Source organism: Panicum virgatum, chromosome 3N (genome assembly GCF_016808335.1).
Source record: "Panicum virgatum strain AP13 chromosome 3N, P.virgatum_v5, whole genome shotgun sequence".
NCBI lineage: Eukaryota > Viridiplantae > Streptophyta > Magnoliopsida > Poales > Poaceae > Panicum > Panicum virgatum.
The window spans coordinates 6,266,286-6,394,261 of NC_053147.1; the positions used below are offsets into that span (position 1 = coordinate 6,266,286).

General features: G+C 47.0%; 7 protein-coding genes, 2 long non-coding RNA genes and 1 pseudogene across 12 annotated transcripts; 4 read left to right on the plus strand and 6 right to left on the minus strand.

The window, feature by feature from the left end:
* Positions 1-21,279: 21,279 nt before the first annotated feature.
* Positions 21,280-23,158, plus strand: LOC120663974. Its single transcript, XM_039942932.1, has one exon. The coding sequence runs from the start codon at positions 21,401-21,403 to the stop codon at positions 22,871-22,873; it is 1,473 nt and encodes a 490-aa protein (XP_039798866.1). The 5' UTR covers positions 21,280-21,400; the 3' UTR covers positions 22,874-23,158.
* A 1,196-nt stretch (positions 23,159-24,354) lies between these two features.
* Positions 24,355-27,304, minus strand: LOC120663976. Its single transcript, XR_005670675.1, has 4 exons — positions 26,478-27,304; positions 25,547-25,652; positions 25,206-25,276; positions 24,355-24,793 (listed from the first exon to the last, which is right to left on the minus strand). It is a non-coding gene; the product is annotated as an uncharacterized LOC120663976 (long non-coding RNA).
* Positions 27,305-53,736: 26,432 nt separating this feature from the next.
* Positions 53,737-55,273, plus strand: LOC120663978 (probable C-terminal domain small phosphatase). The gene has a single exon (XM_039942934.1). It carries the CDS (start codon positions 53,870-53,872, stop codon positions 54,824-54,826), a length of 957 nt encoding a protein of 318 aa, XP_039798868.1. The 5' UTR covers positions 53,737-53,869; the 3' UTR covers positions 54,827-55,273.
* Positions 55,274-57,433: 2,160 nt separating this feature from the next.
* On the minus strand, positions 57,434-58,533 carry LOC120663982. The gene is made up of 2 exons (XR_005670676.1): positions 58,396-58,533; positions 57,434-58,302 (listed from the first exon to the last, which is right to left on the minus strand). It is a non-coding gene; the product is annotated as an uncharacterized LOC120663982 (long non-coding RNA).
* Positions 57,444-59,646, plus strand: LOC120663981 (aquaporin NIP1-3-like). Its single transcript, XM_039942938.1, has 4 exons — positions 57,444-57,813; positions 58,450-58,872; positions 59,130-59,191; positions 59,267-59,646. Exons 1-4 carry the CDS (start codon positions 57,667-57,669, stop codon positions 59,475-59,477), a joined length of 843 nt encoding a protein of 280 aa, XP_039798872.1. The 5' UTR covers positions 57,444-57,666; the 3' UTR covers positions 59,478-59,646.
* LOC120663980 lies at positions 59,503-62,236 on the minus strand. Of its 2 annotated transcripts, XM_039942936.1 has the most exons (6): positions 61,958-62,236; positions 61,803-61,844; positions 61,094-61,258; positions 60,844-61,020; positions 60,434-60,637; positions 59,503-60,334 (listed from the first exon to the last, which is right to left on the minus strand). In XM_039942936.1, the coding sequence occupies exons 3-6, from the start codon at positions 61,172-61,174 to the stop codon at positions 59,735-59,737; spliced, it is 1,062 nt and encodes a 353-aa protein (XP_039798870.1). In that variant the 5' UTR covers positions 61,175-61,258; positions 61,803-61,844; positions 61,958-62,236; the 3' UTR covers positions 59,503-59,734. The 2 variants fall into 2 exon arrangements, with proteins under 2 accessions (XP_039798870.1, XP_039798871.1); XM_039942937.1 differs by lacking the exons at positions 61,803-61,844; positions 61,958-62,236 and adding an exon at positions 61,390-61,795.
* A 6,057-nt stretch (positions 62,237-68,293) lies between these two features.
* Positions 68,294-68,883, minus strand: LOC120663705 (annotated as a pseudogene).
* Positions 68,884-69,915: 1,032 nt separating this feature from the next.
* LOC120663985 (serine/threonine-protein phosphatase 5-like) lies at positions 69,916-76,755 on the minus strand. Of its 3 annotated transcripts, XM_039942942.1 has the most exons (14): positions 76,397-76,749; positions 75,802-75,949; positions 75,030-75,175; positions 74,450-74,619; positions 74,302-74,373; positions 74,036-74,186; positions 73,247-73,355; positions 73,030-73,147; positions 72,363-72,510; positions 71,948-72,196; positions 71,277-71,402; positions 71,014-71,114; positions 70,733-70,807; positions 69,916-70,344 (listed from the first exon to the last, which is right to left on the minus strand). In XM_039942942.1, exons 3-14 carry the CDS (start codon positions 75,100-75,102, stop codon positions 70,285-70,287), a joined length of 1,452 nt encoding a protein of 483 aa, XP_039798876.1. In that variant the 5' UTR covers positions 75,103-75,175; positions 75,802-75,949; positions 76,397-76,749; the 3' UTR covers positions 69,916-70,284. The 3 variants fall into 3 exon arrangements, with proteins under 3 accessions (XP_039798876.1, XP_039798875.1, XP_039798877.1); XM_039942941.1 differs by lacking the exon at positions 75,802-75,949 and having other exon boundaries at positions 76,397-76,755; XM_039942943.1 differs by having other exon boundaries at positions 75,030-76,196.
* A 9,865-nt stretch (positions 76,756-86,620) lies between these two features.
* LOC120663987 (B-box zinc finger protein 22-like) lies at positions 86,621-88,778 on the minus strand. Its single transcript, XM_039942944.1, has 3 exons — positions 88,312-88,778; positions 87,742-88,224; positions 86,621-87,537 (listed from the first exon to the last, which is right to left on the minus strand). The coding sequence occupies exons 1-3, from the start codon at positions 88,636-88,638 to the stop codon at positions 87,292-87,294; spliced, it is 1,056 nt and encodes a 351-aa protein (XP_039798878.1). The 5' UTR covers positions 88,639-88,778; the 3' UTR covers positions 86,621-87,291.
* Positions 88,779-99,318: 10,540 nt separating this feature from the next.
* LOC120663988 lies at positions 99,319-102,679 on the plus strand. Its single transcript, XM_039942945.1, has 7 exons — positions 99,319-99,351; positions 99,780-99,884; positions 99,998-100,039; positions 100,584-100,748; positions 100,818-100,994; positions 101,207-101,410; positions 101,510-102,679. Exons 4-7 carry the CDS (start codon positions 100,668-100,670, stop codon positions 101,993-101,995), a joined length of 948 nt encoding a protein of 315 aa, XP_039798879.1. The 5' UTR covers positions 99,319-99,351; positions 99,780-99,884; positions 99,998-100,039; positions 100,584-100,667; the 3' UTR covers positions 101,996-102,679.
* Positions 102,680-127,976: the final 25,297 nt, after the last annotated feature.

Sequence of the window (127,976 nt, forward strand, 5' to 3'; positions counted from 1 at the left end):
TAACATGAAGTCATCTAGACATGTGAAAAGGCGGTTGAAATCTGTCAGAAAATTGAGAAACTCCGGAGTTATAGCCCTGGACTATGTTCAGACGGCTAAAAATCTGGCAGATCAGTTTACAAAGGGTCTTTCACGAAATGTGATAGACAATGCATCTATGGAATTGGGCTTGAGACCCACGTGAGTCATTCTATAGTGGAAACCTGTCCTATGTGATCGGAGATCCCGTGAATTAGGATGGTGAAACAAACTAAAGTCTGACTGTGAGAAGAGAACCTTTGTGAAAAGGGCTCATTCCGTGTATAAGGTGCATTTCTCTTCTAATCTGTATGGCAGGTTGGTCTATACCTTAATGTGTGCCAGGTGGTTTCTTTTAAACAAATGAGTTGTTTTCTTGAAACAAAGATGTTGTCCTACAGAACATCTGAAAGGAACACACCTATATGAGTTTGACCACTGGTCATGGTCTATGAGAATTGGGTATTCTCTAGAAACTCATGAAGGGCCTGGAGTATGACTTATAAGCTCCAAACCGCGGGGATGCTTTTGCAGCCTAGTACCAGTGTAGGGCTCTGGTCAAACTTGTTTGCACAAAACTGGCAATTCAAGGCATAGTCCATTGCACAGTTGTGAATAAGTGTAGCCTTTGTCCTAGATGGAAGTTCAACTTAACAGTCTCTGTCGAATACTGGTATATCAATGAGAGAATGAGGGTATTTCTAGTGTGGCTTAAATTTCTTGGTGGGGATTGTTGGAGTAATGGGCTTGGCCCATTTATTCTAAAGCATTAAAAGAATTTAAAGCCCACTATTAATGCTAGGGAATCAATGTTTAATTCCGTACCGGGAATTGAGGAGAATCTCAACCGACTTAAAAGGTGGACTTCTTGTACACCACTTGTGAAGTCGGTAAGAGGAGGACGGTGAACCACACGCGCGCGCGCTCGCTCGCCTCGCCGAGCCGGGCCGGGCCGGGCCGGGCCGGGCCGTGGCCGTGGCCGAGGCCGAGGCCGAGGCGAGGCGCGGCGCGGCGCGGCGCGGCCGGCCGGACGGGCGGTGCGGTGCGGTGCGGTGCGGCGTGGCGCGGCGCGGCGCGGCGGCGCGGCGTGGCGCGGTGTGATGTGATGGCTATTTTGCCGTTGACAGCAATTAATCGTGCGATTAAACGTGCAATTAAATCTGTAATTAATGGCCATAACCGCATCACCTAAATGACTCTGATGGTGTCCAGGTTCAACGAATCTGAGCACCTGAGTCACTATATAAGGAGTGCCATTCCCCTCATCCATCCTGCACCAGAGCACTGAGGCAACTCGGCTCCTCTCTTCTCCCTCTCCAGTTGCAACAACTGAGTTCCCCAACGCTAATCTCTGCGCGCACAGAATTAGCGTGAGCAGGCCTCCGAAACCTTGCTCGCCTTGAGATCCTGCACGGGATAGGCGGGCAATCAGGTTTTTGGGTAACGCTTTAGCGTGACTGCTCAAAAATACTAAGGCTTTGCCCGATTGTACGACTACTTCCTGGTGGACGAGCCGAACGACTACGTCGACTACATTCTGGTGGCCGAACGACTACGTCGACTACATCTTGGTGACCGTTCGTGGGACTGCACTGCGAACTTCTTTCTGCACCGATTTAGTTCGACTACTTCGACTGAGGCCAACCGAGTAGATGTCTACTCCAGTTGGTAACAGCGCAGCCAATGCCTCCGGCAACGGCCCCGCTTTAGGGTACTCCCTAAAACTTTGGTTATTTATATTGTTTATGCTTATATGTGTGATAAGTATAAACATGTTCACATGTTTTATTTTACTCCTTAAAGTCATAGAAATATTGCTAGTTTATACATTTAATTTTAGAATTAAAATATACCAAAAATTGCCTAGATATCTAACCGAAACCCCGGACCCGAGAACGCTCCCTCCCAGGAAGAAGGCATCAACTTCCATAGTGGCTTGTCTTCATATGAGCTGGGGCGAACCCAGATTTCAGATGAGTTCAAGACTTCAAGGGTGTCCACTTCAACCAAGCTCCAATTGACTTAGTTGTGCTTCGAGCATGGATCAACCATCAACGCACCAAATTACCCTAGCCCAAAACCTAACCCTAGCTCACCCAAGCTCAGATGATCGAGCTCGAACCAAACCTAATCGGGCTCAAGAGGTCACGCTAAACCCACACATTATTGAGTAGCATCTGTAATCGATCATTTTTGCATGGGATCGGAGCAAACCCTAAAATAATCAAAGAGCACAGGTGACGAGCATGCATAATAACCCGGGCGGCTCGTGACTTAACTATAGACAAGCTACAATAGGAGATGTCGGCCTACTTTAACAAGCTTTACACGTCCTATAGCAGCCAGCAGCATTGGGGCAATCAAACAAACCGAGACACTCCCCGGGAATGGGGGCAAACAGCAAGCTTTAGCACTCATTTTCCTATGGGTTGTGTGGTAGACCTACCACATACATCTATCGTCGAGCAAGGCTCCAAAGCTAACCATTGCTGTCAATGTACATTCTCCCCTTTTGTTAGGTGATGCCGTGATGGTCATGTAACAAAAGCCAAAGAGTCCCTGTCTTGCTTATCCTGAATTGCTGCCTTACGTTAGTACTCTCTTTTTTGTAGGTTCTCCAATTGATGGTAATGGAAAAGGAGATATAGGTGAGTACTATAGCTAGCTTTACTTGTGAACTTTTCTTACACTGTTTTGACTATACTAAAAATCTCGACTCAGAAAAGAAAGACCACTACACCAATGTTTGAATAATGGCAATATTTTGCCTATGATGAATCATCATTGCACACCGCGGTTTCAATTCCTGCACCACGGCCTCCATTTGATTTGGTTGTTTAGTCCAAATGAAAATAGATAGTTAAACGAGCACCGATTGTTTTTTTTCATTTAGTTGAATATTACTTACCAACAGATACCAACACTGGCCATTTTCATCTGCCAGTAATTATCATGTGCGTCTAAGAGATGCTGATGCTTACATAGCTCCACAAGGCAAAACCTAGCTAGACATGTCACCTCTTTGGAGACAAACCACCTACTGCAAACGCCATTTTTTTTCTTCAAAACAAATTTTGTGCAGCAGCGGCTGACGTGTGGGCCCGGCCCGCATTGATTTCTGATCATTTCGAATGAGAATGTGTCCCGCCCCATTTGGGTGGATTGCCCATGATTCAGCCGTTTAAACTGCTGGATGTTGTGGGGGTAGTCCTGCCTGTACTGTTCACTGCTCACTTGACTTTTTTTTTTTTTACAGCTGCTCACTTGACTTTTTGTTGGAAAAAAAAGTTTCCTTTCTGGTTTTGGAACGTTAGGAACAGGACAGGTCGAGTCGGAAATGCATGAAATGTTGATGGTGTGTACTAGATACAAAGCTTCATGTTAAAATGTAAAAGAAATTTTAGGAACGTATAGTATACCGTAGTGGACCAGACCTTCTCAGTGTCTACTTCGTCCTAGGTTTCTTACAAAATTCATTTGACGGGACTTTCGCAGGAATGCCAGGATCCATCCCACTGTCCCAACACAAGCATTCATCACACAGGAGAAATTCTGCATTGGATTCCTTATGCAAAACAGGGTGCGACATGGGCGTTTCGTAATATATATGCGAGTTCTAGCATTGATTTCCCACTTGTTTTCTTTCTTGTTGGCACCATGTTTAATTTTATACTCCTACTTACTGAAAGAAAGAAAGAATACTTGGAACCTTAAAAATTCCCCGGCCGGAACATTTCTTTCTACGCATCAAATCAGGAATCCGCATCCAATGTTCTGTAAAAGCTCGAGATGAGCTGCAGGAGGGGAATAATCATGGTGCCCGCCGGTGGTGTGGCCTGTGAGTGTGCAGTGCCTCCCCTCCTAAGCAAAACCCCCCCGCCATTAAACAACCCAAATTGCCTCCCCAATCCGTACCAGAGACAGACACCCTCGATTATATTAATAACTAGTTGAATACCCCGCGCGTTGCTACGGGATTTGTGGACAAAAATGTTGAAATTGAGTGTATTGAAAAGATGGAGATATGAAGTTGTAGACAATTTTAGCATTAGAGATATATGGCATGGTTGTATATAAGATATACTTAAATACTAAAATTGAAGTACATATAAAAAATTCAAGTTGATGAAACTGATAAAAAGAGGAATTGTAATTGGTATGGTAAGATCACTTTAATTTTATTCTAGGAGAAAATGGAAAAAGTCTGCATCATTTTGTGAAGTGATTCGACTTTGTATCGACTCTTTGGCTAAGCGAAATTTATGCAAATATTTTTTTAAAATGAAATGTGAGGAATGCAGTTGTGTGTGAAATGTTGATAATTGGAAATATAGTTGTACAAATATAGTTGTATCAAATAGTAAAATATTAAGGAGGAACCAAACATAGTGTCAATATCAGAACATAATGAATGAATGTGTAACATAGAAGAGAAGAGACCTGGAACAATCCTTCACGGTGCTCTTCCTGCATGCCACAGTGATGCAAGACAAAATTTAAGAGTAGCAAAACAGCTGGGGAAGGCAAGGAGCTACCAGAACCGAATGAAATAATGGAGTTGAGAGTGTGTGTAACGCTACGATGACTTCGACTAAGCAAAATATATAGAGCGTTGGGTTCTACAGATCATGAGACACTACGGGAAACGGCAAATTTACCGTGTGTCTAGACATTTGCCGTGTGCAGGATATCGAGCACACGGCAAAGAGTGTATTTGCCGTGTGCCACACGAAAAACACACGGCAAACACAACACGCACGGCAATCACCCCTTTTGCCGTGTGCAGGTCAGAAAGACACACGGCAGTGATTTTAAGCCGTGGGCCGGATCACGCCACACGGCAAAAAACCCCACCATTTATTTCAAACTCAACCCCCTCCCTTATCCACTCCTGCCTTATCCTCTCCACCGGCCGCTCCTCTCCTTCTCCCCATCGGCGGCCTCTCCTTCTCCCCATCGGCGCGGCACGTGGCCTGCACCTCCTGCTTGCTGCCCCTCTCCTCCCCCCTTCGCTCGCCCCTCACATGCTATAGTGGGGAGCGGCGGCGGGGCGAGGGGTTGCGGCAGCGGCGGCGCAGGGGGAGGGGAGCGGCAGCGGCGGCGCAGGGGGAGCGGCGGTAGCGGCCGAGCGAGGGGAGCGACAGCCGAGCGAGGAGCAGTGGCGGCGGCATCAGCCAAGGCGAGGAGCAGCGGCGGTGGCCGGCGACCGGCTCGAGGAGCAGCGGCGGCGACCGGGCGAGGGGAGCGGCGGCCGAGCGAGGAGCAACGGCGGCGGCGCAGGCCGGTGAGTGGCTCTTTCCCTTCAGATCTGATGAAGAAGGGTGGTGGAGCGGTGGCCGGTGGGCGGTGGCTTCACGGCCACGGGCGGCTGCCAGGACGTGGCCGGCGGCCGGCAGGACCACCTGCGAGCGCCGTCCCCTCCCCTCCTCTCCTGGCGAAGACGACTGTAAGGATCGATGGACCAAGAGGGGGGGGTGAATTGGGCCTTTTTCAAATTCTAAAACAAAGTAAAGCAATCTTAACCTATGCAATGCTAGTAGGGCACCAATTCACCAACCGGATAACTAAGCTTCTAACACAAGCTAAGAGAGCTAAAACAAAGTAAAGCCTAGCAAGGTAGAGCTAAGTTATGATCTCTAAGTCAAGCACATGAGTAAATTGCACGAAAGAAAATGCTTGAATAAAAGTAATGGACAAGAGACAACCGGATTTTTTCCCGTGGTATCGATGTGTTGGCACACACCCCTAATCCACGTTGTGACACTCACAAAGAGTATTGTCACCTCCCAAGTCACCGAGACGAGGGCGCTCACTAAGAGTCTCCGTTCACCATCCCGGCGTGGTGGAGATCAAGCCACGTACAATCTTCTTCTCCGGGCTCCCACAATCCTTGGCAAGCTCCGCGAGAAACACCTCGATCACCAAGATCGCCTAGGTGATGCCAATCACCAAGAGTAACAAGCTAAGGCCTTCACTTGAGCAAGAACCGATCACCAAGAACGGATGCACACTAGCTTCTCTCTACTCAAGTCCTTAATCTTGCTTCTTGATTGATTGAATGCACAAGTATGTGAATGATGAAGCTCAATGTGGCTCTTGACTATAGTATGAGTGTATGGATGTTGCCTGGTGTCAAGAGTTGGCGAAATGACCCATTGGAGGGGTATATATAGGCAACTCACACAAATAGAGCCGTTGGAGAAAAGCTGCCAGAAAACTGCGTAGCGCCGGTTAATCCGACGTACCCCCCATTGTCATCGTCGGTTTAACCGGTGAATGTAAACTGCCTCTTCTGAAAACTAGCCGTTACAACTGGGGCAGATTAACCGACGTAGCATCGGTTTAACTGGTGAGTGTAGTTGTCCACTGAACCACTGAAAAACCAAGTCTCTGGACAACTGCACCGACGTTAACTCAAACCTATCGTCGGTTTAACCGGTGAGTATAACTTTTAAATTCCTATGAAAAACCATCTCACTGGTCAATTGCACCGACGTCTTGATTCAAACAGCGTCGGTTAATCCGGTGAATAGAACTTGAATTTCCCTGGAAAAACCAACTCTGGACCAATGCACCGACGTTAAATTCAAACACGTCGGTTTAACCGGTGTATTGAATTTGTCCAGACTCTGCTGACTTCGTTCAACCGACGTATAGAAAATTGAGAGCGTCGGTTAAACCGGTGTATAGACTTTTTTCTGATTTTGTCTTTTCTGATTTGAGTCTTGAATGAAATCCAAATATTCTTGAGATATAGTTTGAGAACCACTTATTTGAACTTCTAGAAACCTGAGTGACCATAGTGTGCATCCATTTTCAAATGACCATGTCCATGCTCAAGTTACTTAGCCTTAACCCCTCTTAATAGTGCGATCACTACAAAACTATAAAACCTATACTAACCTAAGTGTCCTTCTCAACCTTATGACACTTAGGACTAGAAAGATCCTTAGTCTTGACATAAAATTGAGTTGAATACCGAGATCGCCTTTTTGAATAATGAAATTGAGGGGCCTCTTTTGACATATGACCAAATGAGCGATAATGATCTATTAAGCTGCACAAACTCATTAGTCACAATAATGGTTGTCATTAATCACCGAAACATACCTTGAGGGCCTAGATGCTTACAATCTCCCCCTTTTTGGTGATTGATGACAACACAAACATAAATGACGAGAGAGCGAGAAAGATAAAGCAGGATAAACACAAGCGAACTCGAAAAGAAGGACCAAAGAGCTCAACGGCTCAAACGAAATTCATAGATATGTCTCAAAGCACGGCATACTCAAGCGACAAAAGTACATATCCATGAACTAACACCAAATGTGATACAAAGAATCAAAGTCCTGATAACTACGAGCTCTCTCTAGCTCTACCCTCCCCCTAACTCTGGTGCTCCCCCTAACACCTCTCCCCCTTTGGCATCAAAGCACCAAAAGGCGAGCTACGGGTCGTGCTGTCGTGGTACGACGACGAAGCGGTCCGGGTCGTCATCGTCGGACGGAGAACTCTCACCCTCGGTGACAGACGGAAGCTGCTGGTCTGGGTCTGAGCTCACTGGGGGGGTGACTGTCGTGGAGGCTCTCGTGCTGGCACTGCCTGGTAGAAGATCCGTAGAAGTCGTAACCGGGTCAGCAGAAGAAGTATCAATATCTGAAGAGGTGACTACTGAGGCTGCCGGCTGCGTCGACTGTGGAAGCAGGGACTCCTCTACTGCTCCTCCCCCTGAAGGTGCTGCCTGAAGTGAGGAAGGGAGGGCGACCGACTGAACCGCTGACGGTGAGTCCTGAAAGAGTGTGGTCGCTGGCAGTGGAGAGAACAGTGGACGACCGGCAGACCCAAGTAATGCGGACATCGAGAACGTGGTCTCCGGTGTCGCTGAGGTAGCTGGAGCTGCAGTAGGGGCTGGAGCTGGTGTAACGACAAGCTGAGGTGCTCCAACACCCTGAAGGCCTGGCTGTCCTGGCTGCTGCGGGGCGAGTCCGGTGTGAGAGTAAAGCTGTGAGATCATCCCGAACATCGCCATCATCCCCTGCTGCATCTGCTGAAACTGAGCGTCTGTCCTCTGTGAAACTCTGTCGATAAGCCCGACAAAACGCTCCTCGGTCGCAGCCCGCTCTCGGGCGGCCTCTCTCTGTATAGTAGCAATATGGGCCTCATGGGCTCTCCTGGCCTCCTCCTGTGCAAGTCTGTCCTCCCTCTGCTGGGTCACGAGCTGCTGTAGTAGTGAAGTGAGCTCGGACGGCTGAGTCACCTGAGACTCAGAGACTGTAGCAGCTGCTGGTGACTCTGGAGCTGGCTCTCTAGACCCCCCTGCCTCGTGGTCGTGACTAGCTGGGGCTGCTGCAGGGAAGTACTCTACGTCCTCGGAGGAGTCTGACTCAAGCTCAGACCAGTGTATCTCATCCTCTCCTCCGGGAAGCTGTGCCTCGGCGGCAAGCAGTGCCTCGTCCTCCTGTGCCACACGGGCCTGTGCCTCTGGTGACAACTGTGCCATGGCAGCTCTCTCTGCCTGTCTGCCCCTCCTCCGGTCCTGTGGAGCTGTCGGTCGGTAAACTGGGAACCGGGGAGCCTCGTCGTGACGGTAGGGAGCGCTGATGGGTGACTCTGCTGGCACAATCATAGAACATATATAGCTGATCCAGTGTGCAAAGGGAAACTGTCGCACCACACCCATCCCGTCTGTGATCACATCCTCTATCTCAGCCAGAATAAAGTCAACTATGTCAAACGGCTCGTGAGTGAGGATGTGTAGAAGCAGGAGCTGCTGCAGTCCTGTAAACCCCTCTGGGTAGCCACTCCTCGGTAGCAAAGTCCTCCGGAGTGCCATGTGTACTGCGTATGCTTCTGGGGTCAGCAGGCTGGGAACTCTGGCGTAGGAGGCAGGGAACGGCTGGCGGAAACACTGAGAGATCGCCTCATGAGAAGGTGCAATCCCGCCAATCATCGCTCTGCGCGGTGGATCTGCATCTCCGTAAACCATCTCGTGCAGGGAGACGTCAACTAAGTCAACTCCGAGAATCCCTGCTATCGTCGCTCTCGACAAACCAAAGACCTGGCCTCCATAAACAAAGTGTACTGCTCGACGCTCGGGAGCAATCCAGGCCGTGGCATAGAAGACTCTGACCCAGTCCTCAATATATCTGTTCTGCTCAATCTGGAGTAACCTGGGCAGGCCCCTGAAGTGAGCGAAGTGCTCTCTGACATCTGCTCCCCCAGCGGCTGTCCTCAGAGACACCCAGTCAAGCACTATGTGCGGGAAGATCCTGTGACCCCGCCTCTGGTAGGTCTCGTAGAAACTGGCCTGAAGAAGCGTCCAGAACCTATGGTCGACTCGGCTGTCACGGGTCACGGGGAACCAGTCCTCCTCCTGAACACTCCACCTGAGCCTCTTGACCTTCGCCGCATTGGCCTTGGTCAAGTTCTGGAGCAGCACACCTGGCTCCAGACGCACAACAGTGTCCATACGGAACACTGCGCGCTCGGCCTCTAGGGCCTCGGCTCTACGAGCTGCTGCTGCTGCAGCTGTGGACCTGCGAGGCTCCTGTGGCTGGTGACCTCCTCGCGTCCTCGGTCCAGTGCGACGCTCGGTCGCTGGTGAAGTCTCTGCTGCTGGGGATGTCTGCCGAGTGCGGCCAGACCGTCGTAGAGTCGGTGACTCCTGTGTGCTCTGCCCCTGAGACTGCTCGGACTGCTCTGCCTCTGAATCTGAATCTGCAGCTGTATCTGATTGATCTGACTCTGCTGCTGCTGCCGTCGCGGCTCTGGTGGCCCTGGCACCTATGACTCTACCCATGCCCCTGCCTCTGCCTCTGCCTCTGGGGTCCTCCCTGATCTGAAACGGACGAGCGCGACCTGATGCCTGCTCCTCGGCGGCCTTGGCCACCATCTCGGCCCTCTCGGCCTCCTTCTCTGCACGAGTCCGCTTGCGAGCGGGCTTCTCGACCACAACTTCTTTTCCCTTTCTCTTTTCGCGACCCATCTCGAACAAGCAAATTGTCGAGCACCTGGTGAGCGCTGATCGGGTGCTGTTGCGGCGTGGGACTGCGGCTGCGGCGTGGGGCTGCGGCTGCGGCGTGGAGGCGTGGAGCACGACGGCGCTTGGCAAGGTTGAGCGGGCGGCTCTTGGAGCACTGAGGCGAGCGCGGCTGGCGTGATGGCGGCGCGGGCGCGGGTGAGGAGCGGCAGCTACGCGCGTAGGCGGCGCAAGTGGTTGCGCGGGCGGCGCGGTGAGCGTGCAGGCGAGCACGGGAGTGGTGGCGGCTGCGTAGACAAACGGTGGCGCGAGGTTGAGGGCAAGCGGGCGGCGCGGAGGGAAGGCGGCGGCGCGAGGGGAACGAGTCGAGCGGCGGCGGCGTGAAGAGAGAAGAGAAACAGGGGCCGGCAGTGCGGGCAAGAGACATATATGACAGGCGGGCCCACGATTTTTCTTAACGCCGGTCGATCCGACGCCTAGGTTTTGATCATCGGTTGATTGCGTCGGTGTAGTTCACCCGAGGCTTCTGCAGATCTGAAACTGAACGCCGGTTGAACCGATGATGTCAAGAGTGTACTCGTCGGTTGATAGATCAAAACATCGGTTGATTGCTAGGTCTGATTTGCATTTACTATCACCGGTTGATCCGATGCTCTGACTTTTGTATACGCCGGTTGAACGCCTGAAACTTGACTGAGCTGAGACAAAACTTAGTAACGCCGGTTAAACCGATGATGATGCTCCATTGAACGTCGGTTTAACCGGTGAACCCGAAAACCCTCTCTCAGCTCACTCTTCTATGCTAAGTCCAATAAACTTATAAGATTCAAATAAACTCAAGTTAATGGACTTGCATAGGCGACTTTACCCCTCAAAATAAATAGAATAGCACACTTGCTTAAATAAATTTCTTTTCAAACACAAGGAAAAGCCGCAAGAGAGACAAAGCGCCAAATAAAATGTATGAGCCATGTCATAGGAATATTGAAGATAGAAAACTTCAAACTCATCATGACATTGCTCACTAGGCAATAACGCACCTAACACTTTGCTCTTTTCACTTTTCATGAATTAAGATCTTGTATATGAAAACAAGTCTCATTTTCATCAAGTGATCTCCTTTGTGACCCTTACGCATGCAATGATAATGCAAGCTACAACCACATGCGAAAGTATAGTAAACATGAAGTGCACATCTATATGACAAGAAATGCATAACAAGAAATTAAGATCTACTTGTCAAGTTTGAACCCACGGGAAGCTTCTTCATGATGAGCCTTTCTACAAGCCTAGAGGAAAACAAGTGGACCACCACCTCTAGCTAAACCCTTGCTCATCACTATCTTACCATGGTTAGACAAGTGTCCTATATGTATGCATTTTTCTATATGACATGGCAACTTACATGACGTTTGCCGCATCTAACACATTAAGCTCATTCCTTAGCCTAACAAAGGTACTCTCGTCTAAAGGTTTTGTGAATATATCCGCCAATTGCTCCTCGGATCTCACACCTTGAAGGGAAATGTCCCCCCTTGGCTTCGTGATCACGCAAGAAGTGATGGCGAATATCAATGTGCTTTGTGCGAGAGTGTTGAACCGGATTCTTGGCAATTTTTACGGCACTTTCATTGTCACAAAGGAGTGGGATCCTATCTAGTTTCACACCAAAGTCCAAAAGGGTTTGCTTCATATATAGGATTTGGGCACAACATGCACCGGCCGCTATATATTCCGCTTCCGCGGTGGACAAAGCCACGGAATTTTGCTTCTTACTTGACCAAGAAACTAGAGAACGCCCAAGCAAGTGGCAACCCCCGGAGGTACTCTTGCGATCCACACGGCTTCCGGCAAAATCCGAATCCGAGTATCCCAAGAGATCTAAACTAGCGCCTTTGGGGTACCACAAGCCTATGCTAGGAGTGTGCTTGAGATACCGAAGGATCCTATTCACAGCCGAAAGGTGTGACTCCTTTGGGTTAGCTTGAAAGCGGGCACACAAGCACACACTAAACATTATATCGGGCCTAGATGCGGTAAGGTAAAGCAAAGACCCTATCATAGAACGATAGAGGGATTGATCAACCGGTTTACCGTCCACATCCAAGTCGAGATGCCCATTGGTTGCCATGGGTGTCTTGATTGGCTTGCACTCATCCATCTTGAACTTCTTCAAGATATCTTTAGTATACTTTTCTTGATGGATGAATGTCCCTTCCTTCATTTGTTTGACTTGAAAACCAAGGAAGAAGGTCAATTCGCCAATCATGGACATCTCGAATTCCCTAGACATCATGGTAGCAAACTCATGGCTTAGTAAATCATTAGTTGAGCCAAAGATAATATCGTCAACATAAATTTGACAAATGAAAAGATCCCCGTTGACGTCTTTTGTGAACAACGTGGTGTCCACCCTCCCGATCTTGAAGCCTTGCATGATTAGGAAGTCACGAAGCCTCTCATACCAAGCCCTTGGAGCTTGTTTGAGCCCATAGAGTGCTTTGTGCAACCTATAAACATGGTTAGGATTCCTCGGATCTTCAAACCCGGGAGGTTGCTCAACATAAACAAGTTCGTTAATAACGCCATTTAAGAATGCACTTTTCACATCCATTTGATACAACTTAATGTTATGATGTGAAGAGTAAGCAAGAAGGATACGGATAGCTTCAAGTCTTGCGACCGGAGCAAAAGTTTCACCAAAATCCAAACCTTCGACTTGAGAAAACCCTTTTGCCACAAGTCTTGCTTTGTTGCGTATCACCACCCCATGTTCATCTTACTTGTTTCGAAAGACCCACTTGGTGCCGATGATGTTCTTGTCTTTCGGAGGAGCTTCGAGGACCCAAACTTCATTGCGGGTGAAGTTGTTCAATTCTTCTTGCATGGCCATCACCCAATCCGAGTCCTCAAGCGCTTCCTCTATACTAGTGGGTTCAATACAAGAAACAAACGAGTGATATTCGCAAAATAAAGCATGTTTAGAGCGAGTTCTTACTCCCTTTGATGGACTACCAATGATTTGATCAATTGGATGATCCTTGGAGATGCGACCATACTTCACTAGCGGTACTTGCGTGGATGCTTGTTGGAGTGGATCATGTGTGACTTGTGCTTGTGGTGGAACACTTTGCTCTTTTTGTTCTTGAACTTGGGGTGTTGGCGTTGGCACATCTTCTTGAGGTTGTGTATCATCTTTTTCTTGATCTTCATCCATTTGGGGCGCCGTGGAGGTGCTTGGTGTAGATGAGGAAGATCCTCCCCCTTGATCATTGCCTTCATGTACCTCTTCCGGCTTGATATCCCCAATGGACATCTTCTTCAAAGCTTCATCAATCTCCTCATCACCTACATTTTCATAGCCAACAACCTCCTCTTGGGAGCCATTAGATTCATCAAACTCCACATCACATGTTTCTTCAACTAACCCGGAGGTTTGATTGAATACTCTATATGCTTTGGAGTTTGATGCATAACCAAGAAAGAAACCTTCATCACATCTACTTTCAAACTTACCGAGCCTTTTCTTCTTGTAGATGAAGCATTTGCAACCAAAGACTCGAAAGTATGATATATTTGGTTTCTTCCCGGTGATGAGCTCATATGGAGTTTTCTTGAGGAGTCGGTGAGGATACACTCGGTTGGATGCATGACACGCCGTGTTGATTGCTTCCGCCCAAAATTTCTCGGACGTGCCATAATCATCCAACATTGCTCTAGCTAGGGTGATGAGAGTCTTGTTCTTTCTTTCCACCACTCCATTTTGTTGAGGCGTGTAGGTGGCGGAAAACTCATGATTGATGCCCTCTTCATCGCACCATTCTTCAATCTTCATGTTCTTGAACTCGGTGCCGTTGTCACTCCGGATCTTCACAATTGGGGAGTTGTACTCCCTTTGAGCTCTTCTTGCAAATGTCTTGAAGAGTTCCGGAGTTTCACCCTTATCGCCTAGAAACATAACCCAAGTGTAACGTGAAAAATCATCAACAATTACTAGGCAATAGAGGTTACCACCAATGCTCTTGTATGTAGTTGGACCAAAGAGATCCATGTGAAGTAGCTCGAGCGGCTTGGAGGTAGACAACATCGTCTTGATGGGATGATGTGTTGCAACTTGCTTCCCGGCTTGACATGCTTTACATAGCTTGTTCTTGTCAAAGGTGACGTCCTTCAAGCCGGTGATCATCCCTCTCTTGTGGGCTTTCTTGAGGTTGCTCATGCCAATATGAGCAATTCTTCTATGCCAAAGCCACCCAAGAGAAGACTTGGTGAAGAGGCATGTCATGGTGCTTGTTTGCTTTGAAGAGAAATCCACTAAATAGATGTTGCCATGCCTAAACCCCGTGAATACCATTGACTTGTCTTCTTCAAGAGTTACTACAACACCATTCTTGTCAAAGGTACACGTTAGTCCAAGATCACACAATTGAGCAATAGAAATGAGATTAAAACTAAGTGCTTCTACAAACAAGACATTAGAAATAGATAAATCTTTAGAGATTGCTATTCTACCCAAACATAAAACCTTTCCCCTTGAGTTATCACCATAGGTGACGTGTTCATGATCGCCGGGGTCTTCAAGGGAGGTGAACATGCTATCATTGCCGGTCATGTGTTGAGAGCAACCGCTATCAAGTACCCAATGTTTTCCACCGGCTTTGTAGTTCACATACACACATGAGAATTCACTTTTGAGTTTTAGGAACCCAAACAAGCTTTGGGCCTTGCACATGTGTGACAAGAGCTTTTGGGACCCAAAGTTGCTTGGGGAGCTTTTTCTTTGACTCCTTAGTGAGTTTGCCAATGAATTTGGCCTTCACCTTGCCCTTCACTTTACTCAAGAGAAAATGGTTATTTTGAAACATTGAAGAGTAATTCTTGGGTAATTTAGGAAGAGGACGTGATGGTAAAGTGCACTCCCTAGTGTGGTGCCCGGTGACTTGGAAATGTTGGCAATATGAACCAACTTCCTTGATGAAGCTTATCTTGATCTCCGGAGAAGGAGTAGTGCCTTGATTTGGCTCCGGAAATGAACCAAGACCTCTCTTGCCATAGTCACGTGCATTGTTGAAGAGAATTTCCTTGTGGATGTATTCTCCTCTTGAGAGTTTCTCCACACTACTCTTGAGGCTTGCAACTTGATCCATCAATTCCTTTTCCCTAGAAGGTGCAAGCTTGGGCAAAACATTAGTAGCATACGCATTAATGAGTAGGTCATCACATGAAGTAGAAGCATTGACCTTCTCAATAGTTTCATGAGCAAAGTTTTCAAGACTTGGGTCAATTGCTTCATAGGCAAATTCAAGTTCTTGATACTTATGAGCCAACTCCCTATGCTCTTGTTTAAGCTTTTTGTGGCTCTCTTCAACTTGCTTAGCAAGTACAAGTGACTCATTGTGCTTTTTGAGCAAGTCATTGTACTTGCCAAGCAAATCGGAGTGGGCAAGCTCTAACTTTGCACGAGTGCTCTCAAGAATCTTGACTTTGCCCTTTTCCCTCTTGATGACGGATGTATACTCATTAATGAGGTTAGCAAACTCATTAGGGTCAAGCTCATCATCACTATCATCTTCACTCTCACATACCTTAGAGTTACCTTTGGCCATGAGGCACATTGGAGGTGGAGGTAGTGATGGTTCTTCATTTGTGAGGGCGATGGTGACTATGTCTTCTTCATCACTTGAATCTTCGCTTGATGAGACATCGGTCACCCACTCTTGTTTTTCCACCAAGAAGCTTCTCTTGGTGTGCCCTTTCTTCTTTGGGAAGAGCTTGGTCTTCTTGTCATGGCTCTTTTTCTTCCCAAGTCTCTTGTTTTTGTTCTTCCTTTCTTCTTCTTCATCATCGCTTGAATCATGGCGATGCTTGCTCTTGTGATCCTTGTTTCTTTTGTCCGGCTTGGGGCAATTTGGACGGATGTGACCTTTTTCTCCACAATTGTAGCAAATTTTGTTCTTGACATCCATTGGCCGGAACATTCCCTTCTTAGAGTCAAAGTTGAACCCTTTCTTGTTGATCTTGTCATTCAAGCGGGTGAACTTCCTCATCATAAGAGCAAGCTCTCCATCATCTTCAACATCGGATGAGCTTTCATGATGATCATCTTCTTCATTGCTTGAGCTTGAATCTTGCTTGATCATCTTGAGCTTGCGGGCTTTGTTTGCCTTGGTCTTTAGAGCAATTGATTTGCTTGAAGTTGGCTCTTCGGACATACCAAGGATACTCATCTCATGAGCGCGAATTTCGCCCACAAGTTCTCCTACTTCCATTGTGTCAAGATTCTCCTTTTGAAGCATAGCATTGATGATGTTATACTTGGGCTTCGGGAGGAGCATGAGAATCTTGCGATTGATGGAGGCACTGTCAATTTTGGATATTTCAAGTGCATTAATGTCCTTGACAATGACATTCAAGCGAGAGTACATATCATTGCAATTTTCATGAGCTAGCATTTTAAAAGAATCATACTTAGCTCTAAACAAGTGATATTTTTGTTCACGGACTTTTGTGGAGCCTTCATGAATTTCAATTAGTTCTTTCCATATATCACTTGCTAAGTCCATGCCATTAACTCTAGCAAAGACTTCCTCACTAATGGCTTCGAAAATTGCATTTCTAGCCTTAGCATTCCATTTTAATTGTTCGGTGGTGGGAGTTCCGGTGAACCCGGTCTTAGTTGCCAACCATACTTCGGGGGCAATCGCATCAAGGTATGCGGCCATGCGAACTTTCCAATAGGCAAAGTTCTTGCCCTCGAAGTGATGCGGCGAACCACCCATCTTGGCCATAGCTCTAGGCGGTGAAGCCTAATGATCCAAATGAGCAACGAGGCTCTGATACCAATTGTAAGGATCGATGGACCAAGAGGGGGGGTGAATTGGGCCTTTTCAAATTCTAAAACAAAGTAAAGCAATCTTAACCTATGCAATGCTAGTAGGGCACCAATTCACCAACCGGATAACTAAGCTTCTAACACAAGCTAAGAGAGCTAAAACAAAGTAAAGCCTAGCAAGGTAGAGCTAAGTTATGATCTCTAAGTCAAGCACATGAGTAAATTGCATGAAAGAAAATGCTTGAATAAAAGGAATGGACAAGAGACAACCGGATTTTTTCCCGTGGTATCGATGTGTTGGCACACACCCCTAATCCACGTTGTGACACTCACAAAGAGTATTGTCACCTCCCAAGTCACCGAGACGAGGGCGCTCACTAAGAGTCTCCGTTCACCATCCTGGCGTGGTGGAGATCAAGCCACGTACAATCTTCTTCTCTGGGCTCCCACAATCCTTGGCAAGCTCCGCGAGAAACACCTCGATCACCAAGATCGCCTAGGTGATGCCAATCACCAAGAGTAACAAGCTAAGGCCTTCACTTGAGCAAGAACCGATCACCAAGAACGGATGCACACTAGCTTCTCTCTACTCAAGTCCTTAATCTTGCTTCTTGATTGATTGAATGCACAAGTATGTGAATGATGAAGCTCAATGTGGCTCTTGACTATAGTATGAGTGTATGGATGTTGCCTGGTGTCAAGAGTTGGCGAAATGACCCATTGGAGGGGTATATATAGGCAGCTCACACAAATAGAGCCATTGGAGAAAAGCTGCCAGAAAACTGCGTAGCGCCGGTTAATCCGACGTACCCCCCATTGTCATCGTCGGTTTAACCGGTGAATGTAAACTGCCTCTTCTGAAAACTAGCCGTTACAACTGGGGCAGATTAACCGACGTAGCATCGGTTTAACCGGTGAGTGTAGTTGTCCACTGAACCACTGAAAAACCAAGTCTCTGGACAACTGCACCGACGTTAACTCAAACCTATCGTCGGTTTAACCGGTGAGTATAACTTTTAAATTCCTCTGAAAAACCATCTCACTGGTCAATTGCACCGACGTCTTGATTCAAACAGCGTCGGTTAATCCGGTGAATAGAACTTGAATTTCCCTGGAAAAACCAACTCTGGACCAATGCACCGACGTTAAATTCAAACACGTCGATTTAACCGGTGTATTGAATTTGTCCAGACTCTGCTGACTTCGTTCAACCGACGTATAGAAAATTGAGAGCGTCGGTTAAACCGGTGTATAGATTTTTTCTGATTTTGTCTTTTCTGATTTGAGTCTTGAATGAAATCCAAATATTCTTGAGATATAGTTTGAGAACCACTTATTTGAACTTCTAGAAACCTGAGTGACCATAGTGTGCATCCATTTTCAAATGACCATGTCCATGCTCAAGTTACTTAGCCTTAACCCCTCTTAATAGTGCGATCACTACAAAACTATAAAACCTATACTAACCTAAGTGTCCTTCTCAACCTTATGACACTTAGGACTAGAAAGATCCTTAGTCTTGACATAAAATTGAGTTGAATACCGAGATCGCCTTTTTGAATAATGAAATTGAGGGGCCTCTTTTGACATATGACCAAATGAGCGATAATGATCTATTAAGCTGCACAAACTCATTAGTCATAATAATGGTTGTCATTAATCACCGAAACATACCTTGAGGGCCTAGATGCTTACAACGACCACCTGGAGGAGCTCCTCCTGCATGTCGTCGACGGTGGTGGCAGCGCGGGCCGATCCGTCCTAGCGAGGTCGAATCTGTCCTCGGCGGGCGGCGGAGCAGGCGGATCCAGCGGCGGCCTCCACCCCTCCCTCCATGGCCATGGTGAGCGGCGGATCTCGGCAGCGCGGGCGGATCCGGTGGCGGCGTCCTCCCCTCCCTCCATGGCCACGACGAGCGGCGGATTCCGGCGGAGCTGGCGGCACCGTCTCTCCCCGAGAGAAGCGGCGACGACGCAGCTCTGGCCTTCCCTCGACGGCCTTCCCTCGGTGGCGGCGGCGGCGGACGTGGTGGCTTTTTTTATTTATTCTGAAATTTTTTGCCGAGTGCCACTTAAACACACGGCAAACCGTTTGCCGTGTGCCTGAAAAAAGGCACACGATAAAAGAGCTCTTTGCCGATGTTTGTATGCCGTGAGCTTTTTGCCGTGTGTTACACACGGCAAAGGGTTTACTGAGCTTTGCCGTGTGCAACAGGCACACAGCAAACCCCCCGTCTCCGGTAGTGAGAAGTGGAAGGGGTGGTGGTGGTAGTGTATTGTTAGATAGAGAGACTTAAGGAAATGACTGCTTGGATGATCAAGTTACAAACATGAGAGAAATGAAGAGACATAGTACGGTGGATGAAGGAGTGCTTCTTCCATTATTGGTGGCTCAATGGAGATTGAGAGAAATATAAATTAACATTTTCTAGTGGGATGCATCAATCTTAGAAGACAGAAATACCATAAGAGACTAATTGTTTTTTTTGTTAATGTTTTCTAGTGGGATGCATCAATTTTAGAAGACAGAAATACCATAGAAGACTAATTGTTTTTCTTTTTGAAACAAATGTGGATTTATTTATTAATATTAGATAGACTAATATTTAATTGATAAATGAAAATAATGTTCATGAGACAATAATAAAAGAGAATAAGGGGAGGGGATTTAACATATGTATGTTGCATAGAGTAATATTTAATTAATAAATAAAAAATTTGGATGTTGGGTTTCTTCTTTATTTATACTTTTGATGAACCGCAACATATTGAAAAACATAACTGATAGAAATAGAAATTATGACACTTAGTGGGTTGATGACATAGCAACATGCCACTTAGGTGATACCCCGCGCGTTGCTGCGGGATTTCTTAAATTTAATGTGAAATTTGAAAGTAGAAAAATTAAGATGATTGCATGGCAACATTCACAAAAGAAATCGATGGAAAATATAAATAGATGGCCCTAGTGGACGTTGATGTGCCATTTGATATAATGGATTCCTATATGATGCGGATAACTTGCATGTTAAGAGAAATATAGCTAATGACTTTAGTAGGTGCCATCTATATAGGCTATATAGTTGATATGAATTTTACTTGAATGTTATTTTTTATCAAGATCTGGTAGAAATCGGTAAACTAACGTCAATAGAATATTTGATCACATTATAAAAGAATAGGTGCTCAAAGAAATAGAGTATGTATATGAGTTTTTACGTTAATAGATTAAAGATTAAAAGTATTGCAAAAATAGAGTATGTATATGACTTTACGTTAATAGATTAAAGATTAAAAGTACTGCACAAAGTAGAGATCATATGAACATTTTCTTATTTATTGAATCTCGTAAAAAATGATAAGCTAAAAGAAGAAACACCAATAGAATATTTGATCATATTGTAGAAGAGTAGGTGATGAAAAAATAGCGTATGTATATGATTTTACTTTAGTTAATTAAAAATTAAAAGTATTGCATATTGTAGAGATGACATGAATATTTTTTGTAATTAATAAGGTAGTTGAAAGTTAGTGGAACACTTAGTGGAGAATGATGTGGACACCTTGCATGAAGAGTTGATATGAATTTTATTTGTATGTTATTTTTTATCAAGATCTGGTAGAAATCGATAAACTAACGTCAATATAATATTTGATCACATTATAAAAGAATAGGTGCCCAAAGAAATAGAGTATGTATATGAGTCTTTACGTTAATAGATTAAAGATTAAAAGTATTGCAAAAATAGAGTATATATATGACTTTACGTTAATAGATTAAAGATTAAAAGTATTGCACATAGTAGAGATCATATGGACATTTTCTTATTTATTGAATCTCGTAAAAATTGATAAGCTAAAAGAAGAAACACCAATAGAATATTTGATCACATTATAGAAGAATAGGTGATGAAAAAATAGCGTATGTATATGATTTTATTTTAGTTAATTAAAGATTAAAGGTACTGCATATTGTATAGATGACATGAATATTTTTTAATTAATAAAATTGTTGAAAGTTAGTGGGACACTTAGTGGAGAAAGATGTTGACACCTTACATGAAGAGAGAAATAGTTAGTGGGTGCTATCTATATAGAATATATAGATTCGCTCTTAATCTCCTAGTATTCTATCACCGTATCATGCCCTGCAGGCTGCATCCCACCCTCTCTAATTATTCTGCAGAACCCATTAGGGCGTGTTTAGTTGGTGAAATTTTTTGGATTTGGCTACTATAGCACTTTCGTTTTTATTTAGTAATTAGTGTCCAATCATGTACTAATTAGGCTCAAAAGATTCATCTCGTTATTTCCAACTAAACTGTGTAATTAGTTATTTTTTAAAATTATATTTAATATTTCATGTATTGTATGTGTCTAAAAATTTAATATGACGAAGAATCTTGAAATTTTTTGAGAACTGTTTTACAGTGCCTTAATCTACTCCGACCCATTCCCTCCAGCCTCTCATCAGCAGAGCTAGAAGAAGCGCAGCTCCGGCAGTAGCAAGAGCTAGCCCGCCAGGCCGCCAAGCTCACTCTGTGACCAACAGGGAGAGAGAGAGAGAGAGCAATGGAGACGATGGCAGCGGCCGCGCCGCCGCAGCAGAGGACGGGGGGCATCACGCGGAGGCTGGCCAGGCTCCTACGCCGCAAGCGCACCCCGGCGGGGGCGGGGGTGGCGTACTCCGTCGCCGGGGACGAGTTCGACGACTCGCTCGACAGCTCCATCAACTCGCTCAGCAAGCTCAAGCTCTCCGGCAACCTGGCCGCCGCGTACACGCTCGACGCCCTGTTCAAGAACGCCACGGAGAAGAAGGGGGCGCCGGCGGCGGCGCAGGTGCAAACGCAGGCGCACGCACAGCCGCAGCCGTCTCCGGCGCCGGGGCCGGAAGCCGCGGCGAAGCACGCGTTCGTGGCGAGCCTCTTCGCGGGGGCGTCCGCGGTGAAGGCGGCGTACGCGCAGCTGCAGCTGGCGCAGCACCCCTACGACGCCGAGGCGATCCAGGCGGCGGACGCCGGCCTGGTGGCGGAGCTCACCAAACTGTCGGATCTCAAGCGGCGCTACACCAAGGACCCGGCCGCCGCGGCCCGGAGCGCGGCCGCCCTCGCGGCGCACGCCGAGGAGCAGCGGCACCTGCTCCGGACCTACGAGATCACGGCGCGGAAGCTGGAGGCCGAGCTCCGGGCGCGGGAAGCCGAGGCCGCCCGCGCCCGCGGCGCGCTGGCCGACGAGCTCCGCGCCGCGCGCGCCTTGGAGGAGCGCGCCCACCCGGGCCGCACCCTCGCCGCGCTCGACGACCTCCACCTGTCCGGCCTCAACGCCACCCACTTCCTCACCGCGCTGCGGCACGCCGTGAAGGCCGTCCGCGGCTTCGCCCGGGCGGTGCTCGACGGGATGCGGGCGGCCGGGTGGGACCCCGCGGCGGCGGCCGCGGCCGTGCACCCGGGCGCCAGCCTGCGCGACCCGGCGGGGGACGCCCGGTTCGCGCTCGAGTCCTACGTCGCGCTGAAGATGCTCGCCGGGTTCCACCGCAAGGACCTGGGGCTGAGCTCCCTGCGCGCGCGGGGCGCCCACGACCGGCGCCGCTTCTTCGACGAGTTCGCGGCGCTCAAGTCCGCGCCCGCGGCGGAGCTCCTGGACCACCCCGCGGGCGGCGCGCGGTGGGGCGCGCTCCGCGAGTTCCTGCGGGACCGGTACCGGTCGGTGGTGCACGAGCGGATGGAGGCGGCGTTCTTCGGCGCCGGGCAGCAGCGCGCGGCGTGGTTGGCGGAGTTCGCGGAGATGGCGCGGCGCGTGTGGCTGCTGCACTGCCTGTTCTGGGCGTTCGACGGCGGCGCGTCCGTGTTCCAGGCGTGCCCCGGGGAGCGGTTCTCGGAGGTGTTCATGGAGAACGTGAGCGACGCGGACGGCGGCGGGAGCGGGAGCGGGGCGGCGCCGGGCGGGCAGGTCGCGGTCGGGTTCACCGTGGTGCCGGGGTTCAAAGTCGGGCGGACGGTGATCCAGTGCCGGGTGTACCTTTCCCTCTCCGAGCGGCGGCCGTGACCTGACGACGACCCGCGGCGGCAGCGCGTTGCTCACGGGTGAGAAGCTCTCGTCGGACGGCGGCGAGATCTGTCCCCGGGCGTCGGGCGGCGCGGCCGGGAAGTTTAAGGGTGGCGGGGTAGCAACGGCCTTGGCCCAGCCCGGCACGTAGGTGCCCACCCCGGGTGATCTCGTATGTACGTATGGATGGAAATCGAAGCATGTATCTACCTACCGCTACGACTACGACCAATGTAGTAATAATTATACTACTACGGGCCCTCCAGTCCATGCATTGTCCCAATATATATAAGGGCTTGTTTAGTTGCGTAAATTTTAGGGTGTAAATTACTGTAGCACTTTCGTTTGTATTTAGTAATTATTATTCGATCATGGATTAACTAGGTTCAAAAGATTCGCCTCGCAAATTATAGACAAATTACGTAATTAGTTATTTTATTTAGCTACATTTAATATTTTATACATACATTTAAAGATTTAATGTGACGAGGAATCTTGTAAAGTTTTGGGCAGCCATGTTGTGTTTTGCCGTGCGTGACATGAGGCGCGATCCAGATCGGGAATGTGTGCGGCGGCGTGCGCGCGCATTCTTCTCGTCGGCCAAAAGTCTGAAAAGAGGGCGCGCCACATGAGCTCCACATAGGCAGACAGCTAAATCCGGCAACACATGGGCGGAGACGGCGGTCACGAGTGCGACCTGGGCGCTTTTGCTTCAAGTGCCGGTGTGGGCCTCCGGTTCCTCGTCTCCGGCCGGCCGGCGGCCACATGCGCTACAGTGAGCTGTAGGCCTACCGCCTACGTCTACATGGGCTGGGGTAGTGGCGTAGTGCGATGCGCGGGCGCGAGATCCAGGCAACCATGGGATTACGCCACGCATGGGACCAAAGGCAGGCGGCGATGCCATGCCATGCCATGCCATGCCACAGTAACCATGGGCCCATGGCGCGTGCGCGGTGCCAAGGTTTGGCAGCTACTGCCAGCCCAGCGGCGATCAACAAAGGCTCCGTTTAGTTAAAAAAAAAAAAATCACACGGTACCCGTCACATCAAATCTACGAACACATACATAAAATATTAAATATAATTGAAAAAAATAAATAATTACACAGTCTAACTAATTACCACGAGACCAATTTATTAACTCTAATTAGTCTATAATTAGATATTATTTGTCAAATAACAATAAAATATGCTACAGTACCAAAACCCAATTTTTTTTACTAACTAAACACACCCAAAGGACCGGACGGCCACCCTTTTCTGTCTCTGCAGATCTTTTTGGGGTTGGCACGAAATTTTTGGACATGGGTTAGCAAGCGATGCAGTGTTCGATCCCGGCGGTAAGGAGGTCGACACGGTATCCATCGATCGTGCCGTGGAAGCCTGACCTGCGCCCAAGATCTCGGACGCCTAGTCATGTTCATGTTCATGTCACGAGTACTTTGAGCCAAGGGCGCGCCCTTGTTTTTTTCCCTAAAAAGATAACCAAGTTCAAGAAATATTTATTTATAATAGACCAGTCTGCAGCATTTTTTGTTTTCCTTGAAAAAAGAAGATTAACTATGAAGATACATATATGCATATAATAGTACTGAAGGTTGCATCTATTTGTTTTTCCCCCTACGTGGCATATAGTTACAAAGTCACTATGCTTAAACATTTTATTGGTCATCGACAAATTGAGCCAGAAATTTTTTGGAGCCTCTTGTTGCTTTCACAGAGCAAGTGCTGCATAAGAACTCCTACATGAGATTTCAGTTTTGCAGTGTAAGTTATCGGTTCAGCTGACATTTATGAAATATGAACCGGAATAAGTTTAGTGCTTAGCTGTGGTAGAGTTAACTCTGTTAATATTCTAGGATGTGACATGATTGGCTTCTGTTTTGTTGCAACAAATAGTGGAACCACATTGCTCCTTGATCTGAGCTAAGGATAAGACTATAGCGGCACTAAAGCTACGCCATTTAGCGCAGCTATAGTCTGATTTAACGTCCATAGCTGCCATAGCGGCACAAATACAAATAGCGTAGCAGAGACTCTCTAAAAAAGGATATAGCGGGGCTATAGCGGAGCTATAGCCCGCTATTTAAAACCATGGTAAGAAGTATACTTTGCTCTGTAGAAATTTTGTGGCAGCATTTGAATCGAAAATTTTCTTACCAGTATTCCAAGACGTGCAAACCATTTGACCACAATATAATGCATAGGGCATTAGCAATTGCAGTATAAAGGAGTTTTGGGCTCTTAAACTAAAAGATCCTCGCAGGCTTGGTACAGACAAAGAGACAACCTACAACTATGGAATAGCCGAATAGGAGGTTTATCTTACTTACCTGGAACTATAGTGTTGGTTCTTGCAGACCCTCTGATCGAATCATTTTAGAAGCGAATGAGACTTCTTCTCCTAGAAGCAGTAGTGGAAGGGGGAAAATTAGAAAATATATCCACGAAATGGCTGTGCCAAATAGGCATGAAACCAATCTGTTGGTGCTACGCTTGAACTGCTGATCGAGCAGCATACAGCAAAATAAAGTAGAAGTAATTAATTTGGTTCGCTTGCAATACATTTTCATAAATGTTCGGTTGTCATAATGTATCCAAAATCAGATATATGAAATTCAATAGAACTAATATTTTGTTATTGTCATCAGTGATCAAAGTAAAAGGTGACTACCTCATCTGCTAACTTCTGAAGGCTCCTAAGATACTTAGCCAGCCGCATTTATCTTGCTGATAGCTCCCCTCTACCAGAGAAATCAGTTCTACTTCTATGTAGGGCTCTGGCACCATCCACAACCATCGGAGAAAACATGCAGAAATGGAGCTCCATTTTAGCGATACTAGGGATGGGAACCATGTGTTGGCAAAAGGTAAATGGAGTTTAATGTTTGAATTTGTGAATTATTAAGATGTCAGGATGCCAAGATCTAAATGGCTTTATGACAGGATCAAGGAACCTGGCACATGCCACATTACTTTCTGCACTAGCACTGCCATACAAAATGCCTTGTTACTTGCTACAGTAGCATCATCATAAAAAAATGCTTTCTCATTGAGCCGCACCAACAGAATCCTCCTATCTAGAGCAAATGTAGCAAATTTGATCTGCCCCACAATATATCATTTTGAATAGTACAGAGGTTTTGTCCAATGAAGAACCCATGTAGGCTTTAGTAAGCAAACTAATGTTGATAAAAAAACGCTTGATAGGAGGTGAAAATATATTTCAGCTTCTATTGTTGAATGCTGATATGCATCTTAAATTCAATTGTAATGCAATAAAGATATTCAGTTCATCAACTTGTAGCATGGAAGATATGTCACTAAAAAGCAGCAAATCAGTTGCTAGGTTGAACCTAAGATGCCATAAAGAGAAATAGAGATATTCCTCAACTTCGTAGGAAGCATATAGCAACAAGATTAATCAATAAACAATTAATAATCAAATCGAACAAACAGGTGGATAGAGGTCTAAAGGTCCGAGAAGTGGTTATCAATCAAAAGTTTGTTTTTATATGTAGATTAACCTATTCATCTAATAAAGTGTTAGGTGTCAAAAGTAAGAACAGAGACAGAGAGAAATCAAAGGATGGACATGAACTCACCATAAGCAATGTATCCATAAGTCAGAAGGGAATTCGTCAATCTGTAAATAAGTACCAATCCAAATCTGAAGGCACAGCAGAACATCCTTTAATCAGACATTAGCACTTGCATTAAGGCAGGACATACTACAAACATTGGAGGGGCGAAAAAGGCGATAAGCAAGCTACAACAGAAATAACCAAGCTTAGTGAGACCAAAAGTATATGGTTAGTCAATGGTCACTGTCAATTGGAACAATTAATTCATAATCACTAAGGGAAAGCTGAACATTGGAAAAAAAAATTAAAACTATCAAACTAAGAATTGCTACATGTCTGTGTAGTAAGAACATTGTTACTTCATATATGTAGTAGGTTATCTGAAGGCTTTAATGCTTTGTCATGGTGCTGACATACTCCTTTGAAATCAACGATTCAGAAACCAGAGGAAATTTCACTTACGCTGCCTACTTTGATCCAAATAAAAAATAAACAGCTCTTACATGACATTTTATCTCATATGATGATCCCATTCCCACTGCATAAAATGGTACTAAATTGGAGAGGATGAGTAGCAGAAAGGGTAGAAGGATTCTGAGCCGAGGAGGTCACACCACACAAAGGCAAGGCAACAGAAGGGGTAAAACCGATGCTGCTAGGGGCCTTTAGTAATGACAAAAGAACAGAATCGAGGCATTGAAATCATTCTATCAATCCATGGTGCATGAACTCTCATGCATATATCCGTGAGGATTAAGTCGTGAATCAGGACATCGCAGCTGGGCAAGGATTGAGAAGCTTTCGGGTACTTGAACCAATGGCTGCTCCAGAGAATGGCAATGCACAGCCAAGATTACCTTACAATCATTTCGTCAAGCAGCTCCTGGGCGTTGGTGCCTACCTGTCTGGCGCATTCTACGCAGGCTTCACCCCCACTCTGACGTTTCTCCGCGCGGGCGGGACACCGTTGGTTTCGGCGGCATGAAAATACATGTCGGTACCCTGTAGCAGGGATACCCACTCCTACTACAGTAAGGCAGGACTCGCGTAGTCATCCGTAACTACGCTTTAAGGGGCGGAGCAGCCGGGCCCCATGGGTCAGGCTCTTACCTCACCGGGCCAACGGCCCCGGACCTGCTCCCCGCTCTGGGTCGGGTCCGGTGACGCCACGTGTCCCTGAGGAGGGGAAGCTCCGCGCCAACAGACGAGGGCGCGGACCCCCATAGGGGTCCGGGGCCTCCCCGCGTCCGTCCGGACCTCCCACGCGCGTAGAACCAGCATACCGTCGGGGGGGGGGGGGGGGTCCGGGAGCGCCACATGTTCCGCAGGCGCAGGCGCGGGCGCGAGTCTTCCATTGGAAGACTTGCCCACCCACCGCATTCAATACGGGTGGTTGAGACGTGCTCTGCCGCCGCGGCACGCTGGGCAGCTTTTGTCAGGCCTCACTGTAGACCGCATATTACCGAGGTACACAGTGCAGCCGCATGCGCCGCATCCGCGCAGAGCCCGTCTGCCGCATTAAATGGATACGACGGCACGATACTTTTCCATCATACCTGTAACACCCCAGTGTTACTGAGCGCTAATCATGAGCTTAGATTCGCTAATTAGGAGTTAATCTTGTCGTTAGCGTAAATCGTGTTCGCGCGGTAAACATCGATTTAGCAGTGTTCGATCGCGTTTTTGTCTCTGATCCGAGCTTCGAAGCAACTTTCGCCCAAAACAAAAGTTGTAGCTCTTATCGTTCTCTACAACTTCTATTTTGGCCAAATTTCAAGTTCTTATATCAAATTTCGAGATTTGGATGGTCAAAGTCGGCTAAAAATCACTCAATCTCGGTCAACTGGGACTCCCCTGTTTGTGCTCAGTGCACCGCCGGCCCTCGACGTTGGCGTCGCCACGCGTCGGCCGTCGCGGCAAACCTCGTTCCCCGTGAGCCGTCTTATCCACTTCCAGTGCCCGTCCCTATCCGAACCATTCCCTTCTCCAACCTTCCTCGCGTGCACGCCGAGCTGAGCTCGAGCTCAGTGTCGTCGCCGGCGTCCTCCGGCCATCCTGCGTCGCTGTTCTTCGCGCCCCTTCTCGATTCCCCACACCCCAACCCTCTTCGCCTCACCCCGCACCTCCAACGCCTCTTCCCCGAGCCGACCGACCCGCTCCGCGGCCGAATCGGCCTTCCAACCGCCGGCTGTCATCACCGAGCCCGCCGAACTTCGCCCTCGCCGTCGAACTCCCCTCTCCGGCCTCCTTCCGCTCAAATCGAGTCGCCGGTGAGCTTCTCCGCGCTCTCCTCTCCCTTCCCAACCCCATCCCCGCTTGAATCCCGCACCGCCGGAGCCGGAGCGCCGCCGCGCCGCCGCGGAAGCCCTGTTGCGCCGCCGGCGCACGCCGCGCGCCACCCCTGTGTGGGCCTGCTCGTCGCCGCCGAGCGCCCCGAGGTCGCCGAGCACCCCTCGTCGTTGCGCCGCCCCCTCCCGCTGGCGCCTTGCTTCGCCATGGCCGGAACGGCCCGGCCACCGCGCGCCGCCGCGAGCCGCCGTCGCCCCTGGCCTTGGCGCCGCCGCGGGCCGCCTGCACGCTCGCCCCTGCGCCGCCCCACGGGCGCCCTCGCTCCGCTGGCCCGCCCTGACCGCGGCCCGGTCAGGCCGCGCCGCTGGCCGGCCGCCGTCGTCGGGCGGGAGCCGCACCGCCGCCGAGCCTGGCGGTGTCCACGGCCCTGGCGCGCGTGCGAGGCAAAGCAGGGGAGCGCCCCCTTTTGCTCCCTCTGTTCCAATGACAAGTGGGGCCCACGGGTCAGGAGCTTTAGGGGTGGTTTTATTTATTTTTGTTGAGTTCTGCAGAAATCTTCCAAAAATCGTAGAAAAATGCAGAAAAATCCCAAAAATGCAAACTAAAATTTGTTAAGTTTCTAAAATCAAGATCTTCAGTAGAAAAATGCTAATGCATGAAAAATGTCACTTTTACCCCTGCTAAATTTAGGGTTTGCGTTTAAGCTAGTTTATTTTGTATCGGTTGTTTGGTTTGTCTAAAAATCCTGAAAATTTTAGGGTAGCTTACTCTTTGCATGTATGGTCCGCTGGAAAATTTTCAGGTGCTTAACCTTTGTGCATGTTCATGGACCTATTGTTGTTTAACTTCTTTTCTAGGGTTAAAATGACTGCTCTCGATCGTCTTTAAATGTTGTTAGTTAATTATTCCATGCTTGTGTAACCTCACCAAAGCAAGTTTCTGTTTTAATCCATGCTGCTCTAAGCGAGTTTAATAGTAGTTGTTTCGAAGGAAACACTTCAGGCTAAAAAGGCCTTAGAACCAAAAGCTGCACATCCGTTCTAAACCTTTGCTATCGTAACCCTAGTTGTAAGGTTGCTCCGTAGATGTTTTTGGAGTTTGGTGCATGCTTTTCTCTGTGTGTAGTGCATTGCATTATTCTTAAGTCTCATGCATGGCATATTTTCCTCGTGTAGCTGCTGACACCGAAGTCGCCTACGAGCTCGTTGCCGAGCCGATCCAGGAGCCGCAAGCAGGAAAACAGCAGGAGGACACAGTCAAGCACGCTCCCGAAGAAATCGCTAACCCTGCTGACTTGCAAGGCAAGCCCCGGAGCATATCCCTTATTTTCATTACTCCATGTTATATTTAAAGTATTGTGCATTTACGTTCAAGGTATTGATTGGAACCATAGATGCATAATCTTGATAACCCAGTGTCCTTACCAGTGTAGTTATCGCTAGCACCGCTATGCTTAAGTAAACTCGGTAGAAGACGGGTGATTCCCTGTCACCCGCGAGATATAGGTTGTTACTTCAGCCAGTGTTTTGAGTAATAATGCAATGAGAAGGAAATTGGAGACCGGGCGGAGATAAAGTTGGACATGATTATTGATTAAGGAAAGTTGAGTCTCCGCCTGCGTCGATTGAGGACCGTTCCGTTGTTGGCCCTTTGACTGAGGATTGAACAGTACTAACCACATGCCGGAAGTAGGAGGTAGTCGAAACCGGTAAGCTAATTACCTTAATTGCGTCGGAATCTGGGTCTCGACCTACGGTGCCGGGTAGGGTTGACGGATGGTGAAGTAGCCCACGGGTTCACTGGGTGTTCGCACGTGCGGGGCTCATCATCTGGGTGCTTGCGGGCTTGATTCAGACTTCGGGGTAATTATGGGAACAGTTGACGTGTGTGGCCCGACGGGGTTTTTACGTGTCGTGTGAGTTAGGTCCACCTTGCAAGGTTAAATCGGATCGATTTGCCGTGACTCGCGGATATGAGAGCCTTGGTCAATGCGTCGCATCGTAGTAAGAATTGAAAGGACAGAAAGAGAAAAGATGGTTTTATGTTGATGTTCTTGAAAAGATAATATGATTAACCATGTGTGCTATAGAGAATTAGGCAAACCTAGTTTCTAGCTACTAACACAATTGGAGCTAAAATATTGAAAGTAAGGATCCAGTTTTAGTAGCTTTTCAGCAAAATAACCCAGAGCCAAAGAGCTGTGCATGTCTAGGTAATGGGCTAAGTATACCCATCGACGGGTAAGCCTTGCTGAGTATTAGAATACTCAGGGTTTGGTTGTAACCCTTCTGAGCAGGCTTTATTCCGGAAGACTTCGAGAAAATCAGTGCGTCCTGGAGTGGTCAGCCTCTTCCTCCAGGTTGGGCGGTCGAGTGGGTTCCGCCTTCTCCGTGAAGTGCAGGCAGGTGAGCCTCACATCAGTGGGCAAGATGTGAAGCTCGTCTTTTGTCATCGACGTTATCTACCGTACGGTATTTTGAAGCTTGTTTCAAACTGTTTGTATTTTCCGCTGCGTTTAAACTCTGTATTCGAAATGTAACTCTGGCTTGTAAAACTTTATTGTAAGTTAATTTGAAGACTTTTGTTTAACTTTGGTTGTAAGCTAAGTTTGAAAACCTTGGTTGCTTGTAATCACCTGTGCTCGTCTTTTGGCGAGAGTTCATGTGCAATCGATCCTGGTTAAAACAGGCAGTCTGGGTGTACTGGTGAAGTGCAGTAGCGGAGGTTTAAGTTAAAAGGTTAATTAGTGCATTTGATCGGTATTATTTGGACTGTTCTGTGACAATACCGCCTACACCGCAAGCTACACGGCCCGTTCTGCTACACTGCAGGCAACGCCGCAAGCTACACCCTGGCGCCGTTTCGACAAGACAGGGCATGGATATGCTGGACGGAGGATTCCCACGGGCCGAGCAAGGAAATCCAGGAATGAGATCTCCTTCGCCTGCAACGCCATAATGTGTGAACAATATATTATTTTATACTACAGCAATTGGGCCCACCTGTCGGGGACCCAACGACCATGTACGCGCCTCCCTTGAGATATAAAAGGGAGGCGCTCGCTGCACACTAGAAGATCTCTTCAGACTCTAAGACTCCCCGGACTCTCTCGAGACAAAGGGAAGACAAGCAATACAACACACAGTGGACGTAGGGTATTACGCTCCGGCGGCCCGAACCACTCTAAACCTGCTGTATTCGTCGTGTTCTTCCACCGAGATCGAACTAACCCTAGCTAACCCCCGAGTACTCACCCTCTGGGTTTAGGCGGGTGCACTATGCCACCCGGCTATGAGTTTCCACACCACGACAATACAGATTCCCATCAGCCTCGGCCTTGTCTTCCTCAGTGGGCATGAGGGCGAGCTCTAGCAGCGCGGCTCCTTCCACGGCGGCCTTGGCGAACGGGAGGAACGCGCCGCTGTTCCGCTCGCTATCAGCGGCATCGAACATTCCGAGCATGCTAGTCAACAGCGGGTGCTCTGAGCTCTCCTTGAGCAAATGAGACCCCAGCGCCGCGGCAGAGGCGACAAGTTAGCCTCCGGCGCCACCGCCATCACTATGAATGTGGGGAGAAGGGGAGGTGGGTGCGTGCTCCGAGGCAAATCAGAGCTCGTCAACGCCCCGCGTCTAGCCATCCGCGTCGAGCCTCCGTTAGCGTGGTGCCGCTGCCACGGTCACTCCGCACCTCACCTCGCCGGTGCCGTTGCATGCTTGCCGCCTGCAGGCGACGGCACGGCGATGTCCATATCCTCCTCCCTGTCGCGACGCGGTGGACCGGTAGGCGGCGGCGGAGGGGGGTCGGGGCGCGAGATGGTGGGGAGAAGCTTCCTGGGAGGCGGCGTTGACCGGATTGGAGGTGGTGGTGGCCGTGACGCTAATCTGGGGAAGGTGAGAGGGACGGTCTTCCTTCCGGCACCGGGCATCGCTGCTGTGGAACTGCAGGCGGTGGCGGCAGTGGCGAGCATCGGCGCCGGCGCTGAATACGGGTCGCCTACGGGTGCTCCCTCAACCCACCTTCGCCCCCTCATGGTGATGACACTCCTCTTACATTTCATGACACTCTCCCTTCTCTCTCATCTGCCACGTCAGCACATTTAATGTTCATGACACTCTCATGACACCTCCACTGAGACTGACGTTAAGAGCATGGTGAGAAGTAAAGATGATGTGCCAAGATGGTTGGCTGTGCATCTCACGAACCATTCGCTCGGGCTCTTTCAGATTTCAAGCGTCAGCATCAGCGATCACACAGTGCTTTGCTCAATTTCCATGCGTGCTCTGTGTGTTCCTGGCTGGCAGGCAGGGGTAGTATATACAACGGTCGGGAGCTGGGGTCAATGCCCCTCCGCCCCTTCATCCACCAGCAGCTCTGGCCGCGTTGGGATCCGGGGCCCCAGGCCCTGCGCCCGAATCCGCGCGATCACCATGGGAGGTGGGAGTGGGACGCCGGTGTCGGTTGGGATGTCGGGAGATGAACGAACACGAACCCGGGGTCGGCACTCGGCTAGCCGACGGCGAGCGAGACCATGCCCATGCGGCGCCGACCGTGCCAGCAGCCGTCCAGCTCGATCCCACCCCACGCACCTCCACCCACCGACCGGCCGCGCGAGCGTGCGTGCGTACGTGTGGGTCGCCCGCATGGTAATTGGGACTAGGTTGTGGCGGTGATGCCGTCTGCCAGTCTCGGCAGTGGCGCACGCCTTTCGCACGGGACGCGGCCAATCCCCCGAACGGATCGCTTCGCTTGGGGTGCCGGAAGAAGGTGCCCCGAGCCGAGCGGAGGGAAGCAGGGAGGAAGCCTCGCCGTCGCCGTCGACGACACCTGTTTCATACTCATGCAACGTGTCTCGCATGCACCAGCACGGCCGGCGCAGCCGTCTCTCCGGCGACATCTGATCTGCCCACAGTGCGTGCGGGTGGCAGTGGCGGAACCAGGATTGAGTCGAATCCCGGGCCGAGTTTTAAGTATAGATGTCCACAAACTCACAGTTCAAAAGATACATGGAAATATAAACGGAAAGATAGATAACATAAAAAAACACCATCGCGAAATAATATATTTATTCTTCTTCAGCAATTGATCCAAGTTCTTTTTCAGCAATTGATCCAAATCCAGAGGTAAAAGCTACTGCAAAATGAAAAAGATATATTAAATATCTAAAACATGTAGCAATGATAATGTAGAAAAAAATATTAAATATCTAAAACATATAAAATTTGGGCCGAACCCCAGGCCATATCCCGGGGTGTGCATCCGCCCGTGGGTGGCATGGCAATTGGCAAGCAAGCAAGGCAGCAGCTGCACGTTGCCGCGCGGATGCCTCCAGCCATGTGTCGCCGGTTTCGCAGATGTCTTTCGTGGCTATGCTTTGATGGGCCTCATTTTTTTTCAGTTTCCTTTTACCTTGTGGGCTTACGTACAACGACAATCCACGGCCCGCTTCGCAACCAGACTCCATTGGGACCGGTTTCGGCCTGAACGCTGCTGTGGGGGTGGAGAGACTGACCAGGCCACCACCTCTCGTCCGTGACGGCCCAACGGGCCGGCCTTCCTCACTATAGCCCACCACCTCTTTGATGAACTCCTGGCACAACCTTTGAGGACGGAAATATTGCGTGTGGTGACTAATTGGAACTGATTAAATCACAAGCACATCATATCTCTTCCATTAGTGAAAAATTAATAACCACTCAAACTTAACTACGATGCTTTGTACAGTGTCCAAATTTGATGCCGTGCGATTTTGTTGTCACATGCACCACTCAGCACCCTTCTAATCACAAAGCTATTCTGTCTGTTCGGCTGCCTGGACTGGCTGGAGCTGGTTGGCTAGCTGCTCCAGCAGCCGCTCCAGCCCATCCAGCCAGCCCCGTCGAATCAGCTGTTCCAGCCCCATCCAGCCAGCCCGTCGAAGTGCAGCGGCCGTGCGCTGGGGCCTTCAAGCAGCTGGTTCACCAGCCGTTCGGCTGGGCTGCAGCTGCCAAACGGCTGGGCTGATCAGCCCAACCAACCCAGCCACTCCAGCTCATCCGAAACTGGCCAATTAGCTATGGCCGACTGGCTGATTATGAAGTTCAGGTGCCCAAAGCTATACTCAAAGTAGTGGATGCCTTTTGTGTACACGACTCATGTAAAAGACATGGATGAACCATCAACAATCATTCATTTTTCTCCACCATTACCTCTTTCTTATATAACCACGTGGTATGATTGAGATATAATATTTTTTTAGAAAAAGTGTAGTTAAAACAATAATGCAATGAGTACAAAGTAATGTTCTTCGATATAAAAAATCCCAATAAAAGAAACCAGGGGTTGATAATTTATAACATTGTAGTATGTACAAAAATATATACAAAAAATGTTTTGAGCTCTATTGATTTACGCACGCACTAGTGGAACAAGTTCAGTTCGGTTCAAGCAATAGCCTTTCTAGCTAACTTCAGTTTGCTCCTAGTAGCTATATAATTGTTTCAGTCAACCATGACGGCCCTCTATTATTCGGTTTCTTTAAAAGTGCACTGGCTGTGTCATGCCCTATAGCTGATTGTCCACTCACAAAGGGCGGTACTCATGGACAAACTACAAAAATTTCTAGGCCAACTTTTTGTTAGACATTATTGGTCGGTTAGATATATATGATGACGGCAAATTAATTAGTTATGTATATATATGAATGTAATAAGGGTCAATTTTATATCATTTCAGTTAGAGACTGAAAGATACAGTGACAGAATGATCCTGTGGTTCTCTCGCGCGAGGAGTGATTTATGCTATTGTAGTTTTAATATATCTGCCTAAATGACACCTATTCTAATGAAAGACACACAAAGTTGTAAATTAAAAAAAATCGACCACTAGTTCTAGTAGTTACATGTAAAGGTGTTAATTGGTGACCCTTATGTGCACCTCCAACGCTCTTTAGTTCAAAGTTTTGTACTACTTTTCCAAAATGAGATTTCATTTTGAAGAAGTAGTACAAAATTTTGAAATAAAGAGAATTGAAGGTGCACCTAAGGGTCACCAATTAACACCCCTATATATATATTGGAAGAAAGACAATAGAAAGGTCCCTTGTCATACATAGGTCATGAACCCATAACCGACCTTACAACTGAAAAAAATAACAAATTTCAAGCTAGAAAGCTGTCTAGATGATTTGTTAGAAATTTTTTATTTTTATATCTCACAAACGAAGTCGAGTTTGGACAAAGTATTTTACAAGATTGTATATTATCATATCATCTACATGTGTGATTATTTTAGTGAATTTAGACGACTTTTTTGTCGTGATTTGCACGGATTTTCACGAAGTTGTGGTTTGCACTAGATACGTTCCCGACATTATTGGGTATCTATATATGCTCACCAAACCTCCAATTCAAAACGATTGTGGGTTCTTTTCTGTTGATCCGATTACATTATTTGGAAGACAACCGAAAGGTCCCTCGTCACATATAAACCCATAACCGACCTTACAACTGAAAGAAATAGACGGCGAAAAAATATCAATCAAGTGCATTGCACATCAAGGTACTGATACAACAACTGACATCTCGTCCCTTTCGATCTCCAGCGTTTAGTGGGGTTTGATCTGAAAACAAAAGATATTAGTGGAGCTAATTTATGTGGTTCCTGGCACGGTAGCTCAAAAATTGCACTACACGTGTCAGCCAAGTTCCGGTCCATGAACATGTAACCTGAAACTTTTGCACGTACAAGCGTGTTGGTCGAATTATTATTATTCTCCGAGATGACGCCTTTCAATCATCGGCTAGATTAGATAGCCGACATTAAAGCACGCACGCCGACTAGTTGAGCACGAAAGGCCGGCCCACCTCCGACGGTTAGCAGCATCCCTCAAAATATAATCACTGAAAAAAAAACAAAAGAACAAATAGAATCAAGTCACGCATGCATGCATGCTTATTAATGCTAAAATTAGTTAAAGGCTTAAAGGGGTGGATGACCTAATGAGAAATGTGCGATCAGGATGTGATGTCGGCTAAAAGCCTGGATGGAAGAAGAAGTAAGGCACTTGACGGAGATAGCGCGAGAAGTGTATGTAGGAGTCCGGCCGAAACCTGGCAATTGGTTGGCAATTTGGACGGCCTGAGTTTAATTTGGTTACTATGATTGTGAGACAGAGATCGCCCAGGTGGCAAGTGTTTGCACGGAATCAGTTAACTCTTGTAGCACTTTGTGGACCACTTTTGACCATGCATAATTTGCCACTTATTTCAGAATGAACAAGGACTCGCCACCGTGGCGCACAATTTGTCGTGTTCTTTGATCATGACATTTAGCATATCTTACTATTACTAATTGGAGACTCTTTTGGAGGTTCCACATGAAGCCACTTAGGATCCTAGGTGGACACTCTGAAAAAAATAAATAAATCATATAAATTCTCACAAAAATCAGAAACATATAGCTATCAGTCCAACAACTCTAATTATAATAACCATCGAATCTGTTATCTTTCCTAATAAATTACCCATCTATGCTATTATGAAAATAGACTAAAGTAACCCCCTAAATATGTATATAAATTACCCACCACTGCCATTATAAAAAATCTAAAGTAATCCCTTATATTTGTGTAAATTACCCACCTATGCCATTATAAAAATAATACAAATAATCCCCTAAATTTGCATATAAATTATCCAATTATGACATTATTATTACAAGTTAAATTACTCCTAAATTTGAATCTAAATTATATAATTATAATAATATATTAAAGTACACCAATATAAAATTATAAATTACTATTTCTATTATTATTAATATATTATTTATATAAAAATACTATCCATGATATATGTCACCATATATTCATGTATGATGGAAGAAATAAGAATACTAATTCACAAACAAATAGTTCAACTAAACATATATTGAATACACATGGAGGTGTGATGTAAAATGAAATCTGTTGTAACTACATAATGATAAATATATATTTTAGAGTATGTGTTGGAATATTTAATAGATGAAAAAGGACCTGAGATATATAATTATAAAAGTAATACAAATAACCTCCTAAATTTGCATATAAATTATCCAATTATGTCATTATTATTACAAGTTAAATTACTCCTAAATATGAATCTAATTAATATAATTATAATAATATATTAAAGTGCGCCAATATAAAATTATAAATTACTATTTCTATTATTATTAATATATTATTTATATAAAAATACTATCCATGATATATGTCACCATATATTCATGTATGATGGAAGAAATAAGAATACTAATTCACAAACAAATAGTTCAACTAAACATATATTGAATACACATGGATGTGTGATGTAAAATGAAATCTGTTGTAACTACATAATGATAAATATATATTTTAGAGTATGTGTTGGAATATTTAATAGATGAAAAAGGACCTGAGATAGATAATAATAATTATTAACCTCATTCTTATATTAATTCTAATTATCTCGTGCGGGAGCACGGGTTGATAGACTAGTTTGATTAAATTGCAAAATATGTTTCCATCGAATATGTACATGGAAAATTATGTAATTTCGTTGCTTTGGCGGTAGTGAAATTCGGGCAAGGTCCAGTTTGGAAAAAAAAATGTACGTGGAAAATGTTTTCATGCAATCAGTGAGACTATGTATGTTTAACTAACTGATTTTATTGTCTAAAAACCTTACAAAAACACACCAAAAAAGTAAAGAACGACATAAATATTTTGTATCATAGCTTTTTTTCTATCTCAGTAAAACCTTACAAAAATAGACACTATATATGGCATGGATAGGTTACGGATATATACCGAGACTTTAATTTTAGCACTCTGACAGTGATAAGATGGTTTATATCGAGCCATTTGCAAATTGGTAGATTTTACCCCTTCTTTTTACTGCACCATATTTACAAAATGTGATAGTACTTACCTGATGAAGCCAAGATTCACGGGACGAGGAATGACATTTGTTGCAGATCAACGTCCAACATAAACAATAATCGTGCATACTTTACAATCGGTAGCTAGCTTTTCAGTATTGTTAGAGCATCTTCAGCAAATTACTCATGTCTCTCCCTAGTATCAAAAAAACTGCCCTTTTGGCAGCTCCAGCAGGATTACCAATTCATCGCATAATACCAAATATTATTGATGATTTCCAAAACATACCTCCATCTTTGCTCAAATGTAGGGGATACCCTATTCATTCAGTAATTTGCTATAGTATTGGCTACCAAAAATGCAAAAATATTGAGTACTCTGGCCAAACAAGATTATTGTTATTTGGTCCTAAAATGAAAACGAAGAAAAATGAAGATGCTTGTTTCTTTTGGTCACGATGATGATCGGCACACATGGACGTCATTACGTTGTTATGCCAGCTCATGAACTCGACCACGCGATCGACCTGATCAGCAGTAACGTTGCGACAAAATTTTGCTAAAAATGTAACATATCTATTATTGCTCCATTTGAATCTTAGTTATTTAAAAATCATAGTTATAAATACAAGCAAACAAATATTATGAATATAAAAAATAGATTTGAATAATTGATAAGTATTCTGCCAATAGATAGGTTATATTTTTAGAAAACTTTTAATACCCATTTCATAATTTTTTGATTTAAAATGAATTACTTATGAATTTTTTAGTTTAAACTTAAATATTTTTAAATCTCATAAAATGGAAAACTACCTTCGAAACCACCTAAGGGGCTAAATTTGTCCGGTTTAAATAGTTGGATGGCTCTGTTATCTGGTTTCGTAGTTGAAGGTTGAAAATCGGACTTTTGTGATAGTTCGACGGTGTAAACCGAACTTTTCCCAAATCTAAATTAGGGGAATGTTTCTTTGGCGCCACATGGTTTCTTCAACGCAGCAATTCAATCACTCAGGTGGTTACTTCACACTAGCTCATTCCCACAGGGGGTGCCTCTAGGAAAAAGAAATGGTGAAGCATTTCAACCACTTCAAAATCAAACCTGGCCCATTAGAATTTCAAAAGCATATGTATAAACCAATTGCCAATTTAACTGGCAATTATACAAACTCAGGGTATATACTCATTTATTCTTCTCATAATCAAATACACACAACATTAGGAAATAATTGCGTCGATCTCCTAGATGTTTTATTGATATACATGTATATAGCTAGCTAGCAATATATAAGCTGGCTTGCATGTCGTTAGCTTATGTATTTGAGTCGTACTATATATATCATCATATGCAGCTGTGTGCAATTAATCAATCCCTATATGTGTAGAAAAAGGCCAGGCGAGCTAATGGTGATGGCCAACGCCGGGGCTCGGCACCGATCCGTCGTCGACGACGACCTGGACGGTCTGCCTACGCACGGCGGTGGCGATCTCCGGCTGCTTGCCGATCAGTACCAGCAGCGTCGGCGGCGCCGTCAGCAAATCTTGAGAGACCGACGGTGAAGAAGAAGGGCTCTCCATAATGGCATGCTGCACATACGAATGAGAATGATCATCCCTTGGCATCATCCTCGCGTGCACGAGAGACGACTGCGACGATGCCAACAGAAGCAAGCTGGTGACGATCGCAATGGCAGCACCATGTGAGGCAGCCATGGGCAAGCTAATAAGGTTGCAAGCTAAAGCGAGCTAAGCTTAAATGGAAGAAATCACACAAGAGAGAGGTTTCCTATATCGGTTGCTTTTGCTTGTGAGGAGAGGTGATCGAGCAGGTGATCGACCGAGAAGATATGAGCTTCATTCGATGAGAAGATGTGAGCAACCAGGGCATGCATTTATAGGTGAGGACAGGAGAGAGGGGCCCAGGAAGCGTGTGCTTTGCGTGGCCGTGACAAGTTTTTAGTTTTGTGGCTTAGTCAAAACAAGTGGAGCACACATCACCGTTACACATTTTCGCTATAAAGCTGCCCAGCAAAGTGTACTATTTTGAGCACTACCCTGTACTTAATTAATAATTATTCGCGCCTTTAGTTTTGGGCCAAAGATTTTTGTGAGAGTGTTGCTGCTGGCTCGGGTTACCACAAGGCGCCGCGTGGAACCTTCGTGCGTCCTAGCCAATGCCGCGTGTGAATGTGCTGTGTGCCTCTACCTTTTGGGCTTATTCATATTTAGAACGCATTTTATTTGGGGAATATACGTACTAACTGAGGTTATTGATAAACAAAGCAAAAGAAGTGTTGTAGAGTGAATGAGAGAAAGGATTGAGGGAATGAATTATGGTATTGATTGATGGTTTGAACCACAGTATTTATATGTACAAGAGGGAAAGGATGTCTATTCATGAAAGGACAGGCCCCTTCGTGAATGGCCCCTTGGTGTGATTTGTAACTGCCTAGTGATGTAATAAATCTAATAATAAATTGATCACTAATCCTATTTTCCTTCGTAACAAGAAGAAGAAGAAGAAGAAGAAGAAGAAGAAGAAGAAGAAGAAGAAGAAGAAGAAGATCTGTGGTATCAGCTGAAAAATTAATGCAAAAATTATTCGGCGGAACTAAGGATCATGCTTTGTTTGGATCTAAAGTTTAGTCCATTAGATAATCCAAACAGGTTTGGACTAAAGTTTAGTTTCATCTCAACTAAAGTTTAGTCCATTAGTCTATATAACCTACCTAATTTGGATTAAAGTTTAGTTTCACTCATTTATGTGCTTCAAATGGTTTTCCACCTAATGTTTATATTAGTCCATAGATCTAGATAGCCATAAACTAAAATATTCAGTCACCTAAAGTTTAGTCTGGACTAAACTTGAGCCCTAGGTGATCCAAATGGGACCTAATAAAGCATTTTGTGAACTTAGTGCATGCTAAAATATCGAAGCAAGGTTCCCATCAGAAAAAAAAAAGCATTTAGATGGTGGATGAGCAGCAGATGCCTCGTTCTTTTGTATATTGCTGGTTGCCATGCATGCCCACTAAAATGTGTATACTGTATAGTATAGGCTAATATGTATTCAGACACATAAGCAGTCATCTAGATTCTTTAGAAAAACTAAAAAGCCTTTAAGAGAATTAGAAAAATTGGAATTATGTGAAAATTCGTCTTCCCCTGTTCCGGTGTTATTGCAATGATAGAAAGAAAATTATGCAATGATATAAACAAAATCACGAGAAAGACACAAAGCTAAGAAACTCAAGTGCGGAGGAATGTTGACATAATATACTCGAAATTTGCGAGGAGGTGAGAAACATAAGGTTTTGGTTGAGCAGCAATTTGCGACGCTCTGCACATGCAAGATTTCTCCATTGTTGTGCCTAAAGAGAAAGTACATTATTATGCAGTATGAAACCTGACGGAGGGAGTATAACTCATAAGAGAACTAAGTATTACAACATGCAACCTTGGACTGGTATTATTAATTCATTTTTACAACATAGTGCATGTATTCACTGTCACATGAGTATATAATAGCTAGCTATATATGCGTAGCTGCTTTTTTATTTAATTTGTATATCTATATATACGTACGTAGAGACGACATTTGCATGCCAAGTAGCATTTGCTAGTGGCCTACGCCTGGGCTCGGCACGGACCCATCGGCGACCTGGGTCGTCCCCCAGCGCTTGGCGACGGCCATCTCCGGCTTGCCGGACGGCGGCGGCGAGGGTGGCATCCGCGGAGCGGTAGCAATAATGGTGCCGATAGCAGGGCTCGGTGCACTCTCCTTGACATGCGCTTGATCTCCTCGTGCACGGTCACCTGGCGCCATCATCCTAGCTTGTAGCATGGGCGGCGATGATGTCAACAAGAGGATCACCACGAACAGGCCGATCACAATTTTGTGTGAGGAAGAAGCCATGAAAACTCTGAAAGAGTTGGTGTGTCTTGGCAAGTAGTTTGCTATGAAAACTCTCGAGAGACTTGTTGTTCCTCTACGTTGGCACTACTTGTGAGAGAAGAATTTATTTGTGTGTGTGTGTGTGTGTGTGTGTGTGTGTGTGTGTGTGTGTGTGTGTGTGTGTGTGTGTGTGTGTGTGTGTGTGTTTTGCTATGAGAATGTGAGGAGGATGGCCATGTACTTATAGGCCAGCAGGTGAAGCAGGGAGGGCGGCCAAGCAGGCTCTAGGCGCGTGCAATCTTTGTGTGAGCCAGCTGCATGGGGAGTAAACTTTTGAGACCAGGTCAACTATGTGAGGCACACATCGCAATCACATTTTAAATGGGTTTCAATTCAAATCTCATAATTAAAATTGCTCTCCATGTACTAGTGCTGATTGGTGCACTGTCGGCTCCTGTTCCTCACGCCTTCCTTCTTTTCTTTCCGACACGTCATGCCTTCCGTTCTGGTTCAGAGAACTTGCTTGGTTGGGCTGCTGAGGCCTCAAGAAATTGCCACGTGGAAGCATAACCTATCATGTCAAGCGTGCTACTCATGGGGCTCTGACCTCTGGCATTGGGCGCACACCGCACACGTAGGACCGACCCCCTGAGCACGATATGCTACAATAATCCTGGCCGCTCCATCATGCATGCATATCGGTGAACAATTTGTGCATTTCTTCTTTTGGAGATGATTGATGAACCATGTACTGTGCTGATGACTGGTAGCTAGTGCCATGCATTCAGTGAGAGAATTAAATTAAGAAACTCGCACACCGTCGCAGTAAAAAATGCGATAATATACCGAACTATTAGTGATGCAATTTTCAGGTGGCAAATACTTTTAACCATGCATTAGTGTCTATCCCTCACTTGAGTGAAATTTTACCTTTCCTCACTCGATTTTTTTACCTTTGGATTTAAATCCAATAGCTTCCTTCATCTTCTACCTCCACTTCATCTTCTATCTCCAGCCATCTTCTACCTCCAGTCCAGCCCGCCACCTGCCGCCACCCCTCCGGCGCGGGCGAGTTAGGGCTGCCGCGGCCGGCCCTCCTTCTAAGGCTAGCGGTGAGCAGCAGCCTACCCCAGCAACCTCGAACCCTAACCTGAACCCTAATCTCGCCAGAGTTGCTCGCCGGAGTTGGAGAAGAATTTGTAGATGAGGAAGAAGAAAATTCAAGTAAGCAGAGCCTCCAAATCACTCAGGTGAGGTTTAGCAATAAAGATTTAGTTTAGAGTCGGCAACATTTAGAAAATTGAAGAAACGGCTCGGTAGTTGATAAATAAAGACAAAATCCAGAAAAATGTAACTGTGAACTCCAGGTGAAATAATGGATTGGATTATATTTCCACACCACTAAAGAATAATATAATGAATGCTTAGACAGGATGCACCATTTGTTTTTTATACACCACTATGCTAAATTTATTATCCGCCAAGGAGAAACAATTATATTACTTCCCCCGTTCTAAATTGTAGGTCATTTTCACATATCTAGATACATAAATTTTATTGTGCATCTAGATATACATTATGTCTAGATACATAGCAAAAATAATATATCTAGATTTGCTAAAAAGGTCTATAATTTGGAACAGATGGAGTATTTGCTAATATAAATTTACTCAGGATCAAAGACTCAAACTCTGACTGATGCTTGTTGCATTGTGATTCCGCTCAGGAACCATGCAAGCCTCAAAACTCTAAATAAACTACCACTTAGGAACTACAAGTGGACATTGACATCCTGCTACGTGGCCGTCATTATTCTATTCTTAATCCACCCCACATCGATTGTGGGGGCTACTTGCTGGTTGCACTTTGGGTCAGCAATTCAGCATAGATGGGTTGACACTGACGATATGTACGCGTACGTCCTGCTGCAGCAGTGATGTCGTCGTTCCTAAGCTCAGTGCGTAGGCAACTGTTAGAAGAGAGATTGGCCTGCTTGTCCTTCCATCGATGATTTTTTAGGTTCGATCCAATTCTCACCTCCTCCCATGTACTCTCCATTTCGACCATTCTTGACCACTTCCGCAAAATGAAGGGGTTTTGCAACCGATCGAGATTCTGCTCGTGTTTTGTAAAGAGAGAAGCTGATGATTGTCCAAACACTCCATGTTTTTTTCTCTGTTCTTTTCTTAACAGAGTCAGTATATATAGTAGGGAAGTGATGTCATTGGACACGTCAAAACTCGCAGCTAGCACACCACTGCCTCACATGGTACTTTATTAAGGCAAGAAGTGCCCCCAGTTCCCATTAAGCGTCAATACATATAGTGGCGCCACTGGGACATGACTCCAATACAGAAATCAAATCCAGTGCAATATGTTGATGTCGCTGTCGCCTCTACAAACACTGGCACTGATATATCATCACTGAATAGAAAACTCAAGCCGATCATATCTATTCATATCCTGAATTCGCTTTGAAACTTTTTTTAAAAAATTTTGTGAACGTATATAGAACAAGAAAGAACATGCAAAAGCCATATAAAAATACAGAGACACATACTACCTAGCTTAGCTTTAGTTAGGTTTCAGCCAGACTCACACAGATGACACAAGTATGTACGTACGGTTACACAGAATACATGGACACGCGACACGCCATCTAGGGATGGTGGCCGACGCCGGGGCTCGGCACCGATCCCTCCGGTATCCAGCCGCCGTTGCTCTCAGGATGGTCGACGTCGCCGGTTGCCGGCGCCACCGGCGGCGACGGCAACGCCACTCCTTGTGCCAGCTGCTGAGGTGAAGTGGTGGTGGTAGTTGTAGAAGTGGCCGCATGGCTAGTAGTACTGATACTTCTACTCTTGATGCTGTTAGGTTGTGCATGGTCATCACTTAGGATCATCACCCTGGCTCGAGAAAGACAAGGTGAAGATGATGCCAGGAGGAGGACGAGGAAGATCACCAATGTCATCTGGGGACAAGCCATTGCAGGTTGGTCTGTGGGAGCAGAGAGATGCAAATTAAATGTGGGCTCGTATGTGTGCGCGCGCGCGCTTTGATGGGAGGATGCGAGCAACATGGCCATATTTATAGGAGTCAGCAGTGGAGCTCTGCCAGTAGCATATATATGTGGTGACAAAATAGCAGTGAGCAAGTGGTTCATTTTTCAGGGCTTTTAGACGCTAATGCCTAACGGGTTGTCGTAGTCAATATGTACGCTCCTCCATTATGCGTCGAGGAGCACTACTGTTTGAATTCAGTACTGAAGTTCGTTCAGAACATCGAAAAAAATGGCTCAAAAGATTATTTTTTAATGCAAAACAGTATAAAAAACTGATATACTATCTCCGTAGCTAGTTATATGGAAACAGTTGAGAGACATAAAAAATTTATCAAAGCAAATATCCCAAAGAATCTGAATGAATTCCCGTTCTGGTAGTAAGAAAACGAGGTTATTTCTATAACATGTACTCTCTTCGTTCCAAATTATAGGTCGTTTCAATTTTTTAACCTCAACTTTGACCATTCGTCTTATATATTCAAAAAATTTGTACAAATATAGTCAAACTTCGGTTATACTTGAAGAACTTGTATTGATAAAAGAAGCCACAACAAAAGAAGTGATATTTTGCACAAATTTTAAAATAAGACGAATGGTGAAACTTGGAGTTAGAAAAATCAAATGGTCTATAATTTGGATCAATATTTTTTTAGGGATTGATTTTTAACTAGGTGTCGCACATGCTCTGATGCTTATACAAATATATAATTAAAGAAATGAACTCTGTCACTTGTAACTAAGGCACAGTTCAAAAGTTGTCAAAACATATCTTTCCTACTTAATTATTTTTAAAATTTTGGTTAACCCCCCCCCCCCCCCATTTTTTAGCTGGATTATTCAAAGAAATAAAAACAAATTGACATAGTGTATCAGTTTGCACTCATCATGGGCGAAAGCAGAAAGGTAGCCAATGGTTGATTTCAGATGCCCAGGTCCTCCCTTCCGTCACATATGCTTTTCTTGTCCCACTGAGTCGAGCAGAAATAAAGCACTTAGACAGATAGGCGTAGAGAGCGAGCACTCTGTATTGGTAACTCGTACTTTTGGAGTCTTTTTAAAAACAGGTAATTGTAAAATACCATGAGCTTTGTTACAATGATTGTAAAGTACCAATGGATACTTTCAAGTACTTTTATCTTGAATTTTTTTCTAGCCGTTGATCAATGGAAGGTATTTACAAAAATTGAATTAAATTAAGTATTTGGTCCCACTTTTTGGTACTTTGTTCCATATTTTTGTACCACCAGGTATTTAGTCTAGGTACTTTCAGGTACTTCATATCTTAACCACCGTACGATTCTGTTAGATAGACGGCTTTTATTTTTCTCAATCATTGTAAAAATTCTCAAACCATATCACCTGGCTTTTCGTTCACACAGTTCAGTGCATGATGTAGTGTTAGTCTGTCAGGAAAAGAAATGTATCGTTTGGTACTGATCTTACGGCAACGGATCGAGTGGCACTTCCTTTTCAAGACAGGACTTCATTTCTGCTCAAGAGATACTACAACAGTGAAAATAATATGGAATTATTGCAGACATATAGTTCATTCTATCAAATGTGCATGACACATTGACACTTGATGAGGTTGCACCGCGTTCACCTTTCTGGAAACAGTGAAAATTTCTGTGTTTAACTGGTCCTGGAAAGGAGCTTTAATGTGGTCAAACAGCTTTTCAGATATGATGCACGATCGACGAAGGCAGGAAGAAGGAGAGCTGAAACAAAGCCTGAATGTTGTGAAATTGTTTGTTGCATGTCTTTCATGAGGGGTTTGATGTTCTTGTTCCAGTATTGTGCGCCATAAAAGAGCTCTAAGATTTGATGTCACCAGCAGCAGTCATGAGTTAGGTCTCACAGATATGTAGTCAAATAATTCATTTAATAGAAAAAATTAAACTAACGGACGACCAGAATTGACTCTTGCTGCAACTTGCAATTCTAATTTGAAGTGGGTGTTATCATAGATGCACCTAGTGGGGGGAGTGAGATATTGCCTGCAGAACATTCAATCTTATATATGATACTAGCAAGTGGCTTAATATAAGTTTTCACCAATTATAGACCAGTAAATTATATGCCATACCATTTATGAAATAGTGTATATTAAACAAAACTTTGACCAATAACTTAATGTGACAAGATAAGTTCCCAACAAAGAAAAAAAAACTGATGCAAATTCATTGGATTGTTTAATAAACGTGCCACTTTCACAAGTCAAATCTGCAAAAGGGAACTACTGTGTATTGGGCCTCTAAATAAAGGGAACTATATATGTATTGGGATTCTAACTTTCTGTGATACAATCATCCAATCTTATCCTCCTTTTTGACTTGCCTAGTGTACTCTCCACTTGGCTCACCTCTCTCAGGTCTGACTGACATGCACATTGGTTTTGCATTATGCATGCTTTACTATTTTCTCTCCCTAGTGCCAAAGTGCCAATATTTGTGTCCTTTTGTCACAACACGTATACAAATTAACAAACGCAGCATAAGGATGAAAATTTAGTAACAACATACTATTTATGCAATTAATGTTTGATATTGTCCTTCATGTTAGTCTCTCGATTTGTGATAGCAGTTGGATTATATTCTGGAAGTGTTGTAATAAGAAACCGGCTGCTTATATTGAAACAATATATAGGCCAGAATTAATTGACTTCGTGTTATCTGAAGAAAACATGTACGGCGGCATGTATTTGCCGTCCATGTCCTAAAGAAATATTATCATTTATGGGTCAAGCAAGTGTGTTTTTTGAAATGACATCACGGGGACAGTTCGTTGTTGTGCAATGCACGATTGGTTTCTGATGCACTTGGTGACGAGAAACTTTGTACAAAACGTGGAGGCACCATTACTTCAATTTGTTAGAATACGTGCAACTGGATTAGGACTTGCATATAAACTAAGATAGCATGAGCACACATGCATGCACCGATGACAAAGCATAGAACCAAACCTGGAGCTTTTCTTGAAGAAAGGTTGCTTATGGCAGCAAGATGCACGTTTGCTTGCACCACAGTGTTATCCAAATTGATTGTTAAGTAGATTGTAGTGCACATGCATGGTCTAAGTGCAGTGGTAAACCGGTATCGGGTGCAAATTAAAAATGGGTTCCCCTGTTTTGGTTTCGACATACAAGCTATTTTAATTTACAATGGGCCGGCCGGCTATTACGTTTCTGTGGCATTCGTATCCTTGCCTTATAGTAGTGTGATAAGCTATTTAATTAACAGAACTAGTTGAATGTTGAATGAGCCATGCATGTATTTCATTAGGACAGAGAAGCAACCAACTGTGAACGTTGTAAGTTTGGTCTATTGAGTTGCATGCAGCAAACAATTAAACCCAAAACTTTAAGCTGATGGAGAGAGATGAGCAATTCACTTATATTCCAACATGGTCGATAGGGGCAATTCCATCAAGCGGCCCACTTTGTTTTGAGCCTTAGGGGCCAATCTGACATTTAATTTTAAAAATTGAAGTAAAATTAATTGTAGTATGTTTCTTCCTATTTATGGATAGAACAATGGAATTTACTATTTTTTTGTATAGGCCAATATTTAGACCCGGTCTCAGCCCAATTAGACACTTGTTTTCAAGAATAGGATCCGGCCCATCTACTACAATGTTTTCAAGGCCCAGAAAAGGGAGTAGCATTAAAGCATAATCACCCATCTAAAACATATATTGAACGCAAGGTTTCCATCAAGTAATTTACACACAGGCAGCTTAATGGAATGACAATAAGAGGGTACGGTTGACTAAATATCTTAATATTGATACTAGTTTACAAGTGTGGTGCCTGTACCACTAAAAGATGGTGTGGCAGCTAGCCACTTTAGTTGAAGTTGTTATCTGGTTCTCTTAACCATTGAATCGTATCGTAGTTAAATAATTATACAATGCCATGACTGACGGTGCTATATATATATATATATATATATATATATATATATATATATATATATATATATATAGATCTTTAGGAAATGCTATGCTATGCGGACGAATCTTATACCATATATGCCACTGGATCACATTGTCTCTCATGGTCATGGTGTTTGCTGAACCATACACTCACTCCATGCATGATGCCCTTTTGACGATGCGAGCTGTGCAGCGGCATGTGTCTCCGGCTCGCTCTGTAATAATACTAAAATGGGTGGGATTTAGTCGTAATTCACGCGACTCAGCCAATTTTGACCTCACTTCCCTATCTTGTATCTTGAGTCCAGGAGCCTCACCCGGGGACCCGCCCGACCGCCGCCCGCGATCCACCTAGCCGCTCACCACCTGCGGCCGCCGGAGCACTGCAGCAAGCTCCCCTGCCCGTGGCCGGCGTTGCCGCCCGCCCTGCACCCGCCCCCCACCCGCGGTCTGGCGACCGCCCCCGGCGCCCTGCACCCGTGCGCCCCCCTGCGGACCGGCCGCCGGGGCCCTGCACGGCCTGCCCCCTACTGCTGCCATTGCGGAGCAGCAGCCGCCACCGGCCGCCGCCATTGCCGCCTCCGCTAGGGCCATTCGTGCCGCCGGATCCAGATCCGCCCCTGGTTCTCTCGATTACAGAGGTGAGTAAGAGGATTCTAGTTATTCCATCTCAAATTTCTAGTGCTCATGCTTGCTTATACCTACTACTTGCTAATAAATTATCAGAATGTTGGTAGTTGCTACTATGGCTAAACCTTATTTTTCTCAATTTTCCAGTGCTCATTTTTCCCTCAATGAGTCTAGCCTACTTTGCCTAAATCTATTTTTTCTCTGGGCCATTGCTATGCTTTGGAACTTTGAAAGGGCCAGGGTTGAGTCATGAGTGTGAACCTTTGAAACATTCATGAACCATGACCACAACATGCAGCTACATTCATGAACCAGTGTTCATAGTACAAGTCTGACGAAACAAAGGGATTGCTTATTATATATTACTTTTTGTATGTAGATGGCACACCACCCGCGCTACCCTCTCCTGGAGATACATTACGATGAGCGACACCGTGGCAAGATACAAGAAGAGCGTACGTAGGTGAACTTGTGTTCGTTTTTATTTTTGTCAAGTCATTAATTTGATTTTAGTTGATTATAAAGTTCATTGATATTTTTGTAGGTTTTGAAGCCTCTACGCCCCCGCCTGCACAAGCCTCTGCGGTGGGACGATAGGTACGCACCGTACCTAAAACGGGCTGGATTCCTCCCGTTGGCGTGGCTAGTCAAGGAGGGCCTCCCCGGTATGCACAATACAGCTTTAACAGCTCTGGTGGACCGGTGGAGGCCGTTGACACACACATTCCACCTTCCCAGCGGTGAGATGTCAATTACACTCCAAGATGTGGCAATGCTATTTGGGCTTCGTATAGATGGTAGAGCCGTAACTAGTAGCATCTGTCCAAATGGATGGAGAGAAGGAGTGGAGCTGTTGTTTGGAGTGCACCCACCCGAACCACCGGAAGACACGAAGGATAAGAGGCCTGGGAGTGACCTCAGCTTGGTTGACACAACATTTTGGTACACCACCTGGAGCGGATGCTAATGGCGGGACGGTTGCTAGGTTCGCTCGGGCATGGCTATGGCAATTGCTCGCCGGGTTTCTATTTCCTGATTCGAGCGAGAACACAATCTCATGGATGTGGCTAGAACTAATTGGTCAAGACTGGGACAACATTGTCACTTTCAGCTGGGGGAACGCAACACTTGGGTGGTTGTACCGTCAGCTGTGTGATGCTTGTAGGCGGAGCAAAGATAGTGCAAATCTTGGTGGTTGTGCTTACCTATTGCAACTGTGGATGTGGGAGCGCCTTCCTGTTGGCCGGCCGGAGTGTTATGCTCATGGAGTAAGTATTTTATTTGTTCATTACTTTTGCATTGTTGTTGTTAGGTTTGGGTAATCTTCAAAATTCGCTAATGTCATTATTTATTGTTATATCTAAGGTTACGCCATTGTACGAGGGAGAGGTTGTGGCTATAGTGGGTTGGTTATGGAACAATATTGGTACCGTGCACGGTAATCCAGGAAGGCGGTACATAGACTACAGCAATGCCCTTGATTGCCTAAATGCTGCACACGTAAGTCTATAACCACCTCCTCTACCGCAATTCATGTAATATATAGTCCTTAATTTGTTGTAATCATATTGAACATGTCGTATTAGGTTGAATGGCAACCATACAATCGCATGGAGGTGGAAAACATGAATCTTAGTCCGCAATGCATGAGGGATAATGAATACTGGCGCTCAGTTTGCCCTCTTATTTTATATTGTTGAGTCCTGCAACATGAACAAGATGTTCAACCAAAAGTATACACAATATCAAAGTTTTTCCCGAAAAATAACAATGCAAATAGTACAAGTTGCTTACCCAATAATTTCCGTACGAGTTTTCACAAAACCAGCCATAGCCAAGCTCCGTCGGGACCATACCTCTACGAGCCAAGATGCCACACTTGCACCGAAGCCGAGGAGTCCTTTCGCATGGCCATTTCTCTTTCCCACTCTCGAATGCTTGCACTTCCTCTTCGGTTGGCCAATGACTTTTCGGACCGTAGATGTACTCTTCGAAATCACAGTGGCCACCCGTCCTAGAGCGGAGTTAATATTATTAATGCAAATTTGTGAACAAATATGACAGCATGGTAATGACATAGGTAACAGACAAATCTTACATGTGTTGTTAGTTTGCAACGGAAGAACGGTGTGAACTTAACAGGTAGTTCAAGGTTAGGTCTTTGAAGCTTGCAAGGGACTCCACAGTGGCACAGTGGCCGATTTGTAACACGGATGCTTGCAGCCTCGGCCTTCTCTTCCGGCGTCATCGAAGGAGGATTTGGTGGAGGAGGCACCCATCGCTTGAACTCATTGTATGACTTAGTTTCATTCTCATGATAAGGAAATAAACGAATTCTAGGGTCAAACTTCTCAAGTCCGTCAATCCATTGAAAAAAGTCGCATGGGTTACACGTGATCGGACACCCAAAACACATGGTCACACTCCACTCCCGAGAGCACGTGTAGTAAGCTCTTGCAGCTGTTTCGGATGCCTTGATTGCTTCACCTCTGCTGGAATTCCACATTCACAATTCGGGATTGGCAACGGGGAAGGCACGGGGGCATTCTCATCATATTCGGAGTACACACTTTTACGCTTCCGTGAAGGCAACATCCTGCAAAAAAGTAGGAAATAATCGGAATACTACTATTTGAACATAAACAATATAAAATTACAGTGGTTCACACGGTATGAAGCATTAATCAAAGTTTCAAAAAAATCAAAACACTTTATTATGTACAACTATTTTCTTACCACGGCCGAACTATTTCTCGACACTCTATTTCTTTGGTTTTTGGGCAAAATTTTGGGCCCTTCTTGTGCTTCTCCATTCGGTGACCCTCTTTATGGCAGATGCTACACCGAACCTTCGAACTTTCTTGGTTGAAATCACCATAACCATAGATATCATCATCATAACCACTAATTTGATCCATCTCATTACGGAGCCGTCTTTTCTTCCTCCTTCCAACCTTATCTTTGAGCCAACTCAATCCCCCCATTCGTACTCAATCCTACCTGATTCGTACTCAATGCCCCATTTCAACTCAAATCCTACCTAAAGTCTAGCCAACTCAAACCCTAACAAAACCAAGAAATGGAGGAAAACCAATCGGATAGAGTGGATGAGCTACCTTCATGGATCGATTTCCCTTCGTTTCCCCTTTGAATCGGGTGGAAGATCGAGTGGATCTAGAGGGGGACAGTGACGGGCGGCGCCATGGAGCTCAGGTCGGGTGGGGAGTGAAGGAAAAAAGAAAGGGAGGTGGAGGAAGAGGCCGTCCAGTGGGTGGGACTATATTCAGCTGAGTCGCGCCACGGGGCATGGTGCGACTCAGCCTTGCCACGTCAGCTGCCTGGCCGCGGGCGCTCGCAACCTGGTTGTGCCAAAGCATGTGGCGCCACAGATCTTGGCGCGAGCAAAAGGGTTAGTTTTTGAAAATTTAGATATGCACGCGTTATTATTAAAATATTAAATTAAAAAGGATTAAAATAAAAAAAATCGCTGGGTTGCCAGAAGACACGTCAGACGTGAATCGGCCAGTCCAAGCCGACCGTTGCCTCCGCCGCGAAATCAAATCGCCCACGAATTCCATTCCGCTTCCGCGCTCTCGACCGTTGCAAAATCTCCCTCCACAAAAACCCAAACGCTGCTCCTCTCTCCCCCCACCAGGCCACCACTCCCGCCCGCCGCCTCCAGCGCCCGCGCAGAGCAGCAATAGCAGCCACCGCAGCGCCGTGATATGGTGTCGAGGACGCCCACGAAGCCGCCGCCGTCGCCCAGGCTCGGCGCCGGGGCGGCCAATGTCACACCGCCGAAGCCGTCGCCGTCACCCGTGGCGCGGCGCCGCCACTCGCTCCGCCGCCGCCTGCCCTACGCCACCACCAAGCGCCGCGGGAGCCCGCTCAAGTCCCTCGCGTCCGCGCCCGCCGCCGTCGCCGCGACCTTCGACCGCTCCCTCCGCTCCTGCCGCCGTCGCCTCCTCAAGCTCTTCGCCCGCCTCGCCGTCCTCGGCTCCCCGCGCAAGCGCCGCGCCGCCGCCGCGGGGTTCCAGCGCCTCCGCTCCGCCTCGCCTCCCGCCACACCCCCTCCCCCGCCCTCGCAGAACCCCGCCGCGGCCCGCGCGCAGCCCGCAGCGCTCCCGCCGCCGCCGTCGCCGGGGAGGCGGACGCTGTTCCTCGACCTCGACGAGACGCTCATCCACTCCCAGACCGACCCGCCGCCCGCGCGGTTCGACTTCACCGTGCGCCCCGTCATCGGCGGCCGGGCCGTCACCTTCTACGTCGCCAAGCGCCCGGGCGTCGAGGCCTTCCTCCGCGCGGCGGCGGAGAGCTTCGAGGTCGTCGTCTTCACCGCGGGGCTCCAGGAGTACGCCTCCCTCGTGCTCGACCGCCTCGACCCCGACGGCGAGGTGTTCGCGCACCGCCTCTACCGCGGCGCGTGCCGCGACGCCGGGGACGGGAGGTTCGTCAAGGATCTCGCCGCCACAGGCCGGGCGCTGGACCGCGCGGTCATCGTCGATGATAACCCCAATGCCTACGCCCTGCAGCCGGAGAACGCCATTCCTGTGGCGCCGTTTGTGGACGATGACAACGACCAGGAGCTCAAGAGGGTGGTGGCGTTCTTGGACGTCGCTGCGGCGTACGAAGACACAAGGGAGGCCATCAGATATTACCAGGATCTCGTCACGCCAAGCTGAGCCGCCGGCTTGCACCGTGGAGAAGGTGCCCCTTTTGCGTGCCGTGCCTATCAGTTCTTGAAGCGGTTTCAGGTTGAAAGATTGCTCATTTCTCTCAGATAGGTGGTTAGTTGAGTCTTGAGTGGAGTAGAGCAGAGAGATTTCAGCAAAACAGGAGATGTGGTAGACAGGTAGAGCTTCAATTTTTCAGGATCTTCCTGAATTTGGATGCGAGTATATTATGATGTAGTTGGAATCTGAAACCAAACTGAAATTGAAATTGCACAATGCTGGGAAACTTTGTAAGTTCAGAATACTTCCATTTCGGATTCATGAGAATGCAACCGAGCGTTGTGCATGGAGTTAGAAATTTTCCCCAGTTTTTGTCAGGCTTGTGTATTAACTGGTGTGTAAGTAGAAATACTGGAGAATAACCGGTGAGCATTGGTCTTTCAGGATCTTGCTGAATTCGGATGTGTTTTATGTTATAAAACTATAGCACTACTAGAACTGTTTCATTTCTTTGCAGAAACATTTTGGCGTATCTGCAAAATGCGCCTGAATGCTGGTCTGCAACCAGCTGGCTGGGCTGGCTGAATGCGCCTGGAGCTGGTTCGTTGGCTCAGCCTCAGCTCCAACCCAGCCAATTCTGGCCAACCGAACAGGCAGACATTCTACGGAAATTGTTAATCTGGAAGAAACTAACGCTGTGGCCTAAACCATAGTATTCTGCTACATTGTGCACTACAGGCCCATGTTTCATCGTTGCTAAGATAGAATAGAATCTAGCAATTAATTCTTATGTCCAATAAAACGAAGAAGAAAACTCTGCAGTGGAAGAGGTTTATTTTGCACAAGGTTGGACCTATTTGGAAGTTGTCGAGGACTGTATTCTAATCACAAATGAAAACAGATATGAAAGAATCAAAGAAGTGATGATCTGTGTTTCTCTTCTCCGTGAAACTCGCAGCCTCTGAATGCAATGAGTTGAGGCAATTCCCACAAAACTAAAATTTGATGGCAATTTACCGGGTCATCGGTTCCTATGATGATTCACAGTTCACACCATGGCAAGTCAACATCAGATGGGCGCGACCTTCACGGAGAAGAGAAACCAGTTGCTCAGGCGTATTTCTTAATCTCATAAATAAAGTACAAAAAAGGAAGTAACAATCGTATTGGCACTGAAGAAACCAGTTCTTCGAAAATGCCAAGTTCAGTGGAACTTAATTCTTAACATCGTGTAAATGGCAATCGGCCGCTACACCAGCAGCTGGGTGTGCGCCGCCGATTATATGAGGCTGGCGAGTGGGCCTAGAACCTCATTCGATTCTTCAGAAGTTCATGTCCTCATCCTCTCAACTGGATGGATGGATATAGCGGTGCCAGTTCAGATGTGAGCTACTACTACGTGATGCATCTGCTATAAATTGGTTTTGGTTTCTTATGCATTGTCAAGCTGCGCAGACTATGCAGACTTTGTGTTGGCACATCCTGACTTCCTTGAAAGGAACCCCAGAAAAAGGAAATGAAGCCAGCAGAACTGTCTCCTTTGCCCCCTCCTTCTTTGATGGATGTACACATAACTCATGATCCCAAAATAATTGAGAATGTAGGAAAACTTTTAGTCGAAACGACAAGTTCCTGTGGAATCCCATGAAACTAAAAATATCTTGGCAAATGGATCGGATCAAAAAGAAGGATCCGAAAGCGACTAATGAGAGCATTGTGGCCTAAACTATAGTCTACTATATTCGCCAGCATTCCGTGCACTCTAAACCCTTCTTCTTTCATTATTGCTAAGACCAAATAAATAAATATCCCATCATCTACGAACAATACCAAAACCTCATAAATAATAGAGATGTGGTAACGCACAACTTGGTGCCTGCCTGGAAGTCGTCAAAGACTTCAATTTGACACACACTCACACCAGCACAAGAACCAGAGGACAAAACGCTAAGCCCTTTTCATTTCCTCGTGAAGCTACGAGCAACTTTTTCTAGATAAAGAGCTAAGAGCACCAGAATGCCGTGACCACCATCCTGTTAAAGCGCACACAGAAGGTCGATTAGTCCGAACTGACGAACTGCTCTGCCTTGAGGTGGATTTGGTCATTTGGAAGAGATGATCTTATCGAAATCGGTCGGTGTCACAACAGGGATCACCTGACGATTAACGTTATACAAATATTGGTTTTCGTTACTACCCCAAAGGATTACTTTTCTCAATCGGCAAAAGAAAAGCTAGTTTTGAAGTTTGTGACTGAATCTCAGCCCCGTGGACTAGTTAAGCGCTCATCTATTATTTTTATTTTAAAAAATGCATTAAGCTCTCTGGTTAATTTTTAGAAATGGAACAGACGACAAACGTGTCAAAATTAAATGGGGCCTACTCTCTTATACAAAACTGGCTCAACGATCATACATAGTATGATGTCAAAAGTCAATGCAATTTCAAAGATTCTGAAGATCATACCACATGCATGACAAATTCAAGATCATAGCCGCTATATTTCTTGATCACGGGGGAGCTACTTGTCAACAACTCACATGACGGAGTTTGCATTCACATTGTTGTGTTTTTTTTTAAAAAAAGCTCGTTACTCGTTTGTGTGCACAACGTTTCACAGAATTTCCGGACACGTTCATACAAGTAGACTAGTCTCCATGGTCAGTCGACGAAGCCAATCAGGATAATTTTTTTTAGGATTCATGCAGCTCGCCATCTAGCCTGGAAGGCTGGAACTGGACCCCATAAATAGTGCTTAGACCAAGCTGCTGCTTCTCATCTTCTTCTTCCTCTTCCTTGCAACGCGGGGAGGCTCGCCGCCGCTGCTGCTGCTGCTGCTGCAGGCAGAGATGGCAGGAGCAGAGCTTGCAAACGGCCTGCACGAGAGCACCGTGAGTATGGAGGAAGGCCGAGGAGGAGATGAAGCATACCGTGAGAGCTCGGAGCAGGATGGAGCCGTCAGCTGCCCCATGTTCTCCGTCCCGTTCGTGCAGAAGGTATGCTTCTTGCTTCCATGATGGCTGCTCTCGAGTTTCTTATCGCGATTCTAGAAGCATGGCTCTGTATATGATAGTCATAGGAATCTATGGTTCTTGCTTGTTTAGCAAAGCTCAAGCAAGAGGGGTTTTTCTTTTCCTGAGAAAAAACTATCCGTGGGTTCAATAATTCAGATTTCAGACAGAGGGGGAAGGATGGAACACTAGTGTCCAAACACTGTAACAGAGCAACAGACAAAGCAAAGAACAAGATGAAAGAAGTTGTCATCTGTTTGGATCTGCGATGCACGTGAGAAATGGCCAAATTCAGAACAATACTACTGTAACGCACGGCGGCATAGTAAAAATCCAATCCAAGGAATACAATTCTTTTGCCTTCTTTGCTTGCTGTAGTTCAGAAACACCTTGTCATGTCGTCTTGGTGAAGGATCCCAAATTCACATCTCGCAACAGCTGGTCTTTGCATGATTGGTCACCTGCACCTTCTTGCTGCAATACAATTGATTCTTTCTTATCCGATCGATCGATCGACGTAGAAGATAAAAGAAAAGAGTCAGTGGGCAACTAGGGCAAGCAAGCGACCGATGTGAATGCGACGTGTGAAGTGTGATTCCTGCCCCTGCTTTGGGTGTGCAGATCCTCGCCGAGATCTTCGGGACCTTCTTCCTGATCTTCGCCGGGTGCGCGGCGGTGGCGGTGAACCTGCGCACGGGCGGCACGGTGACGTTCCCGGGCATCTGCATCGTCTGGGGCCTGGCCGTGATGGTGATGGTGTACTCCGTGGGCCACATCTCCGGCGCGCACCTCAACCCCGCCGTCTCCGTCGCCTTCGCCACCTGCGGCCGCTTCCCGTGGTGGCAGGTGCCGGTGTACGCGGCGGCGCAGGTGATGGGCGCGACGGCCGCCAGCCTGACGCTGCGGCTGCTGTTCGGGAACGCGCGAGAGCACTTCTTCGGGACGGTGCCGGCGGGATCGGACGTGCAGTCGCTGGTCATCGAGCTCATCATCTCCTTCAACCTCATGTTCGTCGTCTGCGGCGTCGCCACGGACAACAGAGCCGTAAGCACCAAACCCGGCCTTGTGTATGCATTCAGCTTTGACCATCGTCGTACACATACACACTCCATCACATAACTACTAGTCGGACACACTGTAGAATAGGTAGACTAATCTAAATTTAAATAAATTTTTAATTACAAAAATAGGGAACCAAATCAGTCTGATGGCTGTTAACCATCGCTGTTCGGAGCGTTGATTTTATGGTTGGCTGTCACTTTTAACCATTCATCGTTGATTAACCCTCCTGCTCTTTGCAGATTGGTGAACTCGCTGGCCTTGCTGTTGGAGCTACCGTCCTGCTAAACGTCCTCTTCGCAGGGTAAATGCAAGGACACTTTATACAGAATCCGTAGCACTCTGCCCATTTGCAGTATACTAATGGCCGTGCACGCAGGCCTATATCAGGAGCGTCCATGAACCCGGCGAGGACCCTGGGCCCGGCGATCGTCGCCGGCCGCTACGCCGGCATCTGGGTGTACTTCGCCGGGCCCATCGTGGGGACGGTGGCCGGCGCGTGGGCCTACAACCTCATCCGCTTCACCGACAAGCCGCTGCGAGAGATCACCCAGACCTCCTCCTTCCTGCGAAGTGCCAGGAGGAACTAGGTTGCTTTTCTAGCAGACCCAGCTCTGAAAATAGATACAGCTAATTAGCAGTGGGTGGGGTTTCTTGTAGTGTTTGCATACGGTATATTGGCTTTGAGCCAATTCCCTAGGTACCATTATAAAAGATTGCAATTCCCTACAACCCACTGGAAAACTTTTCTTTCCCTCAGCCACTGCTCCAACTTTCGTTTCCTCCTGTGCCATTGCCGTCCATCCGTGCGTTTGGCAGTTAACTGGAGGATGAAATGTCTGAAAACTCAGCTAAAACAAAGGTCTTCATCCTTGCCATCACCAAGAACTTCAACTTGCTCTACAGATTCAGTCAAAGGAGGAGGCACTGCAGAAATGCCCACAAGATTATCAACATCAATGTTCTGATTCAGCAGCACAGCATGAGGAAAAGGCTTATATGGCACAATGGCTTTGGAACTTGAAGGCTGGGCTTCAGAAATACTTGCAATCCTCCTGCTCCCAGTCTCACCAAGTGATAAGCTTTCACAAAAGGTAGACTTATTGAGCACATTTGGCTCAAAAGTAGAATTCCAGGATCTCTTGAGACCCTTCGGCAGAGGATGCTCATACGCATAAGGTGGCTTAGATGCAGAGATCACATGCTCTTGAGGAGTTTGCTCTGACTCTCCATGCACCTTACCCTTCTCACACACTTGGGCTTGTTCTGCTTCAAACGCTTTCTTAGCTTTCTTAATTAAGGACTCCAACAATATTTTCTTTTCATTCCTAACTCGATAGGCAGACCGAATCTTCTCGTAGGTTCTCAAGCTAAGGGCCATCGACAGAACACCATAATATTTACGTGCATCATCCATCAACTTTGATACCTCATCTTCTGAAAGCACCTGAAAGTAACACGATTCAGCACGTTACGTGAGATTCAATCTTCCACGAAATGCAATGTGAGCAGCTGAGAATACATACAAAATAGTTAGTATGATTACCTTACGAAAATCATTGTCGTCTTCTTCAGGGCCAAATATCACTATCAGAGCTGTTGCAAGCTTCAGATTGCCCCAATTCTCACAATTAATGCAAGATGTATCCTTAAGGCACAGACTAACATTGCGCAAGTAAGATGAAAATAACTTTTCGACCGCATCACACTCAAACAGGTCACCTGCTGTCTCAACGATCTGATCATTGACCTGTATACAAAGAGCAATGCTTCATAAATCATAACTAAAGAGAAATTTTAAAGGCACATTTTTCTATGGAAACTTGAATCCCAAACTTTGGTCCATGAAAAATAAAGCATTATAAGTGCACAGTACATAAGCTATCGTACAATGTAACACTAAATGGCAGGGAGCCATATAGCAGAAAGCATGGCAATTGAAACAACTGAACTCACCATCTCTGGTTTGACATCAAATCCATAACGTCTCAGGACGATTTTTAGTCCTTGACTCATGGGGAGGCGGTCCTCTTTTGCCACCTCTACTTTTTCTTCAGGCACAAACTTGTGCATGAGATGTTGTATGCCCCACATTAACTCCATCACAATCTCATTGTGGACGCAGGTTATTTTCTGAAAGAAGTCAAGGCAACAATGACCATCAAAGTTGTTCAAAAATATAAACAGACAATGAGCAAATACTCACCAAGTCTGATTCAATTATCATTTTATATTCAGGTTTTCCAACAGCCAATTTCATCTCAGGAAGCAACCACTGCCTGATCATACCAGAAAGCTCTTCGCTAACACCAGTAGCATTAATGGCGCTGGCTTTGTCCTTAAAAGTTCGAAATTCCTTCGGAATTACAGCCTGACAAGGAGATATGGATGAGCATGTTCATGGGCACAAAGAAAGAATTAAGCAATTATCATACATGTCTCAGCATCAGGAGAAGGGGAGGGGGGCATTCAGTAGGTTTATCTAAAACCATAAAGATATACCCTTCTCAAGTCCTAGTTTATCAAATACTTGCAGTGAAATCATAATAAGTTCACAAGTTCATGTTATTCAGAAGTAGCACCACGTCAAGGCCCTATCATCCCTACCTAGCAAGCAGATACTAGTTAGAAAATTTGTGCAAAGCAAGACACACAATTATACAAATGGTTCCAGTGAATGTTAATTGATTATTCAGAGATTTCCTTGCACCTATGGTGACCTTACAGCAAAAGCAGCACCATTCTACATGCTTTACAAACAGATTTATGGGGAGAAAAAAATGTGTTTTACTAATGAACAATGAGATTGTGTTCATATCCTTCCTCCAATGCAAAGAGCTACTTAGAAATTCGACAAGAAGCAAGCAAGGAGATAATACTCAGAAGGGAAAGCAAGGAATGAAGGAGGCACTAACACAAGTTGTTGGCTCCGCTTTAGCAAACTCTGCCCAGATTTTCTGTATAGGAAGCGAATAATTAACAGAAAATTAGATTGATGGCATAGACCACAGGAACAAGCATTCTCATAGTTAACAAAAGACGGTAAACCAAGCGAGGAGGAACAACATACCTTCTTAGCATTAGGTAGGCGAAAGTAAAAATCTGAAAATTGCAAAACCAGTGGGCGAATCAAACAGCAGACACATAAGCTCACTACGTTTGTTCGATTCGCCAGCTGCAAACAAGATGTCAAGCAAACTTAAGCAAGAAGGATTGCCAAGAAAAAACGCAAATAGACGAATCGCCTGTTCATGAATTAAGAGTAAAACCAGCCAGCCCCGGGCATGAGGCTGAAGACCCTTTGCCTCCGCCTGATTCGCTGCCGCGGTCAAGTCACAGCTAACCCACTCCACTGTAACCGCACTCGTGCCCGCATCGCACGCGGCTCGTCGGTGCGGCCACCGCCCCCTGTCCTACCTCTCTTTTAAGCCCGCCTCCAACCCCACAGCCCCAAATTCTAACTCACGAAATTATAACTCGCCGATGCATAGAAAGCAGCAGGTTGTCTGGATCTGTGTAACCGGATCCAAATTGATTTCGTGAACGTGGAAATCGCCTCCCTAGATCTCTGTCTCCCAACCGACGTGGGTGGGATGGAGAGAGGAGGATGACGGCGGGCGGGAAGCTCACCTTTACCGGAGGCTGCACGCTCACGTCGTCGCCCCATCGCCGGAGGAGGCTGCATGCGGAATCAAAGGGATCTAAACCCTATTGATTTGTTGATGGGCCGTTTTCTGTTGTTTTATTCGGCCCAGCAACAATTTTTTTTGCCTCCCTCAACTTTGAGCCGAATCTACTTTTCTTCCCTGGACCACAAAACCGTCCGTTCAGCCTCCCCAGACTTACAAAACCGTTCACATAACCTCCCTGAGCGGTTTTAGGGTGAGGTGACAGTGATTTTTCTATTTTTCTTTTATTTTTTATTTTGATTAAATCTTTGAAAAATCACAGTAAATAAAAAAATCATAAAAGGGAAAATCCAATTTTATTGAACTTCACGTAAATAGATCTACGCATTAAACATATTATATGATATATTTTAGTACATTTTTTCTGTAGTTTTAGATATATGCTTTTCTATAATTAATTTATAGTTATAGTCTCCATCATCAAATTACGATGAAAGTTTTATGGTGGGCTAATAATTATATGATTGAGCTATAGTAATAATTTTATAATTATTGGACTATGTTTGAATGAGCTATAGATTTATCTATATAAACCTAGATAAATCTAGATCAATTTATAGTTAAACCTAGATAAATCAATAACTCAGTCATACATGATTCGATAATCATAAAATTTTTACTACATCTCAATCATATAATGATTATACCACCATAAAATTTTCATCGTAATTTGATGATGCAGACTATAACTATAAATTAATTACAGAAAATCATATATATAAAACTACAGAAAAAAATTTGTACTAAAGTATATCATATAATATATTCAATGTGTAGATCTATTTACGTAGAGTTGAACAAAATTAGATTTTCCCTTTTATGATTTTTTGTGATTTACTGTGATTTTTTAAATATTTAGTCGAAATAAAAAATAAAAGAAAAATAGAAAACCCGCTGCCACCTCACTCTAAAACCGCTCAGGGAGGTTATGTGAACGGTTTTGTGAGTCTGAGGAGGCTGAACGGATGGTTTTATGGTCCAGAAAGGAAAAGCAGATTCGGCTCAAAGTTGAGGGAGACAAAAAAAGACTTTTTCCATCTTTTGTCTTATCCATCTCCATCCGTGGTTTTTTTCCCCTCTATCCTTCGTTGTTGTTTTGGCCCAACAACAACAAAAACTTTTGGGAAATCCTATCTAGCTTCTTGTAGCTATTTTGTTATTTGACTTTTTAGTATTTGAGATTGGTGCATACATCTTCATCTGTTGGATTTATTTCCTTCTCTCTCAACTTGCTCCTCCTCTCCTCAACTCCGCCGCCTCCTGCTACTGCCCGCGTCGCCGCCGCGCGAGGATGGTTGGCTGCCCATGCTGTCAGACCGTCGCCTTGGTGGAGGAGCTCCGCTGCACTCCGATGGTCGGGTGCCTGCGCTTGCGCACCCCCCGCAACCACCGAGCACCGCTGGCGGAGCTCGGGCGTCGCCGCCGCTGGGGCTCGTCGGTGTTGAAAAATGGCCCATGGAGAGGCCCATTTAATAATCTCAAAGCAAAGAATGTAGTGGCATTCAATAGTCCCATATTGCTAGTCTAAGTTAGTGGAAGCCGAGAGCACTCTCACATCTCTGAATACGTAACCGAAGGAGAGAATGGGCTATGGTTACGCAACGCGTGCGTATTCGCGTGACTCGTGACGCAGCGGCAGCCAAACCAAGCCAAGTTGGCATAACTTTTTTGTCAGTAGAGGGTTGTCATCTTCTCTATAGGATGTCCTGGAGACGTCCAGAAACAGATATGCGAAAACACCCACGAACTCGGAGGAGGGTGAGCGACCGCTCTGTTGTTTTACACCGGTTACAAGAGTCTCGGAGGAGGGTGAGCGACCGCTGTGTTGTTTTACACCGGTTACATGAGTATGTTGCGGTTACTCCTGATTGTTCACATCTAGAATTTGGCTACATAGTAGTAGCATTGAGTTACGTATTTTTGCCTCATGTTTATATCTGGTAGATTTAAATGCATAATTCCAACAGTCGGCCCAGTGCAACCCGGCTCCGCGTGCCGGCCACGAGCCCCGCGCGCCGCCCCACGTGGCGGCAGGCGCCATCGTCGGAGAAAAACAAGAAAAATGTTGAATCCATTGTTTCAAAATGTTAATATATGTTGTGAAAAGTGTTAAAAATGGTACTCGTTCAAAAGAATCTGCCATCGTGAATCTCCCTTTGCGAGTTGTGGCTGCCCTTGCTACTGTGAACGCCGTCGACATTTGGTGCCAGGGCAACTTGACACGTCGGCACCAACGGAGTCCACGACGCGTCCTGGCGGCCGGCCCTCTCGTTCCCCCGGCCGGACTTTTCGTCAAAGCAACCGCACCTCTTTCTTCGGGCCTTTTTAGGCACGTCGACGAGGGTGGCTGCTGCCAATGAGCCGCCGGCAACCCCCCCCCCCCCCCCCCCCCCGCCCCCCCCCCCCCCCCCCCGCACGCGAGGCCGTAGCGCACAGCAGCACCAAAGCACCAAAGACTCGATCTCTCGGTGGAGTTCCCTAGCCGAAAAGGATGGAAACGGATACTGGTGCTGATCGAGGTAAAAAGAAATGGAGAGGATAATGCATGGAGAATGGGCAATTAGCGGTGGTTAATTAATGTGGTCGTGCCTGAAAGGGAGGGAGGGAAAAAAATGTAAGAAGAGTCAATTCTCAGGGTACCATTATAAAAGATTGCAATTTCTTACAACCCACTGGAAAACTTTTATTTCCCTCTCGGCCACTGCTCCAACTTTTGTTTCCCCCTGTGCCATTGCCATCCACCATCCGTGAGTTTGGCAATTAACTGGTGGATGAAATGTCTATACTGCCCTACTTGAAGTATATGTTAGGTGTTTGATAGCTGGGGCCCACATGTTGGTATCATTGTCTTCCTTCTCCGACCAGCTGCCGCCCCTACGCTACGCTCCCATCCCCATCACGTGCCCTCCTCCGCCCAAATCAAAGCACCACGTGGAGGACCGCGCCCGGAAGAGGTCGGAACCGAGTCCAAACCCGCCGGCGGGGGCTACCGACCACGACGCCGAGCAGGAGCGCGGCAAAGGAGGCGCGCATCTGGAGGAGCCGCTCGGAGGCCGTCAGGCCGCGGCGGAGGCGGCGCCTAGTAAGCGGCATCCGCGGGTGAGGAGGGTGCGGAAGATGGCGACGGCATCCACGGGCGAGGAGGGCGCCAACGACTTCATCAAGTGGTTCTGTGAGCAGTTGTGGCTGCAGCACCTCGACTCCACCCGACCTCCCCGACTTCGTCGCTGGAGCCCAAAGCCGACAGCCCCCTCCGGCCTCCCCGCCTTCATCGCGAGGCACGGGTCGTGGGGGAGCGGACGAAGGGCGGGGTGCCGGTGATAGTGTCGGAGAGGGATCTTGATGTCGCCTAGAGGGAATGAATAGGTGCATTTATAAATTTTCACTCAAATGCAGCGGATTAAATTCACTGTCTGTCAAATTCGGAATTTTTAGAGTACGACAGTAGACGAACTCGGAACTTCCGGATTTATCAATCTGGAACTTCCAACTTCACTCAGAGCAGAGTGAATACAATAAAAGTTGTGTTAGTAAATGAATATAAATTCAAACCCAATTGTAGAGTCTACTCAGTGAAGTTTCTTGAACAGGTTCACACAGATCCTGCACACACAAAACAACAACCTCTTCAAGACAAAAGTGTCTAATGGAGAGCTCCTCAAATCCACAAAATAAATATAAATACAATGAACACAAGAATTTGTTTTGCCGAAGTTCAGATTCACCCTGTGCACCCACGTGTGAATCCTAGTCTCCGTTGAGAAGCTTATGTCGACCCCAAGATTAAGCTATCTCCTCCTTCCACTATATGAACCACTGTTCACCTAAATAATCATTTAGCCCGTTTACACACCGTTTAAACGCTACACCGTTTCGTTTAATCAGTTGTTTTGACCGTTTAAACGGCCGTTTTGCCCGTTTAAACACCCGTTTTGTCCGAATAATAGGCTGAACGACAAGTGACCGACTGCTTACCGTTTAGCGTTTAGGATAACACTGATATGAACATGCGTCCTCGTGGCACAAGATTGCTGCTGCAACAAACTTGCCGCTGCTCACCACAATCTTGGGAGCTAGCCGGCGACGCTTAGCCGTCTAGGAGGCTTCACCTCCAAAAGTAACAAAATGTGAATCACACAAACCTCGGCTAAGTTCAAGTGCTCAAGGTTTGTTGTGCTCTTTGGTGCTCTCAAGCATTCACTCTCTCTCAACCCAACTCAAAGATATACTCTAATCACACAATCCCACAAAGAGAGGTTGGGGAGAGCTCAACAATGGCTACCAAGCTTTTTGGGACGACTAGCAATCAACAGAATAGAGTCTAGAATAGCAGCCCACCAAGAATGGGGCTAAGGGGTATAAATAGCTGGTGCCAAAGAAACTAGCAATTATGTGACAGTTAGAACCCGGAACTTCCGAATTCTATAACCCGGAACTTCCGGGATTTCAAACCAACTAGCCGTTAGTGCCACGTGTGCCAAATTCGGAACTTCCATATTGCCAAATCTCTGGCAGCAAAGTCAAATCTGCACGTGAGGCTTTTTGTGTCTCTCACAACTCACTTAGGTTACTTGAGCACTGAGACTAAATCAAAGATCATTGTGATGCATTCCTCTTAATAGTACGGTATACCTAAACTCAAGATAAAAGATAAATTACATTTCAACTTTTTGACCTTCTTATTTTTATCTTTTGACATGCGTTGATCAATCACAAACAGAGGATTGCATCCAACTTGGCTTTTTTACTTTGAGCACATTTTTCTTGAGCTAGTGAATTTGAACTTTATTTTTTGAATGAAATCCACTTCTAGTTCAAGTCACTTTCTTCACAATAAGATTCTAGAAAGATTGATACTTGCCAACATTAACATCATACATGATCAAAATTCTTCAAGTTGAACCCAAAGAACATTTCGTCACCCTAGCATTGGTTCCTCGGCACAACCACAATAGCCCTTCTCCAAGCTTAGTACCTAGAAACTCATTCCCGAATTTCAATTCTTCATCCTTGCATCACATATAGCTTCATATACGCTTGTATCACATTAACCTCAACAATGAAATCCACTTCGATTCACAAGCAATTTTTCTTCTCTAATGAATGACACTTGTCAACATGAAATTCTCCTTGTCTCTTAGAATTCTTGGACTTGATCATTATCGGTCTTCTTGCACACGCTAAGCCTATTACGTAGCCTCTAGAGACTCGTCTTTCGATCCCATCCATTTATTCACAAGAGCCCTCTTAAACTCACATTGATTTTTGCCTTTAGAATAAAAACCATTTCTTCCTTGCTTGGTAAATCATCAATTATCACATCCCTTTTTTATAACAAGTTTCTCCAAATATGAGACTATGTATAAGCATACAACATTGTCTCATTCACAATACCTTGTCTTGTCATTTTGAATTCCACTTCCACCAACAAACTTTATTTAGATATAGAAGTAGATTCTTCATCATTAACGCATATCCCAATTCACATGATAACTGTTGCTTGTTATTATTTTCATACTAGATCATGTCGTGGCATTTATCTTGTTATATGAGCCTTGTCTTGAACATTGATACATTATATCACATATATTATAAATATAATAATCAATTTGCTCATATACTCAACAAGATGATTAGTCCTTTAATTGTGGTATCAATCAATTCACTAAAATCTACTAGGCTACTAGGGTCTAGATGCACTTTCACTCGCTCACTTTCACTCGCAGAGCGAAGGGAATTGGTAGCGGGGCCGGCCGCGTCACGCCGCGGCTGCGCCGGCGCCGGCGTTGCAGCAGTAGTCGCGGACGGCCTCGAGCTTGTAGGGCGGGGCGTCGGTGGCGAACCACTGCTCGACGGTGAAGAGCTGCTGCGCGCACCCCTTGTGCGGGCCCATGATGGTGACCTCGACGTAGTTGCAGTATCACCCGTGGTGCGGCCCCGTGACGTCGGAGGACACACGCATCCAGCACGGCGGCCTCGCCATGCAGGGCCCACGGCCGCTGAAGATGTCGAGGTTGGCGCGCTCGAAGTAGGAGTGGCCCTGCCCCATGAGCCCGCCCCAGGAGCGCAAGTCCGAGATCCTCACGCCGTTGCCGTCCGCCGCGGCCAACTCCAGCGTGATGTTGGAGTTCGTCAGATGAGAGGGAGGGCAATATAGACATTTCATCCTCCAGTTAATTGCCAAACTCACGGATGGTGGACGGCAATGGCACAGGAGGAAACAAAAGTTGGAGGGTTGTAGGGAATTGCAATCTTTTATAATGGTACCCAGGGAATTGGCTCCTTGGCCTTTTAGTTTAACCTCCTGAAAGATTGGGCCACCTAACTACTGAGGTAATTTTTCTTTGTGAAGGAAGCAGTAACCTTTCTAGTATTAGCCCCCCCCCCCCCCCCCCCCCCCCCCCCCCCCGCGACGACGAAGAAGAAGAAGAAGCCGCCGCCGCCGCCTAGAAGCCGAAATCACCTGCTATGCCCTGTATATGTCTGAAACCACATGCAGACGCAATTGCGTTCCCACATCACATCAGAGGATTTGTATTCCCACGTCATATGGACTTGTAAAGTAGCTGCATGCATCAGCTCACAGGATCATTTGGTATTTTGGTCAAACCCAAAAGGGGCGTCATGCATCTTTGTATAGATATTACATGTACCGGTGTACGTCTCCGTATTTATTCTGAATGTCAAACGGTGAGATGCGCGTGATGTGTTTCAGCAAGTTGTTTGACACATGACGCTGTGATATCCTGCACGAAGAAATTAACACGAGTTTTATAATTATTTAGGTGAACCATCAGATACTTCGGATATTCAATTCATGAACTCGCCATGGTCCGGAAAAGAAAAGCACACTTCCAGTATTGCTGGTGTAGAAAGGGCAACCTAGAGTGCTACCTTTGAATTGAAGAGATTTGGTTTATGTGCCGGCTGCAATCTAAATAAATTTTGCGCGCGACAAATTCCACCACGCTATTGCACATGGTTGAATTGGCTTAGGTCCCTCACCCTAACCAACAATGTCAACAAACAACCAATGTACAACTGCTGGGTGGAAAAATTTTGCAATCGACCAAAGGCGACACCAGTTTTGTCATCTAGTTGGGTTCGGAGTAGCATACATCAAACATCAGAGAGAAAATTCTACATAATCCAAACCATAAACACTAGCATTACTGCCAAAGAGGGGGACAAACGATAGAACTTATTTTTGCCCCAGTGCAACTGCCAGCCGGGCCCATATTTGTAGTCTTGTAGAGCTTGTGCTTACTAGAACTTGTTGAAAGTGAAAACAACTTACCGTCACCTCATTAACACAACGATGTAAAATGGCAAGACTGTGTTGGTCGCATACTTCATTAATTATTACCCATTCAGTTATCAAACCAAACTATGGCAGCAATAATTTCGTGCAACAAAGTGTAAACATGTGGTGAGAAACTTAGCCAATACATGAAGAGATAGAAAATAATGATTTAGCAATTTTACAAGTAAACTAGGATCTACTAGTGATCAAGAATGTTTACTAGTTCTTACAAGAGTTTGACAAAAAAAAAGATGTACCATTGTTGCGCATGAACAGCCGCATCCCTTCTTACATCACTTCATCTATTGTGCAAGGCAGCACATGTTCAGCAAACCTAGCAATCGATGGACTGGACGTGATGAACTCGCCACAATAAAAATTGACAAACAAGGTTGTTATCTTCTGTCATTGGAACATCCTGAGGAAGTTATTTGCATAAGCCATCGGCTTCACATCAGGGTGTGGCTGAAAAATGCATCAGCAGGCGTAAGTGCACAAACTCTCGATCATATATCCAGTAAGTAATCAGATCAGTGTTAGAAGATAGTTTTACAGGAGCAGAATAAAGGGATATTCAAAATGGAAATGAAGGGAAAAGGTAAATGTGTTTGTGGACAGTGGCATACTACATGACAAGTAATGACGTAGCATGTGCAAGTGTTTGGAAATCTGGCAGTTTCAAGCAGTGTGGCCACTTATAAGATGTAACCTGACAGTTCAAGTTCTCTTTCTATCCTTGGTCAGTTTGATCCCTAAATCATTTGCTCCTAATTTCTGGTAATACCCGCACATCCCCTAGTCATCCAACCTTCACTCCTATGATGAAGATACAAAAGAAAAGAGTAATACTCACCACAGCTGAGAAAGTAACGATATCAGGTTTCATTTCCGGAGCTGTGAACCGAATAAATGCACCCTTGTTGCCCATCTGTATCAAAAATGCAATTCACAAGATTAAAACATCATGCTTCAATAATAAATACATTTGACAGCATATCCACAAAATTGAACCAAAAAAACCTCTTGTTTGGCCTCCAGGAAAATAAATAAAGGGTATCTAGTAAACAAATAGCATTCCATGACATGACAAATGCAAATGGTAGTCCAAGCAAGCACAGTAACATAAAGTTATACCTGGTCACAATAATTAGGTGCAGAGAAGACTGTTATAAGCTTTCCATCATGTTCAATTTCATAGCCTTCATCCTTTACTTCATGGGATCGGACGATAAGATCTGGTAGCTCATCAAGAAAACAAAACATGAAAACATTTCAAATGAGAATTTCCTTCAGTAAATAAGATGCCATAAACTTGCACATATCATTTTATTCAAAGTTTGGATTTTGGAAGTAACAATGTCAAGAAATCGAATTGGCAATTCAACCTAACTACATACCAAGGTTATTTTCCTGTAAAAACTTCTTAGTCACATCTGCGCCAAAGGAAAGAGCAACACCACGTTTGCTTGGACCTCTTCCAAGCTGAGGCTGGGGATCACTCCATAGTAGTTCACACATTAGACCTGCCATAAAAAACAGTAGTAGCATTGTGTCATTGCCAAATAGCAAACAGAAAGATGGCATAGCACAATTGATTGGGGTCGTAGTGGGGGATCTAATCCACCCTCATTCATGTCCTAGACTTCACGTGGGTGTGCTTACCTTTCCCTCGGAATTAAACTCAGGTTAGGAAATAGCAGATGCATACATGGGTATGTTTACTGGTAAAGTGCACATAAAAATTTGGCTTGACTAATCGCAGATAATATGTTTCAACGTTTTGATATAACAGTGTAGTTCAGTCACTCCCAAGGGAAACAGGTATGTACATTGGGAATCAAGGTCATGTGATGCTGCAGTAATTTGACCAATAAATGGAACTTCACTATATCATCATAGTAGGTTCAGAAGATAGCAAAAGGAACTCAAACCATGGACATGGATAAGACATACACATAATAGCTAAATCAAGTGAGGGTGAACTGCCATAGTAATAAATCAGTCATGATATTAGCTGGAAACAAGCAGGTATCATCAGGCAAAAAAGAATAAAAAAAGGCAACCATACCTTCTTCAGGAGGTTCACAGAAACGATCAATGGACCTAATGTCTGAAAGCTTCACCCCATCAACACTGAAGAGTCCTCCATGGACTACAAAGACCTTCTTGTTGATGACATGAGCAAGAGGTAACCAGCAAAAGACTTCAGCAAATAGTTCAACAAATTTTTCGCCCAGCTTTGATCTCACTTCACCCTCAAAGCCATATATCTTGTTCATACTCTTGCTTTCATGATTTCCTCTTGCAAGGTACATAGCTGAAAAATTAAAAAGATCCCCACATAATAAAATATTATTACATCTACAACTTAACAGCTGCAATTTATCAACGGTTAAGACAACACAAGAACTACTGAGCTAACAATTTAACAAATTGCACAATGTTGATGAGTTCAAGCAATTAACAAAACGTGTAGAGAATACCTTTCGGATAGAGGCACTTGAAAGCAAAAAGGGTGAGTATAACTTCAACGGAGAAAGATCCTCTATCCACAAAATCGCCATTGAAGAGGTAAGGATTTTCTTCTGAGGGGAGCCCATTGAGTGCAAATATGTTGAGCAAATCGAAGTACTGCAAAAAAAAAAGAAACAAAAGATTAAACATGCCAATCAGTATAGCTCATGGCAATAGAAATTTTAGCCAGGCCAATTGAAATACGTATCATTATTTCATTTGTCCAATTCCCCTCGAGTACTGAAGAACTTTATGATTACAGTGCAGTAATGTTTCCTTTGTTTTTTCCTATGTTAAGTTTTAGAAGATGACAAACTTTCCTTTCTCATTTTATTATTCTATAGGGTTTCAAGAAGAGACAAAACATGGTCCGAAATTGATCTACCTTATTTGGTGCATGTTATCTTTTATACAAGCAGTCTGTTTGTTCATTTGTAGGTGGTAACTAATATCGAAAATAGGCGGTTTAAAAGACAAATGAGTTAAAGAGGAAGCATGATACAACTTAATAGAGTGATGTGGTCATCTTGTATTCTTCTCTTAGCAAGTATGCACAAATCTAAAACAAGAAATAAAAAGAACAGAGAGAATAAAATCTATATGACCCTTCAAATGATGCACCCGAAACATAAATACCTGGCCATGCACATCACCACAAACTGTAAAATGCCCACCATTTGGAACATCCACATCAACAAGTGAAGGCATCGAACGCAACAACTCCAAGGTTTTTAACACAATCTGATATGCATATCTGCATTGACAAACAAGTTAAAGAGTAAATGACTAAGGGAAATGATGAAGACAACAAGAAACATGTAAAGAATTCCCAATACCCATTATGTGAATGTACCTTTTATGTATGCATTTCTGCTTCTTAAATTCATCCAACATTGCTTTGACAAAATCTAATGTTATTTCTTCACCATCAATTCTCGGTCCTGCATACTGTGGCTCGACTTCTGGCAAATTAAAAGAATTGAGAACCTTAATAATGTGAAATACACAGACAACAGTTATCCAAATAAGAGAAGCCTCCACCGACTCAAGAAAGGAAAGCTCAAGCAGCACATGCTACATACACAAGTAAACCTGGAATTCACAGAAGTAGAACTAGAAAGCCAAGTTGCTGGAGCATCAAAATGCATGGGCACTAAGAAGTCAGAAGTAGGTATATTTCTTTAATAGAAGTACAAAACGATGACTGGGCAAAGCCCATCTCACTTATTCAAAGGTGCAAGAGCAACATTTAATCACCCGTGCACATGAGACAATGCATTTCATTTTCAACCATGACAGCTGAAAATCTTCACGTTTACTTTCTACCTATTCATTCAGTACTCTCTCCTATTGGAGCCACATTATTGGAAAATGCAATGCCTTCTTCAATAAGGCTAATACAGGAATCATGAGTAACCAAAATCATATAAAGGTAGTGAAGACAGACTCAGCAATGCCACCTAAGCACCTTTTTGCATTATTTGGGGTTATAAATGAAAATCCTGCAGAAAATTGCATTTCTTTTACAAAAACACAATCGGCATGTACAACTCTAATCTATGATTCAACAAACACAATTGCATGTGCTAATAGCACATGACTCAAACAATATAGTGTATCAAGATGATTGTAAACCAGATACCTATGACATGGTAGTCGATAGAATCTGCCACAGAGCGCCTCTCTGCATCTCCAACGGAAATCGCTTCTTCAAAACGAATTTTTTGGACAGCTTTCTCACATTCTTTCAACTTTCTTGAAGCATCTGGATCATTCGGACAGATTTTTTTCACCTAGGAATATAGTTTTTTATTTATTCAGGTTTAGGAGGACGAACCAAAAACAGCAAAATTGACTACTAATATCTATTGGCAGTCCAGGAGCAATAGGCACAATCAGTTTGCTAACCTGTTGAAAATCCTTGAGGGCTTCCTTGAACTTTCCCATGGCAAGATATGCTGCACCACGTCTATAATAACCCTACACAAAGAAAATTTCATTAAACACAGAAACTAGAAAAACAAATAAGTCAGCAAAAGGTGGCAGCATCACTTACTTTTGAATATCTAGGATCAATTTCAATGGCGTTTGTAGCATCCTGCACTGCACTTCCATATTCTTCTAATTTTGTATGTGCAAATGCACGGTTTGCCCAGTAAACTGCATTCGAACTGTTCAGCTCAATCGCTTGGCTGTATAGTTCTATAGCCTGCGAGAACTTGTTTGCTGGAGAAAATAGAGCAAGTAGTAAGCACCACCAATCAGTCAGTCACTGAGCGTAAAGAAGATATGGGATAACAGCCATAATTTATTTTTGAAACTTTAATGCAAATAAAGAAACATTCTCTGTGTATTTAAGTTAGTGGGTCAATTATAAGCCATTTCTAAATTTAGAGCAAGACTTAGCTAGAAACCCTAACATGTCTCTCAACATGTTTGCCGCCATTCCAATTGCATAGAAAATTGTCAGCCACCATAGAATTAATTTTTGCCCAATTCAGTAAGGTACTCAAAGGCTATGTTGTTGTTGTTGTTGTGCAGTAAGGTACTGAGAAACAGCTTTTTTAATAATGATAATAGACCTGCATCTACATGGAGTGTGAAAGTTAGGAAAGGGAGGTCAAGTTAGTACATACCCTTGAAGGCCTCATTTGCCTTAAGTTTCAGTTCCTCAGCCTTTTGCACATCTGAATTTGCAGTAGTATCCATGATAGTTATTATCCTTCAGCTGTATATCAAAGGGATAACTTCATATGACGACTGTAAGACCTCTGTCCACACACTAAATTTGCAAAAGGAAAAGAGTTAGTGGAGAACTAATGAAATTCAAGAGTATCCAACTATAACTCACAGATTGCTTTAGCACATTTTCTAGAAACTTATTATTCATATTTCATGGCAGTAAAACATCTCATAAATCCAGCATTCAAAATATGCACCCTGAATTCTAAGCACACATACGACACTATGACACATACATACCAAAAAGTGGAAAGTAACAACTTCATGAGATCACAATGTTCCTAGAGATAGGAATTAGAACTACTGTTGCTACTTATTCACTTAGAGAGCAGAATGCAAGAAGGTAGTCAGTGGTCACATGATGATAAACCAGCAGCAAAGAAGCACAAGAAACCGACCTCACAAAATTCTGCAGCATAAAAAACCCCATGCAGCCCTAACGGAAACATCTATCTCCTAGACCAGCACCATCACAGACTTTACCCAGTCACACCGGGTCCTAACATCTAGTCCTGACATCTCACTTGGTGTACATCCCAAATCGTCTGAACAAACCAAGATTAAGTTAAGATATCACAGGCCCAACCCTCAGATCTCATCCCCCTATTGATCAGCTCATTAGAGGCCCAACCATTCATATCTAATCTGAAATCTCGGGTCACATACCTTCAGATAGAACCAAGTCACCAAAAATAAAGGGGGCAACAGCTCCACCTCTTATTTACCCTTGTAACTTCTAACTTGTATAGTTGCACTCACAATTGGAGTTCCAGACCCAAGTCGAATAGGCACCAGCTATTCTAGGAGCAATTACCTGCTTCACTTCAGGTTGTTAGCTTTACTTGGTATGCACTTCCCTAAAATTCAATGCACATCAGATTCCCATAAAGTTGCAGTGCCTTATCATGTACTCCCTCTATTCAAGGTTACTCCAGCAAGAAACATAGGGGTGTCACTGTTCAACAGCATATCCATTGGGAACACAAGTCACGGGGTTTCGGTATCCAGAACCCATCAGCGTGGTTAAACTCCGCAGAAAGGGGATATCTTAGCACAATAACCTAGCAACCACACGTCCGCACACTATCAGGGGCGAACCTAGCATAGGACACGGGTGTACACATGTACACCCGATAATTGTTGCAAACAAAATCGAAGCTAGTAAATTGTAACTGGATCAGATCCGAATACAAATAGCTTATATTAGGTTTGGGGTGCTCCGCTTCGCACAGCAGGAAGGGAAGAGAAGGGGAGGGCATACCTGATGTGTGCTCGTCGCCGGCAAAGGGCCCGACGAAGACCGAATTGCACAGCCGCTCACCCAGTCTTCGCCGCCAGGAAAGGAAGTAGGACGACCAAGAGAGAGGAGAGACCGAGAGAGAAGGGAAACGGAACCGTGAACTCCCAGCAGGCACGCGCTGCGCAGTGCGGATTGCCGCGGCGGTGATGCCGGCGCCAGGCGGTGAAGGGGAGGCCGGGGGCGGGAGGGGGAGAGAAGGGGCAGCTGGCTGCCGTAGAGCTCGGCGGAGGGTAGCGGCGGCGGCAATGGAGGGGAGAGGGCCGTAGGAAGCAGCGCGCGGCGGCTGCTGGAGCCGGGGAGAGGAAAAATGAGGGCGCTAGGGTTCAGGGTCCAAAACACATGGGTTAAATTAAAGGGTTAATTGGATCTATGTCATTACAATTTTGCAAGTTTTCTAATCTGCCATTACAATTCACTTATTTCGAACGATGCCATTTCAATTCTTATATTCTTTGAGACATGTCATTTTATACGTATTTGATGTCCTCGGACCCACCTGCAGGTGCCCATATTACCGTATAGACCAAAATGCCCCTGCTGCTACGATTCTCTCACTCCGCTCGCACAGCCGGCCCCACATGTCATCCCCTTCCTCCGAACGCGTCGCCGCCCTTGCTCCGCACGCGCGACGCCGTGCCGCGCCTCAGCCCCTGCTCCGCGCCGCCACCGGGCCTGAGCGCGCGGGACTCCGCAAGAAACAGTACGCAGCAGCGGCGACGGCCCCGGCGGCCAAATCCCTCACCAAATCCAGCACAACACAGAGCTCGCTGGCGGAGAACGGGTCGAGCGGCCGGGCGGAACCTCTCCCGAGGGACAAGGTCGTCCGGCGCCTGCGCGTGCTGAGGCAGCCAGCCACATCCTTCGGCGAGGACGACGCCGCGCGCCCGCGCCGCCTCCACGATGTGCTCGAGGACCTCGCCGCGATGGCCGACGTCGACGCGGCTCGCCAACCCCCTCCCCGCCGCCCACAACCGCGGCTGCTGCACCTGGACGGCAGTCTCGGTCGGCGCGGTGTGACATCCCGAAAAATCAACCAAATTAAGACATGCGATAAAAATATTTATTCGCAAAACTTTTCGTCGTTGAGCTCAAAACCCTCATAAACCCCGAACCCTATTTTCCGGAATCTCTCTCTGTTCCAAGTGCCCGATTCCCAACCCCCGACCGCTTCCCTGTGGCCTCGTCCGCGCGCGCACGCGACGTCGCGCGTGGCCGACCGGCGCCGCGACCGCGGCGTGAATCTCTCCATCTCCCTCTCTTTTTTCTCTCTCTCTTCCCTCCTTTTCTTTTTCTTTTTCCATTTTCCATTTTCTTTTATTTTCTTCTTTACTTTTCCTCTCTCCTTCCTTCTCTCTCCTCCTTCTTCCCTCTGCCGCGCATGCACCGGCCCGACCCCCCCTCGCCTCCCGCGCGCGCTCGCCCTCGCCCCGGCCGCTCTCGGCACCCTGCTCCCGCACGCGCCCGCGCACCCCGCCCTCGCCCCTGGGCCGCGCATCCCGCCACGCCAAGCACGCCGCTGCCCCACTGCATGGGCGCTGCTGTGCGCGCACGCGCACACGCATGCAGCCGCTGTGCCCCACGCTACGCCGCTCGCCACCGCCTGTCAACGCGCGCCGCATGCGTTCCACGCGCCCCCAAGACCCCCCGTTGCCACCTCCGCGTGCCCGCGCCGCTCGCCGAGCCGTGCCCGAGCCGCAATGCCGCGTGCCCCGCCGAGCCCACGTGCGGCGCCCCGCTTCGCCGCCGGTTGCCCTGTGCTCGCATAGCGTCGCCTGCGCCGCTCGCCACCGCCTGTCAACGCGCGCCGCACGCGTTCCACGCGCCCCCAAGACCCGCCGCTGCCACCTCCGCGTGCCCGCGCCGCTCGCCGAGCCGTGCCCGAGCCGCAACGCCGCGTGCCCCGCCGAGCCCACGTGCGGCGCCCCGCTTCGCCGCCGGTTGCCCTGTGCTCGCACAGCGTCGCCTGCGCCGCTCGCCGCCTGCCCGAGATGTCCCATCGTCCTGTGCCCGCCTCGCCGCCCGCGCCGCCACGTCACGACACGAGCAAGCGGCCGGAGCTCCATTAATGGCGCCCCGCACCGCTCGCCGGCCTCCACCGCGTCCCGCCAAGCCTCCACCTCCTTGCCACACCTATAAGTAGGCCTCCCTCCTCGCCTCCGAGCTCCACAGCAGCCTCCACCGCCACACAGCCTCCTCCCGAGCCACCAGCGCCGCTGCCAGGCTCACCTCTGTTGTTCGCCGCCCATCGCCATGGACCGACCTCCTCGCTGTGCCCCAGCCCAAATCGAGGTGGGGAACAGGTTCCCCGAGACCCTCTCTCCCTTTTCCCCCTCCCCTTGACCGCCACCAAGCCTCCAGCGCTCCGGCCTAGGACCGCCGCCACCTGTTGGCCGCCGGCCGCCGTGGCCAGGGCGCCTCGGGCCATCTCCGCCCGAGCCGCGGCCGGGGATCCACTCCACGTGCTGCCCTCTCCCTTTTCCCTCTCCTCCCGAAGCGCCGTCGAGCCCCGGGCCGCCGGCCTCAGGCCGCCGCCGGAGCGCCGCCCCTCCCCTGTTTTCCAGCGGGGGAAGGAGGAAGAAGGGGGCATTTTTGCCCGGACACCCCTGCTCCTTTTCCTTTTTAATTAAGAGCCCCTCCACCCTTTTGCCTTTTTGCAAAAGAACCCCTGCTCTTTATTATATTCACAAATAAACCCTTCCACCATATAAACTTAATACTAAATAAGCCCTTACACCTTTTAGTATGCCACAAATATTTCTAGAAATTACAACTAAGTCCTTTTCTATTCCAGACAATTTACAAATGAGCCCCTGGTTCCTTATTTAACCCTAAACCCCTCTCTGACATGTCATTCCATGCGCCAAACAATCTCCGATCGACCTAAAACTTTACCACGCCTTTCCTAGCATAGTTTTGGCCATGCCATTAAGAAACTGTCCAAAGATATTACTTCTATCTCCATATCTTAATTATTTCCGATTCGAGCTCAACGATAAAACTTTTATTTCTTTTTCTTGATTGTGTGTTTGTTTGTATGCGTCGTAGACCACGGTGTGAACGAAGGAGAGCCCATTGACGAGCAGTACTGGGAGCCAGTGAATGAGGACCAGTTCCGCGACCCCGAGCCCGAAGGACAGTGCTTCGACCAGGACCTCCCCGAAGGATTCGAAGACGGCAAGTTCAATCCCGCCCTTTGATGCATGTTTTGTCCTAGTTTTTATAAACACAACCTATTGGCATGTTCTATAAAATTGCATATGTTTTGCTTGCTGAAAACACGGTTGGATAGCCACCCCTTGATTTGTTATAACCATTCCTTGACCACCTAGATTAACTTCTGATTTTGCTTGGACGTTAATCACTGCTAGAACGCTTAGAATCTCATACTCAATACAACTTGTTTTATAAAGAAAATGTGTGTGTGGGAAGGGATAAAAGTGGATTTTTTAGAAAGATGAGTTTAGACGGGATGGATGGCATTTCTGTGTGATTTGCCGTTTGGTGTGCTTGTGCCTGTGTGGCAGAGCAAGGAAGGGAGATATCCATCTTGTCACCACTAAGGACCGAGTTGGTGTACCATCTCACCTAACTCCACTATCGTGCAAACCACTCGACCGTTGTATGGGCAACGGCTTAGCATAAACCCCACTAATTAGTCTGATTACCATCAGGAGAGCTGAGAGCAACGGGTGATCAAGGAGAAGGGATTAGCTCTGTGTGACTTATGCCCCGGTTAGAACCTCTGTGATAGGTCAATAGCCCCTTGGTGCATCCCGTGATGGCTAGTCAGGTCTAGCTAAGGTGGGTAATGGCTTTGTTGGGATCTGCACCGACACTAAGGTGATCGAGTTGCGGTACCCTGCTTGTGGGTAAAGTTGCACACCTCTGCAGAGTTAAAACATATTCGAATAGTCGTGCCCACAGTACTGGGCGAGTTACGGTGTGGTCACATAACTAGTGTTTACTATGGGATGGGTTGGCGTGAGTTGTTTTGGAAATGTGTCCGGCAGTTGTGCCGTGTGCTACGGCGGATGAGGAGTCCGGTAGCAGTCTTAAAACTTGGATCTTGTGTGCATCAACCCTTTGTGTTACTCGATACAAGAAAAACTGGTTTTGGAAATATTTGCTTTCAGATGAACCCCTGCATAAAATATTGCTTTCCGCAAATCAAACCTTAGTCTTATCCTTGATTTACCCTGTGCATTATATTCTGTTTATACTCCCTCCGTGGGTGTGGTTGGACTTGCTGAGTACGTTTGTACTAACCCCATTCTTTATTTTTACAGAAAAAGATCCAGACTTTGTACCCGACGACGTTGAGTAGGGGTACCGTCCTGCACCCAGCCTTGCCTGTGGATTAGGGTCACCCGCAGGAGATACCGCATGGCGCAAGACTCTGATGACTTTCTTTTTATATTTAATATCGTTGCGTGTGTGTGGATTGTAATCCTCGCGATAGTGGCGCTTCTCTGCTCACTACCGCGGAGAGTTGTACGGTAATGAACCATCTGATGTAATAAATGTGTCATCAACCTACTCGGACTGATGTTTGTAACACATTTAAGTCTTCTCTTATGAGGGGACGCTTCACGCGGGCACCTCCTCGAGCGTCTTGGGCGCTTCCGGCGGGACCTCCGGCGGCGGCACGTTGTCGGCGTGCTCCGACGGCTTGTCTCCCGGCGGCGGCGACCCGTCCACAGGCTCGTCGTAGTAGAGCAAGATGTCTAGCGCCTTGGCGTGCATGCTGGCCGGGTCGTGCACAGCGAACTCGAGGCGCTCGTGCCACTGCAGGTTGAGGTTCCGAGGCACGGCGTACCCTGCAGAAGTCCTAGCCTAGCAACCTCCGGAATCCAAGTCCAAATTGACCACGAGTCCATCGACCACGAGACCACAATTCCAAAAATCTCTTCCCATTTCTAGGCTTGCCGTTGAGATGGTCAAAGCGCGCCACCGCCACTGGAAGCTGGAAGAATGGGCGGAGCAGGGGAAGCAGGGGATGGTGAAGAGCTCCGGCTCCGACGCCATGAGTGGAGCAGGGGAAGCAGGGGATATGGTGGAGTGCTCCGGTCCCACGCCATTGCTGTCCGCGCTTCTGCCCGTCGCCGCGTCGGGGCTGCCTCCTCGTCCGCCGCCGCAAGCAACGGCGGATCCCGGGCCCCGCCGCCGGCCTACTACTCCGACCCGTTCGTCCCCTGCAACCTCCTCGCCCCGGCCATTGCCAACGCACTCCTCACCGCCTACGCCCAGTGCGGCGACCTCCCCGCCGTGCTCGCGTGCTCCCACCTCACCATATCTAACTCTATATCGCCGAACCAAAAAGAGGCCTCCTAACTCTATTTCGCCGAACCAAAAAGAGGCCTCCGGGAGCCCCTCGACTGCTTCGCTAGTCATTTTGCGCCGCGTGTGGCTTTTATCGTGCAAGGAAAAAAAATTACCGCACAGAGGCGCCGAGCATGTCACCACGAAGCAAACTCCGGACGGACCCTCGCATGCGCCTTACGCACATGATGGAGTCGGACGGCCACCGCTTACTCGCTACCTGTCAGGGGTGACGTCCCTGCCTCTCCACCAAATCGGGGACATGAGACCACCCATCGCTCAGATCGCGTTGCCTTCCTCTCCTCTTCTCGCTGCTCCGGTCGGATGAGCCTCTCCCAATCCCTCCTCACCTCCATCCCTCTGCTCGAGCCTCATATTGATGTCCTGGTGAGTCCCCCCCCCAATCTGTGGCTTCGCAGAGTGGCCAAGCATGGCTATGAGCCTATGACTGGTGAGCACCGGTCAGCCGTCACCTTCTCCGCACGCCATCGCCACCACTGCCATCATGGCCCTCGCGGAGGGACTGCTTGGATCAGAGATGGTGTCGCTGCCCTGAGGTTGGTGCCATCCCAATCAGCCTCAGCGTCCTCACCTATGAATGTGGCCGCAGTTCTTGGGGAGCCCAAGCACGCCGCCGTGCGGTTGCCTTGCTGGTTGTTCTCTCCCTCCCTCTCCCTCTCTCTCTCTCTCTCTCTCTCTCTCTCTCTCTCTCTCTCTCCCTCCCTCCCTCCCTCCCGTCCAATCTTTGATTCCTAGATGGCTGGGTCTATGGAGCTCCAGCGCTATCCCCATTTGCTGGGTTGATGTGATTATTTTACTCCCCCCTCCCCCTTCTTTCTCTCTCGACACATTTAGCTAGGCTTATATAAATTTATTGCCTTAAACTTTACAGATACTTCATATTTCCTTTGATCGATTTACATTATCGTGTTAGTCATATACACTAAATTTTTTCTTCGTGTTACAAAATATATCTGTGCCTTCTGAATGGAGCCTGAAAATATGCTTATATATTATCATCTTGGTTGCTTTTCAGCATATAGCTCAATTTCTTTTTTAAAAAAGATTGCAGGAGCATCGTTATAGCTCTCTTTCTTCATGAGATGTGTTTTGTTTCTTACACGTTATGCAGTGCATATGGGCAAGTCATTCCCTGCAGAAGTGGATTATTTGTTGAGGAAATGTTCCTGGACATGGTCAAATGAAACACATTACACATGACTGAACTATATTTCAATGTTAAAAAGTTCAGTTTGATGTCATTGGAAAGGTCAGAATTCTAAAGGATGCGGGCTTGCTGGTTTCCGTAGTTTGGTAGGCCTAAATTTCCTGATAGATTGGTGATTGAAGTGTTATGATTATTGTTTTTTGTTAAGCCAATATTCCATATTAACATTTAATAATTAAATATTGTGAATTTGATTCAGACTTGCAAGTTTAACTTTGGTTACATCAATGTGCAGGTACAAGGCAAGGAGATGTACAGAACTGAAAGCTGCTTCCTTTTCATATTTGGTGTAAAATTTAGTTGGTGTGTTAACATAAATTGAATGAATTTTGCCCATTATTTTGAGTAGTTATGTTACCAACGGTAGCTTATTTAAGAATAGATAAAGTTAGTATTATAAAACTGTAGCTCTTGAACATCTCATGCACCTTCCTGTATCTATTAAGATGCATATTTATACCATGTGTTTTATCAAATTACATTGCTGATTCTACTCTTTTTTCTACATGTGGCTGTCACAAAAGAGTAAATGTGATGTGCATACATGAGGTCCATGCAGTTTTGTCAGATACCAAATTTGACCAGTTTTGGTCTATATAACTGCTTTTGGCGCAGCTGGCCTATCAACATGATAACATTCAGGATCCACCATATCTTGCTTTAGTCACATGAGAGGTGTATCAATTTTTTTCTTTTGGCAAATTATATTTTCTTGGAATATCATCTTGAAGACAAATAAGCATTTACTTCCTCTTATTTGTCTCAGCCTGGACTTGAGTGCTTGCAAAGACGTGGGCATATCTTCAATGCCTTTTCACATGAGAGGTGCTATGTTTACTGATTATAATGGATTCAACTGCAATGCTTTAAGATAGAGATCATGATGCCAGTGCTATAATTTTCACATTCAGTTATTATCATTATTTTTGTGCACTTGGCAATATCATCATTATGATTTTAAGGGACAAAGTGCTTATGGCCTATTGACAACTGATTTTATTTCCAGTGGCTTCCTCCTGCACTTACAAATACTTTTCTATAGTTCCAAAATGATTTTATTTCCAGTGGCTTACTCCTGCACTTGGTAGCTCCAATCATTTTCTCCCCTGCACCACTCAAATATCAAATACTTTTCTATAGTTCAAAAGAGCTTGATTGCAAAACTGTGTCAGGAAGGTATGTGCACATTCTTTCTGCTTGATCTTGAGTTTTTTCATTACAAGTTGGTATTTCCACTGTGTTACTATGTGATTGAAGCAGCTTGCCATTCCAAAATACAGAAAACATAGGGACAAATTTTCCATTGCTGAAACAAGTCTATCTCCATTGTTAATTTGAATACTACAGTAAAGTTTATCAAACAATGGTTTGATCCTTGCTTATTTGATTTAGTTGCATTAGCGTGTTTATTACAAGTTTACATGTGCATTGTTGCATGTTCAGCAAAAGTAATTCATGATCCGATGTATCACTTGGACAAATTTAAATGACTTATCATTTTTTAGATTGTTGTATATTTTCAGAATATATCTGTAGTTAGTTTAGTAGATTTTGTTGTTACTGCAAATTCTTATAATTTCTACTTAGGTTATCTCATAAAAATCTCACATTTGTTGCGGATTTCTTTTATCTATATGCTGTGTTGGTTGCTGATTGGAGGCAAAAAGTTTATGCTTCGAGATAGTTTGGCACATGTACCTTTTATTATGCTTCATATCAAATTATTTATGTACGGGTGTAACAGAAAATGATCATTTGCAGTATTTTTCCCCTATTTGATATAGCCATCTATTAAGTTTGACGGAACTATAAATATACCTGCTATATATGAACAAGAACTACCACATTTATTTTCAATAATACAAATTAGATTTGTTCGTTGATCATGATAGTATACTTACTGCATAGACCATACACATCTTTCCTGTAGGCGCGGTGTTAGCGCGCCAATATTGCTAGTATTTGACCCGTTCCGGAAAATTCCAGAAGCGGGACGCAAGCAGGAGGGTTTGTTTCCACCCATTTTGCCGAGATTTTTTAGCCAGAACCTGTATTTGAAAATTTTGGTATAGATCTAGCAGTTACCATATATTTATTATTAAATTCTGCTTTTCTCTGTTCTAAATTGTAAGTAATTTCAATTTTAAAATATATTAAATTTGATCAAATTTATACAATAATGTAATGATATTTATGATACTAGATAAGTATCATTAGATTCTTATACTTTCATAATATATCTATTTGGTGCTATATTTTTTGGTGCTATATTTTTTGTGATCTTTTCAATAATTTTAGTTAAACATAAAAGAATGAGAATGCGAACCCTTAAACTGAGTCCAACAAAGAGAGGCAAAATGGGAGAGGCATTCCTCCATTTGCCTCGTACACAGTAGATGCACCCCGCACGCAAAAATCGTCATCTCCAACACACGGATGCAAAAGCAGATGCAACCCGCCGGCCGTTCCTCTCGCGCGTCGCTTGTGAAGGGAGGGAGCAGAGGCGTCGTGGCGGCGGCGGCGGCGTGGCGCCCTCCTCCGCCGATTCGAGCTTGGCTCGGCGAGTCCTCGACGAGGAGCGCCCGGCGGGGCCAGGCGGTGCAGGCGAGGCGAGGACGAGACGAAGCGAGGACGAGACGAGGCGAGCGGCGGCGGCTCCCTCCTCCCTCGCCACGCTGGCCGAGTGGTGGCACGGCACGGCGCGGGCGCGGGCACGGCCGTGAGGTAGCAGGGGCTCCGGCGTCCTCCGCCCCACCTTCCTCGCCGGCCCTCCGCCTGGGTCCGGAGCGGCCGGATCCGTGCGCTCGGCGGAGGCGGTGGGGAGGCGCGGCGGTGCCGTGGCGGCGGTGCAGTGCGGTGGCGAGGCCGCGGCGGAGGCGATGGCGAGGCCGCGGAGGAGGAGCGCGGCGGCGTGTCCCGCGTCTATGACCGCCTCCCTTCTCCCTCGAGCGCGCAAGCCACTCCATCCCTGGATCCGCGCCGTCTGTGCTCCCTCAGTCAGGTGGCCTTGCCTCCTTCCCTCCCTCTCTCGCCGCGCCGGCCGTCCGCAGCCTCGATCCGGCGGCACGGAGGCAGAGCCATGGCCTCTAGTAGAGGCGGCGGCCGACGGGGCGGGAGCAGTTGGCGGCGGCCGCTGCGGCGGAGGGGGGCAAGAGGGGGTTGCGCGCGGCCGCTCGATCCGCTCGATCTCGACGCCATGGCCCCGCCCGACCCCGCGTCCTCGACGGCCCCGCATGGGGCGCCGCCGCCATCGCCGGCCTCTGCTCCCCAGCCCTCCTCGCGGCCGGCCTCGTCCCTCCTCCCTGTGCCCGGAGCTCCCTCCTCCCCCGGCCGGCCTCCCTGGCCCCTCCCTCTCCCTCCCCTGCAGATGCCTTTGAGGTGAGAGGCGATGCAATTTTGCTTCGTCTCTCTCCTCGAAGGCAATATGCCTTTCACGGTTGCGTTCTCTGTTGGAGGAGCTCTCTTGTGTGCACAGTGCACTGGGGCGAGGCAAAAATGCTTTTGCGTGAGCTGTTGCAGTCAATCTTAGTATACGTGATATAACATAGCTCCCTGGAAAAGGTGGGTAAAGAATGTATGGATAAACCGGCCTAGGACAGAAAGAGTTCGTGATGTCCCTATAGACAAATACATTTCAGTTTTTTCAAAAGTTTCGACATTCAAATTTATTCAATTCATTCAAATCTTAAACGGTTAAACCCTCAACAACATTTTATCTCTTCTCGTTCTCTCTCTGCCACCTAAGCGAAAAGGTGAGGTAAGCATCCTCATATAGATAGGTAATGTACAATCATCGCCAGCGTCTTTAATTTGTTCCACTGATGGAACATACCCACTGAGATCAAGCTTTGAACGGACAAGAAAACGAAGCATCAGCATCAAATCTTCTGTTCCTGGCACTGTTCCAGCTATCTGTTTGGGCTTCAGTTTCAGACCTCCATCGAGAAATCAAAAGGCTAGCAGTTTCTTGATCGTTCCATTTCCATCGTCCGGTGTTCGATTCGATGCGCCACCAGCTGCCAAACACGCACACAAGCTCAAATCCCATTACTCTCACCGTCACCACGGATTGACGATGCTCGATGCAACGTCAACCTCAACCACCACCATCCTCGCTAGTACTCACTATCTTCTCTGTTCCTAGCTAGATTAGTTGAAGCATCACCATGGCAATGAAGCTTCAGACGACAGTATGACACCGCACCCAGGATCTGGTCAGTGTTCTACTGTCCTGGATGCAGCAGCTGCAATATGTTGGCTCAGCACAGCAATTAGCTGCCGGAACAATCATGCGCATGGTGATCCCGCGCTAGCGATTCCTCTGGCGCTTTGCTCCTGCGGCGGTCGGGAAGCTGTCCGGCACGAAGGCCGTGCTGTCGGGGCCGCCGCCGTGTTGCCAGTGGAGCCCGGAGGCCGTCGGTGGGGAGGGGAGCTCAGGCACCGACCACTGGATCTCCGGCACCTGGCCGAACATCTCATTGGCGTCCCGGTCCTCCGACGACGAGCGGTAGTACGGGGAGCCTCCCGCGCTGCCCCCGAGCTTCCCGCTGTCGGCCTGCCGGTCAAAGCAAACACGAGGTCAGATTTCAGAATGCCAGACTAATTGCAACTTGCAAGGCCACTAATCCTAATCGAACGATAAAGATGGCATCTTTGACTGCCAAAACACCATCGATGATCCTCCTCTTAATCAAACACGTGTCGCTAAAAAAAATGGCACCATCGGTGATCAAGTTAAACAGCAGAGGTTGGCGCTGACCTTGGAGGTGCCGCTCTCGCCGAAGCTGAAGCCGCCGTTGAAATCGCTGACGCCGCGGAAGAACTCGCCCAGGGGCCAGTCCATGATCCCGCCGGCGACGCGGCCCTGGCCGGCACCGAAAGCCGGCGCCCGCGGGCTCCGCTTCGGCGTGGCCCGGCTCCCCGCCTCGGCTTGGCGCGGAGCAGGGGAGCCGAACTGCTCGTTCACGGCCGCCCAGTCCTCGAGGAACCCGGTGACGCCGGCCGCCCAGCTGAAGTCGCCCTCGCCGTAAAGCGGCGGGGCCGGGTCGCTCTTGGCCGGCGGGGGCGGCGGCGGCTCCGGCTGCTCCGGGGCGGGGTCCTCCAGCTCCTGGCCAACCTGGACGCCGGTGAGCAGGAAGCGGCGGTGCGCCGAGACGAAGGCGTTGGCGGTGTGCACGGCGACGTCGCAGCTCCGGCAGAGCAGCGCGCGGTCCTCGAGGCAGAAGAAGTAGGCGTCGCATTCCTGAACCCGCAGCGGAGGCGGATCAGGCTCAGGCCCAGTCCGAGAAACGAAAAGCATCTCGAGGGCAAACAGAGATGGAGCACGCACCTGGCATATGTCGCACTTGGGCGGCGCCACGGCGGCGCTTTGGCCGCCGGGGGCGAGGAGGGGCAGGCGCTGGTGCTTGCCGGCCAACCGGTTGGCGGCGTGGACCTCGCGGTCGCAGCGCGCGCAGAGGGCGGCGTCGTCGGCGCAGCAGAGGACGCTCGCCTCCGCCGCCTCGCAGGCGCTGCACAGCACCTTCATGGGAAACGCCGCCGCCGCTTCTCTCTCGGTGTCTGGGGCACGCGCCAACAAGGCGCGAGGGGCGAGGCGCGTGGGCCGGGCTGGGAATCGAATGCCAAATCGTCCCAATGGCTGCTGGCTTTGCGGCATGGGGGGAGGGTGGCGGTGCGGTATTATGGAGGCGCGCGGCGCGGGGAGGAATGGGAATGGAATGGATTCGTGGCGTGGGCGCGGTGGAGGGGACGAAGGGGGCGACGTCGCCGGCTCCTGTTCGACGAGGCGTTCGAGGCCTGATGGCCGCACAAACACAGCCCGCCATCAAAATCGCCACTTTTATTCGATCATGCTCACTGACGAGTGACAAGTACCAAAGAAGATAGATTGGGACTACTACGGGCACAACACAGTAGTATATTGTGATAACTTTTCAATGGGTGAATATGCTCATACTTTGCAAAATGTCTTCTTCACAGCATATATATCTACTACCTGGCCTGCAGTGATTATGATAAGAGGTGGTCAAAGTTGGGCCAGCGACAAGTTGGAGGCTAAGAGCAAATGTAACTGTTGCGCCGCAAACTTCTTCATCCTCCATGGAGTCTGGAGACCCTCCATCACCTCACTAGTTTCTATAAAACAGGATGTAGTACACAAAAAATCGTCCATTATATTAAAATGTTAATTTGAGTCCACCCTCTCTACTCTCCAGACCGCATCATTGTTGATGTGTGACAGCCACGTCAGCTGGCTTGCGGCGCCTTCTATCTCAGGCCAAACAAGTCGCTGCAAACCATAATCACTCCCATATATATTAGCTAGTAGCAATATAGGCTAATAGCCATAATTTCTTTTTGAAGATGGAGCAGTAGTAACCCATAAATTACCTTGAGATCCCTCCCTAGCTTTCACCAAATCTCCTTAGACAGCAACGGTGCGGTGCACATGCATGCGTGTAGTGAAAAAGTGGTAAAAGGCACAGCGATCATCACTGCTCGGAGTCAAATTGTGATTTGACATGGAATCACGGCAGCCAATATAATGTAGCTAGACAAGATTAGGCTGTGGTGGGTCGAGTCATATCGACCTGTATATTGATCACTTCTGCTAAAAAAAACTGTTTTATCAGATCACTTGATCCATTATTGTCTTACAATCACATATAGGAGTATAACATAAACAACCAGCTACTTGATTACCTCAAATTTTAAAACAGATTCCAATCATAAATAATCGTATACATGTACGTATACTCATCCTTTAAATGCATCCCTTTTTTGTTTGCAAAGGATATATACCGTTTTATTTTTTTAAAAAAATGCAAAATGTGTCGTCCCTATCATCCATAAATAGAACTATTTATTTTCTCCTCGAGTAAATGTATATCGCATTATTCATTTTGAAGTTGAATTGTGACAAGAGGTAATGGACATATCCTGCACTTGTTTTTTAAATTATTATTTTCAAGGCGTGGATTATGGCAGCCAAGTGATGGAGGGCCAAAGCAGCTACGACTTGCATCGTATATTCCTAGCTGGTGGCAATCATTGCAACAGAGTGGACCTGATTCAGTGTATCCAGTTTCCAAGCTAGGAGGATGAAAACGACCCCATCGATGCTGGCCAGCAGGTGGGGTGGCGAGTAGGGCCTTCTTCACCCCCATATAGATTGCAGATGCAGCGCATGTAATCAATATGCTTCATCATCCTCTGATCTTCATCTTCTTCAGAGATGCATGACGTGCAGTTTAGAACGGAGGGAGTATCAATTTGAATTTGAAGTAGTAAATCATAAATTTCCGAGACACCCTAGATTATTTGCATGCTCACACCTCTGCCATTTCCTCAATAAGCTTACTCACACTACTACAAAACAGGCTTTTGTTCCAGGCCATTTGTCCCGGCAATCTTTGGGCCCGGGACAATAGGTGGCTTTTATCCCGGGTCCAACGGCTAGCCGGACTAGCGAGAGGACAGAGGTCTTTTGTCCCGGTTGGTGACACCAACCGAGACAAAAGAGAGGCCTTTTATCCCGGTTGGTGGATACAACCGGGACAAAAGGCTACGCGGGCCTTTTGTCCCGGTTGGAGACACCAACCGGGACAAAAAGCCCCCTTTTTGTCCCGGTTGGTGTCTCCAACCGGGACAAAAGCCTCTTCACGGACTGACTTCGATTGACATCCGTTTATTTATTTTCACCGCTCCTCTCTCTCCATCCCTTATCTCTTTCTTCTTCCCTCGGCATCTTCTCCCAGTGAACTAATTTCCTCCCCTCCCGCACTCACCCCTCCCACTCCTAGCTCCCTTCGATGCGCCCCTCCCCGGCGCGGGCAGGGCCTGGCGAGCCGCCGCACGGGCGCGGGCGGGGGCCGGCCAGCCGCCGCGCGGGCGCAGGCCGCCGCGCATGCAGGACGGCGAGCTGCCGCCGCTGCAGGCCGATGGGGATGGCGCGGACGGGTGCAGGCCGGCGGGCGCGCCGCCTTGGACGGGTGCAGGCCAGCAGCAGTCGTCCAGACCGGCAGCAGCAGCCTTGGACCGGCCAGCAGCCGTAGGCCGCCAAGAGACGACCAGACCGGCAGCAGCAGCCGCCCAGACCGGCGCGGGCTGGGGCTTGACGAGCCGCTGCCGCAGCGCGTGGCCAAGCGCAGGGGGCGGGGACTCCTGCCGCCGTGGGCCGGCGAGAGCAAGGACGGCGACGAACCGCGGGCTCTGTTGTTGATTTTCTTTGTTTGTGAATCTTTGTGATGTGAATCAATAATTTTAGATCTTGTGTTTTCTTGTGTGTGAGATAAGCATATTACTTGTGTGTTATGTGTTGTATGAAGTACTGATGCGTGATGTGTTATGAATTTTAGATCTTGATTCTGAGATTGCTTAGATCTTGATTTTGAAATTACAGTTTTGGATAAATTTTTTGATTTGGAGAACCGGCTTGCAAACGCGGAAGCGGGAGCTAGCTATCCGATTTTTTTTTGTTTGTGAAAAAAGACATTTGTCCCGGTTGAATAGCTGCCGGGACAAAAAAGACATTCACATTTGTCCCGGATGGATAGTCCCGGTTGAAAAACCGGGACAAAAAGTAGTTACCAACCGGGATAAAATAGCGATTCTGTAGTAGTGTCATGTACGTATGATGTAATCATGACAGCTGCACTGCAGAGAACCGATGATTAACGGAGAGGCCACTGATCAGAACCGTACCACACCGGAAGCACGGGAGACGAGAGGGCAGGGCAGCGCGAGCGTGGCCGTCTTGGCGTTTAAACACGCGCCGGGTCTTGAGTGGGCAGGTGTGCTGTGTCTGCTGCGTAACAGCCAACAACTCTGCGTGTGCCCCCATTTACTTGGACAGAAACAACGGCATCAATGGATCTTAAAATTCAAACTGGAAAGGTGTCCGTGAAAATCGACTCTCGGGCGAGACAGCCGGGTACGTGATGGATGTAGATCTATCAATCAACTTGGTCAGCTACAGATACTGTAACGACCCGTCCCGGGAGAACGGCTTAGATTTACTCTACACGTTGAGTAAACCACACCTGCTAATTAATTCTCTTACGCTTTCGTCCTTGCTTCGCGCGAAAGGATCGATCCGGAATTAACTAACTCTCCCTAGGCTGGTATTTAAGTTGGGCAGCACTCCTTCCGTAACCAGTATGGGTCAATCCCGTATAGCTACAGTGCCCCGGGCTGCTACAGTAACAGACCAAATTGGCCCAGCCCAACAAGCTCTGGGCTGTTACAATCACCCCCCTTAGGACTCGAGTACTAGAGCAACCTAAATATCAGGATCTCCTCTCTTGGCCACGTCACATACGTCTAGTGCTAACGGTCCCATGTACCACGTCCGTGCGTCCAGTGCCAACGGTCCCTGTGCCACGTCCGTGCGTCCAGTGCCGGCGCATCCTCGATGCCCGCGCATCTGTGCCCACACGCGCCCGTCCACATGACAGTGGCATTTGCGACCACGCACCCGTGCTCATGCCCGCGCACTTCTGCCCGTATGTGGCGTGAAACCGCGAGAGTCGGCTCTGATACCACTGTAACGATCCGGCCCGGGAGAACGGCTAAGATTTAGCCTACACGTTGAGTAAACCACACCTGCTAATTAATTCTCTTGCGATTTCGTCCTCGCTTCGCGAAAAAAATCGATCCGGAATTAATTAACTCTCCCTGGGCTGGTATTTAAGTTGGCCAGCACTCCCTTCCGTAACCAGTATGGGATCAATCCCGCATAGCTACAGTGCCCCCGGCTGCTACAGTATTGATATTCTAAATATATCTTGTACTTTTATCTAAATATTATTCATAAACTTAAATCTTTCTCATCACATGCTACTTGCTTCAGTAACCAAGAGTGCTTCTCTACTGCTAGTGCAGTGGTGCCTCCTTTTCTCTACATCTTTCTTTGTCAGCGATGTGGCCGCATGGCAAGCGTTCAATCCTAATTCTGTCACGACTGCAATCTTCTCGATCTTAGCTACTACCATTCGCTGTAGTGGTAGTAATATGTTTCTTATCTGCCAGCTCTTGCAGTAATGATGCTCACTGCTCAGTTCAACTGACTCAGTTGTTCTTGCTTCCCTACTTTTATGAACCTCTTGGTCGTCTGTTGCTACTATATTTAATTTTGTAGTCTGTTGCATGGCGCCATGTCTCCGTGGCCTAGTTTCTGTTTGGGAACAATCGATCCAAGTTTCTTACTTTTTGGAAGCCAACAAATCTCCATAGCGCAGTGCACAAGATTCCGTTCAGTATTTCAGCAACGAACATGTTCAAGCCTGATGAGCTTACTTTATCAATCATGCCCTAATCGATATTGTCTTGGTTCCTGATCTGCTTGTGGTGTTAATTGTGAGGTGTGGTAGTGTCTTGTAGCAATGTCGGCAACAAAACTTTGGAGGATAGTAGTCTAATATAGTGCAAAGTTTAGAATTATCTTATTTATTTTGACTAATAATAATATAATCATGAGGGTGCATTTGGGATTTTTTAATATAATAAGATATACATGTGATAAAATATGTTAATTGTTTGTATAGCTAGTATCCTATAGGTATACACGATATGTAGCTTGATGCAAATGAGGGAGAAATTTATATTTATAAGTAGCAATATATTTTAATGGTACTTGTGGGTAATTTATAAACATGTATATGGGTATTTATGCTAATTTTTTTCGTAATGGCAGTGGTCGGTGATTTTAATATTTTCTTTTTTCTTTGATTAATATGTGAATTTTTAGACCTCAAGAGCGAACGTGAAGGCTTTATTTGTTGGTCAAATAATAAAATAATATATAGATTGTCATCAGCGAGAAGATTACGGAGACTTTGCTGTTAATCTCCAAAACTTGCATGGATAATCTCTGTAGACGTTTGTAAGGGTAGTGCGCGCGCACATGCATTAGTTGGAAAGTGTATTAAAAACAATGATTGAAATCTATTTTTTAAGACTTTCTCATTTCAAAATAGATCATGCCTGCAATAATGGAAGTAGGAGTACTGAGCTATCGAGATGGTATAAATACCATATTTTTTAAAAAAATACTTTGCCTAATCTTCATAGTTAGTATATGTAAATTGAAGCTACAGGAGTTCGCGTCTTAAATTCTAAATTTCCATATACTTCTAGACGGATAGAGTGATTGAGGGTAGAGTCTTTGTCATAAACAGTACCGAAAATTTTCATATATATGCCAACCGCTGGCTTCCGCTAACACGTGTCCTATAAATAAGTCTAGGGTCATGGTTTTTTTTAATATTAGCATGTATATATGAGACAACAAAAGAGTAGTTGCTTGTCGCGTTCAAGCTCACTCACCTCCATCCTGAAGCTCAAAAGTTAAGTTGCATGTTTGAGGTTGACTCGTTCATCACTAGAGGCAGGATTGGATCATGCCATACAGTGGCGAAAAGCTACGTAGGAAGGAGGGGTGCGAGTGCACCCACGGCCAAACCAGAATACATTGATAAATGATATCACTTCGCAAAATGTAAATTAGGAGCTAATTCGCAAATCAAAGAGAAAACAACCTAGGAGTTGGTTAAACCACTCTTTTTTTACTTCATCACCGGTTTCTCCCGCGACTGTAGCAAGGAGTCGGTTTGAGAGGAGTTCTCTAAAATATGCCCCGCCCCTAAAGTTTTGGTGTAGTTTCGCCACTGATGTCATATAAAGTTTACCATTATTTGAATATTTAATATTGCATAGTAATATATCATAATTCATCATATACGTAGTGTAGTTATAAGATTATTAATTAAGCTATTCCTGTGCATTGATATATATAGTATTGAATTGACATTAAGCACATAGTATGCCTGTGCATATACCCACCCGTGGCGAACTTTGCCGGCGACAAGTGGTGCGGCGCGGGAACGCAGAAAGTGAGAAACCGGCCGGCGCCGTCCATCTATCTCTGGATCGGGAGCCTTAAATTCGATCCGGGCGGCATGGTGCTAAATTTTGATCGGATGAGCCATCAGCGAATCCACGCCATATCCACTCGCATATGGGCTCCGAAAACGACGCACGTACAGGCTAGTGGTACTAGGTCAGAACTAGACGCAGGGACCATGGATATGGATGCACACCACAAACACTTCTTCGTATTCCCGATCGCCCGGGACCGAGATCACCAGCCTGCTAGTTGGCACGAGAGAGATCTCGGCAAAGGTTGATAGCTACATCGTCTTACTTCTTGGCTATGGGTGGCTGGGAGCTCCTCATACAGGTATACTATGAATATAATATAATTTTGAAAATGAGCGTTTGAGTTTTCAAAAAAAAAAGAGCTTTTGATTTTTGATCACGGTCTTTTTGGGAGATATTTTGAGATACAATATTATAGATTATACACACTAGTGTTTGCTGAGATATTTTTGGTATCTCCAACTCCAATGGACCCAGGGACGGGCCAGTGGCAAAACGTTAGCGTGGGTGCTGCTCTTGCGTGAATTTGCATATTATAAGCATGTTGTCAGAAACTCTAAAAACACAAATACCAGTGTTTTCACCTGACAGGAAAAAAAACGATTTCGGAATCTAAAATCCTGCTCACACCGTCCCCTAATGGGCCAAACGTAAAAAGCCTAAAAGACTGGAGAAACTTTGCAGGGCCGTGGAACATAATGGAGCAAATTTGTGAGCCCAATTACAATTCTCACACAACTGGGCCAACATTTTGGGCCCAAGGGTATTTTGCTGCCTGCTTTCTCAAGTGCAGGTCGGCCCAGGCATAAGCCCAGGGGTCAACTTTTCCTTTTGGGATTCGATACTGGGCAGGCCGCGGGCCGGCCAATTGTGCAGCGCGGCCACAGCGGGCCGGAATATCAACAAATCAAGTCATCAAGAGGCGCTGAGCCAATGAAAGTTCTTCATACTAGACAAATGTTTTGTATTATTCAAGGTATCATGAATTTGCATTGGTTGCTGGAGTGGCAGCGAATCTGTTTGTGCAGAGAAAACCCGGCGCCTTTCTGTTCTCAAAATTAAGGATCAAGCTAAGAATCCAGGCTCAGAGATTCCCATCATCATGTTAATTTGTGCAAGAGCTTGCAGCTATCTGATAATCTGAACATTCATGGCCTGATTGATTTACATACTGAAATGATCTTTTATATGATGATACGGCTCCATATCTTGTTGATTGGCTAAATAACTTCTTGCCTACGACGATAACCATCTTCACTTGTTCAGTCGTTCGCTCCTTTTCTTTTCTCTGCAAGCAGTTTCAGATGATGGAATGGCTCATGCACGCCATTTCCTTTCTAGTCTTTCACGTATGTGCGTCAGTACTGCAGCCCTGCTGGGCTATTTCTGTCACTCACAGCCCATGATTGCAAGCAACCGATGATCCTATCCCATCGCAATATCGACGCATGAAAACTGCCCATATCATCTATACTTCGGATACTCGGTGTGAAAACCATTCAAATTTCTTTTCCCTCCTACATATATCTCCACCCAAAAAAGACTTCCATATATCTACATGATGCCTCATTTCAAACAGACCCATTCAAGAATCCAAATAATGTACGTACTACTGGAAACTGAAGTTCCCCTACGGGTGATGATTTTTTCTGTCGGTTACTTAAGGACCTATGCTGGTTTACAACTTCTGACTTGAGACTTCAAAAGATTGCATAATAGGTTACAATCGGTTTTTAGTGGCAGGTAAAAACATATTTTTAGAGGCAGATACAATATTTGTTCCTAGTTTTCGCTACTATAAATACATTTTAGGAGCGGGTAATGCAACCGCCCTCTGAAAACCCATTTCTAGGGCCACGACCTGCCCCCCTACATATTGAAAAAAAAAACCAAAAAAATCAGCAGCAGAAGCCGCACCGAGTCGTTGCTGCTCCGCGCCGGCACACGTGCTGCTGCCGTGCTCGCGCGTCGCCACACCGCATCCCCACGCCGAGCCGCGGGGTCAGGGTGGCGCAAATCGCGGGGGACGGAGAGGTGCGGGTCGGGGTGGTGCAGATCTGCGTGAGGCGGAGAGGCACAAGGTTGGGGCAGTGCAATTCTACGAGCGTGGAGAGGTCCGGGGTTGGGGGCGGTGCAGAATCACCGTACGGCGAGGAGTGCGGCCAGGAGCGCGGCAGCCTAGAAGGCGTCGACGTTGGCAGCGGTGGCGCGGCCCATGTCCCGGACGGCGGTGCGGTGACCAGGAAGCGGCGGTGGCTTCCTTTGGAAGATGAAGGGGAAGCGGTGGGAGGAAGCGGCGGTTCAACGGTGAGGCTGTGACCACCCTAAGAATACTTTTCTATGGATGGGTCTTTTGCTACAGTAGCACTGTTCAATTCTTTTGGAGGAGGTTACATTTTGACCAATTCTTGAGAAAAATTCGACGTCCTTACCGTTTTTTTTTGTAGTAGTGAGTGATGCATGCACATAACATAAGTAGTGCTGTTAGTTGATCAAATTCTATGCACATTACTGTGCAATAGAAGGTCCCGCTTGTTTTAGCTAGAGATTTTGAAATAAAAAAAATCATGGATGTTAGTAGAAAGATGGATTATGAAAGCTGGTGAAGGTCTAAAATCTAAAACAAAGTGCACCTAAGCTGACGGCCGGTGGGATCCTTTCGACTTGCTGTCTGCAGTCTGCTTGCTGTCTCCGGTGGGATATATAGGCGGGATCAGACGATCAGCATTGCCCTTTGGAGGGCCCCTGGAGCGTCAAAGCTGGAAGAGAAAGGGATCAGCAAACTTGCAAGCAAATATACAAAGTAGCCAAGGGCTACTCTAGTTCTCTTGATGGATCACCTATCCTGGGCCTGGCATCCCAATGAAAGCAGCACCTAGCTAGCTTATTAGCTTGATCACTCCTCCTTCACCACCTTTAATTTCCTTGTTGTGTCCAGCGGAGTTCCACACCCGTTTCACCTACTGTTGAGAATTCTTCTGACCATCTTTCGGTAAAAAAGAAAGATTCTTCTTGCCATCTGACTGAATATACACAGTGCACAACAAAAAAGTTGTGCGCACATATATATGAGACAACTGTTACCCTGTCAGCTCTCGATCCTTAGTTCATATGTACACATGCTCACAGATCCAGCAATTAAATCTGCAAGTAGTAGTTGTCGCGTGCGAAAATGTGTCAGTTCAGCTGAGCACCACCTTGGTTAGTTAAACTAGTCTATTAACCCGTGCTCCCGCACGGGCTAGTTAGATATATCTAATAATTATCTATCTCACCGTATCTTTAATCAATTAAATATTCTAATTCAAAATTATAAAAAATATATTTATCATTATGTAATTGTAATAAATATGATAGATTTAGTTACTAACATTTTTTTCTCTCACTTTCACACATTCATATATATTTGATATGTATTTAATTAAACACTTTGTTTAAGCTATATGAACAATATAAAAATTGGTATTCTTATCTCTTCTCTTATACATGAATATACGGTGACACATGCATTACGGTTAGTATTTTTATATAAATAATAACATAAATAATATATAGTAACGATAGAAATAGTAATATAAAATTTTATTTTGATGTGCTTTAAGATTTTATTATAATAATATAATTTTGATTCAGATTTTTTGGTTTATTTTAACTTTTTATTATGTTATCATTGGATAATATATATAAAAATTTAGGGATTTATTTAATATTATTTTATAATGACATAAGCGGGTAATTTACATGTAGATTAGGGGTTACTTTAGATTATTTTTTATAATGGCAGAGGTGGGTAGTTTAAATATATATTTAGGGGGTTATTTTAGTCTATTTTCATAATGACAAAGGTGGGTAATTTATTAGAAGAAATAACAGATCCAATAACTATTATGATTAGAGTTGTCGAATTGATGACCAGATGTTTTTTATTTTTGTGAGAATTTGTAGAATTTCTCTATTTTTCTAGACTGTCCATCTAGGATCCTATGTGGCTTCATCTGTAGGCTTCAAAAGAAGCCTTCATACTATAGTAATAGTAAGATTGATCAGAGGCCTATATACACTACCTTCTCTATTCCTGATGATGAGCATTCCTCCACCGGACCAGCAGGCATATCCTACTTTCTAGGTAAACACGATCTCTTGGAGCCAGATCAGCACGCAGGGCATCCATTTGCTCATTTCAGTACAAGGGGAGTTGTCATCAATGATCAATCTGAACATTCAGTTCGGTTCCCATCACCCACACATCATGTATGACACGTGGGTACCGCATGGGGGATGGAGGAGACAAAAGATCGAAAGATGTTGCTGGGCCGAATAAAACAAAAGAAAACGGCCCAACAACAAATCAATAGGGTTTAGATCCCTTTGAACATGCAGCCTCCTCCGGCGATGGGGCGATGACGTAAGGAGCGTGCAGCCTCCGGTAAAGGTGAGCTTCCCGCCCGCCGTCATCCTCCTCTCTCCATCCCACCCACGTCGCTGGGGAGACAGAGATCTGGGGAGGCGATTTCCACGTTCACGAAATCAATTTGGATCCGGTTACACGGATCCAGACAAGCTGCTGCTTTCTCTGCATCGGCGAGGAGTTATAATTTCGTGAGTTAGAATTTGGTCGGTAGGACAGGGGGCGGTGGCCGCACCGACGAGCCGCGTGCGATGCGGGCACGAGTGCGGTTACGGTGGAGTGGGTTAGCTATGATTTGACCACGGCAGCGAATCAGGAGGAGGCAAAGGGTCTTCAGCCTCGTGCCCAGGGCTGGCTGGTTTTACTCTTAATTCATGAACAGGCGATTCGTCTATTTGCGTTTTTTCTTGGCAATCCTTCTTGCTTAAGTTTGCTTGACATCTTGTTTGCAGCTGGCGAATCGAACAAACGTAGTGAGCTTATGTGTCTGCTGTTTGAGTCGCCCACTGGTTTTGCAATTTTCAGATTTTTACTTTCGCCTACCTAATGCTAAGAAGGTATGTTGTTCCTCCTCGCTTGGTTTACCGTCTTTTGTTAACTATGAGAATGCTTGTTCCTGTGGTCTATGCCATCAATCTAATTTTCTGTTAATTATTCGCTTCCTATACAGAAAATCTGGGCAGAGTTTGCTAAAGCGGAGCCAACAACTTGTGTTAGTGCCTCCTTCATTCCTTGCTTTCCCTTCTGAGTATTATCTCCTTGCTTGCTTCTTGTCGAATTTCTAAGTAGATCTTTGCATTGGAGGAAGGATACGAACACAATCTCATTATTCATTAGTAAAACGCATTTTTTCTCCCCATAAATCTGTTTGTAAAGCATGCAGAATGGTGCTGCTTTTTCTGTAAGGTCACCATAGGTGCAAGGAAATCTCTGAATAATCAATTAACATTCACTGGAACCATTTTGTGTAATTGTGTGTCTTGCTTTGCACAAATTTTCTAACTAGTATCAGCTTGCTAGGTAGGGATGATAGGGCCTTGACGTGGTGCTACTTCTGAATAACATGAACTTGTGAACTTATTATGATTTCACTGCAAGTATTTGATAAACTAGGACTTGAGAAGGGTATATCTTTATGGTTTTAGATAAACCTACTGAATGCCCCCCTCCCCTTCTCCTGATGCTGAGACATGCATGATAATTGCTTAATTTTTTCTTTGTGCCCATGAACATGCTCATCCATATTTCCTTGTCAGGCTGTAATTCCGAAGCAATTTCTAACTTTTAAGGACAAAGCCAGCGCCATTAATGCTACTGGTGTTAGCGAAGAGCTTTCTGGTATGATCAGGCAGTGGTTGCTTCCTGAGATGAAATTGGCTGTTGGAAAACCTGAATATAAAATGATAATTGAATCAGACTTGGTGAGTATTTGCTTTCTGTTTATATTTTTGAACAACTTTGATGGTCATTGTTGCCTTGACTTCTTTCAGAAAATAACCTGCGTCCACAATGAGATTGTGATGGAGTTAATGTGGGGCATACAACATCTCATGCACAAGTTTGTGCCTGAAGAAAAAGCAGAGGTGGCAAAAGAGGACCGCCTCCCCATGAGTCAAGGACTAAAAATGTTCTTGAGACGTTATGGATTTGATGTCAAACCAGAGATGGTGAGTTCAGTTGTTTCAATTGCCATGCTTTCTGCTATATATATATAGCTCCCTACCATTTAGTGTTATATTGTACGATAGCTTATGTACTGTGCACTTATAATGCTTTATTTTTCATGGACCAAAGTTTGGGATTCAAGTTTTCATAGAAAAATGTGCCTTTAAAATTTCTCTTTAGTTATGATTTATGAAGCATTGCTCTTTGTATACAGGTCAATGATCAGATCGTTGAGACAGCAGGTGACCTGTTTGAGTGTGATGCTGTCGAAAAGTTATTTTCATCTTACTTGCGCGATGTTAGTCTGTGCCTTAAGGATACATCTGGCATTAATTGTGAGAATTGGGGCAATCTGAAGCTCGCAACAGCTCTGATAGTGATATTTGGCCCTGAAGAAGACGACAATGATTTTCGTAAGGTAATCATACTAACTATTTTGTATGTATTCTCAGTTGCTCACATTGCATTTCGTGGAAGATTGTATCTCACGTAACGTGCTGAATCGTGTTACTTTCAGGTGCTTTCAGAAGATGAGGTATCAAAGTTGATGGATGATGCACGTAAATATTATGGTGTTCTGTCGATGGCCCTTAGCTTGAGAACCTACAAGAAGATTCGGTCTGCCTATCGAGTTAGGAATGAAAAAAAAATATTGTTGGAGTCCTTAATTAAGAAAGCTAAGGAAGCGTTTGAAGCAGAACAAGCCCAAGTGTGTGAGAAGGGTAAGGTGCATGGAGAGTCAGAGCAAACTCCTCAAGAGCATGTGATCTTTGCATCTAAGCCACCTTATGTGTATGAGCATCCTCTGCCGAAGGGTCTCAAGAGATCCTGGAATTCTGCTTTTGAGCCAAATGTGCTCAATAAGTCTACCTTTTGTGAAAGCTTATCACTTGGTGTCTTGGTGAGACTGGGAGCAGGAGGATTGCAAGTATTTCTGAAGCCCAGCCTTCAACTTCCAAAGCCATTGTGCCATATAAGCCTTTTCCTCATGCTGTGCTGCTGAATCAGAACATTGATGTTGATAATCTTGTGGGCATTTCTGCAGTGCCTCCTCCTTTGACTGAATCTGTAGAGCAAGTTGAAGTTCTTGGTTATGGGCAAGGATGAAGAACTAGTTTTAGCTGAGTGTTTCAGAGCAGAATGTGGTTAATATTACAGAGAATGAATCAAGCAAAGTGATCAAGCGCAGTCCAAGGCTGAAAAGCAAAGTGATCAGGCGCAGTCCAAACCTGAAAAGCAAAGTGATCAGGCGGAGTCCAAGGCTGAAAAGCAAAGTGATCAGGTGCAGTCCAAGGCTGAAAAGGGACAGTAGCTATCAGCATGTTAAGCTTGAGGATACTCCTAGACGCAAGAAGATTCTTGCACCCTAATTATCTTTCGTTGTCACTGGATAACTGAAGGTGAAGAAGTCCCGATGCCCCCTGGTCTTATGGCAATGGACATTTTGAAATGCTGGGGACTGAATGCAATGTGGAGGATGTGGAGCAGCAGTTCATGAAAGGTTGTCAGATCATGGTGATTCAAGCAAAGAGCATGATGAATCAAGCAAAGAATATGGAGGGTTGTCAGAGCGTTGCTAAAATCTTTTGGGTTTTATGATCAGATTGTTGTTATTTTACCTGCAATGCTGTTCTGTCCCCTCCTAGGACCTTATTCTAACAGTCCACGTTATTAAAAAGCATCTATATGTAGCATTTTAATTTTGCGGCTTGAAGCTAACTTAGCAGGTTGAAGCTAACTTAACAATTACAGTTTAATTTTGACTGAAAGCATCTATATGTAGCATTTTATATCACACAAAGTTCATTTCAAAATGGAAATATTGTTAAAAAGAAGTTTTGAAAGACAACTAAATTAAGACACCAAGTACATAGAAAATTAGTTTTCTTTGCTTTCTTTGCAGCTTGTGCCTGCTTCGTGCTTCCTCGCATGAGCATCAGCCGCCCTTTTGGCAGCTGCTTGTTTTTTTTTGCAACTGCTAATGTTTTTTTCTCTTCAGCTGCAATCATTTTTGCCTCCAAAACTGCTCCTCGCGTGGGTTTGCTGTTTCCTTGCCGTCATTGCTGGTCGCCGCCGCCGCCAACGATAGTCACGATCTTACCGGCATAATAAGGAAATGTGGGCAACGTAATGCATATGTGCTAATGGACAGCTGGTGGACAGGCGTTTATAGATGGAATCAAGAGAAATAAGAAAAGAGAGGGTAAAAGAAAAAATTGCAAATAGATACATCGTCCGAATAGTATCATTAGAGAGCCAGTGACATAGAGTCGGTTAACCTTAATAGCAATGATTTACACTTTTCTAAGTATGATGGCCAAACTAAAACACACCGACAAGTACGATGGCCATCCATGCATTTTACTCCTTTTTCAAAACAGTTGCACCAACATTTTTCTTTAAAATGTCGATCAACATTTTCTTTTCAAAATGTTTCAACATTTTTTGGAATTTTTTTCAACATTTTCAGCTTCTTCATCTTTGGATCCGGCGACCGGTGGTGGGGGTGGACGGTCCACGGCGACGGGATGGGTCACAGCGGCGCAAGCCGAGGTGCAGCCGCGGGGAGGCCACCGGTGCCCCTGCTCTCTCCTGACGAATCCGCAGCGGGGCACTCGCACGGAAGGAGCCGACAGCGGGGGTCGCGGAGGCGCCCGCGCGCCGGCCACGGCGGCGCAAGCACGAGAGGCAGAGCAACAGTGGGAGGGTGGATGAGATTAGGATTTGGTGTGATGATCCGACCACTACGAGAAATCAATTAATCTGTGATAGATTTTGCATGATATTTTCAGAGAATGTCACAGATATGCTAATGGCCCATTTGGGCTTAGACTTTGGACCCAGATTCTATGATAGAGCTCTGATCGTCATAGATTGAATATAAAAATCATCGTGAATTTAATATTATACTTAACTACAATAGTAATAGAAAATATCATCATAATTCAACATTTTTGTGATCTCAGTCCGCTTCCTCCCACGACGGTAAGGAAAAAAGAAAAAAAAATGATGGCATCTACCAGCGGTGGCAGGGAAAAGATTTAAAAAATTGGTGGCAACTACAGGAGGCGGCAGGGGAAAAACGGATGGCTGAGAAAAAAAGAAAAAAGGGGGCAAAAAAAATGGGGGGGGGAATAAGGGACGAAGGGAAGTCTCCAAAATAAAACCCCACACCTTTTTTTTTGGGAACAATGAAACCCCACACCTGACCACTACCCACGCCTTCTTTTGTGATGATACCGGGTAGTACACTTTATATACATATTATTTTGTACATGCGACATATTATTTTGTACAATTTTTAGATGTTACTTCATAGTGGTACGGTACAATAAATGAAAAATAAAAGAAAAGCGCTATACAAACTAGGAATGAAACAAGGCTCAAATAGCCCAACTAGCCCAACTATCGGTGACCGTCCATTGTCGATCCAGTGGTTCAAATCGCAGCACCATGGTATAAAGGCCTACACAAACCCTAACACACCTCCATCCCGTCGCTCCCTCAGCCTCCTCAGATCTGCCTCCACCTCCCTGCTCCTCTATCCCTTAGATCCGACGCATTACATCTCGCTCCACCGCCTCCTCGGCCTCTAGATCCGCCTCCCAGTTCCCCTCGCCGCCGTTGACTGGGCCCCACATGCCAAGCTCGCGGCCTCCCTCGTCCGCGCGGGGCGGCTTCACCACGCCGTCGACTCCGTAAACGACGGCAGCATGGCGCCACGAGGGGCTCGGCTCGCCAAGCCCGAGCTGGCGCACCTCCTCTAGTGGGCCCTGCCATCGCGCCCTCCGCCGCCACCCCGCTGCAGCTAGGAGGAGCCCACTGCTAAGGAGTATCCTCTTCTCAGATCCGCCACCGCCCTCCTCAAGTTGTTGTGCGAGGTGGTTTTTGCGCTGATTTCATTGTCTCGTATGCTACTCTTCGGTTCGGAGGGAGCAGAGCTGGCTGCCGAGATGTTCTGCAGATCTCCCAGCTAGGGATGCGGCTCCTGCGCGAGGTTAGGGCTGAGACGGGAGCTGGTTTGTGCCTTCGCTTTTCCTCTAGCTCCTTTTCTACCGTATTATTATTGCTAGTTCTGTGGATTCATGTGTGAGATTATTCTCTACCTGCTCTTCAGTTCATATAAGAATGAATGTTATAGGCCATAGTTTAGTGGCCAGTGTGGTTGCATCTTTGTTTCAACAATCTGCATGTCAGATACTTGTTCAAATGCCTAGCTGAACCTAATTGAAGTCTTCCATTTATTATTTTATCTGATATCCAATTTCTAAGTAATGGTATGTTTATTCTATTCCGACTGTACCGGTATTGGTTACTGCTGCAGCTGTGTTTGTACTTATATGCGCAGCTGTCGTGGTGCTGCAAACCACAGCCGGGTGGCGGAAGGCACCCGCCCTAGCCCAGAGGGTGTGTACTCGGGGGTTAGCTAGTCTTAGATCAATCTTTCTCAAGAACTCGATGAACACAGCAAGATTTAGAGTGGTTCGGGCCGCCGGAGCGTAATACCCTACGTCCACTGTGTGTTGTATTGCCTTCCCACGAGAGTGAGAAGGTGCGAGAGTTTCAGCCTGTCTGGATTGTGGAGATTGTCCTGTGCACAGCGGGCACCTCCCTTTTATATCTCAAGGGGGTGCGTACACGGCTGTTGGATCCCCGACAGGTGGGTCCAACGATGCAATATAAAATAACGGAGTGTTCATACATTATGGCATTGCAGGCAAAGGAGATCTCTCTCTTGGATTCCCTCGCCTGCTCCCGGAGCCCTCCGTCCATCATGTCTTGGCGCTGTCTTGTCAAGACGGAGCCCGACGCAGCTAGTAGCATCGCCTGTCACGTAGCTGAGCGGCTGTGTAGGGAGCGGCGTAGGTGGCATGATGGAAAAGTGCCGGGCCGTCGTATCCATTTAACGCGGCAGACGGGCTCTGCGCGGGCGCGGCTCAGGCGGCTGCACTGTGCTCCTTGGTAATACGCGGCGCGCAGCAGGGCCTGACAAAAGGCTGTCTTGTGTACCGCGGCGGCAGAGCACGCCTTGTCCATCGCATTAAATGCGGTAGGTGGGCGAGTCTTCCTGCGGAAGACTCGCGCACAATCCCACGTCTCCGGGACACGTGGCGGCTCCGGACCCCTACACGGTGAGGGGAGTCCGGACGGGCGCAGGAGGTCCCGAACCCCTCTGGGGGTCCGAGGCCTCGGCGGTCAGCTCGGAGCTTCCCTTTTGTGTAGACACGTGGCGTAACCGGACCCATCCTCAGGCGGGGAACGGTCCGGGGCCGTTGGCCTGGTGAGGGAAAAACCTGGCCTGTGGGGCCTGGCTACTCCATCTTTCCCGCGCAGCTACGGGTAACTACGCGGGTCCTGCCTTGCTGCAGTAAGAGTGGGTATCCCTGTTACAGGGTACCGACAGTGGCCCCCGGGCCCACCTTGGGAGAGGTACGAACCCACAGGTGGGGCCACTTCTGCGATTTGGCTCTGTATAGCTTGAAGCTCCTTTCCGCAGGGGTCTTGACCGGCTTTGACCACCCATTGGGTTGGTTGCTGCTTCATCACGTCGCAACGGATTACTGACTATGGGCCCCACGATCAGTGGCTCACCTAGTCACACGCGCGACGTTCGGCATTGCTGCGGCCGGAGTAAACGGATCATTTACCACCGGCGCAGCTCCCGAAAAGCTCGGCCACGCCTGCGATTAATGCGCGCACGTCAGCTCGGCTTTCGCCTTGCTTCACGCGCGCGGGCGACGGTTCGGATCCCGCCTTCTCGCACCCTCGTTGATTACCCACCCTCCCTGACATGTGGGCCTGGGCCCCCACGTCATGGACTGGGCGGCTAACTCCGGGTGCGGGCGTCGCTTGAGTTCTGGCGACGGTTCCGGGGCGCGCCGGTTGAGTCAGGCTTTATAACGGGGCATACCGCATTCCACGGTTGCTTTCCCGCATTCGTCTTCTTCCTCCAGCCTTTGCGCCCCTTTGCCTCCGAGCTTTCCTCGCCCTTCTCTCCCCCTTACACAGGCTCCTTCCTCACCCACCAAGAGATGGCATCCCTTGTTCATCCCCGTCGCTTCCAGACCGAGGGAGAGCTGAACACAGTGCGCCGCCTGCTTGGGTGGAGTGCTCAGGAGACCGGCTGGGGGGTGCGAGCAGGCTCGGTTCCCCTTGGCAACCTCCGCGCCGGGGAGTTCGTGCTATTCACCTCGCATGTCTCCGCCGGCGTGGGACTGCCGATTTCTTCATTCTTGCTGCTGCTGCTGGAAGACTTCGGCCTCCAACTTCAGCATCTGACGCCGCACTCCCTCCTCCTGACGTCCATCTTCGTGCACCTATGCGAGATGTTCGTAGGAGTTCGGCCCTGCGTCATCCTCTTCCGCTACTTCTTCATTCTGGTGAGGTCCGGAAGGAGCAGGGACGAAGTGGGAGGGTACTACTTCCAGATAAGGAGCGACCTGCCGACTCCTTACATTCCCGGCCTTGCTGGCGGAAGGTGGGAGGAGTGGCGCAGGGATTGGGTGATCGCCACCACCGAAGCCAATGAGCGCCTTGCCCTGCCGATCGCGGGGCCCGCCTCCGACAAAGCATCCTGGAGGGCCAAGCCGTCGCTGCAGCCGGAGTTCGACTCCGTGCTGGACAAGATCAGGTCGCTGGCGGAGAGCGGCCTCACCTCATGGCACGTGCTCGGCGACTTCGTGAAGCGGCGGATCGCCCCCCTGAAGCAGCGGCCACGACCGGCGTGGAGCTTCACCAGCCTCAACGATTGCAGCAGGACCCACCGCGGGGAGGGAAGCGACCTGACCCAGGAGGCCTTGGAGGTCCTGGTGCGGAACGTGACGGGAGACACCTTCATCCCGGAGAACCTGATCCTCCCGCAGGGCATAGTCCCCCTCTGCGAGGACTCCGCGAGGGTGGCGGTGCTGGCAACCCTGCCGACTCTGGACGACGGGGGACTGGCCCCACGCCAGACCGGAGGCGACGCGAACCGCGGGCTCCGGATCCCTGGCACGTCCGGGGATCAGGCTACGCTGGGCGCTGCGGGGTCCGGCGTCACTATGAAGGGGAAACAGGCCGCAGCTAGCAGCGCGGCCGCGGCCGGCTCCAGCCGGGCTCAGAGCAGCTCCGGTGCGTCGTCGGGGGACGCAGGCCGGCGGAGGCTACTCCGGGGCGACGGGACCCTGGTCTCGGAGCCCGCCGCGAAGCGCCAGAGGTCTTCTGAGGGCGCAGGCCAAGGTAGCTCCCGGGCTGCCGGCCCCCACGGGTCCTCTGGCGCAACTGGACCACCACCATCGCCGCCGAGGAATTCATCGCGCCGGCAGCAAGAGCAGCAGCAGCAGGAGCAGCCGCAAGAGCAGCGGCAGCAGGCACGCAGACAGCAGCAGCAACAACAGGTGCGACCCCGGGTTGCGCCCATGCCGCAGCCGCAGGAACAGCAGCAACGGGTGCAGGCTCGGGTTGCGCCTGCATCGCAGCTGCACGGGCAACAACAGCAACAGCAACAGCAGCAGCCACAAGAGAAGAGGCCCGGGCTCCGGGGACGCTGGGTACCCGGTACTGCTGGGTTAGTGTCATCCTGCTCTCCTTGCCTGCGCCGGTGTTCTGTTTGTTTGTTTTTTGTTGATGGCTTTTCTGCTTTGCTACCAGGGCTTCCCGCCCCAGCGGTTCTTCTACCACCGTTGGCACATCAGCAGGTGCCCGGGCGGCGGCGACCTCGGCATCGACAGCGACGGTGGCAGCAGGTGCGGGACCCTCAGGTACGGCGTCCTGCTGCTTACTCCGTGGCACATGATGCGATGCTGACTGTCATGCCATTTCCAGACTCTGCAGTGCTCAGTGCAGCGGCGGCGGCGGCGGTGGCGCCGGTGCTGGGTGCAGCCGCACCCGACACGGTGGTGGAGGTGCCAGTGCAGGGCGCAGCCGCTCCTGACGCATCGGTGGAGGGGGCACCCGATGCGGCCGCGTCCGCCACGGCGGCAGCGGGAGTGCCGGAGTTTAGGCCTCGGCGGCGAGTAGTAGCGGGGGCGCCGGAGCTGGGCCCAGCCGTGCCCGACTCGGGCAGGGGGGCGCCAGAGCTGGGTCCGGCTGCGGGCGGCAGCGGGGGCGCCGGAGCTGGGTCCGGCCGCGCCGACTCGGCAGCAGGGGGGCGCCGGAGCTGGGTCCGGCCCGACTCGGCAGCAGCGGGGGCGCCGGAGCTGGGTCCGGCCGCGCCCGACTCGGCAGCAGCGGGGGCGCCGGAGCTGGGCTCGGCCGCTCCCGACTCGGCGGCATCGGGGGCGCCGGAGCTGAGCTCGGCCGCTCCCGACTCGGCAGCGGGGGCGCCGGAGCTGGGTTCGGCCGCGCCCGACTCGGCGGCGGCGGAGGCGCCGGAGACAAGTGCCGCAGCGGAAGCCCCTACCTCCAGCTCCGGTCCTGTTGCGGAGGAAGAGTTGGAGGTGGTGTTTGGCAGACGGCTCCTGCAGCTCCAATCCCTGGAGGAGGATGCGACTCCGCTTCCTCAGGTGCTGTTGCGAGTTCGGCGGTCGATCGAGGAGGCAACCTCCTCTGCCGAGGCGGCCTTCCGGCGGGAGTGGTCTGCACTGGAGAGCGAGCGCCAGCGTCTCTCCGACTGGCACACCCGCCTAGAAGCGCACACGAAGGCAGAAGCCTCCCGCGCTGCGGAAGCTCGGTCGAAGCTCAAGTCGGACCAAGAGGCCTACCGAGCCAGCCTTAAGAAGGTGTTTGACCGAGAGCTCGCAGTGTCGAACCGGGAGAAATCCTTGGCGCAGCGGGAGCAGGACTTCACCCTGGAGGTTGTTGGCTTCGCTGCTCAGCGGTCCGACCTCGAGGCTCACCTCGCAGTTCAACAGTCCGAGCTGGAGACTCGCAGCGAGGACCTCGAGTTCCGGAGGCAGGAGCTCGACGTCTTCTCTGCGACTCTGCAGGGATGGCGCGAGCAACTGCAGGAGAGAGCCAGCCAGCTGGCTGCCGACGAGGCGGATCTGGAGGAGGGCCGGAAGTCCCTCGCCAAGCGGGAGGCCCACGCCACCGGCATAGAGAAGGAGCTCGGGCGCCAGCGAGAGTCGCTCAAGAAGCTGAAGGCATATGCGGAGCAGAAGGAGGCCAAGCTGGAGGAGTGGTCCCGCGAGCTCGAGGAGAGATCCCGCGAGCTCGAGGAGAGGTCCCGCGAGGTGGAGGTGGCCAAGGCGGCCTTGGACACCCGGGTGCAGGAGGCTGTCCGGGAGGCGGTCCAGAAGCACCAGGAAGACCAGCGCGCTGGAGCCCAGCGGATCGCTGACTGGGCGGCCGAAGCGAGCCTCGCACTGGTGCCATTTGGAATGAGCCCGATCCAGGTGGCGGAGCCGCCAGCTTCGATAGCTGACGCCCTCCCAGTGTTGAGCTCTGCTTCGGATAGGCTCCAGCGCCTGGGGCCGGTCCTTACTGGACAGCTTGAAACCGAGGGCCGCGAGCTGATCCGGATGGTGGCGGAGCACATCCTGACCTGCCTCCGGAGCCACGACCCGGCCATCTCGCTGGCGCCCGTGGTCGATGGCCCTGTAGCAGAGACGGAGGCCGCCGCTCGGGACAGTGTGCGGGAGGTCGTTGACTTCGTCGCCGCCTACTTCAAGCGAGAGCCTGCGGACCCTTAGGCTGGGGATTGTATCTTTTTTCCTTTTGCATTATGTAACAAACATTGTATTAGTTGAAAGTTTTTGAAATAGAAGAAACTTCAACTTAGCTGTTTGTCGGTTGTTGATTTGCGGTATGCGGCACCCCGGCGCCCTGGCCCCCTGGCGGATAGGTTCAGTTGTTTGGACCTGTCTGCCACGTGAGCCGTAGAAGATACTCCGGACCTCCTTGGGCATAGGTGTCACATAGTTTGTAAGACGAGCAAGCGTCTTGTTCCCTGCGTAGCATACAGAACTACAGAGAGAAGAATCAAATTTGCTTAAATGGTAGCAATAATACTGCAACCTAGCTGTTTGGCGCATGCAGAATCCATTCATGGTGTCTGGGACAAAGTGGATGCTCGGGCCCCCTGGGAGATAGACTCAGTTGTTTTGAGTCTGGCTACCACCCTAGAGGAGGCTTGACTTGTATATCCCCACGGACGGCGCCAAAATGTCGTGGGGATTCTAGGGGTACCCACAGCCGGGTGGCGGAACGCACCCGCCTATTCCCAGTGAGGGAGTACTCGGGGAAGTACTAGGCGATGGGGCTGGATCTACACTGGGACAAGGGGACTCAAGAACACACGATTTAGAGTGGTTCGGGCCGCCGGAGCGTAATACCCTACGTCCACTGGGAGATGTATTGTTCTTGGTAGTGTGTATGAACCTATCCTCTGCTGGCCTTGGCTCTTGCTCAGCCCGGGGATTTCTAGCGGCGCCCCCCCTTTTATAGATCAAGGGGGAGCGGATACATAGAACGTTGATGCCCCGACAGGTGGGCCCAACGTGACTGTGGCTACAGCGGTAGCGAATCTTCCCTCCGATATGCGTACTGCTGCTCCTCTGACACAGGGGGGTCTTTTCTTGTCCCGTCAGCTAGGTGCCCGTTGGAGTAGCGTAGCTTGCGGCGTGGCCTGCTGAGGCTATTATGTAGCGTCATAAAGGGCGAAGCCGAGCCGTCGTATCCATCTGTTACGGCAGACTGGCAGACGCGGCGTGGGCGGCGCCAGTCCCCCCACTACCTTGGTAATACACGATCAATAGTGTCCCTGACTAGTCAAACGCCTCGGCTTCTGCTATATTAATGCGGACGTCCACCTACCGCAATGAATGCGAAGGTAGGTGAACCTCAATATGGAGGCCAAGGGCTTCATACACGTGTCGGCCCCAGACCATCCTGAGGCGGGGCGTCGAAATCTTCCCTTGGAGAGGGGTCCGATTGCTATGCGGGGGGTCCGGGACCCTATGAGGGGTCCGGGACCCCGCGGGGATCCGGACTCCTCGGGAGGTCCGGAGCCTCGGCTGCTTGCGCTTGAGCGCCTGTTTCTCCTGGGACACGTGGTGTCCCCGGACCTTCCCCAGCCGTGGAACGGGTCCGGACCATTGTCGGGAGGACAGGACGCCGGACCGCAGGGGTCCGGCTGTTTGGTTGTAGTCAAGGATGACTACTAAGGCTCTTGCCTAGACACAGCAAGAGGGAGTACCCCAGTCCTGGGGTACCGACAGCAGCTGATAAGGCTCCTTAAGAATCCCTCAAAGATCATTGAAGTGGACAGGCTGATTGATATGGTGAGTGATGCAAATCCTAGCTAGGTAAATGTGATTTGTATCTTCAGTCTGCCTTGTAATTAGATCACAGTGCCCTTTTTGAACTATGATTACTGTCCCAAATTGCAATATAATCCAGACTTCAGACTGACAAAGACTGAACTATAGATCTAATCCAATTTGAAAATTACTAGTCTATACTATGTTCAGTTTGAGTTGGCTTCCTGTGTTGCTTGTTCAAAATGTGGAAAGCCAAACTAAATTTGATCAATTACTTGATCTGTAGAACAAGTTTACAACTAACATAGACATTATCAGATTGCTTTTAGACTTCTTACTATTTCATTCTACATGTTTATACGGTGTTTTGGTAGAACAATTCCATTAGTTGATATCTAGTCTCTGTAAGTTATTATCTAGTCACCTTAGACATTATCAATTCCATTCATCTTAGACATCTAATCCCTGTAAGTTATTATCTAGTCAAACAGTCAAAGTTTAGGATCTGAGATGGTGTCATCTTTTTTCATGTAAAGTTGATAACTTTGAATTCCATTAGTAACTTAGAGCTATTACTTGTTATTATAATTAGATAGTCGTCCATTGATTCACAATTCTTTTTATCGCAAATGTTGCCGACTTTAAGTATTTGACATTTTGACAATGTGCTCTTTTCAGGCTGAGGATGATCATATGCAAGGAACAGAGATGATCTTTTATCTCCATATTTTCTATGCTTCTAAGTTTAAGATGTAATGCTAGATGCGTCACTGGATGAGAACTTGTACATGATCTATTGGATTTGATTGTCTTATTCTATTTACAAAACTTGTACAAAATTATGAAGATATCATTATGGGTTTTTTTTGCTAAGCTTGTGCCAGAATTATAATCCTAAAATGGGCTTTATGGGTTGGAACTGTAATCTGAAATATGATGTGGTGGGCTAGAATTTTTATGGGCTGTACAGATCTGGTGGGCTAGAGATGTGGCCACATCATCATCCACATCGTCCATGTAGGCAGACATGTCATCATCTATGTAAGCAGCAGTATTATTGTCCACGTAGGCAGCCATGTCATCATCCACGTCATCATCAATGTCAGCAGCCACGTCATGTGGCAATACAATTTATGACAATTATTATAATGTTTATTTTTGTCACAAACATTGGGCACAGGCTGGACTATGCGGGCTCAAAACCAATCTATGACGCTTAAGAAACGTCACGGATTGCTTCAATCTGTGATGATTTTGCTAAAAACATCGACCGATTTAATCTGTGAAGCTCATTTCATGACGTTATCCAAAATTGTCATGAAATCGACATAGATATTGTTTTGCGATGTTTTTTCAGCAATCTGTGACAAATTTGTTTCGTCATAGATTAAATGATTTCTTGTAGTGAACGATGTAAGTGTTTACACGAATCTTCAAAGGATCAACCTCATACTACCTTCGAAGATATATAGAATTCGAGGGGAAAAAAGATATATATGATTTCCGGTCTTAGGTTATCTGCAACGATTTCCTGTAAACCACCCTGAAGCCCTATAGTACCGGGCTTTTCCTCCAAAATCATATGCAGCAGCGTCCTCCAAATCACCATGTATTGTCCAGGCGCCTCACCCCATCCCCAAATCTCATGGACACCGCTCCCTCCGCCAAATCTTCGACCCCGACGCCCCTGCCCGCCCCGTCGTCCACCAGTACAACCAGCTCCTCCATCTCCTCGCCACCGCCGACCACTCGTCCTTCCCCAGCCCTGCTGCCGCCACGCGCCGCGTCTTCGCCCACATGCTTCAGACTGGGGCGCCGCCGTCCGAGGCCACCATCACCTCCCTTGCGCGCGTCGCCGCCACCGCCACCGCCGACGCCAATAATCCCACGTCAGCTGCCGACAAGGCCTTCGACCTTGTGGCGACCATGATGGAGAAGCACGACCTTGTCCCGCGCCTACGTTCCTACAGTCGCGTCCCTCCTCCCACTCCCGTCGCTCGACGCCTCCGGCAGGAAGGCGGAATGGCAGCTAGCGGCGGCGCACAAGGCCGGATAGTGGGAGGGCCGCAATTGCTAGCCGTCCTCGTCGTTCGCCACGCACCTGCCGCCTCTGCCACCCATGGCGCGGTGGAAGCATAGGGCCAATGGCTTGCGCCTCCGTGTCGGGCTCGCATCGCGCATCGCCGGTCCAGAGCTGCTGCTACAACTTCGACAGCTTCGCGGTGGTAAAGCGGTCGGTGTGCCGACACGAGGCGAGGTGCCATGGATAGAGTGTCATACACCTTCTACCAGTACCGGGAGCTTCTCAGCTAGTGCTATTGCCCTCGACTGCCGTTGGTTCTCGCAGCAGCAGCAATAACGGCATCAACAAAACAAAGCATTTTCAAGACAACTGCTTCAACAAATCGAACAAATTTAGAAACAGGTGGTTGCATGCTCGTTCATCCATCCTGACTCTAGCTGCACCATCCATCAAAGCATGTAGAGATGGATTCACACATCTCGTGTAGAGCCAGGTTCTAGCTTTCTGCAGAATATTGGAACCGCCGCAAGATAAGGATGCTCCCTGCAGATTTAACGATTTCGGAGAGGTGGAGAACCCAGACGACATCCAGCTCCGAGAGCCACCTCTCCTGGCGCTGAAATTACCTCGACGGAATTCCACAACGAGGTGCTTGATATGCTCGAGGTTCTGCACTTTGTCTTCCTCGATTTCCCTAGCCACATCGAGTTCCTCCGCGCTTTCTTCCACAACCGGCGCCATGAATCAGATGTGGTGGTGGTGATGGAGGCGGCGGCGGCCCGGCGCGAGGCGAGGTGGTCAATGGCGGAGGCAGCTCGGCGGGGACAGCCAAAGCCTGGGCGGAGCGGAGGGGAAAAAACAAAAGAGCGTGGTGGGTCCGGCATGAATAGAGGGTGATTTAGAGGTTATTGTTGCAGGAATAGTAATTTAGAGGACTAAAATCTTTTAGAGGACTATAGGAATATTCTTTTAGAGGGTGATTTATATACCGCTGCAGATAGTATTAGTCACTACCCCGGCCTGCTCGCCACGGGCCCACCTCCGTCATTTTCTTCCTCCCCCAGTGCGGTTCGGTCCATAACGTACGGCTCATTATACCAAAAAGTAAACATTCTTCTCGCTGGCTAGGGCAAAAAGAAGATAGCGTAGTCCGGCCCATAACGCACGACCCATTGGTATTGTGCGAAGAGAGAGAGAGAGAAAGGGATGCCCATAATCCATGGCCCATTGCTATTAGGCAGAAGCAGAGATCCTATTGGTCCGCAGAGGGTGTTCCGGCTAATCCAATCTTGTTTTCATACAGCTTGCCACTCAAATCGGAGCTAGGCGGGAACTAAACAGTGCTAGGCTGCTCGCTCCATATACACAAACCGTACACGCGCAGCCAGGTCCAGCACCAGTGCGTTCCCCGCCTGTGGCCAGGGGAGTGATAGCGGCGCCTGCCAGCACCAAAGCCCCGCCAGTTCCCTGCCCAAGATGGCTACTGAGGGCGGTGCTCTCCGGATCCGCTGGCCATGGATGTCCCACTCCCACCGGGGTAAGTGGTTCTAACTTACCCACCGTACAAGTAAGGGTTTGGGGGGAGGTGACTGAAAGGAATCTAAGGATTTGAATCTTGCCAATCGGAATCGATGTCTAAAATCGAAGCTCAATCTTGACTCAGATCTTTGTTCCATTTTGTTAGGGAACATAAATTGCTTGTTCGAGTGAGTAAACTTGATGTAAAGGTTGCTGAGGGTCCACCTATCAAAATGGCATAAACGAATCTCCAGATTGATGGCTTAGACTTTACCAAATACATATGGGGAAATCTACAATGTCGTTTGCAAGTAGATGCTCAATTGGAAACTCACCGAGATATCACAGTGACCCATCGCAAACCAATGACGGTGGTGAATGATACAGATTTGGTGTTTCCAGCGGGTGGAGTATTTGAGGCAGAACTCCATGTTAGGGTTGCGGACGAAATTGAAATGGTAAGTGAGGTGGTGTACATGTCTTGCATTTCATCTCAAATGTACCATCATAAGCAACTAAATATTTTGTTTTTGTCCATCAGATTGGAGATGCTGGCAAGGACCCATGGCAAGGACCCAAACAGACATCAAGATGATGATTCTGGTCACCACCATGGAGGAAGATATCCACCATGGGCAAGCTCACAGTGCTGGTGCTAGTGCTCTACAGTTCATGTGCATCCTACCATACATTTCCACATACAAGTGGAGCCTTTCTTTACCTCCATTCTCACATATATTTCCTACATGCATTTGTAGAAGCGTAAGCTAGACGAGTTGTACAAGAGTATGGATTCCTCCTTATGCTTTTCTTTATCAAGATTCATTTATTATACATATATTTCATTCCATTTTCACATGTACAAGACATAAACCCAAATTAGACCATCCAAGGCAGCCTTATGGGATTGCCACATACAAAACAAGTACCATCTTTGTTTTCTTTTATTGCTTTTCTATTATAAATTAATATATGTTGGGAATTGAGGTGGCCCTAATACCCACTAAGCTGAGGATCTACACATAAGACACACACCAACTCACTCTAAAGTCGGTTAGCCTTTTCAATTTCTAGCTACTTAGTGTATGAGGTCCTTCAACGGCAGAGCCGCTTTCTCGCTTCCAAGTTGCAGAGCCTACCAACAGATGAAGCTAGCTTATGGGAGGCAAAGCCTTCCTACGATGAAGCCAGTCCAGACACTTTGTGATCTCGGGTGGTGTCGGTGTTTACCGCCAAGCCTGCTCAGGGATACCCTTAGCAGTAGGGTTTGTAGGTAGGGATCGACGGCTCTAGAACTCAATATGGGATTTCATATAAACAGTACTGATGTATAGCCTTGGTTGTGCAGATGAGGAGGCGGCTGGGGGGATGAGTGATAGGGAGCTCAGCCCTACTCTGAATACCGATACCCAATCTGGGCATCCAAAGGGTACTCGATCGGTGGCGAAGAAGCGTTCCAGCTCTTCCCAAACTGCTATCGACAGGTAAGTAGCTAGTTGTTCTTCAAACGAGTACTTTTTGTTGTCGATTAGCAAGGTTTGATTTGATTTTTGATTTTTCAAGTCTGGCGACAAAATTGCCGCCGACCGCATCATCTGGGGATGATGCTATGGTGGAACAGTCTGTTCCTTCCACCATAGTGGACCCGTCAAAGGGGACCTGGTCTACTCTTTCGGCAAGTAGTTCTAATGTAAATAAGGCCGATGATGCAGGTAGGCAGGCTATAGTTGCCAAACCTGCCCACAAATTTGGCATCAAGGAGCTTGCTCTGAAAAGAGCTCCTACGTAAGTTTCTCGAAACTTGTAATTGTAGGATTTACCTTTGTATCGAGTAATTAACTCATCTTTTCAGTGATACCTTCCTAGGGAAAGATGCTGAGGACGACTCAGCCCCCAAATCAGCGATGGAGAAGCCTCCGAGTACTCCTGATATGAGTGCTCGTGAGACTGAAGACATGGTGAATTTCATGCTTCGGGATTCTCCGTTGCCTGATACCGAGAGGAGTGATGAAAAGCTCCCAGAGGATGGTGGAGGAGATAAGCTTCCAAAGGAGGGGTATGGCAAGAAGCTTCCTGAGGGAGGCAACGATAAGCTGCCTGAGGAGACCCCTACAGGTAAACTTGTGCCACACTGTATTGAAAATTATCTTTTCTCTGCTCTTAGTTTGATTAAGTAGCATGTTGTTCCTCTAGATTCCCATAATACAGGAAATACTGTAGGGAAGATTGAAGATGTGCCCAAGAGGGCTGTATCCGAATTGCAGGCGAGTACTTCCCAAGTCACATCGAGAAGTGACTTGCCGCGAGAGAAGGTGGAGCTTGCTTCCAAGCTGCTGGAGGTAAGTAGTCGAATACTTTGAATACTTCATCGTAGATCGAGTAGTAAACTGATCTTTTTATTTTTGCAGGAAGCGCTGGGACGGGAGGGTAGACGGTCCTAGGAAGAGACAGAGCTAAATGCTCTAAAAGAGAGGGTGAAGACGCTCTCGTCCGAGAAGGCTGCTCTTGAGGGTAGCTTAAGAAGCTTTCCCAATCCAAGAAAGGTTAGTCTTTAGCATATATGATGCAGTCGACTAGTAGATCTGCTTTATATTTATAAGATTTTTCTTTTAATCGAGTACATAGCTTGTGCAAAATCTTTAGAGATTCAGAAAAGCTTGGTACTGGATCTAAAGATTCTTATGTACTGAAACGCAGATGAGATTGAAAAGCTCAAGAAGATCAAGGCGGATTCAGACCGTGAAATGGAAGGGGTCCTGAGGCAGCTGAAGGAGCTATCCGAGTCCCGAGACTCGATGCAGCGAGAACTTGTCATGCTGCGGGAGGTTAGGGATGCTGCTCAAGAGATAGCCGAGGTTATGGATATCCCAGAAGGGAACAAAGACGAACCGCTTTCGTTAGCGGGGAAGCTTCGTAAAGTACCCGAGGCTTTTGAAAGGTATGTTTCCACAACCACTTGTCAGTACGTGGGTCACGTGCTCGGGTTCATAAAATCTTACTGGCCGACCACTCGTCTGGACGCACTAGGGAAGGGCGCCAAAGCTGATTGTACTGAAGAACAGTTCGGTCAGTATTTGGAAGAAACTGCTATGGTGGCCGATCAGATTGTGGAATCCCTGAGCAAGTCTGAGTCTCCTTGATCTTTTATTGTAATTGAGTTGGCCTGTGGCCGGAAATACTTGTGAATAAATATTTGAATATTTGTGTAATGTCAAGTACTTATTTTATGGTAGGATTATGAAATCCTTTGATGTGTCGAGTAGCTGTACTCGAAGGTCCTGAGTGTAGGCAGCATCGCGCCCACTCAGTTATAATAGTAGGTAAAAGGAATTGTATCCGTAAATGCCTGTAGAAAGCAGAGTATTCTCGAATAGGATCAAGTTTATATGATTCTGAATCAGAACTCTGGTGCTGACCGATTAGGAATGAATCCCGCAGGATTAACCAAGTGGGAAAAGCACTAAAAGAGTGTGAAAAAATGTAGCTTGGTGTAGATTTCCTTTTGTAAGGAAAAACTTTGTCTGAGCAAGACTCATATGGATTTGGTTGTCCACCAGGAAAAAACTCTTAATGAGTATTTGGAGTGGGAGATGTTCCTTGATAGATAGGTGAACAAGAGATTCTTGTCAACCTATTTTAGAGTATCAAGAACTTATTCGTGCTCCTTGAGGGATTTTCGTAGTGGACCAGTTTAGGATAGAGCTTGCTTGGTCACCCAGATAGCATGCAACTATTTGTGAAAATATCCCGGGCTACTCGATCTTATCGAGTAGTATGTCCTATACATGGACTGGATTGATTTCTAGAATAGAACTGTTAGGATTGAACTCCGTCGAGTTAACCGAGACGTAAATATTCTAGAAATATCCTGAACTTACTCGAGCAAGGCAAGTAAGGTGTCCTACCCGAGGACTGGAGTAACTCTAGGGCAAGTCTGTTAGGTACGAACCCGTCGAGTTGCCCAAGATGAAGATGCCAAAAGAGTATCCAAGACCTACTCGAGCAAGCGAGTAGGGTGTCCCTTTAACCAAGGACTGGAGTAATCCTTACGACAGAACTGTTAGGTACGAACTCCGTTGGGTTGCCCAAGATGTAAATGTTGAAAAGATATCCAATACCTACTCAAGCAAGCGAGTAGGGTGTCCCTTTAACCAAGGACTGGAGTAATCCTTACGACAGAACTGTTAGGTACGAACTCCGTTGGGTTGCCCAAGATGTAAATGTTGAAAAGATATCCAATACCTACTCAAGCTAGCGAGTAGGGTGTCCTTTTAACCAAAGACTGGAGTAATCCTTAAGACAGAACTATTAGGTACGAACCCCGCTGGGTTGCCCAAGACATAAATCTCGAAAAGATATCCAAAACTTACTCGAGTGAGGCGAATAAGGTGTCCATTCAACCAAGGACTGGAGTAATCCTTAAGACAGAACTATTAGGTACGAACCCCGTCGGGTTGCCCAAGACGTAAATGTCGAAGGGATATTCAAGGGTAAACCATGAAAACTACTCGAAAGCTGCTCTGGCGCAGTCAGATGGAGTTTTGGTCAAATGAGCGAAAGCCAAGTAGTCGATTTATGGAAGAAATCAACTTTTATTTGGATTTGTCAAAATTACAATAGTTGTAAAGTGACAGACTCTGACTCTTAAGACCTACCCATTGCCCGTTAGATGTGAGCAATGGTTTACAAGACTAAATAAAATTTTATTCGAAGATAAAACTAGTCGATATGATGGTCGGCTAGATTTGAGGTAGGGTCTCCTTCAGGAGAGGTGCCCCAAGGGCCTTGCAGAGTGAGTCACACTGAAAGATCGTGTGAGAGCTCTTTGGGTGGATGAAGCACTTGCGCAGCAGTACTTTATTGATCCAGTTTCCACCCTGAGATGATTCTCCTTGGTGCGGGGTACGCCGTTTACCCTGGGAACGGGTACTGATGGTTGCCGGCTTGTGCTTCTTGAAGGATGCGGAAACCTTTGGTGGGATGCGATAGTTAGAGGAAGGGCTGTAAGCCTCAACTTCCTCGCGTTCCTTTCTCCTTGAGATGATGACATTGCGCGCGTTGCGGCCAACGTTGATCACGTTGCGGAGATCGCAATTGGAGTAGTCGTAGTTGTCGCCCTGCTGTTCCTGCTGGCTGTTAGCGAGGCGCTGGCGCCTGAACGCCTATTTTTGGTTAAGCAGGCGACGACGCTCATAGAGATCTTCTGCTAGATGCTGCTCTTCCAGTTGCACGGTGACTGTCACCGCTGGAGGAGGTGCAGACGGATCTTGCTTGGTAGTAGCCTAGGCTTTTGTGATTGTGGGAGGAGTAGTTTCTATGTTGTCGGAAAGGTACTCGTCGAAATCATCAGAGTTGTAGTCGTCGAGGTTGAGACGCTCCGTGGAATCGCCCTCAAGTTCTGGAACTTCGGAGATGCGAACCATGAGGATTTCACAACAAAGATCTTGAACTTTCTGGTCTTGTTTGGTTGAGGACGGGTCCAGAGGGGTGCTCTGTTGGTAAGGCAGATCTGTTGGCTGTGAGCCGGAGGTGGTGGGATCTTGTGTCTTCCTTAGGCGCACTGTCCGTCCTTGCGGTGTTGCATATATGACCAAATTAGGGAGGGAGTCCTGATCGGACTTGGAGTTTTTAGCCGAGTTGGACTCAACTTGCTTGCTGTACTAGATTAGGTTATCTAGCTCGTCCTCCGAGTTGGAAGAATACTCGGATTCGGAATTGGTTAGTCCACCGATTTTACAGTATGTGTGCTTTGGGTGAGCAAGAAGCGGGATGCCCATCTCTATACGGAGGGCGTTCTCGTTCATCCAGTGTAGCCATGATTAAATGGGGATAAGCCCTTCAGGCTTCTTAATCCAGGGTTTGTCGAAAATTGAGTCGCTGGATTGTTCTGGAGCTTTTGCTTTTCCCTTTTTGAGTTTGGCCAGTTCCCAGAGATTGTTGGCATGCTCGGGTGGGTTGGTCATAGCATCCATGAACAAGTTGACGTTGTCAGACTATTCTTCGAGGTCGTCGGATGGCTCAAAGTTGTCGAGGCCGTTCATGAATTGATCAAAATCCTGATCGAACAAGGACTCACTTGGCGCAGGAGTCCGAATATGAACAGGTTTCGGTGAAGGATTCTGAGATATCCTGGAGATAGACGGTCCCAACCGAGCAAGCCGGGGGTTTGTCTCACCAGATCTCCCGCAGATTCCTCCTCCCACTTCCTGCTCTTTGTTCTTCAGGGTGCTTTCAGCTATCTTAATACATTCGACGGGTTTGGAATCCACTCGATCGATCCTCGAGAGTATATCGCCCGACCTTTTTTGTGGTGGGTTCAACGCTTCTGGGTTTTGTGATTTAGACGGACCAAGAGCAGTTTTTACGAGTTTGATGCAGCCCTCAATTGATCGTGAAACTCGATTTACTCCATCGAGTAGTTCTGAGTTTCTGATCTTGTGGCGTTTGATCATCTTGAGAAGAGTCAAGTATTTTCCAAGGGTTTTGGAAAAGTGGGGTTTTTCGGAATCAGAGTTTGTGTCGAACTCGACTGAACTAAGAGTTTGGGTTGGAGTTGACACGTTTTCTGGGTTGTCCGAGTTGAGTTCGGGTAGAACTCTTTTTTCGTCGAGCCCGCAGACTCGCGGATGTCGGCGACTTGGGAGGTGGTTTTCGGTTTAGGCAAGTTAGGCGTGATAAGGTGGCTGGAGAAGCCGCCCGATCCATCGGCTGTACATGCCCAAGAACCGAAAACAAGAGTTGTGCCTTCTGGCATGTTGTTGGCGTCGCTTGATCCGGCCATCGAATTCGCTGATGAACTCGCCGAATCCCCTACCTGGCACGCCAGCTGTCGGTGTTTACAGCCAAGCCTGCTCAGGGATACCCTTAGCAGTAGATTTGTAGGTAGGGATCGACGGCTCTAGAACTCGATGGTGCAAGAAACACAAAGATTTAGACAGATTCGGGCCACGAGTTGCGTAATACCCTACGTCCTGTGTGGTGGTTTGTATTGCCTTAGGTGTTGATGATCATTTGGAGGGGGTCCCTGCCCGCCCTTATATATCCGGGGGGACAGGGTTACATGGAAAATCCTAACCGAGTGCAGTTGGAACCCTACTACAACACAATCGGGTAGTTTCCTTTGTACTGCAGCTAGTTCTACGCCTAATCGGGTAGTTACAAGAGAGGTAAGGTACATCCATAAGCTATCCTTTACTCTAGAACATTCTATGACTATGAGCAGTCCCGCTGCCCCGGGTCTGACAGGTGGCAGAGCCAACCTACGATAGATCACAACTTATACACTAAGTACTTAAAAACTGGAAAACTAACACTTACAAAACACTTGCTCTATTACAACACAATATTATTACACAATATCCTAGCACTCACTCTCTCACTACTTCCTAGCACCACTCATCTACCATGCTCATGGATTGGATGGTATGGCAAGGGAGGGGGGCTCTATTTATAGGCCAAAGGTGGATCATAGGGTGGTGACATGTGTCCCCCCCCCTTCTAGAGAGTTCCTAAATATTACAAGGTTTTCTAATTTATTTAAACCAAATCTAGACTACTCCATGGTAAATACCTTACTCTTGCATAGCGTAGAATATTGTAGAAGGTTGCCTTGACTTCTTTCAACACTCCCCCTCAAGGCAAACTTCTTTTCAATATTGTCCTGCAGACCATGCCGAGTGCCTCTCGAAACTTCTCGAACTTTACTTTGTTGAGACTTTTTGTGAGTATGTCGGCAGTCTGCTCCTCTGTCTTTGTAGGTACCATTATGATCTCACCCTCAAGGACCTTTCTCTTATGTAGTGATAGTGAACTTCTATGTGTTTGGTCCTTACATGAAAGACATGATTTTCTGCCAAATGAATGGAAGATAGATTGTCACATAAAATCCTTACTTGGTATTCTGTTGGCTGGTGAAGATCCTACATCAACTGCTTGAGCCAGATGCTTTCTTGTGCTGCAATTGCTACTGATCGATACTCTGCTTCGGTACTAGATAATGCCACCGTTGGTTGTTTCTTATTGCACTATGATATAGCTCTAGATCCAAGACTAAAGAAATATCCTGAGGATACGCGTGACTGCATCAAGGTGATTGTTGCATGAATAGAGGGTGATTTAGAGGTTATTGTTGCGGGAATAATAATTTAGAGAACTAAAATCTTTTAGAGGACTATAGGAATATTTTTTTAGATGGTGATTTATAGGGGATACCGATGCAGATAGTCTGAGCATTCCTCCACAGGACCAGCATGCATATCCAACTTTCTAGGTAAACACGATCTATTGGTGCCAGATCAGCACGCAGGGGCGCAGGGCATCCATCAGCTCATTTCAGTACAAGGGGAGTTGTCATCAATGATCAATCTGAACATTCAGTTGGGTACCCATCGCCCACACAGAATGTACGTACAGCATTTCTTTAATTTACTGCATGCATGCAATGCAAAAGCAAGAATTCAGCTCAATATATCATAAGCATATAATAATGTGCTTTAATGCACTACAGTTTTTTTTAAGAAAGAAAGTATTATTTATTCCCTACACAGTGTAAACCACCAGCCGCAAATCATATATTCTCCGCTGTCAGGAGTAGCAAGGCCAATTTCAATGAAAATATCATAGTAGTGTCATGAGTATTAAATTTGATGACCAGCGGCGGAGCCAGCAACAATTTCAAAAGGGGGCCGGAAGACCAAGATCAATATGTATACATTAGATAATATTACCATTAAATATATTGGACACCAAATTTTTATGGTGTTCATATAGGCATGTAGTCAGGAACCATAGCCCATTCACAAAAGCTAGCTGCACTTTATAAAAGGGTCAACTGAAACTAATATTTTCATTTAAGTCGAACTCTGCGGTTCTTCTTTGCATAGAGATCATCGATGATTGAATCTGTCGTGAACTTCCAAATGATCTTGCTCTTGTACTTGCAGATCAGTAGTTGTGCCATCAATCTTCTTGTAAAAGGAAAAAAAAAGTGTTTGTGCCTTCCTTTTTGGTTTAGTCGTGATTTCCTAGAATGTGAATTTGTGAGGAATGAATAATAGAATAGAATTGGGAACAATCTATTCTCGAATGAATCACCATCCTAGCTAGCACTGAATCCTCGTTCCTCACCAAAGAATAGAATAGAATTGGGGAAAAAGGTTAGGTTTTCAGACCTTAGGCGTGGGGGCTGCCTGCTGGTTCCCTTCTGCCTCCGTGCATCGCTCCTGTCCGACGTCGTCGAGGCTCGCGGTTCCGCTCGTCGGCAGGGAAGGCGCACGGAATCGCCCTCCGTGGCTGCCCTCCGCAGCTCCGTGACCTTCTCCCAGGGCCGGGGCTTATTGGGTCTGTGCGACACTTCCTAGTTTCTACTGGGCTTTGCCTTGCCTGCTGGATGAGGGGGTCTTCATTTTTTTTTGCACTATTGGGGGGTGCCGTGGCCCCTGCTAGCCCCTGGCTCCGCCGTTGTTGATGACGTGTCAAATTTTTTGAAGAGAGAAGATGGAGAGTGTCATGAAATATAAGAGGAGTATTATCACCATATTCTATGACTCAATTATATAATTTATGATTTTAGTAACTGTGTCGATGACATTTCCAATTAAACTAGCCATATCTGCCGTTTGATTTCCACCTCTCCGGAGACCAAATGTATGTGACCGTGTCGTGTCACGAAGCGATCGAGATGTACGTGCAACGCTCCAACGACTAGGCGACACGTAGCAAGGAGTATAGCTAACCTAGTCGTAAGACTCGTAACTCGTAAGTCGGGATGGAAAGGGGGATGCAAGGAAAAGCTTGGCCTGCTTGCTTGCCTGACGTATCTCTTGGATTATTTGATGGGAAGCGGATCGAGGAGAAAGGACACGCGCTTTTATCCCACAGGCCATCGCGCACGGCCACTGACCGACCGTGGATCGGGTCGTACGCCGTCGCGTCGCGCTCAACCGGCCGTCACCCCGTACGTGTACCGGGCCGGCCCAGGCGGGGCGGCCAGGCCAAGCCATCATCAGGAAGGAACGACGACGTGATTTGTATGTGTCACGTGATGACACGCGTCGTCTCATGAATCATCGGTGGTCTGATTGATTGATTGACGGGGTTCATTTTTTTTATCGCAGTCTGCAGCAGGCTGTGCATTGCATGCATCTCCTCAACTCTGAAGCAGGCTAGCAGCAAACAGCATCAGAAGAAAAATAATCCTTCAGTACTAAGTACTGTATGTTGCTGACTATTGTTATTAATTGATTTCACATACTTTTAAGGAAAAAAAATAGAGAGTAGGAGGGAGTTTCAGAAGAGGATAAGCTTATGTTTCTAATAAGGGAGGGCACCTGAGCTGCTGTCCGAGGGACACCACATCGTGTTCCACCCTGAATCCCCTTCAGACTTCAGAGAGGGGCTGGTCGGTAGGCAGTGGAGTAAATGGCCGGACGGAAGCCGTTGTGCGCGCGGGCTTCGTTGTTGAGTTCATTGCTTGCTTGTCATCTTCACCCTCGTCGACGACCATAAGCGAATTGAAGACGAACGATCCGTTTGCTGATGGAATACTCAAGCTGGTCATGACAGTACATCGGATGGTGAACTAGCTTACCAATTCACACTACTATGTGTGCTGATGGAGTAGTATTTTCAGTTTCCTCAAAAAGAATATTTCTTGAGGTATATATTAGCTAGGTTTAATTTGTAGCCCAACGGAGAATGCCAGAACAATACGTACGTATATGCAGGCAGGCATGTACAGTAGCGCGGCAAGTAGTCAACCATGCCGTCCACTACTACAAAAACGTTGATTTGTCCCGGTTGGGAAACCGCTGTTGTCCCGGTTTCCCAACCGGGAACGCCTGTCCGGGACAAAAGGGGGTGCCCTTTTGTCCCGGTTGTGGCAACTGGGACAAAAGAGGACCTTTTGTCCCGGTTGGTAACACCAACCGGGACAAAAGGTGCAGCCAGCGCCCACGTGGCTGGCGCACCCTTTTGTCCCGGTTGGTGTTACCAACCGGGACAAAAGGTCTCTTTTTTTTTCATGTTTTTCTTTTCTCGATTCTTTTTCTATTTCAATTATACTTTTGCATTTCAATTAAACTTATGTATTGGAATTCAGTGTGTATGATCTCCACTAATATATACATATATATAGTTACTTATATAATATTTGTCCTAGATAGTTTTCATATATAAATTAATTCACTTATATATATATGTATACACATATCTATACATGTGAATTCCTTTACATATGAAAATGTCTAGGACCAATATTATATAAATATATATATATACACATATATATTATTGGAGTGCTTATATATATAATACATACATACTCCATCATATTTGCATAGGTATATTCGTTCTTAATTACATAGTAGAATTTGCCTTTTGGAAATTTAATACATACATACATACTCATAAATAGAAATTTAATACATAGACACACATATATATTTACATAGTTATATTCGTTCTTAATTACATATATACGCGTATATTGTCATATTTACTGTGATTGTCAATATTAGATATTCCATCATAGTAGAATTCGCCTTTTGGATCGAGGACTTGCTCAACAATAAATCCGGAGAATTGTTCTTGAATCGCCATAACCTTTTCCTCCGGTATGAGTTTATCGCGCATCTCCCCGACCTATGGAAAAAGGGGATAATTAATTTCGACTAATTAAAATACGAGTTCAAATATTAACAAGTTTTTTTACTTACTTCCTCCTCCCAATCTGTCCAGCCCTTTGGAGGACCTACCAGACCATGGATGTTCTCGCATACATAGTATGCGCACAATACAGTGCCTGGTTTCTGCCTCATACACTTTAAGAGAGAAGAAATTATCAGGTATTTACATGAATATATAATAAAACTAATGAATCGTGCAACGAATCATCCAAGCGCGTACCGGAAAATCTGTCTTGATCTTCAATTCCTTGTCAAATTTGCCTGGATGATTTTTAGCGAATTCTTTCCAAACCCTGTGCATGATTAGAACAATTATAGTCAAGTAACAAAGTGATTCAAATTATCAGTCACCGACGGAGTAGTGGTAGATTTACTTTTTCATCATGTTAAGAAGATTTTCGTATTGTTCTGGAGGTCTCCTCAATGAGTCCATAACCACGAGTAGGCTCTTCTCGGGAATTATGACAATTAGGATCCAGTGTTCACTGCAAGATTATACGGAGGCAGTTCTTGGTAGTTAAGGTTTAAACAATTCGATTACAGAATAGAAAGAGTTAGACGGAAGGAATCACTCACGCA

What these genes read in the sequence shown, in the direction of transcription:
- LOC120663974 (XM_039942932.1), top strand. Translation starts at nt 21,401, where the DNA reads ATGGAGACGATGGCAGCGGCCGCGCCGCCGCAGCAGAGGACGGGGGGC.
- LOC120663978 (XM_039942934.1), top strand. Translation starts at nt 53,870, where the DNA reads ATGGTGTCGAGGACGCCCACGAAGCCGCCGCCGTCGCCCAGGCTCGGC.
- LOC120663981 (XM_039942938.1), top strand. Translation starts at nt 57,667, where the DNA reads ATGGCAGGAGCAGAGCTTGCAAACGGCCTGCACGAGAGCACCGTGAGT. An exon ending in TCGCCACGGACAACAGAGCC is followed by an intron (nt 58,873 to 59,129) that starts GTAAGCACCAAA and finishes TGCTCTTTGCAG; the next exon opens with ATTGGTGAACTCGCTGGCCT. An exon ending in CTAAACGTCCTCTTCGCAGG is followed by an intron (nt 59,192 to 59,266) that starts GTAAATGCAAGG and finishes CCGTGCACGCAG; the next exon opens with GCCTATATCAGGAGCGTCCA.
- LOC120663980 (XM_039942936.1), bottom strand. Translation starts at nt 61,174, where the DNA reads ATGATCAGGCAGTGGTTGCTTCCTGAGATGAAATTGGCTGTTGGAAAA. An exon ending in TGATAATTGAATCAGACTTG is followed by an intron (nt 61,021 to 61,093) that starts GTGAGTATTTGC and finishes GACTTCTTTCAG; the next exon opens with AAAATAACCTGCGTCCACAA. An exon ending in ACGACAATGATTTTCGTAAG is followed by an intron (nt 60,335 to 60,433) that starts GTAATCATACTA and finishes TGTTACTTTCAG; the next exon opens with GTGCTTTCAGAAGATGAGGT.
- LOC120663985 (XM_039942941.1), bottom strand. Translation starts at nt 75,102, where the DNA reads ATGGATACTACTGCAAATTCAGATGTGCAAAAGGCTGAGGAACTGAAA. An exon ending in GTGGTGATGTGCATGGCCAG is followed by an intron (nt 72,511 to 73,029) that starts GTATTTATGTTT and finishes TTTTTTTTGCAG; the next exon opens with TACTTCGATTTGCTCAACAT. An exon ending in CTGTGAACCTCCTGAAGAAG is followed by an intron (nt 71,403 to 71,947) that starts GTATGGTTGCCT and finishes TTTTTATGGCAG; the next exon opens with GTCTAATGTGTGAACTACTA.
- LOC120663987 (XM_039942944.1), bottom strand. Translation starts at nt 88,638, where the DNA reads ATGCCGCAAAGCCAGCAGCCATTGGGACGATTTGGCATTCGATTCCCA. An exon ending in CCAAGTGCGACATATGCCAG is followed by an intron (nt 88,225 to 88,311) that starts GTGCGTGCTCCA and finishes CTGCGGGTTCAG; the next exon opens with GAATGCGACGCCTACTTCTT. An exon ending in GCGAGAGCGGCACCTCCAAG is followed by an intron (nt 87,538 to 87,741) that starts GTCAGCGCCAAC and finishes TTTGACCGGCAG; the next exon opens with GCCGACAGCGGGAAGCTCGG.
- LOC120663988 (XM_039942945.1), top strand. Translation starts at nt 100,668, where the DNA reads ATGATCAGGCAGTGGTTGCTTCCTGAGATGAAATTGGCTGTTGGAAAA. An exon ending in TGATAATTGAATCAGACTTG is followed by an intron (nt 100,749 to 100,817) that starts GTGAGTATTTGC and finishes GACTTCTTTCAG; the next exon opens with AAAATAACCTGCGTCCACAA. An exon ending in TTGATGTCAAACCAGAGATG is followed by an intron (nt 100,995 to 101,206) that starts GTGAGTTCAGTT and finishes CTTTGTATACAG; the next exon opens with GTCAATGATCAGATCGTTGA.